Below are 123,874 nucleotides of genomic sequence, written 5' to 3'. Positions count from 1 at the left end.
AGGATTAGCCTATATAATACATTAAACTAGAAGCCTATATAATTATGCTAAAATTCTATTCTATTCTATTATTTATAATAACCAATTATTATTAGACTAAAAATATAAATATAATATAAAAATTATTGTATATTAAACATTTTACATAATAATAACAATAGGCCTTATTATTATTCCTGTTATAGTGCATATTGTTCTGTGTATCCAGTCGAGCATGAGGAGTGATTAGCTATTAAAACTATTAAAAGATAGTTAGTTCAACGTTTTCCAAACAGTTTTGGTGACCATTGACTTCCATTGTATGAAAAAAAGAAAAGAAGAAAAAATTCTCAAAATAGGCTATCTTCTTTTATGTAGGCTACCAGGAAGGTTTGAAATGACATTAGGGTGAGTAAATGATGACAGAGCTTCCATTTTTCAGTGAGCCATTCCTTTAATGAAAACCATATCAGTTTGGACATAAAGGGTGGGATTCAATCTGCATATTCAGAGACTTCATTAATGCCCTGAAAAATGATAATGAAGCTGAAATAAGATTTCATGATTATGTCTTACTGCTGTCATAAAGACCCAATCATCTTGTTCTCTTGTCACAGTGGAAGGGGGAGGATGAAGCCCTCTCACAAAGGTTCAAAAGCAAGGTCACAGTGCTTGAGTGGCCTTTGCCTCTAAAACCGGGTGTCATATTTACAGAAATACTTTAAGGGTCTCTCCCACTTAACTCCTTTGGGAATTCTCTCACATTACACCTCTGCTCTGCTGTTTGCTAGAATTAAGTCAAGACACTGTTCATGGCCACCACGGCCACCGGTCATTTAATTCCTCCTGTCATTTCTTATTCGACTTATAACAAAAAACAGAACAATGTCTAAAAGCTGCTATGTGACAGGGTGTACAGCAAACAAGCTAAAAAAACAAGAACTAAGTTTTTATAAGCTGTCGAATGTGCACATTCCCAAAATTCTATATATCCTAATTATTGTTGATGTATTTCATTTTTCCAGGAGCTCATTGCTTCTACCTTAAAATTAAATGCTAACAGTATTGTAAATTAACTGCACAAATTATTACATTATTTGCTAACTGCATTCTTCTAATATTGTAATTTTCACATGAATTCTCTGTAAAGCTGCTTTGAAACGATATGTATTTAGAAAAGCGCTATACAAATAAATGTGAATTGAATTGAATTGAACTTTGGTGAGAAAAGATCTACCTGGACAAATTTACAAAGGTACAATTTAAAAAGGTCACTCTAAACCTTTTTCTCTTTTGCCCTTTCTCGCTCTGTCTTTGCCTATAACAAGGTTCCCCTCCATTTCATACATTACTCAGCAAGACAGCAAGACTGCCTGCATCAGCATCAAATTGTCCTGCCAAAAACCATGCCCAACCACCTGCTTTATCCATCCTTCATCCCCATTGTTATTAAAATACATACATTATCATATATCTTGCACATTTCCTTTCTTATTTTTCAGAAAGTTGCAAATTGTTCAGTATCTTCACATTCACATATATGACAGCGATTTACTGTCCACGAACACATACTGGCTCCAAATGATGTTCAGGGACCACAGTGCTGCTGTGGTTGCGTTGGAACTTGTTTTATATGCAAGTTAGCAATGACGCAAATCTCCAGAGATCTGAGTGTGAATTAGAATTTTACCTGAGAGGGACAAAAATAATAAGTAGGTACAGAAATGTAATCAAAAGTAGATTACGGTTAGTGAAAATTAGTTTTTTTCTTCTGGAGATTCTCCCCAACACTCTTAACCCGAATTAGTTGACTTTACTAGAAAATTGCGTGGAAACCCGTTGCACTAATCCGGTTTAGTTTTTACACAAGATGAAACTAAACAGGTTAAGTTGTATGAACATAAAATCTTAAGTGGTGCAATAGACAAATCAAGTTTATATTAGTAGTCTTTACTGAAATTCATTAGTTCACATTATTAATGTTTTTGAGTATACATTATATAAAATAACTATTAAGTTATACAAATGATTTTAAGTACAAATAAATGTTATATTTAAGTAATGTATTATAAATTAATAAATGATACTACGAATAAATACAAAAATCTAAATTTAAGAAAACAACAACAATTCAATGTTTTTTTGTTTTTTTATTGACAAAAAACAAAAAAAAGGAAACACTTCAATTTGTCAACCAAAAAGACAAGTAAAAAAAATGTGCATAAGCAAATCTTTTTGCTTAACAATTGTAAATTGTTTAGAGGAGGAAAATGAAGTGTTCAACAATATGCAGACAAGCATTAAGATGAATGAAAATTAAAGATTAAAGAAAAAGACCACACACGCACACACACACACACGCACTCACACACTCCAACTGTTGACAACTTTTGTTGTTTTAAACATACAGTACACTTTTAGCGCAGAACACTGGTAAACTTTAGAGTACTTACTGCAGTGACTGGACAATCTGAACAAGAATCTTCACCTTTCTTGAGAACAAAAAACAGTCATGGTAACTTCTTATAATTCCTTTGTGAATATCAAAATGTAAGGTTTTTTAGTTTTTTTTTAATGTTTGTAAGCTGGGTTTTAGTTCACTGTGGCCCAATATGAGAAGTGCTTGTTGGGTCAACTGGAATATGTTCTTCGTTGATTTGGGGTAGTTGAGATACAGTGCATATGCAAGTCCAAAGAGAATGCACACATCTTTTGGCAAGTCTTTAATACCTTCCATCACAACTTCTCCCTCAATGATGATCTTAATTGAAGCTGGATTGAGATGAAGGGAAGATGGGAGCACAGCACCTTCATGCTCAACAAGGAGGATCCCAAAGTCAAGGTGGCAAAATGTGTGATCACCATCAGAGTCCTAACAACAGAGAACATTCATGACATTTCTCATTACATAACTATCAACAATGTTAAAGAACAGAGTCTTGTAATGAAACAGACACATGAGAGAATGTGTGAATTGGTTGCAGAATATGACTATAGATAAATAGTAGCAGAATATGAATATAGAAATAGATTAGAAAGACCTTTTGCTACTAAGTTTCAGTGATTTAAAAGGATTAGTTCACCCAAAAATGTAATTCCTGTCAAAATAATGTAATTAATTACTCACCCTCATGTCGTACCACACCTGTAAGACCTTTGTTCATCTTCAGAACACAAAGATATTTTTGATGAAATACAAGTGTTTCTGAACCACACATAGGTAGCCAAGTCATTGCAATTTGACATCCAGAAAGGTACTAAAGACATTTTTAAAATAGTCAACATGACTGCAGTGGTTCAACCTTAATGTTATGAAGAGACGAGAATAATTTGTGCAAACAAAACAAAAATAACTTTATTCAACAATTTCTTCTCTTCTATTTCAGTCTCCTGTGCAGTTGACATAGTGAACACAGTGCTTCCAGGTTCTACGTCAGAACGCTGACTCATTGGCCAGCTCCTGTGTCAGCACCACACGCATGCATTGCGATGCTCACGTGTACCGAGTCAGCGTTCTGATGTAAACACGGAAGTGCTGCAATGTGTTTCCTACATCAACAGCATAGGAAACTGACAGGATAGAGAAGAAATTGTTGAATAGTGTCATTATTTTTGTTTTGGAGCATAAAAAGTATTCTTGTTGCTTAATAACATTAAGGTTGAACCACCGTCATGTGGACTATTGTAACAATGTCTTTAGTACCTTTTCTGGACCTCAAAAGGTGCAATGACGTTGCTGCCAATGTGTGGTTCACAAACCCTCAGATTTCATCAAAAATATCAATGTGTGTTCTGAAGAGGAACAAAGGACTTAAGGGTTTGGGTGAGTAATTAATGACAGAAATTTCATTTTTGGGTGAACTAACCCTTTAGCTCTATGCATACATTTCATCAAACACAAGGATTATCAATTAATAAAAGAATTATGTTGTCATGGTCCTTTGAGAAAATAAGTTACTTACAAAGCATGCTTTGAAGAAGTTCGTGAGGTTGTCACCAAGGACAATCTGGGGTCCTCTGAGCACCAGTAACGTAATATCAGTTGGTTCTTGAGTCTATTGGGTAGTAAAACAAAACACAAAGTTACATAGCTAGAATAACAAGAAATTATCTACAAGATATCTGAACCAACAAAGCACAATTCTGATTGTGTCACTTATTGTGACGTTTTCATTACTGTAAAAAAACACTGCAAGTGTATAATGGATATGGACTAACCCTGGTTTGGGTCAACAGCTGTCCAGCATTCCCTCTCTTAGATCGAAATATATCAATTAGATGAAGACTGTGTTGATCAATGCTTTCAGAGAATTCCTGCTTAAGGTTCTTTCCCACAATCCTGTTCAACTCCACGAAGACCTGCAAAATATAAAAAAAATACAGAGCAGTACATTTAAAAACTAAATTATACTGTGGTTGAAGGTACCCATGTTGTGTGTGAGAAAAGATAAAGGGATACTTCACCCAAACATGAAAATTTGCTCATTTACACACTTATGCTGTCCCAGGTGTTTATGAATTTCTGTCTTTCTTTGGATGAACACTAAGAAAGATTTTCATAAGTCATTTCTGTGAGCTTGTGTATAATACAAGTGTACAGGACTGTAGTTGATGCTTCAAAAACCACACCAAGTGAACACAATGGTAATTCATACAAACCAAGACATTGATTCATAAACTGTGGTTGTGTGGATTATAGTGTTTGCTTTGTGTGATTTTTAAAGTGTCAATTTAGGGGGTCCTGTATACTTGCATTATATGAACTCAGAGATTAAATATTTTCTACAAATATTTGTTTGTGTTCATCTGAAGAAAGAAAGTCATATACTTCTGGGAAAGCATGAGGATGTGTAAATGACACTGAACAATGACATCAAATAATAATAGAAAGATAGATCAGTAATAGCACTCTTGAACATACCTGATCTCCTGTAAAAATAGCAGGACAGCATTCCACCATCTGCCTTATGGACCTTAAAAAGCAAATTTTTCAACGGTTACCAAAATACATCAAAAAGACATAGGCTATGCTAATGTTAGCCACAAGCATGTGTACATACATTCACACATGCTGATATGAATAGACAGAAAAAAAAACAAAGAAATGCAAACTGTGAACATACAGAAACACACTGGCTAACGTTATAAACTGTGACCTGACAGAAACAGCGAATTTAAATGTTAACGTAAGCTAATCTGTGAACTGAAGGAAAAAAACAACAATGTCCGACCGGCACATTAACACTACATTTTCAGCGTTCAACTAACATCAGCCCGGTTTTGGGATAATCACTTTTCTCAGAAATATAAGATTAATACACTCACCGTTTAATGTTTCTTTCAAAAATCCAAGTTTAGTGTGCAGCATCGGCAGGAAGAGCAGACTTTTCAAACAGCGCGCTCCTCTCACTGTCGGTCACCTGTTCCAATAGGCCCCTCCCTCCCTCGCAAAAGTGTAACATTCCGAGTTATCACAGCTTAACATGATCAGTGCACTCAATATTTAATCTGATTAGTGCAAACAACTAATTTGATTTATTTATGACAGTGCTTTTTCAAAAACAACAAAGAATCAGTAATGACCACTTAAAATGTTTCATTAACACAAAATCCGGGTTTAGAGTGAAATGTGTTACTTGTGTTATGTAATTAGTCATGTTTCGAAGATATCTATCAATATGTTTTAACCAAAGCTATCGTTCCTTTTTTTTCCTTCTTTTTTTAAATATATAACTTCTTTTTGTGTGTGTTCCTCAGAAGGTCATACAGATTGGAATAACTGTAAATGATGACAGAATTTTCATTTCTGGGAGACTATCCCTTTAAGCATTAAGTTTGGAAGAATGAGACTTCAGTGGAAGCTCAAAACATTTTTTTATTACATTATCGGTTGCTGTTTGTATTCAGAGACGGATGCAAACCCCAATATTTTCCTTTATTTTAAAATATTAATTATTGGCTGTTCTGTATATTATTTTACCTTTTGCTACACCCAGGACATGCATTCCATTCCCAACTGTTCTTTTTCTTCCACACAGAGTAACACAAAGCTTTAATATAGACTTAACGAAATTCCAAATATATTACATCAGATTCATTTCAAGTGGAACATAAACCCTCCTCCAAACCCCTTATTCTTTGGGTCTTTACACTATTAATACTTTAAATGGAGAGAGAATAACAAGGAAAAAAAATAATTCATTTTGTCAAACTATTTCTGGGAAAGATTTCAAATTTTCAAAGCCAAAGAAAACCACTGTCTCATATTTTGAGTTTTTTTTATGCAATCTTCCAAATACAGTCAGGTCAATCACTTCTTCAGTGTTATTGTATACTATAATATGTAACAACCCATACTTGCTCAATGATGCATTAACTTCACAGCACCAATGTTATTTTGTGCAACAGCCAGTCACAAGGGGTTATTAGGCTCTACCACAAACAACTTGGGCACGACCTCAGGGCATTGTGACAATTCATTTTTTGCTCTCTTCTCCACTCACAATGAACTGTGTTTACATTTGAATTCTTGCTTTATGACAATTCATGGGGCCACTGTTAAAGGTATCAAGGTTTAAGGCAACAAAACCAGCATGTGTGGATACTAGAGCCACATATAAAGCAAGAATCTAATGACTGAGGGTGTGCATTGCTCTGCGTTTCAGTGGCTTTTGTTGATGTCTTTTTGTTGAGTCTGATCTTACGATACACACTGACTTGACAAAAGTGATTGAATGCTTATATACTACCGCTTGTTTTTTAGTTAAGAATGCTTATATTGAGACCAACAGCAATCTTGCTTTTAATGGTTCAATAAACAAGAAGTTAATATTGGGTAACTTACATTTTAGACATAACAGGTCTTTTCACACTGCACTTAACCCCGGGTTATCATGCTCTGGAGTAGGGTTAGCACCGTTTTTGCAGTGCCAAACTTGTGCAGTGTTAAACGATGCGGTGTTAGAATGTTACAACTAGATGCTTAGCAACTAACAACCAATTGAGTGCCTTATATTCACGCACTTTGTCACGGAAACACTGCACAATGTATGAACATTCGTATCTGTGTATGATAGGACAAATGTCAAAAGGCAATGGAAAACATGACAGTTGGAGTGAAGAAGAGACCGTTATTCTTACCTTTATAGTTTGAAAAGTTCACTCAGTGAAAAAACTTGATATTACAGTCAGCAATGTGTAATATGAGGACGCGCAATGCTAGAGCCTTTATGTCAACAGGTCAAATGCTGCGTTTTCCAGTCAGTGCTGACACCGCAAATATGCAGATAAGGATTTTAGCCCGGGGTTTAGGAATGTGCAGTGTGAAACGGTAGCTTATGAATACCATGGATTAACTGTCAACCCCCGGGTATAGTATGAGCAGTGTGAAACGTGAATAAAGATAACCCAGGATTCCATTTACCAGGGGTTTAGAATGACCCAGGGTTAACTATTTCATGTCTGAAAGGCTCTAATATTGCCAGTTCACATTATAAACTGAAATAGTTCCAAACAAAGTTAAGCAGAACCTTTGCAATGCTCATTCTTGAATCAGTGATTTTGTACAAATTGGTTGAGTGAATTATTCAGTAATTCACTCATAAAGGCTGCATACTTCCCTACTATATAGGTGGCGCATGTGTATGTGAAAAGAGTAGAATGTCTGAATTAACAATATTCATGAAAAAAAGTACCTGGATGACCTTCCTACTTCTGACGAGATTCTAAAATGCGCATCCAATGGACACTTTACTATCCCATCAGGCCACGGGAGAGAATTTGTGAATTGCAGTGAAGCCAATATGCAATTCAGACAATATGCAATTTCAGATGCAGCTAGGGATTTGTTTTCATTCCTGAATGAATCAGTATTTTGAATGAATCAGTTGACTGAATGATTCAAGTATTCACTCTTGACCTGGATTTTCAGGATTTCTGTGACCAGTCACTGAAAAATCCCCACTATGAAAACACAGACTTACTCAAACAAACATGGGCAAGCAGAGTGATACAAAACAGGGAAAAACTCTAGAGCTATTAGACTACATATCAAATAGAAATAGAAATTACTATCATATTTTCATTTTAAAACTTCAAAAAACATCTCAAAATTGGACTGCCTACCTGGACATCAGCAAGCTGACTGAAGTGCCCAGTACAAACGGGTTCAGTTTCCTCCTAAATTAATAGGTTTTGTGGTTCTGTTAAGATTATTCTTTGATTTAAATGTTGGAGACCAAAAATATATTTCATTAGCACATTTCTACATTATCCCTACTTACCCATCTTAGCCCATAAACTAGGTCAGAATGAGTCATACAACCCACTCTCACTCTCTCTACATACCCCCCTCCCCATTTTCCTCTCTCTATCCTCTCCTTAGCATTGCTAGACAGTACAGAACCGCCCACAGTTCTCTTTCTCATGTTTGAAGTCTATCATACTCCTCTGACTAAAGAGATGATTTTCCACAGGAGATATGACCAACAGTAAACCAGTAATGCCCCTCTGGGAAGTTTGACGTCAGTCTTCTAATTCTTCAGCATCTTTATGGGCAAAATGTTACATCAATGTGAATCATCATATGGACACATCAAACTATCAGACATCTTCACAGACTTCACAGAAATAAAGCCTTCTTTCATTTCACTGTGCAGACCACTAAACGCAGCATAATTGTGTTTTCCATCATCCATCTCTCCATATACATTTAATCTATTTTGGTTTATATGATCCTTCTAAAAGGCCACATCTCAACACAGTGGCAGATGGAGATTTCCATAAAGAGTGGTGTTGTGGGTAACAGAGAGGTCTCTTGAATAAGGATCATTAGACCCTTGGGTTTCTGGTAACAAATCTAGCATGTCAGTCCTCAAAAACATAGAAAGTCACAGGCTTTGGATGCATTGCAAACCTCACAAGAACAAAATAAAGATGCTCTGGCAACAGTTTATCTGAAAACATACCCTTTAGAGAGCCTCCATACTTGCCAAATTCCCTCTAGAAACACCATTTTTAATGAGTAAGTGCCTTATACTTCACTAACGAGAACACAAACTCTTGTTATACATTTTTGAGGCATAAATTAAAAGCAGAATGTAGAAGTTGACCATACTTATTACCATTACACTTTGGCCATGGCTACATGACATTGCTGATATATATTATCAAAATGTTATATTGTCAACTTTATAGCCTTTTTTTTACTGCTTAGAAGCAGAAACATGAGCAAAACCTGCTGTCAAACTGGGGGAGGGAGACATTAAGGCATTGACTGATTGACTTAAATACTTACAATAACTAGAAACTGTATTTTTGTGACAGCTCATATACATTCAGACATCATCAGACACAACAACACTAGTGGAAATAACAAAGTGAACTGCACATTATGACTTATTCATGTGTGACTGTGCATGTTGGGAACTGTCCTGCTTACATTCATTTTGCAACCATAAATGAGGATGTGTACGGCAAGAAAATGTTGTCTCGCAAAGACTAAGAAGGAGGCACACTTCATAATATTCGCAATGAAATCTGCCGAGGTACCGAAAGTACTGGTAGGTACTGAATACATGTCCATGCACTGGCCTCATCACTGTGCTGAGGCAAGGGCAACACCCACCCTCTGGCATTACTCTCTTATACCATTTGACATTTCAGTAAACTTTCACAGGCCTCATCATGGAGATTGTGGAGGTCATCAACCGTTTCTACACAACATCACAGTGTTTGTTTGGGCATTATCCATATACGTATTTGTAGTGGCTCTGTTTAGAGTGGTGATGTTCAGATTTAGTACAGTAAAACCTTTTTATTTTATTATTTATTTTTATTATAAAAATGGACTTTAAATTAAAATGATCAATTAATGCTCTGCATGTATATACACTACAGTTTTTTGTTCTCCTACGCTGTTTACATTCAGTGCTTTCAGGTTCTATATCAGAACACAGGCTTGGTATGGAGAATGACACAGAAGAGAAGATATCGTTGAATAAAGTCGTTATTATTGTTTGTTTGTTTTTTGCCCACAAAAAGTATTCTTGTCGCTTCATAAAATTAAGGTTGAACCACTGCAGTCACATGGACTATTTTAACGATGTCTTTAGTACCTTTCTGGACCTTGAAAGTGTTGATTATATCGCTGTCTATGGACCAGTCATATACCTCTCGGATTTCATAAAAAATAACTTATTTTGTGTTCCGAAGATGAACGTCTTTCGGGTGTGGAACGACATGAGGATTTTTGGGTGAACTAACCCTTTAAGTATCGATTGCAAAGTATTGCTACTGACCTATATAAACCCTAAATGGTTTAGCACCTGTGTATTTAACTGATCTTCTAACACACTACAATCCATCGTGCTCTTTAATGTCACAAAACTCTGGGCTTTTGGTTGTACCTAGGACATATAAGTCCACTAAAGGAGGCATAGCATTTTCAAAGTTGGCTCCTTATCTCTCAAATAGCCTTCCTGATAATGTTTAGTGCTCAGACATACTCTACCAGTTTAAATCTAAGTAAAATTCCTTACATATTTTTCTTTTTTTTTGTGTTTATTACAATGTCTAGAACACATACATATTTAGTTTTTTTTTGGAAAACATTAATCAGATTTGATTTAGAGCTTGTTAAGTCCATGTTATAATTCTACAACGTTGGGCCAGAGTGGTAGTCAAAATAGCCTGTGCTCCTACACAATATATAGGGACACTGCACTTCTCACATGGTCACAAATTGAAATTTAAACTGTTAGATTCATTGTAACTAAGTTAGTACTTAGTTTAGCTTATACCATAATTAAACACATGAATACATTGTATGTGTAATTTGAAACTCATCTAGAGCAGTATCTGAAACTCCCTGTATCTTTGTAGTTTTTTGTTTGTTTTTTAACTTCTAAATGATCCTGATATTTTTTATGAGTGTTGCCCAAATAGCAGTTTATAGCATTAGGAGATAGAAAAACAGGCTCTGAATGTTCTGGATTTTTGGGGGGGATACCTGTTGCATTGTTCAGGGACAGGTGTGAATGGTCTTGAACATGAACCTGTAAGTGCTCTGGGGGGATGCATGTGTTCTTTTAGTATGATAAGTAGAGAGCATAATAGGCCAGCCAGACAGTATTGTTTGAATGTAGTAGTGGAATTTTGATTAGCATTTGCATTGAAATTATAATACTTTGGATAATATACTTAGATCTCTACCCTCGACACATGATCTACCGCCCTGTCTATTCTTTCAGTTTATCTACAATATAAGACCCATTTGTATTATTCACTTATTTATTTTTTTACTTTTTCCATTTCAGAATGCCAAGATGTCATCGGACCACCATCCACTGGATATATGCAAATACATGATTGCACATTTCCTAGTAAAGATGAAGAGAGGATGCTGCAGACACTGCAATAACGGATACACAAATACACTGTTGCAAGTGCAATGTTCGCCTGTGCTTCTCAGATGAAAAGAACTGTCTTAGGGACGATCACTGCAAAACACAGACTTCATTCTAACCACACTGAAAGTGATAGAAGAAAAAGTTTTATAAATACACATTTTCTCAATATTTTTATTAATAAATGCTTATTCATAAAAAATATGATTGTTGTGTGATTATTACTCATAAAATATATACTGTAATGGGGCAAAGTAAGCAATCAACTCTGCAAATGAATGCTTAAATGCTCTGTATATCTGTTCAGAGTGAGTACAAATACAGAAATTCTGCTCCTATCTAGGCCCAACATTGCAATATTACAACATTTCCATAAAAACTTACTAAAATGTAAAAAATTTGAAAAATCTTAAATTTCTACATCGGAGGCCTCCTAAAACAATATATGAGAGGTCAAAACATTTTTTGCTATTTTTTCTATATTTGGGTTTTACAGGGTTAAAGACACATATCTTTAGCCACGCATTCATATAATGCATCTCATACACTTTCACTCCAGTTATATCAGATCAAATGCACATGACTATCTTTTGCTTGAAATGTTAAACAGCAGCTATGCTGATTATTTTCCATTTGCTTGTCTGTTTCTACCAGGATGCCCATTTACTTCCCAGTTACTCCAGCTCCAGTTTGGATCCAGCCTCTTACAAAGATTTCAGATGACCCAACACCTTTGAAAAGATGACAGATTACTCTAAATTGTAGAAACATGCATTTTTCTGTAAAGCTGCTTTGAAACAACATGTATTGTGAAAAGCGCTATACAAATAAATGTGAATTGTAATTGCATTGGAATGACAGACAGCTCTCAGTCAATGCACTCATTTAAATTGCTTATCAGAGTGAATGACAGATACAGAGAAACATCATAATTATTTTGTTCTACAGAATAATGACCCAGCACCTGATTGTGACACATTTATTAGCCTTAAAAGTAAAGGTAGCCTATTTGTGGTTTTTGTTGTTGTCACTTTAAATTTGAATTAGAAGTGGCAAATTAATAAGATTCATGTGCTGTTATTATATATATATATATATATATATATATATATATATATATATATATATATATATATATATATATATATATATATATATATATATAATACAAAAAGGAATGGTTTAATAAAGGACAGATTAAACATATTGCCAATTTTGACAATTACAGTAACATAGTTTGTCTATTCTAAATGAGTGAATAGGATCTGGTAAACATTATTTGAATTAAAATTCAGGGGTTGATCTGATAGGTAGTGTAGAATATATTGTTATATTGTATATTGTTCCTGAATCCTGCCTTCCCTAGTATAAAAAACAATATATTAATTAAAGCTGCAAGCAGCGATGAAAGGGCCCTCGCACCCGGGCTCACAGCCACCCGGTGGACTAAGGAAAACAGTGAACAGTAGGCAATATTCATTTAAGAGGATAAATAAAGGAGAAATATAGCAAAGTCACACTTCTTGCTGCCAGCAGTGGGCACTTTGACTATAACTGAATTTTGCCACTGTAAATGTTTCTCTTTGTGAGGTTTGGTTTGGAGTGGCTGAAATGCATCTTTACGCACAACTGCCAGCCTGCATGGAGAGCTTCTTGAGACTCCAGAGACACCAGCAGCTTCAAATACCTGTTTGCTGCTCAACACTGGCTTTTTTATAGCTGCCCTTTTAATACAATTAATTGTTTTGATAGGAACTTTCATTAATAAGTCTTTATCTGACTGAGTTCTGCTGTGCTCTAAATCACTCACAAATCTTATGATAATTCGATAATCTCCATTCAGTTTTCACACAATATTAGTTGTTTTCATGCCTTTTGCACAACATTGCACCATTTCAAGCTTTTCATCTTCAGAAAGATCTTTCTTCCTCCCCATATTGCATGAGAACTGTGACTTGCTTAATAATGTGGAACAACCTCTAAGTAGGGTTTCCATAGATCTGGCAAATTATTTTGTCTGAGATTGATACCAGTTATCTAAAAAGACATGGATAAATAAACGAACAAACATTTTCTTAGAAAAACTGAATGTTTATTGTACAGAAATCTTACTGATTTGTCTCTTGCATAATAATTTGGAAAGCAGTGTAATTGAAATTTTGTAGGTGGCGCTGTTGAGACACTTTGTCACAATACTAATTCTGAAACCCACATCAGATGTAAATTTTCACCACTTCTGATGCACCAAGAATGGTAACTATAACGATAACTACATTTGCGTCCAAACCAATGAATGATAACAATCTGTTTATTCTAATCTCACGCATTTCAAAGTGTGTACAACATGTTTTTGCTGTTCTTGTTGCATTTAGAGGCTTTAACCAGCAGATGTCCTCAGCATGCTATGTTTTGAGTGAATAGCTAATGTAATCAATCTAATCTAACAGTGAATTTAGCTGACAAAGTCAATGAGGTTAAATAAAATCAACGCCTAGTCTTTTCACTGCAACTTCAAAGGAAGCAAGACAATGTTGTCAAAACTAGCACTGGATACCTGAGGTAATTTTATGTTACACTGTTTGCTAGCCTGGCATAATGATCTCATTGTTAATACTTCTCACCATTTATTCCGAGTATATGACTGATTGTTTTCCATATATCTATTTTCTTAAAAGTATCCTTAAAAAGAGGGGTTGAATTGTCAAAATGTGGTGGCTTTTTCTGGACCTCGGCGATTAACTTCTCCTTAATGTCGTCTGCCATTTTAAATGCACGAGCCCTTAAATTACAATGGATTCTGATTGGCTGCCAGTGTTTTATCGTTCAACAGCTGAAAAAAAAAAAAAAAACATTCTGAAAGTGATCCCGTTATATTGTTTATATCATTTCTCAATATCGTTATCTTTATAGCTGTGGTGTGGACTCTGCTATTCTGTTAAATTTTGAACGATTTTTAGAACTATATCTTTATTGTTATCTTTAGTTATCGCTCTTGGTGTGAACGGGCCTTTAAAGCTCTTTTAGAAGGATGTCATATGACAGCTCATGCAGTATGATTCTTAGAAGGAAGAACAGATTTTCTCCACACAGGGGTTCTTCTCTCATGCACACAGACACACACCAGTGAAAGAACACGAAGAAACAGGAAGAAAAGTCACCTTCATCCTTTATACTCCCTCTGGGTAAAGCAGCAACACTCTTTCTCTTTCCTTTAGCCTTTTCAAATTTTCTCTTCTCACAGACATCTCTCCAATGCACCCACCCTCCTTTCACTTCTGTTAACCCCCATAACACATTCCTCTTTTCATCCTCTCACATCCTTATATCTTTGAGACGGTATAAATGCGTCATGAAGCATGTTTGGGGGTGAGGATGGAAATGCGGTGCCAATCTGCATGCATAATTCCCTGTTATATCAGCTGAGCAGATGGGATCCTGTCCCTGGTGATTGACCTATCTAAGCGTTGTGTTTTTTTTTTTTTTGTTTTTTTTTATCACTCCTTCTCTTTCATCTGTTATCCATTCGTCATTCCACTTCTATTTGGAGTAGTTTTCACTCAGTTTTCCTTTTTTCTTTTAATATATATATATATATATATATATATATATATATTTAATTTTTAGTCAGCTGTTTGGTGGACATCTAGTGGAGGAAAATGAAACCAAGGCAGTAGACACTCCGTCTCCAACATTCCCTTCTTCCTCTTCCTCTATGCCTCCTTCCTGTGTGCGCTGTGTGCTGAATGTAGGTCTTTACGCGCCTACAGCCATCAGCAGCAATCAGTTCTGCCCCAGTTACTAAGGCGTCACATAAGTACACATTCATAACATGCAGCATGTACATGTAGAACATAGATTCATGCAAAATCATGAATACACACATACTATATACGCACACACACACACACGGGTTTGTTTTGTTATCAAAGTGAGGACATTCCATAGGCGTAATGTTTTTTTACTGTACAAACTGTACAATTTATCCCCCTACACTACCCCTACTCCTAAACCTACCCATCACAGGAAACATTCTGCATTTTTACATTTTTAATAAAACATTGTTTAGTATGTTTTTAAAGCTATTTTAATTTTTAATATTATACCAGTGTAATACCCATGTCATTATACAAATTTGTATCCTCTTAAATCACAAAAACATGCTCTCTCTCTCTCTCTCTCTCTCTCTCTCTCTCTCTCTCTCTCTCTCTCTCTCACACACACACACACACACACACACACACACACACACACACACACACACACACACACACACACACACACACACACACACACACACACACACACACACATACATACACACAATTGTACCATCCATCCAAAACATCTTCAAACTAAGTTTGTTTGGCTTTGCCAATGAGGCTAATAGTAGCTTCATATGCAGAAATAATTTTACAAAAATTACAAAAAAAAAAAATTTCTTGTGAAAATACATTAATATGGAATTTGTGAGCTGTATGATACATGCAGTTGCACATATAAATTTGCACACCACTTACATAATCTGTAATTATATTAAATTGTATTTAGCTTCTGAAGATGCATGATAGATATTTCAGAATATTCCTCAAAACAAAATAATAATTTCATTTATATAAACTATCCTGTTCAAAAATGTAGTTACACTTTATTTTTAGGTGACATTGTTACAGTGTAATTACACAAATATGTACTGAGTAATATTAATAAACTACATGTACTTACTATAGGGTTAGGGTTTGGTTTAGGGCTAGATGCTTGCAATTATTCATAACCTATTGTTTATAATATAATAAGTAACATGTGTAACTATAACGGAGACCGGCTAGTAAGAGTTGGGCGAGTAAACCTCACTCCTCTGGCCTCAAGAGGCACACTAGTGACAGTAGAGGCCATGGTCTTTAGCGTCCATGTTAGCTCGCCCAACACCAGTTCGAATCCTGCTTGGAGAGGTGTGAGTAGAACCGGAGATATACATAGCTATACGTCATCTAAAAATAAACTGTACGTAAACATATTGGTTCTTAAAGTTGTGTGTTGTCTCCTTGAGGATCAATGACTGTTTGCAGCCTTTTGGGATGCGTAGGAGTCTCTCAAGTGTCCTTATGTGTCAAAACTGTGCCATACGGGGAAAAACAAAATGTGCAGATCACATATATAATTAACAGTAAATAAGCTCCTTTAGTGATTTTTATATCTATTTTATATATTTTTAATAGCTATCTAATTAATTAGTCTATTGATTTTTTATTTTTTTTTGGATCCAGTTGGTTCTTATGTTTAATTGGATCACGAAATGGGTTATGTTGGTATGGTATCTTCTGCATGATTAGTGTCTCAAAACTTGACTGACTTATTGATGTTTTTCTACAGCTGAAACACTGATTGAGCATTTACATGCGACACGATACATTTAGGTAAGTTGTAATGTATCTTTCAACATACCTTTTAATGTTCATGCATGTTTTTTTTTACCAATAGCTTGTATGTGGAAGAAAAGACTCGCTCCGCAGTACCGCTTGAACTGAAGCGTTACAGCGTCACATTAAAGAAAAAATCAAAATGCCATTTATTGTTTGAATTTTTTGATAAATGGAGAGAATTTGAAAGCTGAGACTTTGTTTCTTATTATTTAGAAGTAACAAAGCTCTTTGCAATTATTGTATGGGAGAAGCACTACAAACAATGTTTGGTGTAGGGAAAAACCGCAGACTTGGCAACCCGGGCTTGAACTACGGGTGATCAGATAGAGCCTAATTTAACATAGCTATTTTTTTAAAAGCTGTTAATACGTTATGGTTGCAAATTTAACTTCGACAGTCCTAAATTCAACACAAGACATATTTTCTTTACATACAGAATGAACTGATAGGGAAAATAATGTCTTTTATCAGCCGATAACCTTTTATTTAACCGATTATTTGCTGAAACATCGGTGCATCAATAGGATCATTTGTATCTTGGAAAAAATGTTGCTATATCTATGCCAAGTAGCTGCAAAAAGAGTTAGGCTTTTTGTCTTTCCTTGCCCTGTGTTTGCAGTATAAGAGCTTAAAACACTTTGATGACATAACCTTATCATTACCTCCTCTGAGGGTCATTCAGGATGGAGAGAGTGAACCCCAGAGGTGAGGGATCAATGTAAGGATGGATAGGGGGAGCGTACTTTGCCCACTTGCTCAGCCTGGTTCTTAACTGCCTCCCATGGGAGAAATTAAAGGAGATGGCTGAGTCTCTCTCTCTCTCTCTCTCTCACACACACACACACACACACACACACACACACACACACACACACACACACACACACACACACACACACACACACACACACACACACACACACACACACACACACACACACACACACACACACACACACACACACACACACACACACACACACACACACACACACATGTTTGTTTTTGTGAATTGTGGGGACTTTCCATAGACTTCAATGCATTTTACACTGAACAAACTGTACATTCTATCCCCCTACCCTGCCCCTACCCCTAAACCTAACCCTCACAGGAAACTGTGCAAACTTTTACTTTTTCACAAAAACTCATTCTATATGATTTATAAACCCATTTACATTGTGGGGACCGCTGGCTGGTCCCCACGATGTAGGTGAACTCAGGTTTATATTACATCATGGGGACATTTGGTCCCCACAATGTAATATAAACAAAAGCACACACACACACACACACACACACACACACACACACACACACACACACACACACACACACACACACACACACACACACACACACACACACACACACACACACACATTTGTTTTGCTATCTTAGTGGGGACTCTCCATAGGCGTAATGGTTTTTATGCTGTACAAACTGTCTATTCTATCCCCCTACACTACCCCTATCCCTAAACCTAACCATCACAGGAAACATTCTGCATTTTTACATTTTCAAAAAAACATCATTTAGTATGTTTATTAATCCATTTCCCTCATGGGGACCGCTGGCTGGTCCCTACGATGTAGGTGATCTCAGGTTTTTATTACATCGTGGGGACATTTGGTCCCCACGATGTAATATAAACAAGAAACACTCATTACACAGAAATCATGTGAAGAACACATCTATCACATCATATGTGGGTGCATCAATAACCAGCATCCCCCTCTGTTAAATAAATCATGGACAGGGATCCCCTCAGTCTGCATATGACACACATGCTTGAACATCTCATTTGCATGACATCCATATGTGCTTATAATGAGGAAATAATTAACTAATCTTCATTCTTCATTGTGTAAAATGATAGAATGTTTAAGCATTTTGGTATTTTTGTGACTATTTTATTGATAGACATATTTAATGGATGTTGAAAAAAAAACACCCATATTCACCAACACGTCTTACTACTGCCACCACATGTTCTCCCATATCTGCCTTTAGATAACCAGTTTTGTTTGAATTCCAGCATCGAATTTCTTTCTTTTTTTTAATGATCCAGTTGGTTCTTATGTTTAATTGGATCTGAAATGGGTTATGTTGGTATGGCATCTTCTGCAGGATTAGTGAGTCTCAAAGCTGACTCACTGAGGAGATGTGTATTACGCTTCAGTGGTTAAGTTTGTGTGGAAAGGAATCATGTTTAGAGAATTTTATAGTTATTTTGGTTAAGTGATTATCAGTAAAATGCATGAAGAGGGGGTAATGATTCTGTATAATGCTGAACACATGCACCCGAAAAATGTTGTAATGAAAAAGATGTGTCGTGGTGTCGTTTTAATTATTAGACTTCTCAGCAGAAAGTGGAGTGTAGGGATTATAGAGTGTTAATCCTACTTAGAAAAGCTATGACACTGAATGTTTACATTATATCATGTTTCCTTAATCATATTCAAAATGCACCAAAAGCACTAGTTTTGCTAGAGGTCTAGATGCACTCTTAGTGCAGTTAACTTTTTGCATTGTGTTGATGTGATGACACTAGGGGTGTGTCTCAATCAGTTCTCTAGCTCCCGAGCTTGTGAATCAGTATATCGTGTACACGAATTCGGGCACTGGTAAGGACAGTAAAAGATGCTGGTTCACTACACATTGGGACACTTATGACTCTATTTCTGGCGACGTGACAACGTCCTCATTGTACAACATCACTACTGGTATTTATGAACAACAACAGAGCTGATATTTTCTGACATTTCTGACATAATAAATATAATGTTATTTAAAGTACATTATGATTAATTATTTGCTTGTTACATATACATGCAACATTTCAGCCGTGAATAAATTATAAATGTTAGCTACATTATGTTCATTACCTGTCTAGCGATGTATGTTTATGCTGAAATATAATAAAATAACGGTTTGTATTTTTAAAAACATATATCGCGTATCGTTATGTGTAGTGAGTTGGCTCACGTGATTCAAGTTTCACGCTTCAGAACTTCCATTAAGGGAGCATAGTGAGCATCGATGCTCTCTGATTTTCCCGGTGCATTGTGGGACTTTTCAGGGAGCGAACGTTTCAGTGCCCTGGAAGGATTCTGCGATTGAGACAGCCCTTAAAATGGCCGACTCCCTGGTCAGTGCCCTGACTACTGAACTAGGGAACTGATTGAGACACAGGGTAGTCTCTAGGGAAAACGTCACAACCAGCTGAAACGTATTAAGAGGTTTGTTGGTGCAGATGTTGGCAAGCTACTGGGTGCCAGGTAACAAGTGCACTCAGCTACGTCTTAAAGGGTTAGTTCACCCTAAAATTAAAATTCTGTCATTAATTACTCACCCACATGTCATTCCACACCCGTAAGACCTTCTTTCATCTTCAGAACACAAATTAAGATATTTTTTATGAAATCCGAGAGGTATCTGACTCCTCCACAGACAGCAATTTAACCGCCACTTTCAAGGTCCATAAAGGTACTAAAGACATTGTTAAAAAAAGTCGATGTGTAAGCAGTGGTTCAACCTTAATTTTATGAAGCAACGAGAATACTTTTTGTGCGCAAAAACAAAGACTTTGTTCAACAATATGTTCTCTGAAATCTTTTTTAACATTCACACAAGAACAGAATGACGCTGACTGACAACCGTTTCAGAATGTCTCTCCTTCAAAATCCAATCACAAAGAATGATCTCTGAAGGTGCACTCGCGCAGACCTCTAATGCAAAGAACATATATCTTGCCAGGTTTCTCAGAACAGGGAACTGGTGACTTTGTGAACGCCACCACTGCAGAAAGTTTTGTTCACTTCAAGTTCAAGCACAGATGCACATCTTGGGAGCGACCGCGTTATTGTTAGACCGCCTGCTCCCGCCTAAAGTACACTACAGTTACCGACCGCAATCCACCTTTCATTCAAAATTTAATCTCGCACAGCAAGTAATCTTATCGGGTATGATAATGCAGTAATGCAGACCTCTACTTCCAGGTTCTACGTCAGAATGCCGGCTCATTTCATCGAGTCACATATCTCTCGGATTTCATCAAAAATATCTTAATTTTTGTTCTGAAGAAGAATGAAGGTCTTATGGGTTTGGAACGACATGAAGGTAAGTAATGACAGAATTTGCATTGTTGGGTGAACTAACCCTTTAACTTTCTCAACACCCCAATGTAAGTCATGTATTCCTTTATACCACGCGGGGACAGAAAGAACTTGTAATGGGAACTTTAGCTGTTTCTTTTTTTTTCTTTTTTTAGTCATAAAAACCTATTATCTGAGCAGACCAGGAGTCAACACTGGGGAAAGTGTTCTTTTCTCAATCACCACCTCCTATGAAAGGTGGGTCTGGGTCTTCCTACATTGTAAAACCGATAAATTCAGAGTACTCAAAATTATTGTTGACACCGATTACCTCAAAACCTTTAAGTAAAGCAACTCAGATTTTTTTTTAGTTTTATTTAATGTTTAAGTCCATTGTTTACCATACGTAATGTTTCTTATTTTTCAATTATTTTGAAAACTCAGTAAGTTCAGAATACTCAAAACATTTAAATAAACAACTCAAAGATTATTTTATACAACACAAATTCAATAATTACAATTTAATTGAAATATTGAATAAACTAACACCTAATTTCACAGTTAAGTGTTAGTTAGCACCAGCGCACCAGCATGCGCTAATGTAACCATCAAAGGGACTATCACTATTTACTTGCATGAACTGCTAATCAACATGCAGTATATATAGCCTTGATGTTTCACAGCACATTCTCGACCTACCCACAGGCACTAGTCTTCTTTACGATGATAACCCTTCAACATCACAGAAACACCTTTACATACCAAAATAACAGAACATTAAACAATAACACATCTTCCCCTGTATTAATCTTGTGCAAAAACACACAAAATAACACTCAATTCCAACATTTATTCCCCCTTACAGAGTGTGACGCAAAACATGCTGGGAACTTGAAATCTGCTGCAACTCAGTTTAATGTTGAATATGGACTCTTCTGATAACATCGGTTACGTTTCCAACATGACGTCACTTTATATCGCTCAGTAAAAATAATAATTTAAGTATAAGGGTCTACTCAAAAATGTTGAGCTACACAAAAATAAAACAAAACTCCTCGTTTAGAAAATGTAATTGTTTTAAGTTACATCAATGATTTAACAGACTTTAATTGCAGTGTACTCAATCTTTACAAGTTAGTATTACTATCCGGGTTTACAGTGAAGGGTACTTGGCGCTAGCCTGACTGACAGGTGGCATTACCTTCCTGCTTGGGGTCTACGCTGAGGACTCGGGCTATGGTGGAGCTGATGAAGCTGCCGCAGGCGGACACCCTCAGCAATGGGCAGACGGAGCATGGGACCTCTGCGGCCTGTAGCGATGGAGTCACACTGAGGCAAGATGTGTTTTATCGCCTCCATCTGCTTCTTGACAGAACTGCTGATTCGCGACAGTGTCACCAAAGAAGCCACCCAGCAAGATGGTCATGGCATGCAGGGTAGAGGCAGCCTATCCAGTGGCATTTTAAGTCTTCACCGTCAGAGATGAAGTGAAATTAAAGGCCCTGGGTGGGAGTCTTGGATGATTCCACAAAGTGGTTGTGTTTGGTGGGCATAAATGCACGGCAATCACATGCTCCACCTATGGAAACTCAGTATACCCGCTAGTAAGTAAGGCTGGAAGAGCTTGCAAAGTGGGACTTCACCAGCTCTTCATGCACTTTAAGGAAGAAAGGCACTGGGGCGGGGCGGAGCGGGGCGGGGCGGGGTGGTGCGGGGTGGGGCGGGTCGGGGTGTAGCTGTGAGTCACGAATGCAATCCATCCTCATCTTGAGCCCCGAACGAGAAATTAAGTTCGCCATGAGATGAATCACCTAACTCATCCAAGAACTCAACTGAGCGAAAGCAGCATGGCAAGGAATGGGAGACCAGTGGGGATTGACCCGGTGGGAATGGTTCCATTATTGTCCCCACTTCGCCCTTGGTGTTTGCTGCCACGGCCTTGTGCATAGCAAAAGGTCCAGGAAGGGGAGCAACTGAATTGGCTCTCTCTCTGTGACCTGAAAAGATAGTCATGCCATGGTTATGTTCTCACAGTGAAGATGCTGTCAACAAATGCTGTCTCAGTGTGGGTATGACCCAAACACGTAAGACAAAGATCATGAGAGTCCAAGGATGAGAGGTATCAACTGCATCCAGAAACACACTGACAGAAAGGCATCTTTAAAAAGACACTTTCCATCTGTGTTTTGCTCTTTTAGAGGAAAGCTTTCTCTACTAGATTGCAGAAGCGCCCAGGGAGAGCTCTCTGGACTCATCTGTGATACCGCTACAATGGAGGGATTATGTAGACAACTGCTTGGCTCCGAAGAGCAAATCTGAATGAGTAGATGCACGTCATCTCTTTTTATACCTGTAGGTCTGGGGGAGTGGCGTATGTAAATTCCACTTGCCAATTCTCATTGGCTATTTCTCAAAGTCTCAGAGGTGTTTGGGGATCCCAAGTGCAACCCCTAGTGTCATCACATCGACACAATGTCGAACTGACTGACTGACAGCGAACCATATTGTTTTCGCTCACATTGTTTTTGGATTGAACAAAGCTGTTGCCTTACCAGAGAGCTTGATGTTCTGTTGACGGCATGACCTAGATAGATAAGTGTGCCAGTGTATGAAGTCACAGAGCCTCCAATCAACAACAGCAATTAAAGTGTAAAATATATGAAGAAAGAAAGAAAGAAAGAAAGAAAGAAAGAAAGAAAGAAAGAAAGAAAGAAAGAAAGAAAGAAAGAAAGAAAGAAAGAAAGAAAGAAAGAAAGAAAGATGCGGTGAACAAAACTGGTGGAGAATTTGAAGTTGTTGGAGAATTTGGAGAGCACAACATGAGCACCAGAACAAAAAAAAAAGGGGAGACACTATACTTCTTACCCTATCCCATCCACTCCTTCTCTGTCTCTTTCTCTTGTCCTCTTTCTCACTTTCCCCTGTGCTCCAGCCTTTGAATGCATCTCCTCCTCCTAATGAGCAAAGGCTGAGGGCCAATAGCCCTCTCCATATTCAATGAACTCTAAAATAAGCTGAATTTCAATACGATCCTCAATCTCTCTCTCTCACATCCTTCAACCCTAGTCCGTCCTCCTGTGGTCTTAAAAAAGAGAAGCAATTTAGCTTTCATATACTTTTTAGTCTCTCTCTCTCTCTTTGAGAAGCACATCATCTACATTTTTATTCTTTAAATTATTTGAAAGTATATGAAGAAAATAGATGGTTTCATTATGGTCAACCACCACTAATGAGAAAAACCACCCCACAATAGGTAGTATGTCATCCTGCAGACAGAGCCTTTTCATTCTATTTTAATCACCAAAGAAGAAGAAGAAGAAGAAAGTAAAGCTTTGCCATGCAAAGAAATTTAGCTTTAGAAACTGATCTTAGGATTTCTATTCTGGCTTACAGGGAAGATCTCACTAAAGACTGGGTTTAAACAAAGGTTTCTGGTACCTATAGCTCTAATTAAAGCACTCATTAGAGACTTAAAATCTCCCATTTCACTGTGAATCCTTGATGAGTAACCTTGGCCACTGAGTACTTTAAATAGCTGGAAGATGTCATCTACTCAAACTAGAGGGAAATCTGTTTGTGTGAACCTGTGTCTGTGTGCAGAGCACCTGGTTTTAATGATAAGGGGATATTTGTCCTCTCTTGTCTTTTTGTAACCTTCTCAGTAACTTTCTCATAAAGTCATTTAAGTTTAGTCAGTCTTATGTAAATGATAAAAAAGAAACCACCTTCTGGTGCTGCCTAGCTGAGAGTAAAGTGACTCCCAGATGAATGTGAAGGGCAAAGCTTTGGTCTGGTTATTTTTTTGTGTGTCATGTCTGAGATGTGTTTTGACAAGGGTAAGAGTTACAATAATATGTTTAAATAGCCATGTATTGAGGAATAAATCTTTCCTTCATCTTTTGAGATAAAAGAGTTCACTATGCTATGAAAACATACTCAAACCTTTCTCTCAGAAAAAAAAAAAACACAATTTATTATTAACTAAGCTACAAAAACATCTCATTCCAAAATACTTTGATTTCTGACATCAAAAACAGTCAAATATGACCACGAGCAGATACTATTATTGCTAAACACCAAGGTAATTAATGATTATCTTGAGTAAAATGTGGTAAAGTTAGTCAAGCCTGTATGTAACACCTGCTGCTCTCTATAACATTCTAAGAGCTAAACATTAGAAAAAGAGTGGCTGGTTTATTTTTAACTATCATTTCAGTCTGACCTTAACAGTTTGAGTGGTTTGTGCACCTGTCACAATAATGCAGATTTTGCACAGAGGCTGTTTGGACCGCCTGTTCTGAGGTTTAGAGTGACTACTAAAACTAAATTAATGCTCAAAAAAAAAAAAAAAAAACATGAATTAATTAAACAACATGACATAACTACACTCTGCAGTCATAGTCTTGATGATTTTTTGATGCTGTTCAATTTATTTAAACAATTTATTTTGATTCAACACCATAGTATCAGGTTTCTGGTTTAAATGTGATTGATTCATGTTAAATTGACTTGAAACGATTACTCTTTGACTTAACTTGATGTTTTCATATTGGAATAACATGTTTCAATCAAGTAAACCCAACCAGGACTCAATCAAACAGGATTTTCACTTTCCATCATGCTTTGCAAAGGGGCTGAACTAGGAGTGTAAAAGTTGAAATAAAGTGTTATTTTAAGCTGTTTTTAGGAAGATGAGAAAATGGAAAGGCTTTTTAATGTTTACTGTTCTATTATGTTGGTATTTAAAAGTTTCTGTTAATTAATAGTTTTAGGGTTACCATTGTGGTGAATTGTTGCTTGGGTTGAGGACCTGCTAACAAACTTTCAAATAACTTTAATAAGAAAGTAATCACTGTGGTAGTGCTCTGGGTTGCATTTCCCAAAAGCATTGTAAGCCTATGTTGATTGTAAAACAATTGTCACCAATGGACTTATGTTCAATTTAGGAAACATAAGGCAATTTAGAATGAATCCAGTATCACATCTAGATTTGTAACACAGAACATCACAAACGTTATTTAAATCACAAAATTAAACAAGAAGAATTAATTGTAAAAATCAATGTATATGAAAACAATTTATTTTTATTTATTTATTTATTGCTTTTTATTTATTTTCCAAAACATTGCAAATTAGTTGGGCTGACACTATTAAATTAAGCTGTGCCCAACCATAGTAAATAAGTTGAATCAACCTTAATAAATTAAGTTGACCCAACATAAGTACATTAAATTGGAATAACAGAATTGCATACACTCTAAAAAATGCTGGGTTAAAAACAACCCAAGTTGGGTTGGAAATGGACAAACCCAGCAATTGGGTTGTTTTAACCCAGCGGTAGGGTTAAATGTTTGCCCAACCTTCTGGGTAGTTTTATTTAACTCAACTATTGTTTAAAAATTACTGTATTGCTTAATTAAAATTAACCCAAAGTATGTTGGAAATTAACATTTATTAATGTTCAATGAATAATTATTAAACAATAAACATTTATTAAATTGCTTATTAATAAATTTATATTAATAAACTTTTAAATTTATATTAATAAAATATTAAAGCTTATTAATAAACATTCACCTTTTGTCTATTATTGTTTCCTCTAATTGCATCTGGTTTTTAATTTCCCAACTATTTTGGGTTCATTTTAAGCTAGCCATATAGCAATTTTCAAACAATAGTTGGTTTAAATAAAACTACCCAGCAGGTTGGGCAAACATTTAACCCAACCACTGGGTTAAAACAACCCAATCATTTTCAATCCAACTTGGGTTGTTTTTAACCCAGTGCTGAAATAAAGCAACTTAATCATGTGGAAATCCTTTCCATGATTTTTTTTTTTTATGTTTGTTCGAAGAGTTTTTTTTTTTTTACAGTACGGCACAATAATGCTTTGGGTGACTTGGGTTCATGTCCTGGCTTGAGGTACTTTCCTTATCCTGTTCCCATTGCTTCCTAACTGCTCTCACTGATAAAGGCTATATAAAGGCTAAAGGAAAAATATCTAAAATAAATACATTTTCCATTTAGTGGAAAATCTAGTTTAATCAGAATCCACTCAAAACCTATCAAAGACCAATTCCAGAGACAGAACAGTTTAGGGTTCAGTGTCATGCCTAAGTAAACAAATGTATACACGCTTTTAAAATCTCATGACCTCTCCAGTTGCTGCTGCTTGGTGTCTCACTATTTCACCAGGACAGAGAGAGCCAACTGTACTACAGTCAAACCCACAAACCCCTTTGAGGTGAAAGCAAATACCTCTGTTTTCCCCATTTACTCCATATCATTCTTTCCTCTCAGCTCCCCATCAAAAAATTGGGGAACTTTTCCATGGAACACAGCACAGGTCTTTAAAAGCAAGAGGAAAACATTTGAAATTGCAACTGCTGCCTTTTTCTCCCTGTGTTGTATTTTCCACAAGTTACCTCATAATCAAAAATTAATAATACAAATATTGAATAAGTTTTAAATAAATTCATCTCAATGGTCATTCAGGCAATGGGAATCCACACCATTTGTAGTGGAACTAATGTGGATATTAGTCATTCCAAATAGTGACCCCCACATGCTGACTACAAGCCAGACTGGTTTCAAGATGTTCCATGCGGACATGGAAATAATGGATGCATATCAAAGCACTTTGACTAACCAAATCCATCTTATTCTCATCATAATGTCACCATGATGGTAGTTTTAGGATCTTAATCACACTACCTTATTGAATCCACACTGTTCATGAGTCACAATTTACTCTGATGTGTCATATCCATTAATATGCATTCAACTGACTGCCCTAAAAGCAAAACTTTCTGTTGAGTGGAGATGTGGCATGTTTCATTCTTTGCTATTTTTGCTTTATATAAGTGTTCATCAGATGTGAGCTTTCACAGGGTTCTGTGGTTCTCCTGTTTCTGAAGACTCAGCAATGGTGTACAGTTACTTACATGTCTTAACTGCGGTCAGTCTGTCACTTAGACAGCTTTATGATGTTTTGACTTTAAAAAGTTATCCACGTTCATCTTCCTGTTGATATTTGTTTTCTGCCTTGGCCATGTAATCAGACAAGAATAGTGGAAATCCATATTGGATCCAGGTCTGCTTAATTTGTGGTCAGTGTTTTGTTCTCTAACTATTCTGTGTGGTCAGAAACCGTTTTGGCGGTTATTTAATGTAGTCAGTTTACGTACTTCAGTGCTGACGCATGCACAAAACCACACACATATTTTCTCTTGTTGTGACAAACCAGAAACAGCCCCATATGAACGGGCGGCCGCAGACACAGGAAGAGGAGTTCAGGTCAAGCAGTTCTGTACTGAAGCCAGATTTCATCTAACACTTTCTAACAGCCCATATTCCCCCCTCTCTCTCTCTCTGATCAAAAATTTATTTAGACTGAGCTACTGAAAATCCAGCATAAACTAGCATGAATTCCATGTTGGTCCAGGCTGGTTTATGATGGTTAGAGCTGGTATAGTGTTGGGCTACTATGCTAGGAACCAACAAACCAGCAACCAGCATCCCATGCTGACCCTGGTCCCAGCATGCAAAACATATCATGTGCTGGCGAGTCCTTTCAGCAGGGCAATCAGATCGATTGCATTGTTTACACGAAGGCTTGTCAATCTGACTAAGCCATCAGTCTGATTACGAAATATTTGGGTGCATGTATATGTAGCTATACTGATCTATTTGCAACAGTTCACTAAAAGGGGACACTTTCAGTGAATAATGAATTAAGACTCAGTATTTTTCATCATACAAAAAAAAAAAAAAAAAAAAAAAAAGTGGCTTAGAAAGACTTGGAATATAGCACATAAGTCATGTGGACCAATTTTGGTGCTTTTATTGTGATTTGTTGGAGCTTCATAGACATAGTCACTATGAACAGGAAGATACTTCAAAAAAAAAAAAAGAAAGATTCCTTTGACAACTGCCTTTTTGGGTTTATTTCACTAGGCGTAACTAGAGGCAGAGAGATGGAAGCATTAGCCTCTGTAATGATAATGAAAAGCCACAGCTGCACATATAGAGTTACAAATAGCTTTTATATAAGACACAGCCACAGATAGTCATAAATAACAAGTAGTTTACAGAATATCAACTTCCACATTGCTGATCATGTCTATCAATGCAAAGTGTACTATCCTGCTAACAGTGTGACATTATGATCCCAGTGAGACAACGCACACACACACACACGCACACGCACTGGAACACTTAGCCATTCTCACACAAACATCATGAAGAGCAGCCAAGCCAAGGAGGCAGTGCTGTCTCCATGACAACTGCCTAGAATGTGAAGATCAGCATCAGCATGCTTGTCCACATCTCTGCTGCTCTCTGCCTCTCTCTCGCTTCCTCTTCGACCATCTCTTTCCCTCGATCTGTCAGTCTCTTCATCTCCCACTGGATGAAGATGTTTCCTCTGGATCACTGTGCAACACAACAGACATCAGAGAGATGTAGTGTGTGAGTATAAGAGGAGAACAGTTGTGCAGTTGTGTGATAGGAAATGTTGTTCATGCGTAGTAAAACAGATTTAAGTATGAACCTGAATTCATATTTTAATAAAAATGTATATGTATATATATATATATATATATATATATATATATATATATATATATATATATATATATATATATATATATATATAAATGTAATAGGTATAAACTATGAAAAAATTTAAATTGAAACACAAGTTTAAATTTATGAATATATATCAATTAGACCATATATGAACAATCGTTCAGAAGTTTGGAGTTGGTAAGATTTTTTAATGCTTTTCAAAGGAGTCTCTTATGCTCACCAAAGCTGCATTTGTTTTATTAAAAAATGAAACATTGTGAAATATGTTTATCATTTTCAATTTTAGTATATTTTAAATGTAATTTATTTGTGTAAAGGCAAAGCTGAATTTACATCATCATTACTAAAGAACAGCATTTATCTTACATGGAAATATTTTGTAACAATGTCAAAGTCTTTATCGTCACATTTGATCAATGTATGCATCCTTGCTGAATAAAAATTATTCATTCAAAAAAATTACACAGTAGTGTATCTGTATGGGAATTCAAAATGTACAAATAAGCAAATGATCACACCTTCCAGGAAGTCCTTTGTAGAGGGAAAGAAATGTAAAAAAAAATGCACATCTGGCCCACCCCAACAACTCTATTTTCTCTGATCATTTTTTTATGCACCTGCACCTGTGCCTTTTTAGGCTGTGAATGATAATCAAGCAGTGAACAATTTAAAACTGCTTGCACCTGTGGCTGCACCTGTGCCTTTAGACATCTCGATCGCCAACTGGCCACTGTGACCCTGGAGGGCAAAGAGGTAAGGGTCATGTCCTCTGCAGTGTATGTAGATCATAGTACTGATATAGAATGAATGGATGAATGAATGATAGACAGAGTGATAGATTTATTAAAATTATTTATTTTTAAAGTCATATTCTGAGCCCAGGACAGCGGAACACCTTAATAGACAAAAGTCTGAGAAATCTAATTCTAATTATGAACTCTAGATGGAACACAGCATTTTATTCCCATGGTGGTTTAGACTGATATTTTTAAATGCCAAAAGGAATCCTCTATTGTAAGAACATGTGTTGTTGTTTTTTTTTTGGTCTTGGTTTTCCATACCTAGGCTATTTAAAGGTTGAGCTGCAGGGTTTTGTTCCCTCAGGTCTAGTAAGTTTGTAGGATGGAGTGAAGTGGTGGCAGATTTTGCTGAAGCCCCTCCCTCTTTCCCACGATCATTTAGTAGCCCTCTGTCATGAACAGAGGCTTCCTCAAAGAGGCACAGCTGAACTCTCACCCTATTACCCTCTGTTTCCTGCATGGGCTTTAGTTTACAAACACAGGGGGATGGAGGAGGTCTAGAAGACACTTCCACAATCACACGTTTCCGTTTCTCACTTAGTCTTTCTCACACAATATACACAGCAAAAAGACCATCTCAAAAGTAATAAAGAGGAGGCAAAAACTTTTTATTGTCAGATAAAAATATACCATGCAACACTTCCAACTTTGTCCAGTATATACAGCATGAAATATAACTTGCATGACAATTACATTAATGAATATTTCAAAGAAAAAAAAAAAAAGAGATTATAAATGAGAATGTAGCAGAACTGTCATTCCTGGAAAAACAAAATGTTGAGCTTTAAGCGTAAGACTGTAGTATATGCCTGAAACATTTATAATGATTCCATACTGCTTCAAAGCTGTGTTTTAAACAGCACTTTTTGTGCACTTCTTAGTACTAAAGTAAGTACACACTCTCCATACAGCACAACAGCAGTATCTGTGAACATCTTTCATTGCTTTGATACAAAATGCATTACATCTTTTCATTTTCACTAACTCTTTTCTTGCTTAAACTTAACCATCACCCAACTCAGCAAAAAAAAGAAAAAGAAAAAAAAGAAATCCAAACTTTCCATATGAATAACATTAAATTAATTTGAAATCACCACCTTGTAAAATAGTTACGTTTTCTCATGAGATCAGGTTGGCAATTCAGACAGAATCCAATATTTGTGCAGTAATTATGTGTCCAAGATCTAAAAACAAACAAAAACTAATTTGACCAACCACAGTTAATTCCCTCATACAATGTTACCAGCTATTTAAAAGAGGCCAGCTTTGTAATGGCATGTTATTTATTTAATTAATTAATTAACATGGCTGACAGGGATTGAACAGACATGCCAAGACATTGTTCCCCAAGTGTATCACCATAGATGAAATGGGCTACAGTGTGATGTAAATGAGAACTTGTGTCCAAATGAAAAGACCAAGTTGGGCATTGCAATTTCCTCACCTCTTGCAAATATATATATATATATATACAGTACAGTCCAAAAGTTTGGAACCACTAAGATTTATGTTTTTAAAAGAAGTTTCGTCTGCTCACCAAGTCTACATTTATTTAATTAAAAATACTGTAAAAAGCAGTAATATTGTGAAATATTACAATTTAAAATAACTGTGTACTATTTAAATATATTTGACAAAGTAATTTATTCCTGTGATGCAAAACTGAATTTTCAGCATCATTACTCCAGTCTTCAGTGTCACATGATCCTTCAGAAATCATTCTAATATGCTGATTTGCTGCTCAATAAACATTTATGATTATTTTCAATGTTGAAAACAGTTGTGTACTGTTCGATTCCTTGATGAATAGAAAGTTCAAAAGAACAGCATTTATCTGAAATACAAAGCTTCTGTAGCATTATACACTACCGTTCAAAAGTTTGGGGTCAGAATTTTTATTATTTTTTTGAAAAGAAAGAAATGAATACTTTTATTCAGCAAGGATGCATTAAATCAATCAAAAGTGGCAATAAAGACATTTATAATGTTACAAAAGATTAGATTTCAGATAAACACTGTTCTTTTGAACTTTCTATCCATCAAATAATCCTGAAAAATCCTGAAAATACACAAATATTTTGTACAATTGTACACATTAAATGTTTCTTGAGCAGCAGTTGAGCATATTAGAATGATTTCTGAAGGATCATGTGACACTGAAGACTGGAGTAATGATGCTGAAAATTCAGCTTTGCAATCACAGGAATAAATTACAATTGAAATATATTCAAATATAATTTATTTTAAATTGTAATAATATTTCACAATATTACTGTTTTTAACTGTATTTTTAATTAAATAAATAGCCTTGGTGAGCAGACATTCTTTTAAAAACATTAAAAATCTTAGTGGTTCCAAACTTTTGGACTGTAATTTGAAGAGGCAACAACATAACAGTGTATATGTATATAGTGTTGAGAAAAGTCAACCAATTGTTCAAGGAGTAAAGACTTTATCTTATTAACATCTTTATTTAGTGTAAAGACGACATTAGCATTATAATTCAACCCAAACTCATAGGAAGAAACGTGCCTGTGTAGAGATTTCTGTAAAAAGTTTTTGCTAGTTGCAGGTTTCACGGCACTTTCAAAGTGAAATGTCCAGTAAAGCTAAAATGCATAAAATGAATACGAATCTGGCAATTTCATTATGTTGGTTAAGTATAGGCTACGGCACTAAAAGGTTAACGCTCTAATGCACTTTGAAAAAGTTTCAGAGAGTCTTAGAGTGTTATTTGTGTGTGTCGGTGGGATGTGTATAGGGGGAGGAAAAACAGGAGGTTATGTAAATGCAGACGCTCGTCATCCTCCACACACCTGTGATTCCTGGGTGATTCACACGGACTCAGCTGGCAGGTTCTTTCTCAGTTCACACACTTTTCCACCCTCACAGCCGCTTACACTGAATTCCAGTCCCCGGTTGGTTTGGAGGCATTTAGCTGTAAATAACCAAGGTTTGGATAGAAGGTTTGGCATCTACCGGGTAAGGTCCACAAGCCGGAATTCGAACTCGGGTCAAGCGAGCTGCCCACAAGGTTATCGGCACCGGCGACAGGATATTATTTTCAACTTGACCGCAATGTTTTATTCTCCATTTTGCCTGTACAGAAATGAACCTTTATGCAGTAAATATTTTAATTTATAGTTTAATCTACGATTACATAACAATGAAGAAAAGGCTCAGCTCAGAAGAAAAGCTCTATGCCTCAATGGTGTACAGTGTCTTTAAGCGGACTGAGGCGGATTACAGGTGTGGTGCGGAATTTCTACCCCTGCCAAATTATTAGGAGGGGTAATTTGGCAGGGAGTCGAAATTCGGCACAACACCGGCAACAACCATTTTAGGATTGTTTGTGATTTGTTGGCTCGAGTCTTCTTGACTATTATTCACAGATTTAGAAGCCAATTTTAGCGCTAAAACGCTGTGAGAAATACTCTTAAAGCAAACATTTAGGAATCCTAAATTTAGGACTGACGCGCCTATTATTTTAAAAAGTTTCTCCTATATCACCAAGTTAGGAGTTATATACATAACATCTTAAGGCTAAAAGCATATAGGGGCCCAGAACATTTAAAGGCTCCTCCAGGCAATAATGGACCCTCATTTCAGACGTCCCACCTTCCATATACCACCATCTGGAACTAAAATACTGTTCCTAGCTGAGCAGTTACCAGCAGGGCTTTGACATTATGGCTGTGTCAACCATAAAAGCCATTGGGATATCCTCTTAATCCACAGCTCTCTTCAGCAATTTCAATGGACAGCCATAACGTAATGTTGAATTCAACGCAGAGTAACGGTACTAGTCAGTAAAGCAATCCACATTTAGATTAATTAGCTCTAGCCCGAGAACTAGGATTACACTAGTACACGTTACAAACTATTAAGCAGAATATTAAACTTTCACGTCAAGATTGAGGAAAAAAAAAAAAAAAAAAAAAAAAAAAAAAAATCCATCCATCCCTGATCCTCATTTGGAGATTAGCAAATGCAGCACTTCCACCTAGTGGACAAGGAGAATTAATTCATGACAACCTCTGTAGAGGACTTTAAGTGGAGGTATACAAACTTGCTTTGCTATGCATTCAATTACATTTAACAGGCCTCAAAGAAACAGATACAACAGGAGTAATGCTTAAACACCTTTATTGTGCCCAGTCAAAAAATTTAAACTTCACCCTTTTAAGCAAACTTGGCAGACAACGAGGTAGAATGACACAGGAGCTTGGGAAATAGCTCTGCATGGAATGCATATGGTCAGAAAAAAAGGACAGTCTTGAAGTTCTGAAAGTAATGTTATCCATTCAGACTTTCAGCAGAAGATGATTAAAGTGACATTTGCATTTAGTCTGCTAAGGCTCTTGGTACATTCAAGGGAAGTCTATGGTTTTAAATACAAGCAGCCATATGGGCTCATACCCACAACACCTGCTGATGTACAATAAGTGATTAAAAACCTACCCCTTTACAAAGTGCAAATTAAAAAGTGCAATAAAACTACGTGCAGTCAATGGCCATTCTCATTTCTGGATTAATATATTAAGTTGGTTTGAAATCTGATCAAGAGCAGTAAAAGCAATGCCTAGTGGAGGCACGCACTGAAATAAATCTGGATTGGCAATTAGATCTGCAGGGTTATGCGCAAACCTCTTTCACCAAAGAGAACACTGATAAAGGCAAAAATACTCCAAAAACAAGGAGGGAGAAAAAAAAAGAAAAAGGGCAAAAATTAAAAAGCCGCCAGGTAGATTGCTATTCAACCTTTTTCATGCCATACCTTAAAACTGTTTCATGTAAAAATTTATGAAAACTAAAACGGTGAAAAATGTCATGATGAAAATCTGGCTTTTGTGGTTGCATCTCAAACGTAAAAAACACTGGCAAAAAAAAGAAAAAGAAAGCAGCTAGCGTGGAAAGGGGAAAACCAATTAAAGGCACTGTATGGCTTCCGTCTTTTAAACGAGACTTTAGAATGATTTACCAAAACAAAATAGCAACCTATATAAAGGACCAAAAAAAAAAAAAAAAATCCTTCAACCATGGCCTGAAGTCGCAACTTGGTCAAAAACTCTGGGTCTTCCCATCCACGGGCCCCAGCTAACCCATCTCACTGTGTACAGTGCCAAAGTGAACAAGCCAAACTAAAAAGAAAGTGCAACAGTGAACTTTCTACAGTGTTTCCCCATGCCCCAACTCCTGGGAGGGCCTTTTGAATGGGGGCTGACTCTAGAGCAGTGCCCCGAGGGCAGCAGGCGCAATGGACATCCAGGATAAGGCATCGTGCTGCCATGCGCATCTCAGTTGGCGTCCCGCTTCTTCTGGTTTCGCATCAGAGGGCGGTGGTTACTGAGGATGTCCATGGAGTGCTGCCTATGCCAGCAGGAGCGACAGTAGTATTTGAAGCAGGTCTGGGAGGGAAAAAAAAAAAATAATATAGACCTTCATTATACAGAGACATGCAAATTTAAGTTAAAAGGCAGAAAGGGAAAAATAATTCACCTTGTCCCTGCAAAAGAACGGCCCAGGCTCACGACTGCATGCTTGACAGATGGCATCCTCCAAGTATGGGTCAATTTGAACCTAAAAAGGAAAACCACAAGTTTCTGTATGGTAAAGTTACAACAGCAAACAGATCTCTGAACGAAAACCTTCCATGAGCAACACTACTTTTCAAATGGTCAGTTAAGCAGTTAAGCTACAGACTATTTGTTATTGGTAGATCCAGTGTTTTACACATTATGCAACACTAAAAGACCAAGAAAACTATAAACGTTAATACATTTTATAAATTATATAAACTGCTGCACATTTGCTTAAACAGTTCCACCAATGAGACTGCTCATCCAGTATAAAAGCATATACAGTGCACCATGCCAAAAGGCATTAAGTTCTTACCCCATTACCAAAACAAAAAAAGTTTAAAAAAAAAAAAAAAAAAAAGTTTACCTTCTTTGTAAATTTGGGAGTCTTGATCTCAACAAATGCAGCACTCACAGCTTTCAGATAACTGCGTTGGTTGTTAAAGGTTACACGTCCAGATCCTGGAAAAAAGAGGAAAACAATGTCAACATGTCAAACCACAGTATCATAGTACTATTAGTTACAATTGGAGAAAAAAAATTAATTATAATAAATTATATTATATGCAAGCAAGAAATTCTCACCAATAGGGTACTTGTGCTTGTCCGTGTCAATGCCTGCATACACAACTCCTCCAAAAAGATCATTCATGATGCTTGCTAGGGCCTCAGCATTGAGCATGCCATGCAGAGCTCCTACAAACACAGTGTTCCTAGGGTCCAGCCTCTGAGAGGGGCAACTCACATAGTTACTGTCTGAAATCACCCAAGGGATCACCTGTGCCTGAAGGGCCAAGAAAAGACAGGTTAGCATGTCAAACATCAATAAAAGTACAAAATATCTTACCATATACACATGCAGGTTTTGGGCCATTATATAAAAAAAAAAAAAAAAAAAAAAAATTCTCATCGCAACACCATTATCCCCGAACTTAAAGATCCACAAAGGTACTCAACCCATTTAAAACAGTTCATATGACTACAGTGGTTCTACATTATAAAGCAACAAGAATACTTTGCGCACCAAAAAACAAAGTGACTTCAATATTTAGTGATGGCTGATTTCAAAACACTGCTTTGAATCTTTACAAATCTTGTTTCAAATCAGTTATTCAGATCACACATCAAACTGCTGAAATCACATGACTTTACAAATCTTGTTTTGGAGCGCTAAAGCTTCAAAGCAGCGTTTTGAAAATCGGCCATCAGTAGATATTGTTGAGAAGTCATTTAGTTTTTTTGGCACACAAGTATTCTCATCGCTTTATAATAAAAGGTAGAACCAATGTACTCACATGAACGGTTTTAAATAGGTTTTGAGTACCTTTCTGGAACTTGAGGGGTTTGGTGAGGTCTCACTGAGCCATCAGATTATCAAATATCTTAAATTGTGTTCCAAAAATGAACGAAGGTCTCACGGGTGAAGAACGACATGCGGGTGAGTAATAAGTGACTTTTCATTTTTGGGTGAACTAACCCTTTAAAATTTTAAATTCCCAACATAAACTACTAAGGCCCCTTTGCACATGTTAGAGAGTCCGATAAGCTTACATCTTTGCAGCGCATCCTTCTGCTAGACATTTTGAAGTAATACTCGCTGTAGCCCTCAGGATGAAGCAGGTCCTCAGTGCAGTCCTGAAGCAGGGCACGCACAGACTTGTCCGATTCAAACACCAAGTACACATAACCTGAAAAAGTGAAAGGAGTAACGTTTTGGCGTACCGAGACTTGCATGTTACATTTGACTATTGCCTCCTTAATTGTATATTGCTGATCAAACTACAACAAGCCTGGGTATGAAAATTTTGCAAAGTGTAAAAATATCCTTAATTCCCAGAACAATTACCACCACATGTGTATGAAAGGTTGTTATAGCCACCAAGATGTTGAGTGCCATGAACCACACCATCCTCCACAGTGCTTTAATAAAATAAGTTTCCTACCCTTTCAGCATTACCTTTGGGCATATTACCTTTCGGAGGGCAGCGAGGGTGCTTGCCATCCTTACCTGGCCACTCAACACTCAGAGGGCCATAGCATTTAAAAGTGTTTATCAAACCAGCTGAGGACAGAGAGAGAAAAGCCTTTAGTCTAGAAAAAAAAAAAGCCTTATCTACAGTACCGCTCAGTTTAGGATCAGTATCAGTGGGAGCAGTCTGAAAGTTACAATTTAAAATTTTTAAATTAACTTGTGATGGCAAATTTTCAGCAGTCATTACTCCAGTCAGCATCACATGAACCTTCAGCAATCATTGTAATGCCAATTTGGTACTCAAATATTGATAAGTGTTGAAAACAGTTGTGCTGCTTAATATTTTTGTGAAGAGACTTATCCTCCTACCCTCAGTGATGTCCCAGGGAACACCTCCCAAAAAGACCTTGCAGGAATAAATGGGATTTTGGTAGTGTCTGGGGGGCAGCTGTCCACTCCATGTGAAGGTAGCTTCATTGATTGCTGTGGAGCACAATTTCACTAGTTGAGCACAACACAAGGCAATTCACCTGCATAGTGCACCAATAAAAACAAACAGTACAGTGAATTGCTGTGCCAGATTTGAACAAATCTGTTCAAGGCGAATGTTGGGGTGGTAGAGAGCTTTTGGTGGAAGGGTGAAGGGGTAGGTGATAGCCTATAAGATCATGCACTACAGTAAAATGCAACAGGCCATACAAGCCGCCTGTCTGTGAAGCCAGGCCTCTCTTTCAATGCTGAAAGGGCTCTCAGGTGTCTTCATCAGGTCCCAGTTGGGCCAGATGGAGGCACCAGGCCAGCGGTGGGACAGACCACTGCTTGGAGTAGCACTGGGTGGTGGGGTGAGAGGTGAGCTGCTGTGGTCCAGACGAGAGCCAAGAGCTAGCTTGAGGGGATCCCTTTGCATACTGGACATAAGGAAGGGCACAGACGGAGAGATCCTCAATGAAGACTGCAAAAGGCAAGAGAGAAGTTAGGTTTGCCAGTCAAAGAATCCACCTTTTTGCAGAGCCTGCAGAATACCATAAACAATGTTGTAATGCTAAAATTGGGGGGCGGGATGTCTATGGAATAATCTTAAAGAAAAAAGAAAAAAGCGCACCAAGATCAAGAAATGTTTTAGGGAATAAAAAGTGTTCTGAACTTTATTCTTAAGTCAGAAAATAATTTTAGACCATTCTTAAGGTTTTGCTAAATTCAAAAGTTAAACCCTCATCAGGGGCTGGATTAACAGTCATTTAGGCACCAAAGTTGAAAGATATACGGCATTTAAATTTAGTAACATCTCGGTATACCAACAAGACCAATTTTATTAAGGATAAGCTTCACAATTTTGCAATTCTCCGTTTGAAATCTAAAATTATTACGGTAAAGATTGTTCATATTGCCCACCTCTAAGAAGTCTGTACAGGGAGCTGCAAGAAAAGCCACTTAAAGGGTCAGTTCATCCAAAGATTAAAATAATGTCATTACTCACCCTCATGTCGTTCCACAACCGTAAGACCTTTGTTCATCTTTGGAACAAAGATTTGATTAAATCAGATGGCTCAGTGAGGCCTGCATTCACATTTCCTCTCAAGATCCATAAAAGGTACCAATACATTTAAAACCGTTCAAGCGAGTTCAGTAGTTCTACCTTATTATAAAGCGACAAGAAAATTTGTGCGCCAAAAAAAACGACTAACAATATAGTGATGGGCCAATTTCAAAACACTGCTTCGGAGCTTTGCAAATCGAATCAGTAACTCGTTGCGCCAAAGTCACGTGAATTCAGCAGTTAAGCCGTTTGATAGGAAATCAGAGTCACTGATTCAATTCTCAAAGCTCCAAAGCAGTGTTTTGAAGTCGGCCCATCACGATGTTGAAAAGTCGTCATTTTGGGGGTTTTTTTGGGCGCACAAATATTTGTCACTTTATAATATCAAGGTAGAACTACTGAACTCACATGAACCGTTTTAAATGTTTTTAGTACCTTTATGGATCTTGAGAGAGGAAATGTCATTGCTTTGAATGCAGGCCTCATTGAGCCATCTGATTTAATCATATCAGATGTTTGTGTTCTGAAAATGAACGAAGGTCTTACGGGTGTGGAATGACATGAAGGTGAGTAATAAATGACATTTTCATTTTTGGGTGAACTAACCCTTTGAAGTAAATCCCCAGTATGCTAATAATGAATGAAAAACTACATTTTTGGTGGTAGAAAAGTTGAGAGAAATAAGACTACGTCAAACATGATCTCAAAACACTTACCAGCAGGTCTGAGAGATGATCTGAACCAGAGCTGAAGCCACTGGTCTCAGAGTCCACAGGGCTAATGGAGTGAGTGTCCAGGAAAGATTGAGAGTTTAAGCGTGCCATGCTGGGAAATTTTTCTAGGAAGTCTGTGGCACCAATTGAAGGCTCAGAGTAGCTTGGAAGCTTGTTTGAGAGCTGGTTGGGAGTTCTCAAAATCCCTTGCACTGAAAATTAGAAATCGGTGATAAAAGCAAAAAAAAAGTTATTAACCTTGTATATTATAATACCCCCCTCCCCACAGCTCATTTCAGCACACTAATGAGAATTACCAGCGCATGAGGCAGGCTGGGAATCTGAGACAAGTGTCAACAAAAGGCTCTATGGGCCTAGTGGGAAAGGTTTAAACCCGCTCTAGACAGGACATGGATACCAATAAGGACCAGAGTCACCTCAGTTCATGCATGTAGGCCTGTTTAACATCTGACACTAGATTGAACTGGTTCATTTATATATAAAAAAAAAAAAAAAAAGTGCTGCTTGAAAGTGACTTTAAAATAAGTACATCAACCCAATATTTAAACTTCTCCAGAAAGAAGTTTAATACTACGGTCTACTAAATTACTCAATTTAAAGGAATATTGCATAAATGATAGAATGGTTTTACTTCAAGGTTTATGTAATGGTGGCAATGTTATAAGATTGAGAACAACAAATCAGTTATACATTTCACTTACATGAGGCTGTGTTGGTCTGTGTTGAGGGATCAGTGTCATGGCTGCTCCACGGTCTCTCCCAGTCAGACAGGCTGAGGGACTGTAGGCCCAGCCCCAGACCCCAGTTATTGACGTCAGAGAGACCCCTGGATGAGTCCTGGCCACCGCTGGGAAAAAGCATCCTGCTCCGGACCGCAGACAGGTCTGAGTCAGAGCGATCTGTTAACAGAGTCCAGAAATAAAACACACACAGTTTGGCCACTCTGCATCAGCAGTGGGAATAAAAGGCATGCACATTCGAGAAAGCATTGGCTCCCTAGGCTCTGGTAAAAATCGCAGATCGCCTCCCTCCGCCTGGCTAAACTGCACAGAAGCAGCTGTCTCTGCAGAGACGACCCACCCTGCATGTGACCCAGGCTCTGCTGCCCTCACAGCCCCTTGCTAATGACATCAGTCCCTGGCCTCCTCTGATGCCACACCACCGTGCATTCCTGACAAATTCTCCTGCAAAGAGACAGCACCCCCCTCCCACCTCTGGCTCCCATTCGAGGTGGCAGAGAGAGAGAGCGAGAGAGGGAGAGATTGCCACTAGCTGCAGGCTAAGAGATAAACTCCAGTGAATCGCAGGACTGTTGCTATTGGCTAAGTAGCTGAAGAATGAGCAATCTGGGCTGCTCATGCAGAACTGGACAGCATCCAACTGCTTGCTCCAGCCCTGATTCAGCATCCTCAGTCTCGCCTGCATGACATTACATGACCGTTGCTGTAATGATTCCCTGAGCACATGAAGCTCAAATGAGGGGCCCAGACCGAAAGTGCAAACAGCACTGCAGCAGATGTATGTGAATGTGGGGAGCGGACAAAAAGGACTGAGATGAAAATGTTACAAATTTGTTATTGTGTCTGCACATATATTAAGGAATGGTTTACTTGCTTCTCACAAAAAAAGACATGCATTACAATTTACCATTAAAAGGGTCTCGTTTGCTCTTGGCAGTAGGAGTCGTGCACACCCCGCTCAGATCCAGGGAGTTGCCTAGCATGGTGTTCATTCTGCAGAACGTGTCGGCATTGCTGCATGTGGACAGGGCTGGAATGTCAGAATCCAGGCAGTTAAGAAGTCTGGGATTTTCTCTCTGTCAGGACAAAACAGATACAAGCCTCACGGTAATGGTAATATGAGGTACATCCCAATTTGTGTACTTATTCTAAAGCCATTCTGTAGAATGTTGTACACTTCAGGCACTCAAAGTGTTCAAGCTTTACTTTTGTAGCCAAAAAGGAAGGGCTATCAGACTCCAATGTTGACCAACAAAATCTTTTACTTCTTACACTCTAAATAGTTGAAATAAATAGTACAAGTGCAAAGCAGAAAGCACATAATCTGGGACAGAGCTATAGGCCTGATTCCGTCCCTGACTCTTTTCCACACCATTTTATATTCAGTTAGGAAAACGTTAAAAGGTCACAGTTTTAACTAGGGTGATGGAGCATATGCCTGTAAATTAACTTATAGTGTAATGGGTGTCAGCCATTTATGCAGTGAAATTGAACAACAAAGCAGCCAATGATAAGACTGGACAACCCTCATTAATGACAACTATATTAACGGACTTCCATTTCACTGTAAACAGTCATTACTGATTATACAAGCTACCATAATAGCTAGCATTTTTGCACGTTCAACAAAAACGCAGTGGAGCACTAATTACTTTTACAAAACCTAAACTTTATAAATGTAATAAACGCTATCAAACAAACAAAGACCAACAAAACGTTTAACACACTCACACAATCCCATAGACTTAATAAAAACGTGAAGCAAAACTCAAAAACGAATTGGCAGGCTTTCTTTTTCTAAACTACTCACCAGAGGAAACGCCATGGCAGAACTAACAACCAAAATTATCGAAAACAACACCCAGTTTACTTTTCTTAAAGTCTACTTAAACCTTTCGAATTAAATTTTGGCCTAATTTACAACACCTGTGTTTGGGTCAAACACTCTAGGATCCAGCGCTTCTCTAACGTTAACCAATCACAGATTGCACGTTGATTTTTATTCATGAGGGGGCGGACACTTGAAACTGCGTCATTTTTCACAGGCTAATTTACTTTTTCAAAACGTTTCCGTTAAATGTCCAGATTTAGCTATATTATATGATTTATTACATCGATTTTTCTGTCTTAATTTCATTTAATTTAGTAAACAATATACTTGGACGTGGCTTTTAACGTTTCTTGTAGCATATTGCAGTTTAGGGCCTTCTGAGAGACGGATGAATATATTTAGATCCAACAATACATTTGAGGACTTTTTTTCCATTATATAAATTGCTTTAGGTCTGTACAGTGCGAGTGTGGCATTAAGTTTTAGTACTTGAAATTGGTCATTTCACGTGTGAATTGCTTTTATTGGCAGAAATCAGGACCATGGAGAGCACCAGACATCGATAACAAATTACACATTTTAGAATCAAGACTCTTATAATACAATGGATACAAAAGTGTTTAACAGGCACATTATTGCTAGGCATGTAGCCTATTTTATAAACAATTACAAAGACTATGGAGTTATTTCCTCCAGAGGGCAGCACTGATCTTACATTATCTGCTTGTCTTCTGCTCAAACAGACAGTTCAACCTTAATTAAATGTTTCATAGGCCCGGCTTCACAGACAAGGCTTAGATTAAGCCAGGAGTATTCACCTTCTTGTTCAGCGCAGAAGAAATGTTTTGTACAGCTAAAAATAACAAATTAAATGACACCCGGAGCCAGACACATCAATGGCCGCGCCCGCTCTTACCTAGGGCCAGTTGCATAAACATAGCCATTATGTCCTAAGAACTAGCATGACCAAATAACAGTTAAGGGTAATCAGTTTTTACTTTTCGGTATTAAATTAGACCAATCTATGGAACGGATTTAAAAGAGTTACGAACAGTCTTTAAAAAAAAAAAAAAAAAAAAGACTAACTTGTGAGACTAGACTTTATAGTTTATGCAACCAGCCCCTGAAAAAAAATCAGGTGGATAGCCCTTAGTTCAAATTAGGACATTTAAGTTTTATAAATGTTTTAAACACATTACTGTTGTGAAGCTTTAGTCAAAACAATGGCACAAACATTTTAAGAGATAGTGTAAGTTGCCAAATCAGCTCAAACATGCATTAGTCTGGGACTAGGCTTAAACCTAGACTGTGAAACCAGCCAATATAGTTTTAAACCAGTCTGACTTTTTCTATGAAACAAAGGAGGATGTTAAATCAAATGACACTCTCCGTCACTTAATTTTTATTGCATGCAAAAGACAGTGTTGAAGCTCTTAGTCCTTGACATTCTGGCCAACATCCGCTTTTGTGCTCCATGGAGGAAGGTCATGCACATTTAAAAACACGAGTGAACAAAGACTACGTTTTTAACATCCCTGTTAATTCTGTATGTTAACGAAGATGTCTAATGAAAGTACAAGATGTATCTGTGCAAGTTACTGAAACTAAAACCCATAATGCAGTTCAGTATCACAAATTAAAGTTAAACAAATAAAAGCACACACAAGGCATTTTAATGCATTCCCATTTTAATACTATATCACACAGTAGTATTTTTGTACACCAAACTTTTTTTTTTTTTTTTACAAATACACTTCTAATGTCTGAATTAGCCATTACTATACCCACATTAAAATCATGCACCATTGTAGCATACCTTTATATTCAGAGTATTAACTAAAACAGTATTTTCATGTTAGCAGCCAAATTTGCTGTCCATATACTGTTAGTTTGTGCCGCACTGACACAGTCAAACAAAAGAAAATTACAACTTAATCTCCGAAACTGCTATAAATGGACATTGATACAAAACAAAAACAAACATCAAAACATACAAAGAAAGGAGTTACCAATAACTTATACAGATTACTTATTTCAATTGCACAAAAATCTTCTCTTCCCAGATACACACTCAAGATTGAGATTGTAGTCATCATACCCTCTGTGATGTGTTACAGTGGAAACTAGCAGGGGAAACCATCCATCTGTCCATCACATTACTCATCAAAATGAGATGGCCAAGGTTTTGTACATAACATAAGAAACTTCAAATGACCAAGCTACCACACACAAACAAGGTTACACCGGTCATGAAAGCAACAGACATACTAGAATGATGCACAGAGCTACACTTCATGCCAAAACTAACATGCTGGGTGTCCGCAATGTCAGTTGATTGTCTCATTTTACTTAGACCCAGAGCAAATCTCAATGAATGAATGGAGAAAAAAAAAAAAAAAAAAAAAAAAAAAAAATTCTTCAATACAAAAAGGAAAAAAGTTCAGGGAGCTGATCCATTAAGAACTACTAGGTCTACTGTACCATCTACATGCCTCTTTTTTTTATTCATTTATTTTTGTGCTGTTGGCAATATGACTTCAATATAAGCTCTCTTCAATATAAGCTCATCTCTTCATGGCCCAATTCCAGAGGAGTTAATACATCCAAAAAACACAAGTTCAAATGAACTGGACTGATTTTAAACAGGAGCTGGAAGGCGCTGCTTGCAGAGAAAAACCTGAAAAGGAATTATTAAAAATAAATAAATTAAAGGATTTACTAAGATCATCATCAATATTTAAAAAAAAAAAAAAAAAAAGTAATGGCCTTACTATGTTTTTAGCAGAATTGCCTTGATTTCCATCCAGGCTGGGATGAGTCTGATGTGGAGGGATACCAGCGCATCTAAAGAAAGAAAAAAGCAATATGATCATGTGCTCATGACCATTTATAGTTTCATCCAACAGTTGAGACACTTCCATAACATTATTATATTCAGCAGATAAATCTATGAAATAGATTTGACAATTTTCACAATTCATTAGCATGAGACCCAAGCAGTCACAGTTGACACTGTAACACTACTTTTGTGCCAGGACAATAAGCCTTATATAATTTGCTTTTCTTGCGATTTATAATAGTCTCTGCTCAATACTAAGATGTTTTCTTATTTCAGATTAGTAAAGAAGTCAAAGTCACACACTATTATTGTGCTAACATTCAGAGGATTTTAAGCTCCATACAACAATAGCAGTTGAACTGTAGTAATTTGGGCAAAGCCTCTTTTAAAAAAAAAAAAAAAAAAAAAATTACACAGGTTTGTTTTGTTATCTTAATAAGGACATTGCATAGAGTTCCATTGATTTTATATCAGGTCAATGATATTTTCTATCACCGAACCCAACCCCTACTCCTAAACTCCTACCATCACAGACACATGCAAAACACTATATTTAAATAAAAACTTTTGGCTGATTTATAAGCCTTTTAAACTAATAAAGACCAGTCATGTCCTCACTTGTGGGTTGTCAAAGTATTTCACAATTTAAGGGAGGACATTTGGTCCTCACAAGTACATTCAAAACAAGTACACACGCACGCACTCAATAAGACAGAACACCTAACGTGGTTTAAAAAGATGACTGATGCACTTCAACTTGTGGTCTAAAAAAATAAAAATGTATATTTAGGAGGAGGTTGTCAAATGGGAAGCATAAGCAATGTTTCAAGACTTCAATGGTTCAAATTATTTAAATAGTTTCCCTAATAAGTCCCTTTTCCCAGAAAGAACCACATTTCTAATAATGTTCATGTGTGTGCATTAAGAGATCACCTAACAAAAGCACACTTATACTGTAGTATAAAACAATTTTATAAAATGATGTGACTAATGGAAGAGCAAATTTCAAAGCAACACTTGATGTATTTGTACTTAACGTGTTACTATGTAGGCCTTCTGGAAAAAGATATCCTTCAATTCTGACAGGATGACAAAGTAGGATTTAATTTCAAGTTACTTATTTTCACTATAATTATATCAACAACAGTGTAATTGGATTACTGTACTAATTACTCTATTAAATTGCTTTCTAAATTTCATATCCTTGTCCATTTGAACAAGACAAGGATAGACTTGAAACTTTTAAGTTTTCAAATAACATAAAATTGCATAAGTTATTCTTGAACCGACCAAAATATTTAAATAGAGGTTACATTTAAAAACAAAAAACAAAAAAACAAAACAACATTAGATGTTAAATTGATGTTAAATCCACTACTGATTCATATATAATTGTTCTATAGTCTACAGTATTTAATACATCAGAAGTAACTGTAAATTACAGAATTTAGAGTAATGCCTTAGGGAAAATTAATTAATTTAATTAGTAATAAATAACACCCAACACTTACTAGCCATACAGCAAAGTGACACAAAATACTAACTGCCTTCCATACACTAGTGTGCAATACTTCTATACTGGGATCAAAATGTTTTTGAAGAAAGAAAAAGGGAAGAAAAGAAAAAGGGAAGAAAAGGAAAAGATGGCCTCACCTGAGCATGAAGTGCAGCTGCTGCGGCAGCGGCTGCAGCCGGGTAGGTGAAAGCCGTGTGGGGCAGGCCGGGGCTGAGCTCCGGGGTATAGAGTGGGTAAGGAGACCAGGCCTCTGGAGACGCTGGGATCAACGTAGCCCCTGTCAAGTCATCTGAGAAGGCATAGCAAACATCACTTCAGACTCAGGGCCAGCTCGACATGTCAGACTGAAATCACCACTTCGAATAAGATAGTGTTTGACAAATTCCTGAAATCAGAGGCCCTCACATTCCAACAGACTTAATATTTGGCAAACAGCAGAGGCAGGAACTGAGTATAGGTACCTGTGTGATCTCTGGTAATTTCTGTGACTTGGCTTGGAACAGAAGAGAGGTTGAATGAGATGTGAAGTGCTAATGCTGAACTTGAGTAATAGAAATAAGAGAACAGAAATGGCCATTTGCTAATGACACATGCATGTGGAGGTGGATTAGTTTCTCCTTGCGTTTTCCTAAGATCTACTCTAGATGTGTAGCTATAGTGTGTCTGCCTGTTTGTCTCTGCAGTGTGCGAACTACCATGTGTGCCATAAACTTACATGGGTCCCGTGCTATGAAGTGTGCTCCTAGAGCTGGGTGGATATTTGTGGGATTCGGAGTGCCCATCAGCTTACTCTTTGCCATCTTCGTGTTGGCCTTAGCAAACTCTAACCGGAGGGTCTGCGGGTTTTCAGGGTCAAATCGAACCCCCTGGAGACACAAGGGGGGGAGGGGGATAGAGTAATGGGGATGGGTTGTGCCTGCCAGACCCTGGTAAAAATGTGCAGTGTGTCTTAAGCTGGTGCCCACATGCAGGTGAACGATTCTACTAGTGACTGAACAGCAAAGCTAGTGTTGGTTACCTAAACAGGTGGACATACTACACACTAAAGACAAGAGGAAAACATTATCAGTAGTCTACTGTTGAGCTGCTTCTCCCAAAACATGATGCTCTGTAATACTTGGACTTCTTGAAAAACATTTTGCACTTCTTTGTGCTGAAACAAACTTATAAAATGAATATGGGACACCACGGATTGAAAAACACGCCAGTTAATTTAATGTTTTATGAGATAAAGACAAATGGAGGTAAGCTATGGCCATTTGGGCTAGTACAAAAGGTATATTCTTAATGTATACAGTAGCCAACACATCAAATATGAACCTAGCTGGGCTTCATCCAACAGATTTTCAATAATTCAAGCCATTGCTTACAGATGGCTGGTTGCTTACATTTAATGCATTTTTTGCCGCTTCAGCGCCGGAACGGCTATCAAAGGTTACAAACCCAACAGGCTGGAAAAGAAAGAAAGAACAATTAAGGGCCAAAAGAACAAGGTCACTTAAAAAAAAAAAAAAGCAAACATACATGTTTTAATATACTGCAAACCTGGTCAGCTGTAATATCCAACAATGTCTCACCTGCTTTGATGTTAACTTGATAAGTGAACCCTCATAACCCTGAAAAGGAAAAGAAAATCCAATTAGCAGCAATGTAGTCACATGCTTGAAAAGGAAGAAATTCCTGCTGCACTCCCCATAAGAGGCCAACACTATCAGATATAGACATTTACAGAGGATGCACTTTACTGCACTGCTAACCTGAGTGACTAGAGCTGAAGATCTGGGTGTTAGAATTGAGATACCGTTTAGCAGCAATTTATAAACGATTCAATTCCAGTTAATTATTTCAATCTTAAATTCTACATTTATTTTATTTTTATTTTTTTATTTCCAACTGTGGCTTGGCTAAGCATAAAGATTTAATTAAGAGCTAATACCCAATGGAGGTAAGATCGTTTGGGCTAAACGGTCAATGAGATTTAGATTTAATATATCCGTTTTTACCTTAAATGGTCGAAACAGCAGATACAGCTCACGAGGTTTGATATCTGTTGGCAGACCACTGACAAATAGAGTTCGTACCTGTAAAATACAAGAAATAAATCAAATGCCTAGTATATTTTTTAAATATGTGACAGGAAAAAAAAAAAAAAAAAAAAAACGACTAGTTAACATGCCACAAAGTCAGCATGAATTTAATTTTTTTTAAAAATAAATGCTCATGGTTTGCAATCAGCTGGACACAAATACAGTGGAAATACTCCTATGAAAAGTTCACTAAAAGCCTGGCAGCTTGACATTCAAAATGCAGCAGTTTACAGTAAAAAGTTTCCCCAAGACAAAAGCGTTTGTATCACCACATTCAAACAAATGGCTATAGAAATAAACAAATGCGCATCCACACGCTTTGACTTGGTGGGAGGTTCAAAGCCACAATTGACTGCCAGTGGAACAGCAATGGACAACATTGCACAGCATGACAGCACTTCCTTCCTCTGACCCACAGCAACAACCCCAACAGCGCAACACTATTCCTCGGCCCTCAACCACAGCCCATAACCCATTTTCTCTACACTTTAATGCTATGCTTTTTAATACTATGCATTTATATTCTAATGATCATGTCATTAAAGTGTGCAAGTGGGTTTTATTTTATTTATATACACATACATTTTTTTTAAGGTAAAAATTTATTTAGTTTTATTCTAACAGCTACAAGTGGTGCAAGATTCTTCTACAAGTATTTTATTATTAACCAACATATCCAGAATCCACAATGCAAAAAAATATTGTCTTTGCCAATGCACAGATGGCATTCATAAATGGATCAAAAAGGCCTGCATGCATGATAAACGGTGTCCATTTATAAAAAACAAAAAACAAAACAAACAACAGCAACAAAACTGAAAACATATACTTCAGTTAGCATCGGTTAGCATGAACTGAGCCATTTTTAAAGTGTAATTTATGATGAAACGGCTAAATAAGTACGGTTCTACTGCATTATAATTACTCCAAATGATTAAACCAATCATTCAGTGACGCTGAAGCCAATTTCAATCAATTCAGTCATTTGCACCCGTGTACATTATTTTAAATTATTAGACTGAGCTTGCAGACAAGGAACTGAACAAGCACACGTATTTTAATTATATTAGGAATTTTGCCAAAAAGGGAGAAAAAAAAAAAAAAGCCACACTTTAAAGCGATTTAACTCCCCCCAAAAATGCGTGAGGGAAATGCAACAGCGCTCTATTACAAAAAACAAAACGAGTCAGGGAGAAAAAAAAAAAAAAGATTAGGTGGTCATTAATTTACATTACTTTCATTTTGAAAATGAAGACCACCGTCATTTAATTCTCTTGGAGTGATTTTTCCTTACTTTAGCCTCACAACAAAAACTTCGTGGAGATTCGCCAAGGCTCCCGTAAACACTTCAAAAGTTTGAAACAAAATTTACATGGACAAAAAAAGATTTAGTCTTCACAACACCTCAATCACGCAGAACTCTCACCTCTTCTTCAATAGAGACATTGTTGTTTGGCTCGGAGTCAGACTTGATACTCATCTTGTGCGTAAACTTGAGACACCCAGAAGGACTGGCAGAAGTTTAGGGTTTTTTCCCGCGTCCTACAGTGCGACTGGATCCTGATGTCAATCCGTGCGGGATTCAGCAGAACTTGTGCGGGAACACCGAGGTCGTGTCAAAAGTGGCAGGTGAACTGAAGACGCGAAGGTGACTCGGTGAAAAGAAGTGCAGTGCGTGGTGTGAGGAAGAGAAAAAAAGAGAAATGGCGGTGCCACCTCACATTTACCTCGTTTTAAATGTTAAATTTCAAAGAAAGCAGAGCTCATGGGTAAAACCTGTTCCATAGTTGACCTGCTCGCCAATTAGGTCATCAAGTGAGATGGGGCAGGCTCGAGAGTGGCGTTGCAGCTGGTGGATAAGCCAGCCCCCCCATTAGTGAATCATCGCCTTCATGGGAAAGTACGGACCAATTGGAAACGCTCCTTGTATTATTGGAGACATCTCATATCAGCTGTATCAGGAGGAGGGAGGAGAGTAAGAAAAATAAAAGAGAGAAATGGCATATTAATTCGTTTTCCCAAGAGATATAAAAACTTTGTCAAACTAACTTTCAAGTTTCTTTATATATGGAGCAGTAGTGAAAGGGACGGGGTGTAGCCAATACATCCACTATTTGTTTGTTGAAAAACTGAGCTATTCTAAAAATAACCCTGACATTTGAGTGCACTTAATTATGGGAACATCTGTTTAAAAGGAAAGCTACTTGACTTTTCCCTTTAAACACTGTGAGACACACACAATACAGTGAACCGTCTATTAGAAATGGGCCTGTACTGTAAAGCGCATACATTTTGTTAGACTTGTTGTACCTTAAACTGGTCTTGTGTCCCATTTCCTGACATTGTGGAGTCACACAATCAAAGTACAGGAGCTTGGTGAAGCCGGCAGGGTGCGGTGAGAGTTGAGAACATGTCTTTCCCCCCCCTTCTGATTGACCTACTGTAGTGTTGTTTTGTACAATCTGTCTAAATATAGACAAATTCTTTCTTGCCAGGCCTCTCTAATTCCATTGTACATAAGGGAACTATGAACTATTTATAAATCCTACAGATGTTTATACACAGAGTTGCAGTTTGTTTGAGGCCCTGTCTTATAGTAACTGCTTAATTTGGTTAAAGGCTCCAAACTGGATGTGTTTAAAGCTTTAATGTTCTAATAGTTTGGAGTTCATATAAGAAACATTTACCAACAACATCAAATGAAAGGCTGACCACCCTAATGTCAGTATTTCCATTAACACTCATTCTAATAGTAACCTACGCCTCTTGTCTTGTTCTCAGGGGTTTAAAAATAAGTCAAACAGAGCACAGAGGTGCACAGAGCCAAAGATGATTATACATTAGACAGACTGATAGACATATCAGTGCCAGGCTCTTAAAGAATGACAAGTGTACAGATTGGCTGAGTGCAAACATGCCACAGTCAGGAGGGTGCTGGCATTTGTCTAACACATTGCACTGCAGAGTGACATTCAAAGCAATGCTTTTCCTTCATTGCTGATCATTTATCAAATAGCATCATGAATTGACAGGTAGCTAATCCTGGCAAATTCGACATCCCATTTCGTGTCATCTGCTTGTTAGTGGTGAAGTCCCCAACACAAAGCCTGTACAGTGGGGCCAGAATGCTGCGATGAGGCCTTCATGTTTTATTGGAGAAGAGCAGGCCCATTGTCCCAAAAGCCACCTCAATCCACACTCCTCCTCCTCACGCCTCACTGGCCCCGTCCCATCGCATCAGCGTCACAGAGCTCCACAGCACTTAGCTTGTGTTCCCCGTGTCCTCTGTGCCTCACTGCGTATCCACCATTTACTCCACCTCTCCTTCTTTCAGCTCAGAAGAGACGTTCAAGCCTGATTGAGGAAAACAAATCTTCTTTTGGAAAGGCTTAATCACTTTAGTTGTGCATAAATGATGACTTTACTGAGAGTTTTTTAGAGTTTTTTTCATGTTGTGATTGCAGAGTGAGTGATGCATCCAAATCATTTTTTGCCTTTTTTTTTAAATTAAGTCAGCAGGACTGCATCAATGTAAAGGGATTTCTCCATCTTCAGGCGGAAATATTCCCACACCGATGATATTCACTCCCACAATGACATTGGTCACCGTGTCTCCTCATTGAACATCAGCTTGTTGATGCTCAACTGGGATTCAGACAGTTCTCAGTCTTAGGACACCTTCCTACTCTGTCATTTTATGGCTGATGACACACAAACACCTAAAACACAAAGTCACCACAGTTCATTGCCACATGGTCAGGGACATTTTTGCCACTGTAAAAACAAACCATTGGCGTAGAATCTCTGGAATAATTGTTGATGCAGAACTGGATAAAACAAACACAAACTGAACTATGGTAAGAACTGCTTGCATCAATACAGTCCTTTCCTGTTTACTTCTCGATGGTCTCTTTTGCTTAAAGCAATGAGACCTTATGACCGAAGGATATTAGTATGTCCTATAGCTTTCTCTTGGACCTGTTAATCTGTCATTTCTTCTTTCTTTTCTTATATTAAAAATACCCACAAATGATAACTATTGTTTTTGTTAGTTCCAAGCAATCCAAATATATTTAAAATAGTACTTTTTATGCATTTGTTCACATGTAAGCTAAAATGTTACTATATCTTCTTGATTCAAGAGCTATTTATTTTATGTCCTCCCCATAGACTGTAAAAAAATAGGTCCTCCCTCATATTTTCAGAAGTGATCCCATGTTTCCTGTTTAAATTTGGAAAATGCACATGAAAGGTTATGCTGCTAAAACAAAGGGCAACACATTCCCAGAGAGACAAATTAAGTTCTGATACCCTGGAACTCTGGAGTTTGACGCTGTCTTACATAAACATTCCATGCATTTAGGAAATACAATCCCAGCCAAACTGTTGTCCGACATGGCTGTTTGTTAAAAAAGGAACGTCCCTTAAAGGTTATGTATAATGTAAAAACCAAGACCTGAAATTGTAAATACTCTAGAAACTTGATTGGAACATCAAAATTTGGCCCTATTCCTTGTGAATAGACTGGCTGCCAAACAGGACAAATTACAACAAACTCCCAATGAGGCTCTTCAGTACTCGATCTCAAATAATTGGGCTTAGCTCATACTGAGAGAAACAAATTACTACTGTGTTTTCATACAAATTTGAACAATTAGAATGAACTAAAGCTGTCTGGTGTGAAAAACGAATCAAGACAGAATGATCATCTTTAATAACACTTTATTACATTTATTATTCATATTAAATATATTAAGGAAAATTTGAGACAAAATGCACAAGAACAACGCTCTTACCAGTTCTCCATAAGTGTTTTTGGAAGTTTGCTGTGCTGAGACTTGACAATATTTGTGTTATTTTAATTTCTACAATATTTAGTGATGTTTTAGGTCATATGTACGACCACATTAGGTGGTATTTCCTCATATTGAAGCTTACAAAGTCTTAAGAAAACGCCACCTTGGCATTATGAGGTTCTATCTGCATTCTGAGCAGTTTTGAGATATTGAGATTCAAAGTTTTTGCATTCCATTGGACTTGGTAGATAGAACCTTTTTGTTTTCTAAATAAAAATTCACAAAATGTACACAACATAAAATGTTGTTGTATGTGTGTGAATAACTCAATTTTGACCAAAAATTTCAGATTGAAGCTTATAATTCTAAGGTGACGAAATACATACTGTATAAAGTTACTAGATCATGTAACTCACAACTTTCAAAATGGAGCTTTTAAACAATTTGAATGCTGATAAGTACAGCACAATCAACTGAAAGTGATTGAAGTATTATATATAAAGTATTGAAACTTCATTTTAGGGGGTGTACATTTAAAAAAAAAAAAAAAAAAAAGGCTTAAAAAAAAGAGATTTACCATTAAGCAAACAGCTTTTGAGACTCACTTTTCTGGTGGCGCAAGCAGAACTTCATATAGCCATTTTAAACCTCTCGCACAGCACAGACTGCCAAGTAGAACTACAGAAACTCAGAAAAACCAGTCAAGAGGAACTGATCTCATCAAATATTAAACAGAAGTCGGGGGAGTGATTCAGTGATGCATAGGACTGTTAAGGGCTGGACAAGGGGCGTGCATGATGGAGCTTAAGTGGGCCAGCACCATATGCATATGTTAAGATTTACCTTCTCAATAGGTAGAGCAGAAAGGGTGAAGATTTTTTAAAATGAAAATCATCACAAATGTTTTGGCAATTATCATTTGGCATTCAAAAATGTAAAAATGTTGTGAGAAAAACTAACTTTCATGGTTTAATATTTCAAATGCCACTGAGTTTAAAATGATACCATATAACAATATATATACTCTTGAAGCAATCCCACCCACATCAAGTCATTTTAAGCAATGCAGCGAGGACAATCAATCGCTTGAAAAGGCAATACAATCCAGACTTAAATACACCTTAAATACATCACATCTACTAAAGTCTGTCTCAGCCTCTAAGAAAGATGAATATTTCATAATGACCCTCCCTCTTGTATGAGCCTGTCAGCTCCTGTTCTTTCCACAACTGCACAACACTCTCTCTGGACTTAAGAGGACGGTGCAGTTTGCATTATTTAGACGCTCCATGCTGTGCACTTTCTGTCCCTTTAAAAAACAGGGCCATATGGGATGATAAATAAAGCAGCCTAAATGTAACCATACATGTACAAAATCAGAAATGTGGATATTGCTCCGTTACCTATACAGCTCTGAAACTATGTGCTTGTACAAAAGTCAGTGTTGACTCAGCCGCAGAAAGGAAACTGCAAGTGGTAAAAGTTTTTCAAAAACAACCTCACTCACCCTTTGTTGTTTACATAATATGGGACACAGTTATGCCCAGAGAAGTGGACACAGTGTGTGTGGAGTGGTAGGATTAAGAATGAGGAACAAAAGCCTATTGACATCAAATGGTTGACAGGACGCCAGGAGCACAGCTGCTTGCTCAGGTCAAGCAGCTTTAATCAATGTGATAATAATATTAATATTAACATTATTTATATAAGCTTATTGTGTCCGTTAGTGTTCTCCTTCTTCTTCTTCTTCCACTCTTAAAGTCTATGGCAGCCCATAGAACTGCATAGTAAAAAGTTGTGAAATTTGGCAAAAAGATAGAGGATAATCCGAGCATTAGCTCAAGATGATCCACCATTTTGAAGTTCCTGAAAAAAATACTTTTTCGAACTCCTCCCAGACGATGCTCTGATTTTTTACGAAAATGACCCAGATAATTTTCTGGCGACCAAAAACATGGAATTCAAGATATTTGTCAAACCGTTCCTGAATAACTAGCAAACAAATTTGACGAAGAGCACGTCAAAATGGATGTGAGGCTATCTCTCCGCAACGCTTTAGCGTATTCAGACCAGACTTGGTGTGTGTTTTATGACCACCATAGTCTCAGCCTTAGACGTCATGCTCACGGACCGTTGGGTGAATGCCTGATGCATATGGCACTTAACTGGAAACACTTCAGGATTTTCGAAGTCGTCATCTGATTGGTTGATACAGAATGTCCTGGAGATGTGTTTCGTGTTCTCTAATGGTCCGCCTGGAAACAAATGCCATGACTCCAAACCCCCTTATGGAAGAAGAACGCCATCGTTTACACAGTTTACAACTGTGACAACGAGTGCTTACCAGGATCAACTAAATGCTGGATTTTCAAAAGTATGTGAAGTTCGCTTCTACATTGTTGCAGTAAACTTGCACAACGTTCTTGAAAGAATAATTTATTAGATACACGTTGGTCTGTTATTGTAGGGACATTGACTTTACATTTTCACGCCCTTAAACATGACGTGGAAGAAAACAAACTGTGCTTGGTTGCTTTACATGTCAGTTAAATGTCCTCTTGAGCGGTCCTTTGGCCAGTGAAAGTTGTCATAGAGTCCAGACCTTCTGTCTTCAGTCTGAACAACCATGACCTGAGGATACCTGCACAGTTTTGGCACAGTGCCAACTAGTGGCCAGCAGATATGAAAAATGGCTATCTTTGCTTATACCTTCTGAACGGTTTGGCTAAAAACCACAAAACTGTCTCTTTAGATTTAATGCAGCATGCTGAGCCGAACAATAATTTTCCCATATCAGCTCCCAATTTTCCTATACCGGCTATTTTGGGCATCTACCATTTTGAATTTTGTTGTAAAATGCTATATTTTATGAGCGCATTGGTGTATCATTATGAAACGCTGTAAGTGTCGTTGGCACCATGCCCTAAAGGTATGAGGAGATGTGGTCATAACATACTGTATGAAAAATTTCTATTTTAGCTTGTAACTTCTAAACAGTGTAACCAAATGTCTCACAAAAATCTCAAAAAATTGGCACCCAACACTAATCACACCAGATCAAGGACAAGAAAGCAATTATGTCAAAATTAGGGCTGTCAATCGATTAAAAATTTCAATCTAATTAATTACATACTCTGTGATTAATTAATCTAAATTAATCACATACATATTTTTTTGCTGTGAAAGTATTAAATATTTAAATTCAAATGAATCAATGCAGGGTTTTTCCAGGGTCAAAAATGGTCTTTGGTGGTGACAGACATGGTCATCCACACAAACAGTAAAAAGTGCCCTACCCACGTGATCTGCGAGCCTGATACTGACAATAAAGTACCCGTCACTCTCACTGTAATTCTTTCTTGCCCTCTTTGCAAAAAAAAAAAAAAGTGATTTTATAGCTTTGTAAGAGAAGATGCTTTTTTGCTAAACCTGAAAAGTATTAAAAAGTAGCATTTAGAAGTTATATTAACTAATAATATAATGTTTTACCATATACAATTGAATGCACCTAGCTAACAACTTGCTTTGTTCTGGTTTCACCTCACTCCAATCTAAACTAACTGATTTTATAGGTAGGCCTAATTTACTACACATTGTCATTTAAATAACCTGAAAATATTGTAGATTATTAAGGCTAATTTTACTAACCAATCTTGCTAAATGGGGTAAGCACACTTATGTTCTCATTTCAGAGTTGTTCGAGAAAATGATTCATTATAGACCGTGTGGACAGATCAGTTGTTGTCATGATTCATTAAAATGAATTTGTTCAAATGAGTCATTAGGTCGCGAAGTGGACATTAGCGGACGTTGACGCGTTGCGTGCGAATCGCGACTGTTATCAGGACATCGCAAAAGATTTGTCAACACAGAAAACACTTCACCACTGGATAGGATTTTCTTTTTGTTTACTGAAAGTGTGGTTTATGTCAGCTGCACGTTCAGGGCGCCTGTCAGAGAAGATGAGGTGACGTTTGTTTGAGCTCTATTCACACCCAACGGTTATTCAGGAAAAACATTCTCCGAATGTGCCTCGTGAAACATGGGATTCGCTCTTACGATCTTTTAGCATTGTGTCAGTTGATTTAGATTATTATGTGTGAGGTAGACAGAGTGCAAAGACATTGCTTACTTTGAAGACTCTCAAACTTTCAAACTTTGAACCTGGAGAGCTCGCACGCACCAGGCTCAAAGGTCAATACGGAATGGATTAATCTGCGTTATTTTTTTTAACTCATTATTTTTCTCCGATTAATTAATAGAAATTAACGCGTTATTTTGACAGCCCTAGTCAAAATACAAGTGAATGAATTTATGGGCTTTCAACCATTTTGCTTAAAACCCTCTCCAAATGTCTTTACTCATTTTTTGCAGTTGGTCTGATGCTCGCTGCCTTGATTTTTAGCTTCTCATTCTGTGGTGCTTGGCCCCTTAATTGTTGCTTGCAGCTATATTTATTATTATAATTATTTTAATTATTTATGTATTTTAACTTGGAGTTTGGCCTTATCTCATCAATAAATAAATGTGCTAAAAATATTTAAAAATGCAGAGTGGATGTTATTGGATGATTAGTTTCTGGCAGACTCAAAGCCAAAGAACTCATGAGATAAAAACAAATCGTTGCTTTGGTCAAGCAGTATCACTCAGAGAGTAAATGGAAACAAAACAGCTAATCTAGTATTATTATTAATTTTAATCCTATAAAAAAAAAAAAAAAAATGTTTATTGCTATATTTCTTTCAAAGGCATTTACTTTATGTAGAATATATTGTGGGATATGTTGCCTTTATTTGGAATTTCTTTTGATTTGATTTTCACATTAATGGTCTTGATTTTAGCTTTGGTGAAAATCACATTCAGAATGACTGTAGTTGAGTTTCACACTTTAAAAATATCTGTTTGGAGATAATGATCTCTCCAATGCCACATTTGTGTTTACATAACGTGTTTATGCAATAAAATGGAAAGGACAGAACTTTTGGCATGGTGCGTTAAATTCTGACTCATCAAAAGTTTTGTTTAACTTGTCCTTTTCAAACAAGTCCAGTGTATAGAAATATACCCTCAATCCTGTCCTACGTCTCCTCTTCCTCAGCTGGCAGTATTTCCCAGTGTTTAGAGGCTGGTGGGGGTAGGCGATGTCATCCTTCGGCTGATGTATACCACCTGCCTTGGCCTCAGCCTGACCCTCCGCCGCCCCCACAGCAGAGGCATTCCACAACCTTCCAGAGTCATGTTTGTACTGAGGAAGATTAGACAACCCTCCCCTTAGACTGAGCCGTGCAAATGACCAGCCTCCACTCCATGCCTCTTTATCTAATGAGGCAAAGTGAGGGAGGCCATTCTGAGCTGCCAAGATCCTTTTTCTAACTGCCACAGCAGCAGCAGGATCATGTTATTAAATTGAGTCATTTTGTGAGGTCATATTTTGAAATATTAGACATGGTTGTATTCTTATTTTGATATATGTAGTATAATCACCTAATTAATGTGGTTATTTGATTTATTGTTCTTTTTTTGTTTGTTTTTTTTAGAGAGAAACTAATCCTACTCAACAAATATCCAGTAAATGAAGAAGACAAACACCTCTCATTGACTCCTGAGTCCCCACACATCTCCAAACAATAAAAAACCTCAGCCAGCATATTGTCATATGTCTGTCTGTTTTGCACTATGTTCTGTAAGTCACATGTTCTCTTTTGTTCAGTTTCCCGCCACTTGTTTTTATCCATGGTTACCTTCATTAGTTCATTTGTACCAGCTGTGTCTTGTTAATTAGTCTTGTTTGCTCCTGTTTTCTTTGTATATAAGCACTCAGTTTCAGTTCAGTCTTTGTCCTGTATTGTTTAAGTTACATGATGTTGTGTTGTATAATTTCCTAGTGATGTTCCTTGTTCCTAGTATTCCATTAAATGTTATTTGAAGATATCTCCTTTGTTGTGCATTGAATACTACACCACTAATCATGGCAGAATACAGGACCAAGACTGAGGGTATGGATCTAACCGCACTGTTAATGCAAATGGCCACAGTGTCACCAGATCCAGTTATGGCAGCGAGGAATATGGACTTGGTCGAGATGGCCATCGCCATATACCCGTGGCCACAGCGGCCGAGCGTGGGGTCCGGGCCAAGGCCACGGAGGCTGCACCGCTATGGCGCCCCAAGCTACCTGAAGCACCTTTGGCACCAATTACAGCGAGTCTTTTTGAGTACAATGCTACAAGCTTGGCACACCTATTTTGGGCAGTTTCTCTTATACTTTTTTGCAGGACCTCTCAAGCTCCATCAGGTTGGATGGGGAGAGTCAGTGCACAGCCATTTTCAGATCTCTCCAGAGATTTTCAATCAGTTTCAAGTCTGGGCTGCTCCAGGATATTCACAGAGTTGTCCCGTAACCACTCCTTTGCTATCTTGGCTGTGTGTTTATGGTCGTTGTCCTGTTGGAAGATGAGCGTTGCACCAGTTTGAGGTCCAGAACAAAATTTAAATTAAGTTTTGAGGAGAGATGGTTTTAGTAGTGAGTGATAAAATAAAATAAAAACAAATGATGGTACATTTTGCTAAGAATATTCTAGTAATCATCTCTTATTAATTACATGAAATTATGTGAAGCAACCCAAAAGTCAAACACATAGTGCACATAATAGGTCTAATACTGTGAATAAAAACATTCACCAAAGCACTATAAAATGATTATTTCCATAATTTACTCACACTTATTGACATATACAACAGTTTTGTATACAAAATGTCTTGTCATTTGAAGTGTAACCAATAAAATGTGCAAGAAATTTCATAGTTTTGGCTGTGTCTATAAGCTATAGTCATTTTAAATGTTGAAATATTGCAAATATAGCCTATTATTAAATGTAGCTTATGTTAATTCCAAAATAGGTAAAATAGCCCACCGTCTGCCACTAGAGAGCAGAATTACAATCAAGGAAACGACTGATAATGGAGGAAAGGGTTGAAATGGATTATTGCTCCATCTCCTGGTCATGTTATGGCTTTCCTTTTTTTTTTTTTACATGTCCACCCAAGTGACTGGAACATTTTGATCAAAATTCCACTTATTTATTTAGCCTTATATTTTATTTTTATTATTTTATTTAGGCTATTTGATTCTTTTGTAAACGTAAACGAAATTAAACATGGTGGAGTAGACTAAATTAAAACAATTTTTGTTTTCTTCATTTTGTAATTTTGTAATTTGTAGATGCTTTGTGGTGGCACAAGGAGTGGGGGGAATCACAGTTTCCTTGAGCTTCAGCATTGGGGCAAAACCGGCTGTAACCTTTAACCTGAAACGACAATGAAGCACTCGATCCTCCTGAGAGAGCGCGAGGGACTAGGACGCAGCATAACGTCTGTTAAAGCCGTGACCTGAACAAGTGCGCTCGCCACAGATCAACTTACCCAAATATATTGCGAAGAGACGCGATGATCAATACCCAAGCAAGGTAAGTAATAGCCGTGTGTTCTTCTTTTGGTTAGGTCAGTGTACAAGAGCATCAGCGCAGAGACTGATGTTTAGAGCATCATGACTACATTCCCGACATGGTTGGCGTTCATAGAAACCGTCAGTGCAAAATCCAACTTCAATTATTGTCTCTTAATGAAGCAAACCGTTCTGTTTTATTATTTAGATTGCACTGCGACGTATTGGCAACTAGCGAAATTAATGAACTGCTACTACTTGCAAATAAACACTTCTGAGGAAAAAGCAATTAGATCGCAACGTTGTGTAAATATGAATTAATTATTCATATCTCATTTACAGTCTCTGAAAATCCACGAGATAGGCTACTGTATCATCTAGTTTCCTCGCTATTGCTGAGGAAATATTTCAGCACAGTACATCATGTTCTTACATCATCAGTAGCTATAGTTCACGCTCTGGACCGCACACATTTGTTCAATGTCATTTCTCTATCATTATGGTGTCTGTACGTTTATTGTGGAGCTGAATTACAACCCGTGGTTAAATATTGTGAACACTGCATGTTCCTTCGCTGTCAAGTGCGCGCGCGACCTCCAGCTGGACGTTACGCAATGCTCGAGCGCGCAGCGGCTCCACTTAAACAAAACACAGTGCGTGTTGTTTGTATATATATATATACAGTACAGTCCAAAAGTTTGGAACCACTAAGATTTTTAATGTTTTTAAAAGAAGTTTCGTCTGCTCACCAAGGCTACATTTATTTAATTAAAAATACAGTAAAAAACAGTAATATTGTGAAATATTATTACAATTTAAAATAACTGTGTACTATTTAAATATATTTGACAAAGTAATTTATTCCTGTGATGCAAAGCTGAATTTTCAGCATTGTTACTCCAGTCTCAGTGTCACATGATCCTTCAGAAATCATTCTAATATGCTGATTTGCTGCTCAATAAACATTTATGATTATTTTCAATGTTGAAAACAGTTGTGTACTTTTTTTTCAGGATTCCTTGATGAATAGAAAGTTCAAAAGAACAGCATTTATCTGAAATACAAAGCTTCTGTAGCATTATACACTACCGTTCAAAAGTTTGGGGTCAGTAAGAATTTTTATTTTTATTTTTTTTGAAAAGAAATTAAAGAAATTAATACTTTTATTCAGCAAGGATGCATTAAATCAATCAAAAGTGGCAGTAAAGACATTTATAATGTTACAAAAGATTAGATTTCAGATAAACACTGTTCTTTTGAACTTTCTATTCATCAAATAATCCTGAAAAAAATATTGTACACAAATATTTTGTACAATTGTACACATTAAATGTTTCTTGAGCAGCAGATCAGCATATTAGAATGATTTCTGAAGGATCATGTGACACTGAAGACTGGAGTAATGATGCTGAAAATTCAGCTTTGCCATCACAGGAATAAATTACTTTTTATTTTTAATTAAATAAATGTAGCTTTGGTGAGCAGACAACTTCTTTTAAAAACTTTTGGACTGTACTATATATATATATATATATATGTATATATGTTTGTGTGTGTAGCCTATATATATATTTAGACTGTGTGTGTATATATATTTAGACTGTGTTGATCAGGTTGTCTAGAAAATATTAGCTAATTTAAAGACTGTATGCAATCAAAACTATCCCATATGCAGCCAAATGGGAGTTTGTGTTACAATGGCCATATCTTGTGTCTTTTACTTAGTTCTCTCTTGTGTCTTTGCAGCGCTGCACTTCTGGATTCTGCTTGTGTGCTCCGCTGGGTCAGGCAGCAGGCTCCAGGGCCTCAGTGGTGCTCCTGATGCCCCTCACCTACAGATGAGGAACACAGCTGGACAAGACATGAGCAGGGATCTAACTCAAGATGTGCTCCTTTACAAGGTGGGCCTATCACCACCTCACAATGGAGATGCTTATTTACCAAAGCCACAAATAAGTAAATATTATCTAAAATGAGACAGTCTAATTAGCACTAATAAGTGTAATGCTTAAAGTCATGAAATCAAAGTGGACAAATCTTTTTTTTTTTCTTTTTTTTTTATGGAATATTGCAGTATTATAAATTAGTTATCCGGGCATGCACATCTTTTTTTTTTTATTTGTGTGCCCTCATAATCTTTAATCAACATAATTTAAAGTCATAATTAAAAATCAACATAAAGCAAGTCACAATAATCCAATTCCTGATGGACAAATAATTTCTCATTCGAGAAGCCGTTTTACTCCAATAAACGATACAATATACATACAGATCGCAACTTCTGTTTCATGCCAACTTTAAGTGGTTCAAATTCTAACCAGGTACTTCTGTTTGCGTTTATGAGAGGAATGTGAGTTTATTTAACTAGTGATGATATTGGGCTGATAAGCACAGATCAATGTAAAATAATGTGATAATTGTTAAAAAAAAAATGTGTTCGTAATTAAATTTTTATTTTTTGTCATTATTTCAAGCAGGATGGGAAGTTAACTGTGAAACGGGTGACCCTACTGGACAGCGAATCATCCATTCTGTTATTTCAGTATCAGCTAAGTGAGCAGTTGTCGTGGAGCATGCAGACTGTGCTCTCTGGCCATAGCCTCTTTGTTGGTTTACCAAATGGAGAACTTCTCAAAGGCACCAAAGAAGGGTTAGTGATTACTATGGGCTGCACTGTTTTTCTTGTTGAACATTTACCTGATGCAGTTTGGTACATTTAGCCTACTGAAACAATACACTGCTGTCATGCAAGTATGCGCCGGTATAATGCAGTGTTATTTTATTATTAATATTTATAAACATAGGTGTAATTTACAGGTAGGACATGTCCCCACTACTTTTTGCCAGGTTCGATTTTGTCCCTCCCAGTTTTTGAAACATTCTGTGGCATGGATGTACCTAATACAAAGTAAACATCTCCAATTGACTGTCGAAGTACTAATTTCATTAGTTTGTGTTTAATAAGAGGAGATCTTTTGCTGGAATGTGTTGTTTATTAAATCATGCTGAGAGCTCGTTGTCGCTGTTATCAGTGGTGGTGGCTTATGCACAGTCTTCACACAGACCAGCGCTTCAATCTTTTGCTTAACGCTGGTGCCGAGACTCTGTTCATTCTGGTGAAATCACTTACAAATGTGTCCCTGCTCTTGATATACAATCACTGATGAACATCTTTAATTAAACAAATTTTTTTTTAAAAAATAAATTAATTAATATATAAAAAACTTTAAATATTACTTTTTAGGTTTCATTTATTTTCAGTTTCAGTTAAGTTTTTATTTGTTTCCAGTGAGTAATTTTAGTGTTTCAACTTATTTCAGTTAGTGCTTCAACTTATTTCTACTTTTTTAAAAGTTTTTCATCTAATATTTATATTTTATTTATTTCAGCTTTATTTCAATTACCATTTAAAAAAAAAATAGTTTTAAAGGTGCCGTAGAACGTCTTTTTAAAAGATATAATATAAGTCTAAGGTGTCCCCTGAATGTGTCTGTGAAGTTTCAGCTCAAAATATCCCATAGATTTTTTTAATTAATTTTTTTAATTTTGGGGCATCATTAAATATGAGCCGATTTAGGCTGCGCCCCCTTTAAATGCTCACGCTCCCCACCCACGGAGCTCGCGCTTGCCTTCAACAGCATAAACAAAGTTCACACAGCTAATATAACCCTCAAAATTGATCTTTACAAAGTGTTCATCATGCAGCATGTCTAATCGCGTAAGTATGGTATTTATTTGGATGTTTACATTTGATTCTGAATGAGTTTGATAGTGCTCCGTGGCTAAAGCTAACATTATACACTGTTGGAGAGATTTATAAAGAATTAAGTTGTGTTTATGAATTATACAGACTGCAAGTGTTTAAAAAATGAAAATAGCGACGTCTCTCTTGTCTTCAATTTTTAATTCTAGGGCACCTTTAATTAATGATAATAGCTCTTGTATACTGGCAGGACAGTGCAAGTCAGTACATTTCCCCATTTAAGTCGATAGTAGTTGGTCTTGCATGTCCGAAATGGCCCGGAAGCATAGCAAATATGGCCACAGAGTGAACTGACTTTCCTTGAAAGGGACTTTGAAAGTAAGTTTTCTATATTTTCTTTTTATGTCTGTAGGCTCACTGCTGTTTTGGAGTTTGCAGAGGAGAAATTGAAGATCAGTCATGTATTTGTGTGGTTCATGAAGAACAGGCCAGATAAATGTAAGTTCTGGATGAGTGGATTTGATTTTGCTGGAAATTGTAAGATTTTGGGGTTGGGTCATAGAGCTATCAGAAAGAGTCACAATACATTACATCTTTCTGCCTTTTAAGACGTTATCATGATAAATTTTATACCGCATAAAATCTGATGCTTTTTAAGAATATTGCGGTTTCTTCTTGTCTCCTCCACAGTGCCCCTTACCAGAACATTCTGCTACCTTGGCTTTGAGCTTGTAAAACCAGATCATCTAATAGCATCTATTGCAGGAGATTTACGTCTTATGGTCTACGATATTCAACAAACTCACTCATCTGAAGAATGACTACAAGGCCTTCAAAATACACAGAATTCTATGGACTGTTAAGTGGACTAAATGCAAAAAAAAAAAACAATAAACAGAGTTATTGTCAAAAAACTAACATTGCAGAGGGGCAATTAGGTTACAGCAACTCTGAAAAACTGGGTAATGTTAACCTAACTGATTCAGTGTATGGGTCAATTTGTTTGCCTCAAGAAACACACCATTTCACTTTTAAATTATGTGTTAATAGCAATAACTAGGTTGTTGTTTGTCAAAGTGGCTCAAAATAACTCAAATAATATGGCTGTATTTGCATTGAACAGTGGTTCTTATGTTCTCTGTTCTTATGTTCTCTGACAATAAATATATGTAATCTGAATTATAGCAACACCTGCATGCTGTAATGTGACATTGTATTGCACTTTATGAATCATTGTCATTGACAGTCTCCCAGTAAAACTACAAATAAAAAAATAAAAAAAAAATAGAAAGAAGTTAAAACAATTGAACATATTGAAAATCACAAAGAGATGTGTTAATGAACGTGTCAGTTGATTAGAATATAGTATCTGATTATTGACAGCATTGGCTTGAAGTGGAATCTTTCTATATTACACTCTAGCAGCATTCATTCATATTTGTTCACCACATTATGGAAAGCTACATATATGGAGAATTTGTTTCAGAGGAAGTGGGGGACTCTTCTTTGTTTTTACAGATTTTGCACATTTATAACACAAGACAGGGAAAATACCAACTTCACAAGACACACTTGTTGAAAAAAAAAAAAAAAATGAAATGAGCAAGATTTGAAACGGAATGGACTTTGACAAAGATGTAAAAGAGGACATCATTAAAATAGTATATATTTTGTCACAGAAGTGAGCATAGGTCTTTCTATTTTTAAATATTTAAAACTTTGAAAATGAAAAAATCTCACAAAATCATGAAGAAATAAAGGTTTTTAATTTCTTCCAATTTCCTCGCCAAAATTACCATGTTAACAAGGTCAGAAAACTAGGGATTCAAAATATAAAACTAGGGATTCTTATAAAATATGTTACCTTAAACTAAGGGATGAATATTATTAATTTCCACTGAAAGCCAGTTAAAAACATTCACCCAAAATTTAGAGGTAAAATCACAGTAGAAAAGGTGTGATAAACTATAGGCCTACTTACCTTTGAAAAATCTGCATCTCTGAAGTCTTATCCCCAGATGTTATTGTTCATTTCTTGTTATCTGCATGAGCAAAATATTTGCAAAACAATAAGAAATCAAACTGAATATAATTAAAAAATGAAAACCTAAAAAATGCATATTTGTATATAATTACCTTAAGGTAATTTCACCAAATTTTGATTAAATTGACTTTCTTAGTTGTTACAAGAAGTGACTGAAATAAATCTGACCTTGATCAAGGTCATTTGTAGAAACACAATGGTTTTATCGAAGGTAGACGTGAGTTGCAGCATACCCTCCCCTATATGCAACACATCCAGTTAGCCGGTGTGCTGTATTATTTATGCAAATAAAATATAGACTAATACTAATAATATGAATTTTAAAAAAAAATAAATCAATTGCGTGTGAATCATGACAATTGCGGTATTTCTAACACTTCGGTCGATGCACTTTAACCTTTAATGGAAAGTCATAGCAGAGCGCTATGATTGGTCAGTTCAGTGGAGTGACGCAGACAGCGTCATCACCATCACTACCATGACATGTTCACTACCCAGTGAGCTGCTGTCCTGCTGAACATACACACCAATGTCAGCCTAAATATGCTATATGACTGAATCATCACTGCTGCATGGTAAGACGTTCATTGGTGTTGTTGAAGTGTAACCGAGCTGAGATCATCGATAATAAAGCTGATTCCGGCTGTCCATTGTGCCGCATGACAGTTGTGCTAACTAGCCACTACATACCATGCTATTGAAGCGAGCTGTGTGCATTTATAAAACAGCTGAATTCTCTGAATTGTCAACCCTGACATTTTTATCTGAACATAACATTAGAAATCAGTATTGTGTTACAAAGATTGTGTTTACACCAGCACCGGTGTAAGTTAAAGAAAACCAGCAGCAGTTAGCTTAGGTATGTAGACTGAAAGCTAATGAACACTAGCAGTGTGACTTTAGAAAGATCGAGTGCACTTTCACTTACTAAGTTAACGTTAGTTGGTTTTAAGAACTAATAGCGAACACTACTACAGCTTGTATCAGAAACAACAAGCCTGAAAGGGACAGTTCAACCAAAAATGAAAGTTCAGTCATCATTTATTTACCTTCATGTCGTTCCACTTTCTCTCTTCTGTGGAACATAAACGAAGATATTTTGAAAAATGTGCAGTATTTTTGTTTTTCTCAGATCATACAGCTTTAGTAAAGACTGTAGATTTTTGAAGTTCCTTGCATTTGCAGTAGCATATCCTCATCACATTTAGACGTGCTTATTAAAATTTAAAGGGATAGTTCACTCAAACATGAAAATTCGGTCATCGTATGAACTTGTTTCCTCAAAATAATAATAATAAAGGTAATTGTGACTTTTTCCTCACATTTGCAAGTTTGTCTCATAATTTCAGACTTTAAAACTCATAGTTACAAGTCATAGTTGTGAGATATAAACTTCATTTGTGAGAAATAAATGTCAGAATTGGGAGTTATAAACTGAATTTTTTTAGAAAAAAGTCAGAATTGTAAGATTAAAAAGATGTAATTATCTTTTTGTTTAAACAAACTTCTATATCATGTTGTACCAAACCGGTGTGACCATAGGGTGTGACTGACTTTTCTTTTTTTAATGAAACACAAAAGGAGATTAGAAGTGAATGGTGACTAAGGCTGTCAGTCATTAACATGCTGCATAACATCTACTTTTGTGTTCCACAGAAGAAAGAAAGTTAAACAGGTCTATCCATTGAAGACACTTATTCATCCCCTATTATTTTACATATTTATATATCACGACTGTTGAGATTCGTTCCATTTGTAGTTTATGATCCTCTAGTAGTGCTTGTCTTCTGGCACATTATATGGTAAATCTCAAGTTATCCGGTGGTACTTCTTTTAGCCACTATGCTGTCACATTTTGTAATTGTCTACCAAATTAAGTGACAGCATTCATATTTTTAAAAGGCGGGTTAAGACATATTTGCTTATGAGTTGCTAATGTGTATAACAACATTGTGTGAAATTGTACGTTTTTTTTAAATGTTTTTGTATGATCATGTATACTCTATGATCCTTTTTATAGTTGCTTTTGAGTATTTTTATATTGATATTTTGTGAAATGGTATTGCCAATATTTGTTTTTATGCTTGTGAAGCACTTTGCGCTGCATTCCATGTATGAAAAGTGCTATACAAATAAATATTTATTATTATTATTATTTCCCAGGTGGCCTGGGGCTGATGTCAGGCGCTGCAGGCAAGAAACATGCAGCAGAAACGCAACATTCAGATCATAGAATGGGAGGACTTGGACAAACGCAAGTTCTACTCCTTTGGAGTATTCATGACCATGGCCATCCGCGCCACGGTCTACCCGGCCACGCTGATACGCACCAGGCTGCAGGTTCAGAAGGGGAAATCGCTCTACTCTGGGACCTACGATGCCTTCTGTAAAATTCTCAGAGCTGAAGGTCTGAGAGGACTTTACAGGGGCTTCATGGTGACCACGTTCACACTCATATCAGGACAGGCATACATAACCACTTACGAACTGGTAAGGAAATATGTTTCCAACTATTCTAAGGACAATACGCTGAAGTCATTAGTGGCGGGAGGCTCAGCATCACTGGTGGCCCAGAGCATTACTGTTCCCATAGATGTCATATCACAGCAGCTCATGATGCAAGGCCAAGGGGAGCATCTAACCCGCTTTAAAATTAAACCTGAAACAGCATTGGAAGCAAAGCACCCTGTATTTTTCGGCCAGACGAGAAACATTATTGGGCAGATATTTGCTGCGGATGGCATTCGTGGGTTCTACCGAGGATATGTGGCATCTCTCCTCACATACATCCCCAACAGTGCTGTTTGGTGGCCGTTTTATCACTTCTATGCAGGTAAGAAATGTAACCGTTATAATGACCCTAAGCATTGTATAAATGAAATCATAGTCAACAAAATCCATCTTTGCAATTCAGAGAAACAAGCTGCATCTGAAATGGCATTTACACAGACTGTTTAATGCAGCTCAGAGGGGACATAAATGCATTTAACCTGCAGTTATAAATACATAAATAATGTTTTGTTGTTTTAAAAATAAAACATTGACATATTTAATGTTTTTGAAATCAAAAACACACTTTAAATATGAAACTAAAACCACCAGAAGGTGGTGGCAAGTCAGGGTGTGGGTGAGTCTAAACCAGCACTATAGGAACTACCAGTGATGTTAGCGTTTGACCAATCAACGTCAGACGAATATGGAATACAGTGATATACCTGCATATACCTGTTGTCTGCAGGGTTGTGATCTTTTCTCCGCCTCGATGATATGTAATACTGAAAGTTGTCATAGGAGATGACATTAATACATGAAAGCCCCTATTAATACAACCAATTCAAATGGCTGATCATTTCAGGAACACAGCATTTTACTTTCTTGAGTGAGTCATTGAATCATTCATTGAACCGATTTGTTCAAATGGACTGATTCATTCAGTAACTAAAGACCGCTGTGTGTTCCTCAGAGATGCAAAACAGTTTGGCTGCTGTGGCTTTCTTTGGAACTATTTTTGTCTGCGAAATAGAGCAAAACAGGCAATAATGTGTGTCAAATGTAAGTCACTTAATTGTATATTAAACTGTTGTGTAAAATCAATACCACATCTACAATCATTCTATTTGGAAAAAAAGAAAAAAGTCACTCTTTGTGTGATTGCTTAACTATATCATAATATATAAATAAAGCTTAAAAGACAAATACTCCTACAGGAAATTTTTACTGCATTTTAATAGAGTAAGTCATGCAGTGAGAGCATGCACTCTAAATGCACATGTGCAGCAGTCTAACCTTAACCTAAAAAGGCTACATCATGCAGTGTATGTATATTCTAAGCATGTTTTTGTTTGTTTTTTGCAAAGCGAGGGACATGCTTAATCATGTCTGATTTGCACATCCTTAAAACAAACAATTATGATCTTTCAAAAACATTAAATAATCTTACCCAACCCAAACTTTTGAATGGTCATGTACCATCTCAATTAATTTGCTCAATGTAGTGGCAGATTGTGTAAGTATTTGAGTGCCAATCCCACTTTTATGTGCTTTGAATGTTCATGTTTTGAATGTTAGAATACTATACAGTTCAAAGTTACATCATCAAAAACAGTTTTGGTTAGCAATCCATCTGACCCAGTAGAGAGCCATATAATATGAGTTGATTTAGAAGTAGGTGAGATTTCATTTGCTCTTATTGGCTCCGCAGAACAGTTGTCTAAGATGGCTCCCAGTGACTGCCCTCATCTAGTGCTGCAGGCAATGGCTGGACCTCTGGCGGCTGCCACTGCCTCTACTGTCACCAACCCCATGGACGTCATCAGGGCCCGGGTTCAGGTCATTTCCATTGCACCAGATATGTATTGCCTGGCATGTGCAACCGAGTGTGTTTACATTTACAACAAAACACAGACAAATATCCAAAACCAGTTTATATAAAATGTTTAAATGCGAATCAGTTAATCAGTTATAATTATTTGTTGTTGTATTTCTGATGTTTGTGCACATTTTACAATTCTCATTCAGCATTTTTGACAAATTTTTCCTGAATGTTGTACCTGATATCTGATTTTTTTTTTGTTTTTTTTTTTTTTTCTCCTTGTGCAGGTGGAGGGCAGGACATCAGTCACTGAGACTTTTAACCAGCTGATCAGAGAGGAAGGATTCTGGGGGATGACCAAAGGCCTCTCTGCTCGCATCATATCTTCAACGCCCACAGCAATAGTCATGGTGGTTGGTTATGAAACTCTCAAAAAGCTTAGCTTACGACCAGAGCTGGTTGACTCCCGCCACTGGTAAAAAAAAGAAAAAAGAAAAGAAACTTTACAGTGTCTGTCATCTTCCCTATGACTCTTCCACTCCAACTTATTGTTCATTTTTGCCTTTTAAATCTCCTGCCTTGTGATGCTTCAGTGTGACACTGCTGATTGCTTTTTTATTTTTATTTTTTTTTAGTTAATCGTAACAATGCAGCTTTTGAGCTCTGTCTTACTTTCTGGGAAAAATGCTGCTCAGGTTTGTAATCGGTGTAAGAGGCACAAGAGTTTTTCTTGAATGAATTTTTAAAACGTATGTGATCAAACAGATTGAATGTTTTAGTAAAAGAAAGTATTTTGTGACTTTAATTTATTGCTCTTTGTATAAGTGGTAGTTTAAATGTCTTCAGACATTTATTTTCAGTAGGATATAAACACTTAGATATTTCATTTAGAGAACTCGCTTCATTCAACTGTCACCGCAATAGCATTTTATTCATTGTAGTACAGTTTTTATCATACTTTCTTAAGTTTATGTAATTAGATCATCTCATGTGTACAATGTTTACCTCTGAATATGCTTTTCATAGTTTTTGTGTGGTGCTGGGATGTTTTAAGTTGCCAAAGCTGAGTGAATGTGTTGCTCTCGATTAGGGGCTGTCAAGCTCTAAAAAGTAAAAACAGTACATCAAAATAAATATCCATGTGACTTGTGTACTGTTCAGTTTCTTCTCAAGGCATACAATAGATTGGTTTAAGGAATTGACTGAAATTAAAGTCATTATTCACTGCAAATATTGTTTGTAAGCCCTGGTCTTGGACATTCTGCTACAATTTTCTAAATACATGAGAGAAATGGTGATAGAATATTCATTTTTGGATGAACTATCACTAGAACATATTATGATGCAATTGGGGTGAATTGTGGGACTATTGAGAGTTTTTTTAAACCATATCTCTTATATATGCTGTCTGCGAGGCATCTGTGAGACCTTCAAAAAAAAAAAAAGATTTACCTTTAATTGTTGCATTGGCAGCCTAACGGTCTGTATCCAGCAGGGCTGCATTTAATCATGGAGTCTGTGCTGTTATTCTATTTGTCACCACTAGGGAGCAGTCACTTCTAAAGTTAGATGCTCTGCTGTAGTTTAGTCTAGTTTTATAGATATGCCTGATCAAGTGATCCCAATCATACTAGTAATTATATATTTAGCAACTGCTGCTCTTCTGAGGGTATTTTTTTTTATCCCCCAATTTAATTTGAACATCATCTCTACTCTAGAACCACAGGGCAGACAGCAAATCAATATTAGCTTTGAATAATTTAAACTTGTATATAGGGGAATCTTTGCTTATTTTTGTGAGCATCAACTAATTAATAGTTGATGGTATTGATAAAAATATCAATACAGTAACAACCCGAGCCAAGAATTCAGAACTTAATCCCCAAATATCGGATAAAATCAGAAGAAAAAAATTTCAAATAATTTCAATTAAAATGTCAGAAATGAAGTAATATTACTCACAATGTCAGCAGGTATTGGAGTAAATTTCCGAACCACTGTTTGATGCATATGCATAGCAGTTGATCTGTTATGATGATTACTTAAATGATTTAAAATAATACAAAAATACTAGATTTTTCTTCTTATTCACCCCTTAAACAACCATCTTGAATATTTTGAGATATGAGAAAGCCTCATTTTTATAGTGTGATTTCTAGACCTTGTGTTTAATTATATATTTGACCGTTTTCATGGTTTGATAACAAAGGAGTTCCGTTCTGCTTAATGCTTCAAATGTACTGAAATCTTTTTATTTTAATGCTGTTAGGAAGACTGTAATGTTTTATTTGCAGAGATCATACAACAACATAAATATAGCTATAAATTCTCAAGCAATGGCATGCAATGCACTGAAAGGTTGTTATCCATTCAACACTGCAGCAGAAGACGAAACCACTTGACAAAATGATTTGAGCTTTTGGAAAGAGTATATTCATTACTTCAGTTTCAGGGCAAATGCACTGCCCCCTACAGTTTGTTTGTCTTTGGGCAGTAGAGTTTCTTTCTGCTCCGGTTTATTAATTAGTGCCAGAGCAGTGCTTCTGTAAAGCCCGAGGTTAGGGATGAGGCAAATGTTTCCCTGCAGCTACATTCATATGATGGTTCATTCTTAGCTGCGCTTCAAATCAAACTTTCGGGAAGGGTAGTGTTGATATTACACATTTCAAACCCCAAGTTTGCAAGATCTTATTATTCTTTTTCTGTCAGTTATAAAGTTTTGAAATTTTGATGACTCTGCTTCAGTGTGAAATGATCTAAAGGAAAAAAAATAAACACTTTCTAAATAGAAGAATAACCTTCAGTATAGCTCAACCTCAAAAAGTTATTTGCTCTGTTGGGATGAAATGTTTTCTGCAAAATACCAGACTACCAAAACTCATAAAACAATCCAAATAAAACTGGGACAGTTATTCAAAGAGAATATAAAACACACAACTGCATATGCCATTTCTTCACTTCCCAAGTTTTATACATAATTAAATCATAATAGAACAATGGCCTATTATCAGCGTGTTTGCAGCAATATTTTGTGATTGGGGGTGCAACATGCAGCTGTGATTAACTAATGCTGTGATAGGGCCTCCACCCTCAGGCGAGGAAAGTGCTGCCAATGATCAATGTCTCAGCCAGAACACAATGGCACAGACTTCCTCTCTGCGGCCAAAACCACCATCTTACGCCCGCAACGGCCATGGACCGCTGAAAAGGACATTACTGTCCTTTCACATAAAACAATTTATGAAAAGACATTATCATTTGTTTTTGTTTTTTAAGTTTGCCTATAAAATATTTATTTTTATAGTAATGTTATATTTACATTTATTAAAATAATTTTTTGGTAACACTTTATTTTGATGGTCCCCTTAAGACATTCTATTGACTAAGTAACAGTCTACAGTTGACTGGAAGTTGAAATGTAGGTGCAATGTCTGCTTAATATCTGCGAACTCTTTATTTTGATGCTCCCCAACAGACACTCTCATGACTATAAGTAACTTTGCAAATATATGTCAACATTCTACTAACCTAAACCCTGCAGTCTATTAATACTCTACTAATACTCTAATGATTATTAGTTATTAGTTGACATGGTGCAAACGGAATATTTTAAGGGGATTTAAAGGATTCAGTATTTAAAGGTCCCGTTCTTCGTGATCCCATGTTTCAAACTTTAGTTAGTGTGTAATGTTGTTGTTAGAGTATAAATAAAATCTGTAAAATTTTAAAGCTCAAAGTTCAATGCCAAGCGAGATATTTTATTTAACAGAAGTCGAACGGCCAGTTTGGACTACATCCCTCTACTTCCTTCTTTAATGACGTCACTAAAACAGTTTTTTGACTAACCTCCGCCCACAGGAATACACAAAAAGGGGGGCGTGGTCTTGTTGCTCTCCCACGGAGAAGAGCAAGAGTTGCGTTTGTAGAGTGTGTTTGTCGGCATGTCGTCGAAACGCTGTTATTTTCATCCCGCAGTCCAATCACCTTTGTTTGGCCTTCCCAGGGACGCTGTACTTAGAGATCAATGATTACAATTTATGTTTAACTCGGTTCCCGGAAATTTTAATCCACATGTAAAACTATGTGCAGCACATTTTGCTGAGGACAGCTTCCTCAATCTCAATTAATGCCGAATTTGCACAAAGATTATTCTTGAAAGATGGAGCAGTTCCCTCTTAGTCTGGAGAAGGCGTTGTTTATGGACCACAACCGGTAAGCTAAGCTGCTGTCGAATCACAACCCAGGAACCGCTGGCACAATCAGAACTCGTTACATATTTCTGAAGGAGGGACTTCATAGAACAAGGAAGTCATCAGCCCGTTTTTAATACAGTGGAAACAGCGGTATACAGATAAGTAAATTATGTGAAAAATACTGTTTTTTTTTTTACACGCAAAACATGAACACATGTTATATTGCACACTATAAACACAATCAAAGCTTCAAAAAAACACGAAAAACGAGACCTTTAAAGGATTCAATATTTCTAAACCCCTCCTTTCTGCTGTGATTGGTGAGATGGCCCTGTTGTGATTGGTCTTCTTACAGCACGTGTCAGAAACTAATTGCCCATTACCATATCTGAATTTTAGCTCCGGAGGCTCCTCAGCACTTGTATACAAAGTGATATGAACAGTAACCACGGCCTCAGTTTTACCGTATCAATTCGAGCCTGAGTCCTCAATCAAAGTTGATTTGCTTCCGCAGAGCAGAAAACTGTCTTATCGACATGTCGACAGCACTAACTCTTCCAGGCCTCAGCTACAACCAGTGTTTGAGGGCGGGTCAAAGTAGACGTGGTTTGCGGGCAGCCGATCAAGACCATGCACTGGCATTATGTAAATTTGTTACAAACCTATAGGTTTGTGAAGAACTCCATTTATTGAAACTTTGAGGACCTTTTACATTCACAAACAGCTATATAACACACTGCATGAAAAGCAATATCCTAAAAAGCATAATGTTCATTGTTCATTCATGTTTACTACACTCTAAACAAAAATGGTGCTATATAGCACCAAAAATGGTTCTTTGGCTCGTAATCATAGGGGAACCTTTTTAAGTGCTATATAGCACCTTAACCACAGCAAAGATCCGCTGAAGAACCAATTTTTTTAGAGTGTAGTGTAGTTTTTATCGAAATTAATCTTAATTAAAGAATACTTCTGAAAGGAAACATTCAATGATAAGCATAGGAGATGGGAAGCTTGCGAGCTGATGTCTGATGACTCAATCGCTGATTAGTCTGAGGTCAACGTAGATAAATGATCAAGCAAAGATCAGATGGACTGGAGTTTGAAGTACTGCTCTTCATAGTCAGACGCCCAGGGCACTGACGCTTGCTGTCCCACTGGGAGTTACTTCCATTACATTTCTGAGTGAAAAATGACTGAGCATAATAGATGCCCTAATGAGTCTGGGGGTCTCTATATCTATGACATCAGTGGACAGGGTGTTGTCACACTTGGCCGTGTCTCTTTTGCAAAGCTGGACGTTGATGGATGTTCTCCATTAGTGTATGTCGATTGGTGATTTGTGATTTAATCTGGTATGACCTCAAACCAGGTCCATCTGAGCCCTGATGGGAAGCTTTTAAAATCTAGGCGTTCATAAAAAGACAAAGAGACAGGTGCATATGATGGATATGCACACTTTACAATAAGGTTTCATTTGTTAACATGAGCAATACTTTTACAATATTTATTAACCTTATTTTAATTAATGCATTAACTCATGAAAGCTTATTGTAAAGTGTTACCCATAAGTTAAACAAAATGACTTAAATGCAACAGTCCATTTTCTTGTCCACTGTTAATGCAATAACACGACAAAATACAATACAGTATGTTAATGCAACCTTTAAACATTCTGCAGGTTTTTGAGGAACAATGGCCCTCCACATCATGGTCTTGGCATAGCGTGGTCTATTTCATGGACCACACATTGGCACATTCACCAGGGCCTTATAAAAACAAAGGAGAGAAAAGATACATTCACACAGAGAAACATCTAAAGGCCCATACCAAATCAATTGATTGATGGGAAAAACAGTGGCTGATGAGGGTGTGTGAGCAAGTGGATGGGTCCGTTCCTTCTCCTGGATGCTTCCTGGAGAAATGACAAAGTGCTCTCTGCCCTCTCTCTACATTAATTATCAACCGCTGTCTCAAAGGCACTTCGTCAATGAGATAAATGAAACAACATCGGGACAGGAACAAATCAGACCGCCAAGCAGGGGAGGGAGGAGTTCAGCCTGGGGCCCCTCTTTCTCTCCTGGGGCTCCTGTCCTTCTAGTCTTGGGAGGCAGGATCCAGGATGAATGGGTCTTCATGGGAAATGTGTCGAGGACATGTTCAGGGCTCTTTTTTAAAATGTACAGTTTAAAAGAGAGAGAGAAAAAAAATTGACAATCTAATTTATATCCTTGAGTACATACACTCACAATTTCATCAATCTGATATATTTGTAAAAATAATTAATAGTCAGTGTTGCTGGAAGCACTTCTGAATGGTTTTTAAAAAGTGCACTGGCAGAAAATGAAACCTATTACTTACATTTATTTTCATCCAAAAGGTGCAGAACTGGGAGAATGATAAAAAGACTTTATAAGAGTATGAACTGACTACTTAAAGTCTTTAGGAGCTTTTTATGAGAATAAATGCGACAGCTCGGATAGTATTAAAGCAATGAATTCAAGGATGTGAGATGAATGAGAAGCGTTAGAGAATGTCTCCTGTAAGCCATTACATCCATCTGGGCAAGAGGGAGGGACCACTGATGTACGTCACAGATGCTTGCTATCAGCCGTGGTCCAGAAGGCGTAACACAGAGACTGAAAGAAAGAGAGGGTGACACTCTAGAAGAGACAGTGTGAGAAAGAGAAGAAGAAAACTGGAGGGAGACTGACAGCTTTTTTAGATCTGAGAAATAAAAAGGGGTAGCAGATCTGTTTAGATCTATTAGGTTTCTGAATTAAAAAGCACATTTTTAAAGAAGCTGATAAAAAGGAACAACTCAAGATGCCCAATTTTGCCGGAACCTGGAAGATGAAGAGCAGTGAAAATTTTGAAGAACTCCTGAAAGCGCTCGGTAAGTGATCCACTCACTTTATCCTTCTCCAAGTGCGTAGTCGGTGATCACTATAGACTATTTTATCCTGTTGTTTAGGCCGCATCCAGGATCTCCTCTTCTTCTGCTGTTTTGTCTTCAATAGCATATTCATGGATTAACTAGTGTGAAAAGTAAATCACTATTATTTTCGGGCTGTTGGGCTGCTTCTTCAGGCTCTTTTGTTTCTTTGGCAGCATGAGTTGCCTGGATTCTTATTCAAATTCTCAAAGCTAGAGAGACTGTGCATAGATTTAGCAAGGGCACAGAAATGCACACACTCAGTGGATTTGATTTTTTCAAAATTAAATTAAATCTAATAGTATAATAACTATTTTATGAGGCCCCCTGAAATGTGTCTGTTCAGAACTTTACACTACCATTCAAAAGTTTGGGGTAAGATTTTTTTGAAAGAAGTTTTTAATGTTCACAAAGGCTGCATTATTTATTTGATCAACAATACAATTAAAGCTAATATTGTGTAAAAAAATATTACAATTTAAAATAACTGTTTTCAATTTCAATATGTTTTGAAATGTAATTTATTTCTGTGATGCAAAGCTACATTTTCAGCATCAGTACTCTTCAGTGTCACATGATCCTTCAGAAATCATTCTAATATGCTGATTTGCTGCTCGAGAAACATTTCTTAATATTATCAATGTTAAAAACAGTTGTGCTGCTTAATATTTTTGTGTAAACCAAAAAAACAGCATTTATTTTAAATATAGAAATCTTTTGTAACATCACAAATGTCTTTACGGTAACTTTGAATCAATTTAATGCTAAATAAAAGTATTAATTATATTATTATTTTAAAATCTTACTGATCCTAAACTTTGAAACAGTAGTGTGCATATCAGAATCAGACTGTTTCTCACTCTAATAGTTTATACTACAATCCTGTGGCAAAAAAAAATGCAATTAGCCCTAGAATTTCAACATTGTCCAAGTAGGCACTACACAAGTCCAAGAGCCGTGGCATTCCTTCCAGTCAACACCCTGTCATTACAACTCCTTATTTGCAACATCTGCTGATAACAATCTACTCTGTGGTCACTTGATAACTATTTATGCAGAAAATGGCATACCACAGCTGTAAATGCTTGCCTTGCCCCAGTTATGACTAGGAAAAATGAACATCAGTCACATTAAAAAAAAAAAAAAAACCATGAAAGCAGGTCAGACATTCCCTTTGCAGTATCTATTACAGCAGATACAAATAAATGATGTAAGTATGCCATCTTGAGGGAATTAGAGTGAGATCTGCAAGTGGATAATTACAGCACAGTCAAAAGTGATGAATGCACATGGAGTTCTTCGATCATTTATTGTATATAATAATCATTTTAATTAGAGACTTTCAGTTGGAGACTTTTAACCAATCTGTCTCAGTGACATAGAACTGAAAACATTTACATAAGTAAAGTGACAAATTTGGCATAACTAATGTGGCATAATTAGATGTTTTGTGTAATGTAGGGGTGAACGCTATGCTGAGGAAGGTGGCCTGTGCGGCAGCCTCTAAACCCCACGTGGAGATCCGTCAGAACGGAGAACAGTTCTACATCAAAACCTCCACTACTGTGAGGACCACAGAAATCAACTTCCAGATAGGACAAGAGTTCAACGAAGAGACCGTAGATGGGCGGAAGTGCAAGGTAATACAGCTTAGGGGTTTTCCTTTTCTGTGATCAATATTTATATCGTCATTTGAAAATGTGCATTGAGAGATGACAAATCATAAACTACCTAGATTACCCTAAAAAAACTACTGTTCAAAAGTTTGGGGTCATTATGATTTTTTTTTTTTTTTTTAAGAAATCAATATTTTTCAATATTTTAACAATCTATATTTTTTTCAGCAAGCATGCATTAAATTGATCAAAGGTGACTGCATAGACTTTTATAATGTAACAAAAGATTTATATATACAGTGGCATGAAAAAGTATGTGAACCCCTTGCAGAATCTGTGAAAATGAGAATTGTTTTAATAAAATAAGAGGGATAATAAATAATGCATGTTATTTTTTGTTTAGTACTGTCCTGAGAAAGATATTTTACATAAAAGATGTTTGCATTTAGTTCACAAGACAAAACAATAGCTGAATTTATTAAAATAACCCCATTCATAAGTATGTGAACCATTGATTCTCAATACTGTGTGTGGTTACCTGATGATCCACGACATGAGTCTCTTGTTTGTCCTGAGCAGTTAAACTGAGCTCTGTTATTCAGAAAAATCCTAAAAATTTTAATAAATTCAGCTATTGTTTTGTCTTGTGAACTAAATGCAAACATCTTTTATATAAAATATCTTACTCAGGACAGTACTAAACAAAAAATAACATGCATTTTTATATATATATGTTGTTCATTTGAAAATTCATAAGAGTCCTGAAAAATATGTATCATGGTTTCCACAAAATATTAATATACATGAGATTTGACTGCACAATCACTTGCAAAAAGTTTTTATTAACCAATGTTTTGGCACAAAGCCTTTGACAAGGTATGATATTTTGTATATTTTGTTTCTCAAAATATTAAGCAGCACAACTGTTTTCAACATTGATGATGTTTCTTGAGCAGCAAATCAGCATATATATATATATATATATATATATATATATATATATATATATATATATATATATATATATATATAATTAAATAATAATTTAAAAAAAGCTATAAAACTACAGCACAATACAAAATGGAAGAATAGCAAACTAACCAGTTTGTGACTGTGCTAATCTTTCTTTCACCTCTTATTCATGTCACAGATAGTTTGGTAAATTACATTATATGACACACAAGCACATCAAAGCAATACTGCAGGCTTATCTAGTTTCAGTCACCCTTATGTCTTCCTCCTTTAATCTCCTGGATTTAAATGGATCTGAGAGGATTCTGACACAAACGGTTGCGCCATCACATCCAGCTCTCCGTAAGATAATGTGTGCATACTAAAGAACTGATGAGCACTGATATGACAGGATGTGTTTCGTGAGGGCATTGAGTTTTCCTTCTGAGCCTGTCAGCCCATCAGAGGCTGCTGAAAGGGCAATGGGTGGTTGCAAGCCAAGCTGTCATGTGCTGGAAAGCATTTTTAACAAGTTAACCTTTGTGGCTGCTGCCCTTTTACAGGCAAATCAAAGTAACCACAGGTCAGGCACTAAATAAACATCTGTTTTTTGACATAAATTGACACCCAGACATTTTCTATTTAGATATTTGGTAGAGGCATTCATCTGGCAACATGAATTAAACATGAAAACTGTATAGTCATCCAATTATATGCAGCACAAAAGATTTCAGTTAAGCAGAGAGGGTGATTAATACAGAAATGTATATATATATATATATATATATATATATATATATATATATATATATATATATATATATATATATATATATATATATATATATATATATATATATATATATATATATATATAACTATGGTGGTGGTCATCTCTCCCCATTACTTGTGATTCACTCCCTCAAATCAATAGCCTAAGAGCCTTTAACTTTCACTGGAGATCATAATTCAAATGCAAATGGACAGAAGAATTCCTCTGAGAATCATTTGAATGTTCTTCCCTGGAAAGAACTTTTTTTTTTTCTTTTTTTTTCACTGTGTATTGTACATACAGATGTTCATCTTCAAAAGGCTATGTTGTGAGACTACCATTAGACTGTAATTGTCTACAGAGCCTAGCCACATGGGAGACAGAGAACAAGATGACCTGCAGGCAAACCCTTGTTGATGGTAACGGCCCTAAGACGTACTGGACACGAGAGCTGAAAGGGAACGAACTCATCCTGGTGAGGACCTTTACCATTAGCAATAATAAAATCACTCATTCTGTGTATGTCATTGTTTATTCTGTGCTGTAGGTCACATTTTTCAATCTGCTTTGTGATTTCTAACACCCGTGAGAAACTGATTGCTCAAATTCATTTTCATTGCTTTGAATTTTTAACAAAAATGCAACATTGGGTAAACATCTGGCCTTCTCTTTTTTTATAGGCCAGATGGACAACAGTAAACTGGCCTTATAACTGAGGAGGTTTTATTACTGGCTTCTTTCACTGGCTTTGCTGCCCCTGAGGGACATCAAATGCCTTCCTCTTGCGCTCAAGTATCTGTTGTAAACTTTAAAGGGGATTTCGGAAAGATTTGTGATGGTGAAACACTCACCATCTGTAATAATTTTCACCATTCTTTGCATGGTCAGTGAAAATATATGCCATAAAAATGAGCATTCAATAAAGGACACGACTTACATTAGAAGATAACCTTGTGTGACACTAATTTCTGGATCACATGCATCTTCTGCAATACCAATACAATTTTACTGATGAAAAAAGTAAAAACGTTACATGACATAAAGTGCATGTTATTTATAACTAGCATGATATGTGTAGGCCATACTTAAAAGTCCTTAAGGGCTCCATAAAACAAGATATAACCAAGATCTTGCTTACTCTGCTTTATTCAGTAACCTCTTCTGCAAAATTCACTTTAGGCTTTTTTTTAAAGCATCTGACACAAAACATCATGTTTTTGTTGTAAGAACTATTAGAGATATTTTTGATAAAGTATTATCTTACATAAAATTGGCCTAGTATGAAAAGTAACTACTTTAAAGCACATACCCCAGGTTTCAGACAAGGCTTAAGCCAATCCCAGACTAAAATGCATGTTTGAGCTGTTTTAACTGAAAGCAATTTGCACTGACACATCTTAAAATATGTCAGTGCCATTATTTCGTCTCATTACACACCAGTAATGTTATTTTAATGTTACACTCTAAAAAATGCTGGGTTAAAAACAACCCAAGTTGGGTTGAAAATGGACAAACCCAGCAATTGGGCTGTTTTAACCCAGTGGTTGGGTTAAATGTTTGCCTAACCTGCTGGGTAGTTTTATTTAAACCAACTATTGTTTGAAAATTGCTATATGGCTAGCTTAAAATGAACCCAAAATAGTTGGGAAATTAAAAACCAGATGCAATTAGAGGCAACAATAATAGACAAAAGGTGAATGTTTATTAATGAGCTTTAATATTTTATTAATATAAATTTAATAGTTTATGAATATAAATTTATTAATAAGCAATTTAATAAATGTTTATTGTTTAATAAATATTCATTGAACATTAATAAATGTTAATTTCCAACATACTTTGGGTTAATTTTAATTAAGCAATACAGTCATTTTTAAACAATAGTTGAGTTAAATAAAACTACCCAGCAGGTTGAGCAAACATTTAACACTACCACTGGGTTAAAACAACCCAATTGCTGGGTTTGTCCATTTTCAACCCAACTTGGGTTGTTTTTAACCCAGCATTTTTTAGAGTGTAATTTTTTTCTAAGGCATGTTTATAAAAGCCCCTTTGAAAAGTAACATTTTAAACAATATCTTAAGGAACACAAAAACAATTTCCAAAATGTTGACAAGACTAAGTTTTATATAACATCTGTTTAACTTATAATATGAAAGCAAGGTTAATAATATAACTAAGATTACACATTTTTCAGTTTTACTCAAATTAGGGTGATGCAAAAATGAGTACACCCCACTGAAAGCCTCTGGAGCAAAGCTAAAATTTAGACTACAAATGTCTAATTTTACAAGAATTCAACCACAGGTGAGTCTAATTATTCATTACACAGGTGTCCAGCAGACAGCTGACTATTAAAAGGTGTTAAAACACCTTCCCATTTCTTGCTGTCAGCAATGGCACCACATGGAAGAGAAATGTTTTGTCAAATTTTCTTTCTTTCTTTCTTTCTTTCTTTCTTTCTTTCTTTCTTTCTTTCTTTCTTTCTTTCTTTCTTTCGTTCGTTCGTTCGTTCGTTCTTTCGTTCTTTCGTTCTTTCGTTCTTTTGTTCGTTCGTTCGTTCTTTCTTTCTTTCTTTCTTTCTTTCTTTCTTTCTTTCTTTCTTTCTTTCTTTCTTTCTTTCTTTCTTTCTTTCTTTCTTTCTTTATCATTTATTTATTTATTTATTTATTTCTATAACAACAAACCAACATTTGGTTCCAAATTAGCTGCTACTGAGCGACAGCTAAATGTTTTATATTACCTTTTTTTTGTATTTTATTTTTTATTCTTTTTTGTTGATTTCTATTTTATGCTAAAATTTATGTAATATTTGTTGAAAATGTTATTTAAGAGGTCATTTCAGACCCATTGTACTCTATTCAAGGAAAGTTATTGCTAACTAAATGACCTCAACAGGGAAATATGCTGGACCATTAACACAGCACAACTTGCATCCAGTTGTATTTTTGGTCTGCATTAATGCGCTCATGGACCTTGACACAGTTGGTGGCGTTACACGATGCATGCAGGACAAGACATGTTGAAGTCACATCTGTGTCTTATTAGGCAGAGCAGATAATGTGATGGAGATCTGGCTCACATCACAACTCCTTCAGGCTTTTGAATGCATGATGGTGATGCATGTCTTTCCATTCACGGCCAGCTGTTTTGTCATGAGCTGAATAATCATGCCAAAGTATTTGACCAACTGCAACTTATTATAAAAATGTCTCCTTGCATATGCATATAATGGCATTTGCACTTGTGTTTATTGAAATTGATGTGTTATTCTTATGAACCATTTTAAACCATTTGTCTTATGCATTGCAGCTTTCTTCATTATAAATGGCTTACATAAACTTTACTTCATCTTTATCTGTCTTTTACCCTAATGATTAATGTGTGTGTTTTTTTGTGTAAAAATGGCCACATTAACATAAAGCTGGCATCATGGAGCAAAGTTACTGGAAGTGACCCAGAAAATATTTTGCAAATGGGTCTAATTGATCATGTTACATGTAGGAATGCTGGCGGTGCGTAGGGGCCTGCACTTCCCTCTCTAATGTCTCCCACAGCACCGCCACACACAGCAGATGGCCTGTCCTAATACCATTTTTTAACAAGAGTGCGTGAGGTGGTCCTGCTCTCTGCCTGCTCTGGAGCGCAGATGGTGTATAGTACTGTCAGCTGCTCTAGTTCTGTTTAGGTGTGATTTTCAAACTCCAGTAAATACGAAAGGGCAGCATCAGGATGTCAGAGGCACTTCCTCTTAATTCAATCAATACATTAGTCAAAGCAAGGCACAATTCCAACAAGCTACATACAAAACTTAAAAGTAAAACACAATATGTACCTTCATTTTAAAGGGATATTTTACCCAAACATTAAAATGTACTCATCCTCATGTTCCAAACCTGTATGAGTTTCTTCCTTCTGTTGAACACAAAAGAAGGTATTTTAAAGAATGTTGGAAACCAGACAGTTGATGGTAGCCATTGACTTCCATAGTATTTTTAGGCAAGTCAATGGCTACCGTCCAGCGGCATGCACGGGGGGTGGGGGTGGGACTTGGGGGGTCTTGAGCCCCTGCTAATTTGATTGCGAAAGCGAAAGTGCCCTTTGCAGTCACGTTGCGGTGCCCCCGCGTTCCCATTTCTCCTCCCCTGGAACGTGATTTCTACCGAGGGAGCGCAAACGTGATTGAGCCCCTGCCCTCCCGGAGGTCTGTGCACGCCACTGCTACCGTCAACTGTTTGATTACCAAAAAATCTTCTTTTTTGCTCAACAGAAAAAAGAAATTCATACAGGTTTCATTTTTGGGTGAACTATCCCTTTAAGGGTGTCTCACATAATTAATCCGAGACGTGAACTGTGAATAACACTGAAAGACTGACTGAGTTCATGGCATTCTCTCTCTGTTTGTCTTCATTGCTCAGACCTTTGGGGCCGATGATGTGGTGTGCACACGGATTTATGTACGGGAATGAGCACCGAGGTGAACTGGATGGAGGGATATTCCGGCACTTGCAGTTTGGAGGAATAACATTTTGTTCATGATTAACTTGCACTGTAGTGTGTTAGTTGATACTTTCTTGTGTTCTAACTTGGATATCACTGTAGTGCATTCAGTGTAATCAGTAGATTTACTTTGTTATGTTTCTCATTAATTATAGCCTTTATGTACAGTGTTACTTGAGCTCTAAGATTTAAAGTGGGCTACAGGACCCTTGGGGTGGGCCAGACAGGAACTGAGTGAGCCTGGTGTTAGTTATTATATTCATGGTTAAATCTGCCAAACATTCTTAGCTCAGTTACAATGGTTTATTGCAGCCACGTCTCATGATCTTAATTTACTCTACTTTCTTTTTCTGTCACTGACCATGCATAAAATAATAAAGACATGTAATTGTTAATAATATGATTGTACTTTTTATTTATTTTTTTTTTTAAAGCTGCAGTCTGTAAGTTTTTACCTCTTTGTCGCCATCTCTGTTTGAACCCTGAAATTGCAGTTATTTTTTCAGAATTATTGTGTTGTGCATTGTATTTCCTGCTAAATCTGTTATGCTCAACATGGGTGCATTTCATGTAACTGTTTTATTGTAATATATTTTAAAATGTAATTTATTCCTCCGATTAGCAGCCATTACTCCAGTCTTCAGTGTCTCACACACACGTTTTATGGGGACTTCCCATAGACATGTTTTTTATACTGTACAAACCATTTTCTGTCCTCTTACACTAACCCTACTCCTAAGCCTACCCATAACAGAAACTTACTGCATTTTTAAATTTTATAAACACTTCATTTAGTATGATTTAACCAAAACATGTCCCCATAAGGTCAAAATTTACTGGTATTACTATCCTACACTCTAAAAAAATGCTGGGTTAAAAACAACTGAAGTTGGGTTTAAAATGGACAAACCTAGTGGTGGGGTTAAATGTTTACCCAGCATGCTGAGTGGTTTTATTTAACCCAACTATAGTTTACAAAATGACTATATGGCTGGCTTAAAATGAACCCAAAACAGGTTGGAAATTAAAAATCGGACACAATTACTAGAAGCAACAATAATAAAAGGTGAAAAGCAATTTAATAAATGTTCTTTTATTAAACATATCACTAAATGTTAATTTCCAACATATTTTGGGTTCATTTTAAGCAAGCAATACAACAATTTTTAAACAATAGTTGAGTTATATAAAACTACCCTGCAGGTTGGGCAAACATTTAACTTAATCGCTGGGTTTGTCCATTTTCAACCCAGAATTTTTTTAGTGTACATAGTGTAGGGAATACCAGGTATACACATAATTAGCTAAACAACAAATATGTGGCTAACTGTTTGTAAGAGAATCAAAGGGGTATTGTTGCACGCTTACTCTCCATCTGTCATTAAAAGCCTGTTTTATGCTCTGAGTAATGGACTTGAAAAAAAAAAGAGCCTTTTATGACCCATTTCTCCAGGGTCTGTCTAACTATAATACAGGGGCAAATCTTAAATTAGAGGCATATTAAACCAGCACCCCTCCCCCCATTTTTATAATTTAAAGGTCACTGTAGACTTTTACTCTCTATGGTGTGAAAATCTTCCTATTTTTTATTTTTTTTCTGGTCCAAAAACTATAAAAGATTATTGTTTAAAAATAAAATGAGTGTTTTAAAGAGTTATAATTGCATTTCCTAATAAAAACTGTAGAGAATTAGTATGAAAACGCCAGCATTGCAAATTATTAACTGTATGCCTCTGTGTGATAAGGGATTTGTTTAAAGTTATCTCTAAAGTCACATTCATGTAGAAGAGCATTACACTGTACCCCAGGGGACGGTCCCAATGCTCCCTCTGCTGCCAGTGTGTGAAAACAACACAGTGTGTTTCGGTGCACATTAATTATGCATCTTCATATTCTGAGCACAAGAACGTAATTCAGTGTGAAAACAAGCATGCATTATTGATCTTTACAGTTCCAGGCAGCAAGACACACGGCAGGGTAATCTACTACAATTCTGTTTTATTTCAATCTTTAAAACAATAATGAATAATATAAAAGGGCTGTACATGAGAACATAGAAACATGCCGTCATTGCCTTCTTTAAATATGTTTTACATATTTGTCAGCATAAACCAAAGCCTTAAAGCACACACAAATGTGCCCCAAGTTACATTTCCAGACTTCTCGTAATAAGAGGGCAAAATGGGACCAAACAGGATAGTTTCTAAGTTCTACTCAGAACACAGGCAGTGATATCACAAATTTGAATACAAGTTCAGATAAGGGCCAAATATAGCGTCATGAAAAATGATCCAATACAACATCTCAGGTTCTGGACAAACTTGAAGCTGTCGAAATGAACATTTCCATGACTACATAAAGAGAGGAGACAGAGTGACCAGACAAAACACTTTTAACAAGTACTCCCTTTGGTAAGAATAGTCAAAGTGTTTTCTTTAACATCCCAGCATTAGCCTCCTCCACTAAGCTGATAAGGAAGCCTAAAAGCTGAACTACGTAACAGTGAAGTTTGTCTGAATATAAACAATCAGGCATATTTATACATTGTATTTACATTACAAGAGCTTTTGTGACTGTATTTATTCTGGTGTTCCTGATTGACACGTTGTGGCTGGTATCTTGGATGTCTATTAATTAACAGTAATACCTTCATTAATGGTGCTGTAATTAACCAGTGAAAAGAGACCTTAATTACATTTCATGTATATTGCGAACAATAGGCTAGGGAAATTCACATCATCAGTCCTGGTTTAGCTGCGTAGCCCCAAACACAGAGGCTTTTTAAAAAAACAGTTAAGATTTTCTGTCACTGTCAGAGATTTTCTCTCATTTTTTTGAACATATATGTGGTTAAAGTGAACCACAAAAGACAAAAGATTGCTGATAAACTACTATTCGCCTTGAGGAGATGAAAAATAAAAACAATATACAAATGGGCAAGGATTTGACCTGTATTTGTAAACCATCCTTTTCACAAAAAGCCTCTCAAAAAAGACAAAAGTGATTCTTATTGTTGTGAGAATCAAATGAATGTCTGACTAGAGCTGCAGCATTTGCAAGAAGTATTTTCTTGCCCTCATGATTAAAGGACAATAACCAACTGGGTATAAAGTCCGGGGGGTGGGGGATGACAATCTAAAAATTTAAAAAGGTAAAAATAAAAAAGAAAGAAAGAGAGCAATCTTCAAAGAACTCAACGGCGGTCCGATTTTAATTTCAGTGCTACTTCAGTCATAAAAACAACATAAAATGGAGGTAAAAGCCCTCCCTTCTCTTGAAAACTTGAGCTTTACAATGTAGTGCTGTAGGTGACTTTATATTTGTTGATGTTCTGAAAGTGGAGGATCTTAGGCTCACAGACGGTTCTGCAGGGCAGCAGCCCCTCCCGTCCCTCTCCCATCAGCCACTTGTACGTGGCGGCTGCCATGTCGCTGGTCACGTGATCTTTCCGCCACCTGTCCAGCCACACCTGAAAGCGCTGATGTAGACGAGTGCTTACTCGCTGGTGAGACTGAAAACAATCGAAATAAACAGAAATCAAATCAATGTGAAGCATCTTGTTCTCAAAACAAAGTCGAAAAGAAATTAAGGTTTTTGATGAAAACATTCCAGGATTTTTCTCCTTATAATGGGTTTGAATGGGCACCAGACGGTTCAAGGTGACAGTTTCAATGCAGCTTCAAAGGGCTTTAAACGATACCAGACGATGAATAAGGGTCTTATCTAGCGAAACGATTGGTCATTTAAAAAAAAAATAATAATAATAATTAAGTTTTATAAGCACAAATGCTCGCCTTGCTCTGTTCTCGGATGCGCATTCGTGACGTCACGTAATACGCAATTAGGTTGAAAAGGTCACGCTTGACATAGGCGGAAGTACCAAGTCAGTGTTTACAACTTGAACGTACAAATCATAGACATCATATACCAAGTCAAACGCTGTTTACAAAAAAAGGCAAAACAACAATGTCGGACGAGAAGATGATGAGTTTTTCACCCTACCCTACCTTTTTGAACTGGAATACACAGAGGAAGAAATTAGACTGCTGCGGCGACACACCTCTCTCCAGCATTGGGCAGACGTAGTGGTGCACATGTGGCAAATGCCAACCATTGCCAACAGAGGAAGAGTCTCAATGCTGCCACGACTGGACCATTTCAATCCCGCCATTAGAATCAGTCGGTGAGTCCCTGTTTCCATCTCGCTGCATTACCGGACAAAATGGAACACCGGACGCGAAGCTCAGCACCACGCCACATCTTTAAAATTAGAACGCAGTGTTTTCTATGAGTGTACACACTGGCGGCGACATTCGGCGCCTGTCCGCGGTGCCCAGCTACGACTCAAAATCCTGCCGCGCCAGAGCGTCATGTACAATGTTTTACATTAAATGTATATTATATTTCTCTCAAGATACATTAGTTTTACACTTTAACAGCTTGAATAAAGTCTAAAAATTAATAAACGTAGCCTTTTCTTTCATTTTGCTCTGTTGTGCCATTTTCCATGTACACTAACCTCAGTGCGAAATATTAAAGTATATGTAACGTTTCCCTGTTGATGTAAAACACTCCCATTATGCAGCTCTTCTATCAGGAGTCGAGTCAAAATTGAGCTTGCGCGTATATAATGTGCGCGTCCGGTGTGCAACCCCCTTTAGAGGTGTTTTTGTTCTGATGGAGAAGGGTATGACAGTCTGATGGCACTGACAACACAGGATGGAAGAACCATTAGTTGTTTTACCTTTTTTTGTAAACGGCATTTGACTTACCGTGCGTCTCAATCAGCTCCCTAGTTCATTAGTCAGGGCACTGATCAGGGAATCAGCCACATTCACTTTCATACTGATTCATGACCTAGGGAGCTGATTGAGACGCAGGGTTAGTATTTGCACGTTCAAGTTGTAATCACCGACTCTGTACTTCCGCCTATGTCAAGCGTGACCTTTTTAACGTAATTGCGTATTACGTGACATCACGAACGCGCATCCCAGAACAGAGCAAGGCGAGCATTTGTGCTTATAAAACGTAAACTTTTTAAAAAAAATTTTAAATGACCGATCGTTTCGCTCGATAAGACCCTTTATCATCGTCTGGTATCTTTTAAAGCCCTTTGAAGCTGCATTGAAACTGTCATTTGGACCTTGAACCGTCTGGTGCCCATTGAAGCCCATTATAAGGAGAAAAATCCTGGAATGTTTTCATCAAAAACCTTAATTTCTTTTCGACTGAAGAAAGAAGGACATGGACATCTTGGATGACATGGGGGTGAGTAAATTATCAGCAAAAGTTTATTTAAAAGTGAACTAATCCTTTAATCCACATAGCTCTCTTTATTTACTCCCTAAACAAGGTGGATTAACTTGCTTTTCCAGGTAAATGCTCCCTCAGTTCTGTCGAAATTCGTTTATGTCTGCACAAATCATTTCACACTGGACTGCTTTGTGATCGAATATCAATACAAAGGGACAATACAAAACAGAAACTGTGCTACTCAAGGATATACAAGTAAAAACTGTTTGTGATCCAGCTTACAGCCTACAGAGTGATACTATATGGCAGTAATGAAGGTGAGGGCACTTTATTACAGTTCATCTGAGTTGATTTACAGATATAAAATGTACCAGTATATTAAGCACCACCTGAAAAGGCATCCGTTTACTGTTAGTTGTAACAAGTGTTTCTGTGTACTACTTCACTATGTGTGTTTGTGATAATACAAGGGAAAGAGAGAGAGTTTATGGATAATATTTTAATGCACTCTTGCAGTGTTTTATTTAGCTCTTACAATGATTTTCTTGAGTGAAAACAGACACTTCATCTTTTGTGTGAAGTACAATAAACGTCATAACACTCATCTGTATAGTTTTGGCCATCATTTGGACGGTACAACAGGCTTGTACTAATACAGTGGATAAAAACAAGACGACGACAATATAAGTTATAACCGTAATTGAACTAAACTATACCTGTTCTATCCCCATGCAGCATATATTCACAGTTTCTGTCATTATATTGTGTCGTGACTGAATCCTGACAGGGAAGAACGAGCTCTTGAAGCTCCGCCCTCTTAGGCCGAGTGCAGCAGCTCATTTGCATTTAAAAGGGCACACACTGAAACGGCTCGACCACTAAAAGTGGCAATTTTAACATGCTATAAAAAATTATCTGTGGGGTATTTCTTGTGTTGTTCCAAACCTGTAAGACTTTCTTCTGTGGAACATAATAGATATTTTGTGGACTGTTGGTAACCAAATACTTTCAGTTCCCATTGACTTTCATTGTTATTTTTATCCAAACAATGAAAGTCAGTTGGAACCGAAACTGTTTGGTTACCATAATTCTTCAAAATATCCACTTTTATGTTCCACAGAAGAAAGTAGGTTTACAGGTTTGGAGTGACATGAGGTGGAGTAAATAATGAAAGAAGTTTTATTTTTGATTGGACAATCCCTTAAAAATATCCACACTCCAAGATTCTGTTCATACAAATAGTAATTGAAACCAAGATAATTAGTGGAAATTTCTCATACGATATGGGGCCTTTGCAATATTGTGTTGGACAATGGGGGGGGCCCCTTGAGTGAAAAAGGTTGAGAACCACTGCTCTATCATCTATATACCTGATGCGCTCTCAGCTGCGCAGTGCGTCGGTACATGTAGTCCTCCGACTTGAAGACGTACACCATCTTGTAGGAGTTGAGCTTAAACATGCACTCCATCTTTGAGTCCTCGTTGCCCTCAGAAGATTTCTTGGCTGTTTCTTTGCCCTCTCTCACCTGCACCTCTTGACCTCTCTGGCACTTCCGGATTCGCCTTAGATTCCTTAAAAAGAAAAGGATGCGTTTTTTAATTTTCTAGAAACCTAAATCTTTCTTAAATTTAGTACAAATGCTATCAAACATGTTAAGGCTCAGCCTAAAGAGAGGAAGATCCTAATCAAAAAGAAAAAAATATGCATCAATGCAGCTGTCTACAGTGCACCTTGGTCTTAATAAATATGATAAAATATCAAAAGATACGATAATTTCTATTGAAAACTCATATCCATGGCAAATCCATATTGATCAAGTGCCAAATCAAGGTTTTGGGTGGAAAAAAAAATGGATAGTTAATTTCCCTGCTTCAATTAAAGACTAAAATTAGAAGTGTACTTACCAAAGGTTACAGATGTGAATGGGCATAGAAACCATGACTCTTATTTTGAATTCAGGACTTCACTTAAAGAAACAAGCCAATCGTCACAAAAAAAAAGAAACCAGGTAGGTAATTAGGTTAAATAGCCAGGATATGGGTTGACATTGTGCATTATGCATTAAATGACCATGCACTAGAAGTGTTTGTTGCATTACTTTTCTTAGCAAAAAAAAAAAAAAAAACAGTGGTGCAATGTCAGCTACACAACCTCACACTACACATAAACAGAAAAGAAGTTAATCAATCCAATAAATAAATAACTTGATTGTCTATTTGTGGATGGAGACATCAAGAACGTCTCTCCAGCACAGCACATAAAACATGCATTTAAAAAAAGAAAAAGAAAAAAAAAGGAACAAGCAAAATCAATCATCCTCCCATGCTACAGCTCAAACGTCTGTTGGAAAGAAATACACGCACATTTGAGGATAAAATCCAGACCAGAATTTTATTGACAAGCCCCTCTCTGAAATACAGCCGTCTTTGTGTTAGACCATGGTGAGTTTAATTTCGAGTCACAACACCACTTTGTAAACTGACAACCCCAATCGAACTCGAGAGAATCAGCGATGGGAGGACACATCATCTCTGAGATCTCAGCATACAAAGTCTACTCACTCAAATCTTACAGACTATAAAAACATTTATACATAAGGATGAAATCAAGTTACATACAGAAATATATCTGTGAATAGAATTACACAAACAGACCACAGCACACTTTATATGAGAAAGCAAAGAAGTTTTCTGAAACCCAAGAGTGGGCTCTTTTAAAAAGATTATGAAAATCTATTCAAAGGAAAAAGTACAGATCTGAGCAGAGCACTCAGGCTCATCTTATCTAAATGCACAGTCTTCAGTCTCTTCCAAAGGACATGATGACTCAACCGAACCCTGTTAAGAGCAGGCATATAAAAACATCTTCCATATTCTCAGATGAAAAACATAAAATAAAAATCAATCTTTCCACCTCATTAAATGTGTTATAAAGGCTCAACTGCTATTTTGCCCTAAAAAAAAAAAAAAAAAAAAAAATTGTGCACATAATTTTAGATAACACCTCTGCACACATTCTCCACAAACACACCATACTTACAATTCATAAATAAGCATAAAAGAACCAATATGACTGTATTGTGGCCACATCTGAGCAGAGATAAACAGCCTAACAATGGGTTTTCATTAAATAAATTCTCAGTAAAGTGCGAATGCAAGCAGGCAGAGAGCTCATGTGTGTTTGGGTAGGTAAAAAAAAAAAAAAAAAAAAAGCCAGGCAATTACAAACAGGCAGCACTTGTACAGTGCGACTCCCATACATTTTCCCAAGACTACCGAAAGCATTCCTGGGATGTTCCTGTCTTGAGTTGATGCTTGATGGGAAGGGGGCAAGTTTAAAGGACTCATGGCTCTAAAGATGGGTGTACTTGGCTGAGCCTCACCTGGGGAGAAACACAGGCTTCTGGGAGAGGTGCTCTCGCAGCTCTGGAGAGGCCGAGCTGGTGTTCAGATATCGCTCCACATAGTCGGGCCAGCGCTGAAACACACACACAGACATTCAAGTTTACTCTTACAAGATAAATAGTCACTGTAAATAGAATTACTAACTAGTGAATATATCAGAATATATACATCTCACTAGGATATCCTTTGTATGACAACTTTGTGTGTTGTTTTAAATGACTAATTTCTATGAATGAACCTCATGTATTATGCAAAGACTTCATGTATTTCACCTCTTGAAAAATGTTCTCTCTTTTGGAGAACAAACCCAAAACTGACAATGTAAAAAGGGCAGCAATGGCTTGCAATAACTACATAATTTTAATACCCAGAAAGGTCAACGCAGACAGCAGAGGGTAGACTGGAGTGCGACATGCTTACTGTTATTAAATGCAATAAGTATTCACACGTCCTTTCGGACAGAGTGTGATCCCCAATTCAGTTCTTTTTTGCAGCTTATATGGCTGCAAAAAATACACACAACATTGTAAATACACACAACATTTTCAAAATGGCCGACTTGGTGAGTATTCGTACACACAGTGAGTTATGTCTTAAGTGGAGTAAACAGCTGAGAAAGACAGAGCGCGTGCAACAATATATTGGATTTGTGCAGCTCTTAAAGTGTCAACAGCCTAATAAAACTGCTTCCGTTTGTGTGCTTAATGTTAATTAAACAACAAAATACAAAGTGAAAATCACTCACTGCTCTTGACTGAATACATTTTGTAGCTTTAATAATAATCAGTATATATTTAAATACAGTGAAGACTAAGCAGTGTTTTATTTTTACATTTGATTATTAAATTTCTGTTGTTAAATAAACCTACCGGAAACCTAAACCCCTGGTTTACACTGACGTTAAAATGACGCTTACTTTTCATGTGATGCTACAGTAAAACAATGCTGTTTACTTTCAGAAGTTGTAGAGATGCTTTCTTTATATCAAATGTGAAACATGTTGTTATATCATTTTCAGTTTTTAAATATATTTAAATATAATTTAAATTTATTTTACACACTTAAAGCATTATGATTTCGCATAATGAATATACAATGATAATTAAAACAATAATTAATAATAAAGAGCCAGATTAGCCATTTATAACACGTTAATAACTAAACATCTGAGTAAGCTGTTACAATACATAAATTACAGAAACTAAAAATTTGTTTAACAAAACCTCCCAAATATTTTACAATATAATTTTACAATTAAATCTTTTTTTTTAACATTATGTACAAATAAATCAAACAGTATACAGTGCTTCTCTGGCTGAGAGCACACTGCAAGATCTCACACAATGGCTGCACCTCCAGTCTTCAAGTGGTGCTTCTGACCGATTGGCTTCACAATATAAAAAAGTCCTGGACGAACTGTGAGATCTGATGCAGAAGTAGATGTACTTTGACAACCTATTTCTGCAAGAGCCACAATGAGTGTCCCCTAGAACAGTAGTTCTCAAACCTGTCCTGGGGACCCCCCACCACTGCACATTTTGCATGACACCCTCATCTAACACACCTGATACAAGTCATCAGCTAATTAGTAGAGACTGCAAGAGTTTAATTGGGTGTGTTAGATAAGGGAGACATGCAAAATGTGCAGTGGGTCAGCATCGTGTTGGCAATCTGCTGAAGGCTAAAACAGTCCAACACCACTGCCTGATTTCATGTAGAACTTCACAGCATCCAATTCATTAGGGTCCACTGTATGTCATCATCCCTACCATCTCTGTAGGCTTTATGGAAGGATCAGTAGGATCACATAACCCTCCATTCATCAAACAGCACCTTGTTGTTTCTGATCCAGTGGATACTGCCGCAGGGCAACATGTTCAGCTGTTCGGGACAAACTTATCCTGCATCCCGAACAATGCCACAAGCGCAAATCAATTTATGAAGTCAGTCCCTGAAGAGTGAGAGGCCGGTGTAAGATTTGTCAAAAAAAAAAAAAAAAAGCTTGTAGAGTCAGTGTCCAACAATTTTTCTTCCACAAGGGCTGTAATGGAGTAATAACTCAAATGGTCTGTGCTGAAAGAGATGTCTCCTCTCAAATCCCAAGCACAAATAAGAATCTGCCAGGACAAATGTTTTTAAGTCACCTTTGTGGGTTCATTCTTTCAGATGCTGGGTGAAGTACAGCTATAGACCATTCATTCATCAACCGCAATAATCTGTAAATCATAAAGAGGTCTTGCAGGGATCTGTACATTCCTCATGGTGTCCAACTCCATATAATATGGAGGACCATCAAAGATGGACAGAAAATGTGTGTAGGCCATGATTTGTGCCAGAAATAGTCTGTTATGAGCAGAACTGTGATGAGCAGAGCTGGCTCATTTAAATAACAGCAAAGTTTTGCTGTGGCATGTCCTTTCTTTCTGGTATTTGGGCCACTTAGACCCTGTCAGAAAACCATACAAGACTCTGCCCCAGCTATTCTTACAGGTTAGAAACTGATATCTGGTTCATATCCATTGTCACCACTTTTCTGAGGTGCAACAAGAAAGAGCAAAAAGGAACTGGCACCATTTCCCCTCAACATCTCTTGCAGCAGCAGGTGGCACAGATGTAGCAGATGTTGTTGGAAATGTCGATGCAGCAGAAAGACAAAAATCTATTCCTCTGAATGATGGATTTCATCCTTTATGAGCCGAGTCAGCTAAAAGGCATATTGCACAGCACAGAAAGAAATGGAATGGCACAAGCACCAAGTTTACTGACAACTACATTGGTAGCAAGTTATCATGACTGGTCTGTGGACTGCAGATGGGTTTAATGACACTGATTTTGATGTGACACATTTGATGTCACTTTTGTTGTTGTTGTTGTCAAAACTACTGGTGTCACACCACTAATAGTCTTCGCCTAAAGAACCTTTAAGCACCAGATGTGGTCTTGCATTTCACTGTTCTATTTTTTCTTCTCTGTAGTTGTTGGTTTATTTAAAAAAATGAACTTGTCACAACTTTTGCTGTGAAGCAACTTTTCGCCGCTGTGAGCGTTAGACAGGTTCTTGGCCTTAATAAGCTGGCCAAGCTTTATGAAAACTATGTCAATAGTCAAAAGACTTTGCCGCAAGACTTTGTCAGCATTGCAGTTTGGGTTAACAGGTTAACACTGAAGTACTTTTAGCCAAGTCTCAGGCATGTACCTCAGTATCCACAGGTCCATCCGAGTTCTCTTCTTCTGAGTCCAACAGCTCCACAGCTAGCTGCACAGTCCCCTTAGACTTCTGGAACAGTAACTGTAATAAAAAAAGAAAAGAAAAAAACGTTTTTTTTTTTTTTTATGTGTAGCTGACATGAAATACTCCATTTGTAGACTGCATTTGGCTAACTATAATAATTATACATGCAGCCTCTGATCTCATATAAATGGTCTCATATAAATTGAGAGACAATATGGAATCTTTGCATTTTTAAAAACTCATTTGTACAATTGAAAGAGTCAAGGCCAGTTATCCAATCTAAGATGCACAATTTCTTTTATACATTCACATTTATTAGCCTAAAGTTGTAACCTAAAATGTTGAGAAAAAAAAAAAAAAACACCTTATACACTCTATTGATACGCATCTATATACACAAATGAAAGTGTGGTTAAAAGTAGTTAAAGTGGAAGAGGTGAAAAGAGGCAGCAGATAAAAGAGTGACATTGAGAGATGTGGTCATTAAAACAAAATGCAGTGATTTTAGCCGATTAAGCGTATTTGACCGATAGCTTGATGGATGGTCAATTGGTTTGCTTGAAAAACCAACAGAAAGGTTTTATCAGCATTTCCCATACAACCATCCTTTACTGCGACTTCAACTTTGTCACTGTCAATACAATTCTGGTAAAAAAAAAAACACTTTCGACCAACACACCATAATATCTTCCCTATACTACTGATACCACTTCAACCCTTCTAGTAAATTGCTTTTCTTAAAAGTGACTGCATAAAACTACAAAAGCCCAAACTACACATCAATTTTGATGCGAACATTTAGTGTATGCGTAGACTTTCAAAGTATATCCCATTTGATGGTGTGCGTGAACACAGGCACACAACAGATGCACACTAGAAAGCTTCATCTTTGTCCAACGTCTGCTCTATTTGTCTCCTGAAGTTATGACCAATAAACATGTCTTTTAAACTAGAGTTTCAGGTATTTCCTAACTCCCTCAACACAAATGTCTATTGTTGTTGGCATCTCTAGTGGTTTATTGTTGCTTTTCCATCTCCTCCACTGTTTCTTTTTGACTGTGAAACAGTGGTTTGAGCCAGTGTTGCCAACTTGTGGATAAACTAATTAGTGGAAAAAATTCAAGGTGCATATGTGAGCTGCACATACATGTGCATACAAAAAAATGCATGTGTATAGTACGGCTGAATGTCCACTAAAGCAACTTTGGGTAAGCACTCATCATTGTCCCTTTTTACCCAGCCCTCCAATCACAGTGGAGAAGGGGCGGGACAAATACCACACCGACCAACCACCACATCAGGCTGCTTGTACAACAGCAATAGACGACAAGAATAATAGAAGAGTCAGGGCAAATACTTTACATTGTATCAACATTTTTATGTAGAAACAATACAGAAACAAACTATCTATGAAATGAGATACTAGTAACACTTCCACGGATATTCCGTATCATAGCAAGCAAAGCGTCTCAACTGAAAAACAACAACAAAATCCTGTGCTGTCGAAGAGCTCTCAAGCACCCACAGCTAGGCATTTTTAGCAAAGCACCTGACGTTTTCAGCTGGCCTAAAATGCTTTGGTGGACACGCGACCTAAGCGCTTATATGTTGATAATGATATCTGCATGTGTGTATGTAGCATATGTGTAAAAACCAAAGTATGCTTTGGGCTTTAAAGAGAATCTACTGTGGTAGCTTTATCCATACCACACCAATTACATAATAATAGAGAAGTGCAGAGTGTGTCTAGTTAAAGTAAAGACATAGTCGAACCTTAAAACAGTTCTCGTCGGACATCAGCTGCTCGGCTTTGCGCTGATAGGACGTCTCAGCCGTACCTCTGGATGTTTGGGTAGAGAGGGACCCACCGGTGGCTTTGTTGGAACACTCACCAAGGTAAAGATCAGTCACCTGTACGCAGATCTCATCGCTTACTATATGCTGCAGCTGTGGGAAAAAGAAAAGGAAAGAGAAAATAGTAAGATGAGATTCTGTAACACTGAAAATGTTCACTAAAGGCTCCGATATACTTCAAGTGAAATTGAAGAACAAACTGATGAGATATCATTTCATACAAAATCCAGCCAGAACAAAGTTCCTTTGGAGTTCATTTCTGGAGTTCACCCTGCCAAAGAAAACTTTTCTGGAAAGTTTGTTCCTACTGGTAAACACCTTAGAACTACCATCAGTCTGTGGCAATTACGTAATAGGTAGGTATGCTCTGAGGTTCTGCCTTCTTTATTGTGGACATCATCTCTTGTTTAATTTCAGATTGTCAAGGTCAGATGCACGGAAAAACATGAATTGACTAGAGTGATGAATTGCAGAGCTTGTGCAAACACATACATATTGCTATGATCAAATTTTTTTTTAACTGCTGTTTTATCACTGTAATTTTTGTTGTGCGTTTATTTTATTACAGAGAGGAAAGTGCACAGCACATATTTACATATTCATCTAAACGCCGCTCCCAGCAGTGTAGGTGGAATTAGGATGTTCACTAAAAGTAAATTGCTGCAAAGTACCTACTTCTTTACATAACAGTAAATTGCTTTGTACCCGTAAGCAAAGAAAAAAAAAGAACTTTGCTGCGAGTATATTGGGGCCTTAAAAGAGGAACTCGTAAAGATAAAGCCAAAATAACAATGATAATACATGTAATATAATAAAAAAAAAAAACATACCTGTCTCACTATACTCTGGATGAGTTTGTCCATGGTGAAGGCAATGTAGGCATGAATGGTAAACATTTCCCTCAGCTGGTCCTCGTATTGAGATGTTTCCATGTTGCCATCCAGAAGGTTTCGCACCATCTCCAAGAAGGCAGAGTAGTAGTCTTCAACGTCGATGTCCACTGCAAAACAAACTGGAAATTTTTCATTTATCCAGCAACTGGCATTACCAATAAACAAATTACAGCCAATCTGTGAGTCGCTCAAGTAGTTTCCATGGTGACAGGACCCTGAGAGTTGGAAATATTATTAGCTCCAACAAGTGTAAAGACCCTTCACAGCGACTGGTAATAAAACATCCTCCTGTCTTGACAAATTCAGGAGGTCTCGCACTCAAGTTCTCAACCTTGCGCGAAACATGCTGACACAATGACTACCAGCGTGAAAAGTGGAATAAGTTTATTTGCAAAACAAACAGTTGTGTTCTGCTCTATAATCTGAAACTTACTGGGCTCTTTCAAACGCAGCTGGATGGCCGGGCTGTCGTTCTTCTCTCTTTTCAATCCCAACACGTTCCTTTCCCACTCCCTCTCTCTGGCGTCTTCCTCGATCTGTTTTTCCGCCTGCCCGTAGATCCGTAGCAGTCGGGAGCACAGGATCTGGTGCAGCCGAAGGAAGATGTACCAGTTATTGTTGACATAGAAGAGGTTGTAGGCATCGTCACAGTTACTGAGCTTCTGCTGTGTAGCTGCTGTATGGCTGAAGAGGAGCTTAGACTTTGCTGACGTTGTCCCATTGTGCTTTTTAGTCCCGTCTTCATCTGGTTCGGTCTCCTCTTCTTCCTCCTCCTCCACATCAGAAAGCTCACCACGCCGGGCGAACAGCATGTCGGGAATGAAATGGTGGATGATCTGTTTGATTTTATACTTGTCGTCTTTGTGGATGCCGGACTGCCTCTTGACATGGTGGATTATGAGAGCAGCTGCGTCTTCCAGAATCTGGCTGTCCTCGTACATGAGGGTCATGTGAGGGCCTGAGGGAGGGGCGGCATTGTCTTCGGAAGCCTGCTCCTGTCGCTAAGTGGATAGAAAGGTCATTATAAGCAATCTGACAACACTTAAGATGCCTTTCATTTTTGTGTATGTACATTTTGAATGTTTCTTACCTCATCATAAAGAGACTCGATTTCATTGAGCAGCGTCTTGGAGCGAAACACCTTTGTGTCATTCTGTTTGAAGTTAATACCTTGGTGATCTAAAGACTTCAGGTAATACTTCTCATTCTGTTCTCTCCAGATCTTATTAAAGCCACGCTGAGCCTCTCGCCATTCCTCTTCTTTAATTTTCAGCCTAAGAAGACAAACACATAATGAGTTCTCTGAGAAAAACCTGAAATGTCTGAAAATATTTAAGGTTATAATGATGCTATAGGACAGTAATAACATACTGAGGTACTAAGGTTGCACAAGTGTTTTTATTGCATTTTGACCAAAAAAATAAAATAAAATAAACTTTTAACATATTTCTGCTACTTAGAAATCAATTAAAGAACAAATCCGTAAAAATCAAATTACAGGCCTCATATTTAACAGGGTGTGAAACACGTTTTGCCCAAATTCTGCTGCCAATAGGAACAATAAAATCTGCTCTTAAGGGTATTTTGTTTTATTTAAAAGAATTTAGACCTTCGTTTGAATTCATATCCTACCTGAATTTGAAATAAATAGATTGACTGATTGATTTAACTCCAAATCCATTTGATGGGACTGTGATATTAATCATTTATTATAAATATCATTATAGTACTTATTCAATTTTGACAACAGAAATGTATATTTCACATTTTTTTCACTTTCACAAAGCAAAACTAGGCAGTCTAGTAGGAAGAACTAGTAGCCACAAAATGTTTTAAATAATGTGAACATGGAGCACTCTGTAGTTTAATAATCAAATTAAGCCAAATCACAATTTTGATTTTAAATTGAAACTTTAAAATGTGATATTGAAAAACATTTCCACATTCACGTAATAAGCTTTTTCATTATACTGCAAAAAAAACTATGGTACTATCATGATAAATGTTCAAAAAAAAGGTTTAAAAAAAAAATCTTTCCTATTTCATGCCACAATAGTCAGACAATAACATTTATGCTCACCTTTTGAGTACAATAGGTACAGAAACAGCAGGGTTGGTCTTGAGTCCATCTATGATGTCTGGAGCTTTGTCACCATATATCCTCTGAATAGCTTTACGGTGGATGACCTCAGAGGAGCCTCCAATGGTGTTGTCCAGTCGGAACTTGGCTTGTTCCTCAGCAGACATGCGTGAGAGCCTCTTTTGAACAGCCTCCAGAACACGGATAGTGGCAAGATTTGTCTCCAGAACCACATCAAGCTGCATGACACATGACATGTTTGATTAAACACTGAACTGAATATCCAATTACACTTAACTCTGTGGCAGTGACACTTTGTTTTAAAGCTTACCTCAAAGCGCTCATCTTCACATCTATATATATGCTCTTCATACTGGGTCTTTTTGGAGCTGACAAAGGTTGAATCCTCAGACCAGGAAGGAAATGACACCCACGTATCATTCAACACCTGAGAATTATTCAACATTAGCATAGTGCTGTCACAATATCACACTTTCAATACAAAATTATCATGTCCAAAAGAATTTGGGATATTACATCTATAGAAATTCAGAAAAAAAATGCTATCAGTTAGGAAAAAAAATAAAACTCCCATAATGGCTTTCTTAATATTAAATTTTTTAAATATCATGATTATCATCAATACTTGTATATTGCAACACCCTTACATTAATACCTTAGCAACTATTCCCCATTTAATTGAATTAATCTGCTTTAACATGGTATTTTACTCTAAATGTAGTTATTAGCATTGATTTAAAAAAAAAAAAAAAACTTTTGTGGTGTGATGTTTGTACATACAATTTGAAATTGTATTTACAAACATCACACCACAATTGAATGGTGTTCTCACCTCTTTGCACAGTGGAGTCCTGCCGGTACATCGAGGCTGCTGGAAGCTCTTGGGTAGGGCTCTGTAACTGGAGCCCAATCTCTTGCAGGACGCATAATCAATTTCCATCGCAATACCTTCAGTGGCTCGCTCTTTGGGAAAGCTCTCAATATGGGGACACTCTCTGTAGCCGAGGAAGTTCTTGAACCATGTAAAAAGCTCTGGGAATTTTCTGATAACCAGAAAAGGCAAAAATGTCATTTATTAAAATATTAACATGTAATAAAGTGTAACTAATAATCTTATTGGTTTTTAAGTTATAACTATGTAATCAAATTAAACAATGGCTACAAAAAACAGACTGCAAGTGTCTCACAGATGTCAATATGAAATTAAACTGAATTCCACTCACCCCAAAAATGGCAAGACCAACTGCACAAGTTCAGCCCGCGAGATCACTTCTTGATTGAAGATGACCAAACAGCGTAAGAAATTGTCATAAGCCTCTGAACTCCGCAGTGCTTTCCGCACCTAAGAGAGCAGAGCATTTAAGCCACATAACTCACTTTAATCCTTGTAATATTTACTCTACCAACATAATGCCATTATTTTTGTATTCCAATGCAATCACTGCAAGACTATATTAAAAGCAATCACCTTTTCAAAAAAGAGAGATTCAGCACCAATTCCAAGTTTGCTGGCTTCAGCCATTGAATCTTTTCCCAACTTTTGCTTTTTCTGTTTAAGAGTTAAAAAAAAAGAACATGAATATTGGATAATAATACAGTGTAAAAACAGCAATTAAGTACATTAACCAAGTTTTACTCACCTTAACAGGGGGTGTAGTGGGCGTCCCAGTGTGTCTGCGGATCTGACAGCCATTCTGGTTAAAACTCTGTTTATGGTTAGGCTGGGGTCTCTTTACCGTCCCTCCACGATCAAGACGCAGAGATTCAGCCTTCTCGGCTGTAGTCTTACTCAATAACTGAGGAGAAGAGAAAAAGCTTATGAATAATAAGCAAAATGAGTTCAGCTCCATGATTTTTAGTTATGACTATCCAACCCTCTATGCACACCTTGAATAGAATTGGCATTGGCCAGTAAAAAGTAATTTATATATATATAGGACGTTGCATAAGCTTTTTGAACTGCAAGATTTTAAGCTTTCTTCGTACATTGAATACGGAAGGTGGTCTGGCGGATGCTAGATATTTTACTTCATAACGTGTTAAATATGGATATTTTTTTACACAAACGCCTCGCTTCTCTTCAGAAGGCCTTTATTAACCCCCCGGAGCTGTGTGGAATATGTTTACAATGGATGGATGTGGATGGAAGCACTTTTTTCAGATCATACTCGTGACCCCTGTTTACTGCCATTTTAAAGCTCAGATGCATCGGGATATTTATTAAATATCTCCAATTGTGTTCATCAGAAAGAAGAAAGTCATATACACATAGGATGGCTTGAGGGTGAGTAAAGTGTGGGGTCATTTTCATTTGAAAGTGAACCAATCCTTTAAAACAGGGACAGTGGTAGGTGAGCGCTTGCACATTAGTTCGGTTTGTTCTTAAAGGCTGAATAATACCAAATGAACTCTGCTTTGACAGGAAAAATGACAAAGAATATCATTTACATGTAGCACATCAGTTCTACTTAGTATGCAAGACTCCCTTGCTCTCTCTCTTTGTGTGTGTGAAAAAAAACACTGAGCGCTCTCAGCTAAGTGACAACAAGTTGGGCACCATCAACAGTTTACGGTTCATCAAATACGCTGTGCATCCACTAAGATTAATTGCAATAGTGCGCTTTAAAGATGGAGAATGAACTCTCAAGTGCTCAGTCAAAGTGTTCAAGATGAGTGAAAGCCAGTGAAAATATATCTCTGCTAAACTCAAACACTGCCTAATGGCTAATGAAACATTATTTAGGTGCCAAGCATGAACATTCAGTTGAATATGCGAGTGATTTACTCGCTTTTTAGATGGTTGCCATAAATACCTACCGCTGAACTGTTAGCATCTGGCAGGAACTGGCCAAATTCTGAAAGGAGGTCCTCCTGGTTCTTGAAGAGCTGGGCCACCTGAGCATACACCTGCTGCTCTGTGAGAGTGGGTGTGTAGTTTCCCCCTGCCTCCTTAGCATTACGCTGCTCCTTCTATACAACAAACAGAACAGAAAGTTTACAGTAAGCATGCAGCATGAAGGGCTTTAAATATACATTACTGTTAAAAAGTTTGGGGTCAGTAAGACTTTTTAATGTTTTGAAAGAAGTCTCATGGTCATTTTTGTGTTTTATTTGATCAAATATTTGCTCAAAAATACAGTAAAAAAAGGGTAATATTGTAAAATATTACAATTTAAAATAACTTTTCTATTTTTATATATTTTAAAATGCAATTCATTCCTGTGATGGGAATGCTGAATTTTCAGCAACCATTACTCCATTTGAAATAGAAATCTTTGTCTTTGCTGTCGTGTTAGATCAATTTAATGCATCCTTGCTGAATTGAAATTAATTTCTTTCACAAAAAAGAAAAAAAAAGAAAAAGAAAAAGAAAAATCTTACTTTTGAACAGTAGCGTACTTAGCCGAATAAAAAGGTTGGTTGTACTACACAGCTGTACAGAGCATTTTGACATGGATATTGCCCTCAGTGCCTCAGCTCTCACCTGGTATGTGTGCAGAATTTCCAAGAAGGATTTGTAGACCTCTGGCTGGCCCTGAAATCGGTTCTTGATTTTGTTCACGTAGCTGATAGCATGGTTGAACTCTACAGGCTGGTTGTTCTGTAGCGGGGTTGAACCGGCAGTGCTGCTGCTGATGGGAGTGTGGGACTGGACCGAGGGTGAGCGCGGGGAGGCGTACGAGGGAATGGACGGATTAGGCTGGCTTGTTGGGGTAAGTGCGGGAGACTGCATTGGCTGTAGAACATAAAACTAATTTAGACAACTTTGCAAATATACAACCCAAATCTGTACAGAAGGTAAAATAATTCAGTTTTACCTTGCTGATCTTTGCAGGGGTTGGCTGGCTAGGGATGACCAAGGCAGCAGTGCTGGTAGGAGCTGCTGGTTGGGTCTGACGCTGTGCTGGCTGTGTTATGGGGAGGTCCTGGACAGAGATACCATGCGGGGTGATGTGGTGGATCTGGCCAGGAGTGGTCACATTAACCAGATCATTGGTCTGAACCTCAATCTTGTAGCCAGGAGGCAGGAAGGTGTTGAAGCCCATGATGAGGTCTGGATGGCCTTTGAAGAGCTGGGAGACTCTGCTGATCACACCTGGTGTATCAATGCTGATAACACAAGAACAATACACTTATGGTATATGATTTGCAATGTCCCAAGAATAATTTTTTTTTTCTAAATTCGTAACACCAAGTATTAAACTTCAAAAACACACTGGTAGCGTTTGTACAGCATCATAGCAGTGGTTCCAAAGCTACATATAAAGGTGAGAATTTCTTTACAAATACAACTATACATTTGTTTTTAGAAGTTGTTCATTTATGAACTTGATAGGCTTGTAAGTTTGTTAACATGAGGCAGTGTACAACATTGGGTAAATCTTCAATAAATATTATTGATTCTTTATTTTCTTTCCTGACATTACACTAGACATGCTTATTCTGTGCATGTTGAACACTCGCAGCAAAAATAGACTCAGCACAGAAAACCTCGCTTCCATGTTGCTCACGTGTTTCTCCTGCTCCCGGTGGGAATGCACCCAGTATGATTGCATATGCATATATACATATATATATATATATATATATATATATATATATATATATATATATATATATATATATATATATATATATATATATATATATATATATATATATATATATACATATATACATATATACATTATATATATATATATATATATATATCATATACCAAATCATATACTGGCACAACCATCTGTATAACTTCTCAAATGTCTGGAGTCCTGTGTACCCAATCACAATTCACTAATAATATAAATATTATATTATTATATATATATATATTATTAGTGAATTGTGATTGGGTACACAGGACTCCAGACATTTGAGAAGTTATACAGATGGTTGTGCCAGTATATGATTTGGTAGCGCTGGGGGGATTTTTAATCATAAAATTACTTATGTTTTGTTTTGCATTAATAAGTGCTTTTACTAATAATATTACATGTTTGCTTATTGGAAATTTGACAGTAAAGCACTGAGCTTGAACTGAGATGCAGATAAAATTAACTTGTATTAACAACAGTAACGTGCAAAAACCGAATTTTTATTGGGAAAATATAAACATTATTAAAAGTACCATTGTTCTTCTATAGTATAATACTGAACTGACCGAGAGCTCCAGTGATTATAAAATGAGCTATCTTTACTTACTTTCTGTGTTCAGTCGCAATTTGAAGAAACGTTTTTGTTTTTCATGAGACTTGGCTACTTGCTACCTTTTCATATATTAGGGAAATGGAAAGTCAATAAGTGCTCTTCTGTCACTTTTTTACTGGTTTATAGTGGTAATTTTATGTCTCTTTTTAAAATAAAAATGTTTGTTTTTGTAATTTTCCTACACCTTTAAACTTTTAGTTTTACAAATCATCACATTAAAAAGAAAAAAAGAAAAAAAGTGTAACATCAAAAAGTGTGAACTTTATTAATTTTGTGGCGAATATATGTTTCTTATACTGTATGCAACAGAAATGGCAGCTCTTATCAGTTAGGCAACGTGGTGGTGGCAAAATGCATCCATTTGGTCTCAGTCTGGAGCCCTGGTACAGGTGACATATCCAGGACTTCTCCACCATCATTTAGTCAGGTTAAACACAGCCCCTGCAAGCTTGTGTTCATCTGCTTCTACTTTAGAGTGCAACGGCCACCTCTCAAAATTTAATCAATGATGCATAAAATGCATGAATAAATAAAAATAAAAAAACCTGTTTCTATTTAACCATCTATAGCTACATTAGTTAAAGGTGTGGTCACATTAACTATCATTTTAAAAGGAATCTTCCTTTAGAATAGAATTGGTTTTCATACACAAGACAAATACTGATAGATATAAATACTGACGGATACAAATACATAAGTGTGATGAGCAGCTCTAATTTAGCATTCATATACTTAGATCTAAAGCCTGACACCTAAGCTTAAAATATTTTACTTCTGCTGCCATAAAAGCACTGGTATTTCCTTCTGGTAATACAAATCTATTAGAGGTGCAGCAGATCATAAAACTCACAGTTTGAAACAGATCAGTCTTTGGATGAGCAAAAAAAAAAAAAAAAAAAAAAAAAAAAAAAAAAAAAAAGATTAGGCTACAACCGCCCCTAAAATATTATATGCACGCACACACACAGGGCTTGACATTAAAACCTGCCAACCCACCATATGCAGGTGGATTTCAGCAGTGGCACTTTGGCGGGCTGGATTTTTCAATTGTAGTCTTTTAAAAAGGCATTTGAAATAATAAACTAAGTGCAATGTAGTGTTGTCAAAAATATCTGTTTTTCAATACATATCAATACTGAAATATCTGAAACGCTTCCAATACTTTTTTTCCCGCAGAATAGATACCAGCTGTGCTTTCAGCATGTGACAGCGAATTGACACACAATCCCACCTCCCCTCTCTCACTTGTTTCATTTGCTCCAGATGAATATTGTTAGTGTTACCAGGGTTTAAATTTCAGCGCGGGATTGCGTGTACTGCGCATAATTTTACTCACTGCCACAGATTCTGTGCTCACACCAAAGTGCACGCACACAAAGCTGCCTCTCAGTACTAAATTGAGTTCTTTCTTTACTGCTTATTGTGCTTAAGGGTGCTTTCACACCTGCCTCATTTAGTTCGGTTGAATCGTACCAGAGTTTGTTTGTCCCTTTGGTGCGGTTCGTTTGGGCAGGTGGGAAAGCAGCAATCGCACTCGGGTGCGCACCAAAAGCGGACCAAACAAGCGTACCGAGACCTGCTTGAAGAGGTGGTCTCGGTACGCTTTCAAACGAACTCTGGAGCGGTTCGCTTGAGATGTGAAAGCAATCGACCCAGTTAACGGACCAACGAACCAAATGATATCATTTTCATAACGGAAAATATGATATAAAAATCAGTAATGTCTGATTCTGTGAGAGAGCACATTATTTACAATATCTGAAAGCCAACGAGCACCTCTGGTGTGTAATTACACTTCTCCGTGCGAGAATGCTGTCCAGACGAAGTCTCAATTCCCGCTCTGCTTCATTATAAAATTCAAATGGTCTCTCTCGACAGACACACGGACAACAGGTCGCCTACTAGACAGTGCTGGGAAATCCAGAGATGGAGAGAGAGAGAAACAGCGCGGGTTTGAATTTGCCGCAGCAAATATGAATTAACTGCGGGAGAGATGGCTACATTTATAAAGTGTTTGTGTGTGTCTCAACAGTTACAAATAAAGCCACAATAAGCTCATGGAGCTAGCTTGTCAATCATTATTTTGATGGATGACACAGCGAAAACTCTGACCAATAAGAGGACCGTTGTACTCGCATGTGACTTGCCTGAATGCATTTTGGTACGCTTTGAAATGTTGCCATGTGAAAGCGAACCGAACCAAGAAGAAAATGCAACATTGTAACAAATTTAGTCCCTGTTTCGGAACAAAACAAGCGATCCATAGGTGTGAAAACACCCTAAACAGTCAAATACACACAAAATAATGTCAAAATTCCGGTCTTGACAAGTATTCACATAAACACAGCCAGTTATGTTTTAAGTGAGCGATAACAGTTGAGAAAGATAACACATTTTATACTATAAACACACATTTATACTGCCATCAAACGGTTATACTATGCATAACATTTGATTTTATTTCTTGATGGCACGGAATCTGCATATTTTTAACTTGCACATAATGCATTAATTATAAAAAAGATTTTTTTTTGTATTTTATATAGAAATAAACTGTGTATAATTTATTATTTAGAAGATATGAGAAACTTCCAGTTTCCCTTTTTGTCATTAATTTAATCCCTCACCATTGTAGCATCTGGATCGAACATACAATTATTCATTTTATTTAATGAATAATCCAGAAACTCCCTCACAAGTTCTGTTAACCCATCCCCCACAACTGCAACACACAGCCAATATAGGTGTTCTGTTCCTGTTTTATTACCTTCAGAAATTTGCTGAAGACTTGTGACTCCGACTTAACTTATTGAGAAGGACAAATAAACCCTTATAATCCTATATATTCTATATATAACAACTTGAGAAATGTATAAACATGTATCCAATTTTCCCATCTCATGATTTTCCTTTTATAGGCTTTGGCCTAAGTATTAATTCTCTCTTTTGAACTCTTTTGGCATTAATGTTCCAGAGTTGTATATTATGGTTAACTAAAATCCCATGGGTAGCATGTGTGGTATTGATGGACTCCAACTTCCATTTCCTATTTGGTAATTAATGTTTCATGTTGCTAACTCTGACACATTATTATTATTATAAGAATCTAGAAGGTTCTTCTCTCATTCATCCAATCCAATGTCTTATGCTAATATTCTGCCAAAGGGACAAAGACTTGTAAAATTCCCTCTGAGGGGACAACTCCTTATTGGCTCAGACACCTCAATGTGGGTGTGGCATCTTCACCCCTTAAAGGGTTAGTTCACCCAAAAATGAAAACAATGTCATTTATTATTACTTACCCTCATGCCGTTCCACACCCGTAAGAAATTGGTTAATCTTCGAAACACAAATTAAGATATTTTAGTTAAAATCCGATGGCTCCGTGAGGCCTCCATAGCCAGCAATGACATTTCCTCTCTCAAGATCCATTAATGTACTAAAAACATATTTAAATCAGTTCATGTGAGTACATTGGCTCAATATTAATATTATAAAGCGACGAGAATATTTTTGGTGCGCCAAAAAAAACTAAATAATGATAAATAAAATGGCCGATTTCAAAAAACTGCTTCAGGAAGCTTCGGAGTGTTATGATTCTTCTGTGTCGAATCATGATTCGGATCGCGTGTCAAACCGCCAAACTGTTGGCATCACGTGACTTTGGCGCTCCGAACCGCTGATTCGACATGCTAATTCATAATGTTCCGAAGCTTCCTGAAGCAGTGTTTTGAAATCGGCCATCACTATATAATTCATTATTTTGTTTTTGGCGCTCCAAACATATTCTCGTTGCTTTATAATATTAATATTGAACCACTGTACTCACATGAACTGATTTAAATATGTTTTTAGTACCTTTATGGATCTTGAGAGAGGAAATGTCATTGCTCCCTATGCAGGCCTCAAGGAGCCATCGGATTTCAATGGATTTCATCTTAATTTACGTTCCGATGTTTAACGAAGGTCTTACGGGTGTGGAATGGCATGACGGTCATTTTTGGGTGAACTAACCCTTTAAAAAAAAAAAAATCACTGATCACAAGACCACGCTCTCTTCCTCTTCCCCTCCTCACTCTTTTTTACTGAGAAAACTCTGATGTGAAGATGATGCTGTACTAGAAGCTTCTCAGGAACCCCAAGCTTGTGCCAGGCTCTGGCCTAGACTTTTCATTCACCAAAGATCCTCTGAATCCAACTGGTTCTCTCTCATCAAGACAACATCAGCATCAGATCAACTGGAGCCTCAACAAATTGCATCAGGACAGTTCAATTTAAATGGGCGAGACATGCAAATATCAAACTTAGTCTCATTATTTGATACATTAAGTATCCTTACTCCCCTTTATAAAAAGGGTTTGTTAGAACTAAACTGATGGTTTGCTCAAGGCTGTTGATCTGCTGAATTTCAAACAATGCAATAACTTCTTGCTTTCCTGTATTCTGCTTTAGCTCTCTCTTTCCCTTGGTAATCTGTTTGTGTGAATGAATGTGTGTGTATGTTAGAGTAGTTTAAGTGTTTAGTCTAGTTAATAAAGTCTTGTTCATGTCACACGTAAAGTTGTCCATGATTCATGCTCATGTACTGGAGTCCCTAATCATGCAGATCCTCACTACATGCTCTGAGTATTACTGTACAATAAGATTGTCATTTCCCATAACCTGGGGCCGGTTGCACCAGCTGGATGTAAAAAGTTGGGTGTAAGCTCTACGCTGGACTTAGTTACATCCAGTTTTCCGATGAATATTTACACCTGTTGCACCATCTAAAACTACGACTAGGTGCAGGTATGCTTAGCGTAGACGATGCGCGTACACGCTGGCATTTTCTACAGCACTGTTAGTTGAGACGCCGTTCGCGTTACTATGGTGATCAATTTGAATTTATTGGCTCCAACGAATAGATGAAAAATGACTGCTGAGCCGAAAAAAAGAAAAATAAATTACTCAAGATTGTGAAAAGAAAAATTATTGAGCTATTCAGCAAGTATATGCAACCTGCTGAAACGAAACCTTTCAATAAATTATCTGTCCCCATATACATCTAACATCTAAAGGATTGGTCCGGTCTCTCATTACTCTTTCACACCGGAAAGCCCACTGATCATGTAGCATGTATAGCAGACGCGCCATCGTCTCAACGTTTTTATTTATCTTTATTTTCACCATGGAAACAAGTCAAGACTTCTCACTTTACACCTACCTTTGACTAGGCGTAAGATTTATTCTCAGACGTGCGCTACGCCCAGATGGTATTAATTCTACGCAGGACTTAAAGGTCCTGTTTTTTGTGTTTTTTGAAGCTTTGTTTATAGTGTGCAATATAACATGTGTTCATGTGTTGCGTGTAAAAAAAAAACACAGTATTTTTCACATAATTTACTTATCTGTATACCGCTGTTTCCACTGTCATAAAAACGGGCTGATGACTTCCTTGTTCTATTAAGTCCCTCCTTCAGAAATACGTAACGAGTTCTGATTGTGCCAGCGGTTCCTGTGTTGTGATTCGACAGCAGCTTAGCGCTCCTTGCCCGGAAAGGTCACGCCTCTTACCATAATGTGGAGATGCATGCGCTCAGTGTTACTGTAAACATGTCTTTAATTTTACCCTATCAATTTGAGCCGGAATCAGACCCGGTGATTGGACTGCGGGATGAAAAAACAGCGTTTTCGACAACATGGCAACAAACACACAACTCTTGTGTATTCCTGTGGGCGGAGGTTAGTCAAAAACTGTTTTAGTGACGTCATTAAAGAAGGAAGTAGAGGGATGTAGTCCAAACTGGCCGTTCGATGTAGGCGACTTCTGTTAAATAAAATATCTCGCTTGGCATTGAACTTTGAGCTTTAAAATTTTAAAGATTTTATTTATACTCTAACAACAACATTACACACTAACTAAAGTTTGAAACATGGGATCACGAAGAACGGGACCTTGAAAATGCATTTTACGTTAAGCTTAGTCTTACGACCGGGTGTGCGTCCTGCTGGTGCAACTGGCCCCTGGAAATGAACATTTTTTTAGAATAAATAATTGAAAAATAACTGAATGTAATATTAATTTTATTACATTAAGTTAATTTTATTAACTGATCCAAATATTTATAATTAATTACTAATTAACTAGTTATGATTAATTATTCATATTTCTTTTGAGCTAATTTGTTACACCATGGCAACACCGTTCAAGATATCCAATACCCCTTCGGCTTCATGCTGACTGAGTTTGATGGCAATCAGATAAATCCCCTATAGAGGAATATATCAAATTCCAGAGCATGTGTTCCAGAGCTTTCTGATGGACTGGCGTATGACTTTGGATGTACTCACACTAGACGATCTGAACCTTGCCCAAGCATGTTTGACCCCGAAAAGTATGGTTCATTTGACTAGTGTGATCACTCTGTACCCCCTTGAAGAGGTGGGCTCGGGAGCACAGAACAGCTACTACTTTTGTGTGTGCTACTGTCATCATTACGACAGCAAACATCTTCTATTACTACTTGAACAGTACACTTCTCAAATTAATTTAATTAATTTGAGTATATTAAGGTTCATAATGGGTATGGTTCTCACCTCATTGATGATCAGGAATTGTAGTTTTTGAGTAAAGCTTCAATTTCCTCCATTAACGTCAGCTGCCTCTGTAATAATCTTCTGATATGTGCAGCACAAGCAAATGAAAATCGCTGCGCAGCATAAATCATAAATCTATTAGGCAGTCTGTAAGTGAAAGTGCTTTTCTTCCTGTTTTCTTCAAAACAAAAAGTTGCATTGCAAAAGCGTGCTCCGGCCCGGAACATTAAGTGCAATGTAAGTGCAGGCCACCGGGGAAGTGGGGAGGAGGGACAATCGCGCCAGGGCATGGTAAGGCACGGTAGTGTGAGTACGCCATTAGAGTATGAAAGTTGTTTGGCCCAATGAGGTCTATAGAAGTGTATGAAGTTTGGTTAAAGTAGGTGAAAAGAGTGAGCCACAGAGCCCTAAAATTGCCCGAAAATTAAATATAGGTTAAAGACGCCTTTTGTTTTTTTGATTAACATTAATGACACAGACAGCAGCAGGTGCATAGTCTGCTGTAACTTTAAAGTATTAGTTCACTTTTAAATAAACTTTTCCAGATAATTTACTCACCCCCATGTCATCCAAGATGTTCATGTCTTTCGTTCGTCAGTCGAAAAGAAATTCCAGGATTTTTCTCCATATAGTGAATTTCAATGACTACCAACAGGTTGAAGGTCAAAATGACAGTTTCGGTGCAGCTTCAAAGGGCTTTAAACAATACCAGACGAGGAATAAGGGTCTTATCTAGCAAAACGATCGGTCATTTTCGAAAAAAATACAACCGTTTATGCTTTATAAACACAAAATATCGCCTTGAACGTACTTCCCGTTTCCGCATTCTTCAAAACGCTTATGCTGAATGTCCTACGCCTTCCGAATTCTACTTACGGAAAAAAACTAAACTGGCACCGCGTTCATTCCGTAAGTAGAATAGGGAAGGCGTAGGACATACAGCGTAAGCGTTTTGAAGAATGCGGAAACGGGAAGTACGTTCAAGGCGATATTTTGTGTTTATAAAGTATATACAGCTGACTGACGATCGTTTTGCTAGATAAGACCCTTATTCTTCGTCTGGTATCGTTTAAGCCCTTTGAAGCTGCACAGAAACTGCAATTTGAACCTTCAACCTGTTGGTAGTCATTGAAATCCACCATATGGAGAAAAATCCTGGAATGTTTTCCTTAAAAACCTTAATTTCTTTTCGACTGACAAAAGAAAGACATGAACATCTTGGATGACATGGGGGTGAGTAAATTATCAGGAAAAGTTTATCTAAAAGTGGACTAATCCTTTAAGACATAATGCATGGATCCAATATAATGATACACATCCAATTTCTTTCTTTTTACATTCCTCTCACTTAAGACATAAATGACTGCGTTTACGAGAATACTTGCCGAGACGAGTATTTTGAGATACGTTTGTGTGTATTTGTCCGTCGAGCACAAGGGAATGTGAAAGAGAACTCAATTCTGTGTTTGCGCATGCAATGCACTTTGAGTGTTTGCACACAGAAAACTGGGCACAAGTAGAAAATTGAGTTCTCTTTTGCATTTTCTTGTGCTTGAATGGTTTAAAATCGCAAGAATTAGAAACGTGCAAATAATTAACTTTCACTGTATAATGGCTAAAGTTTGCAATTAATCTGTAGGCCACATGGGTGCTGAACCGTGTGGTCTGGTCCGTACAGATCAGGGATAAACTACGATCCGTTAGACCGCTAAAATCTATGAACAGAACATATGGAAATATTAAAATAATTAATCGGTAATTCGAAAATGAATTTTAGAGGCAAATGTGCAAACTTCAGAAGAAACTAACATACAATACCAGATATGATCATTGTTCTTACAAAATTAATCAACAATTCTCTCTTCAATGCTTGGCCTACTGGTGCCAGCAATTGCTCTATCAATGACAAAGAGAGGGGGGTCAGAACACAAGAGCAGCAACAAGGAAGTACAAAGACAGGTTAATGGCTCGTTCACACAGAACGTGTCTTTGCGTCTAAAAACGCAGTGCTCAGGAATGGTTTTAAAAAAGCACAGCATAGAACGCGAGGGTTCGAGACAAGCTTTTGAGATGTGATGCAATAACTGCAATAATGAACAAATATAACAGTTGCCATGCAAACTTGCTACTGTAAACAGAAGCACGCAATGCTTGTCCTGCCTCCGAGTTCTTCTGATTAGTCCACCGTTTTGGAACTGACATTGAGGAGCGGCGTGTAAAAGTTGAAATTCTTTTAACTTGACATGGCGTCTTCAAAATGTACTCATTTGTGAGAAGCTGCAAAAGACGCGAACACAATGGTCATACGCGTCCGTCTAGTGCGTTTACATAGATAAACAATGGAAAAGTAGCACACTGGAATGGAAAAGCGCATTCTGTGTGAACGGCCTCTAAGTGTTTTTCTCAGCAATCCTGACCAAAGATAAAGTCCCCAAGGCACGCTACAAAACTAGATCATTCCATTCATTGTGTGGAGCTAGACTGAACTAGAAGGGACAGAAACACAACAAGCCCAAAGAAGAAGAAAAAAAAATCGAACAAAAACATAACTCACGCTGACCTTTGAGACTTGAACTCCTTCATGATATCCAGGAAGTCATTGTAGACCTGCGGCTGATTGCCAAACTGAAGTTTAACTTGATCCAGATAGGAAAGAGCATCTTCAACCTGAAATCACAAAAATCTCAGCTCTCCAGCACTTCATTTAAACTAAAGCAGATAATTTCCATACTCTACTAGACAGATCTCTTACCTTAAGCCTTTGAAACTGCTGTTGGCCCAGTGTTGGGGCAGGGGCAGGGGTAGCATGAGAGTGACCCTGGCCCACAGGCTGGACAGCCGGTCCATGGTGATGAGGCCCACTGTGCACAGCTGAACTGCTGGTGTGACCATGTCCCCCAGAACTCTGGGCCATTGACAACTGTTAGAGCAGAAGGAGAAATGGTTAACCATCAGGGCTGCTTGCGTGAAGTAAAATGTAATTTCCTTTTGAAACTATGCAATGAATTCTCATTTGTAAAGTTTTATATAGCCCAGAAGTGCTTTAAATAAATTAAATGCACACAGTGTTTAATCTGTCATAGTTTGTCATCTCCTGCACATTTTGACCAATGAATTTCCTTGAATTATCCAGTCAATCATGATTACTGGATTCATTATTTTTTATTTAATTTATAGATGTAGCACTCACAAACAGCAATTTCTAGCCAATTAAACATTTAAATAGAACAGTGTAACTCTAATATACATAGAAAACAAGTAAAAAATCTAAAAGGTATTTTTTAAAACCATGCAAAAAAAAAAAAAGTGTGTGTGTGTATTCATAGTTTTTGGTATAGAAAGTATATATACATTTTAAGTATATATACATTTTAAGTATATATATATATATATATATATATATATATATATATATATATATATATATATATATATATATATATATATATATATATATATATATATATATATATATATATATATATATATATATATATATTATATACACTAAGATTTTTAATGTTTTTAAAAGCAGTTTCGTCTGCTCACCAAGGCTACATTTATTTATTTAAAAATACAGTAAAAACAGTAATATTGTGAAATATTATTACAATTTAAAATAACTGTTTTCTATTTGAATATATTTCACAAAGTAATTTATTCCTGTGATGGCAAAGCTGAATTTTCAGCATCATTACTCCAGTCTTCAGTGTCACATGATCCTTCAGAAATCATTCTAATATGCTGATCTGCTGCTCAAGAAACATTTAATATGTACAATTGTACAAAATATTTGTGTACAATATTTTTTTTTCAGGATTATTTGATGAATAGAAAGTTCAAAAGAACAGTGTTTATCTGAAATCTAATCTTTTGTAACATTATAAATGTCTTTACTGCCACTTTTGATTGATTTAATGCATCCTTGCTGAATATAAGTATTCATTTCTTTAATTTCTTTTCAAAAAAATAAAAATAAAAATTCTTACTGACCCCAAACTTTTGAACGGTAGTGTATAATGCTACAGAAGCTTTCTATTTCAGATAAATGCTGTTCTTTTGAACTTTCTATTCATCAAGGAATCCTGAAAAAAAAAGGTATGCAACTGTTTTCAACATTGAAAATAATCATAAATGTTTATTGAGCAGCAAATCAGCAATGAATGACTTCTGAAGGATCATGTGACACTGAAGACTGGAGAAACCATGCTGAAAATTCAGCTTTGCCATCACAGGAATAAATTAATTTGTCAAATATATTTAAATAGAACACAGTTATTTTAAATTGTAATAATATTTACATTAAAAATCTTAGTGGTTCCAAACTTTTGGTCTGTACTAATTATATATATATATATAAATATATATATATAAACATATTGACATATGCACTGAATTGTTGCAAGTGTGCTGATGACTTTTTAGTACCTGATAGGTCTGTGAGACAGAGTACTGCATGCTGGACGATGGCTGCATGTTATCCGGTGCAGTCACGTAGAGGGAGGACTGGGAGGCAGGGTTGAGGACACGGTGCTGAAAGCTGTCCACACCCCCGGGGAGCCGCCGCTGAGAGCCAATCACTGTGTCCTGATCCTCCAAACGCCGCTTCATTATGTACTCATGCTCCTTACTGCGGCGGAAACTACAACAACAAAACAATAACAGGGCTTGGCATTAACTTTGATTTTAATTTAGATTTAAATTTTTAATTACTCACATATAAACCTTGATCAGCGAACAGAAACAGATGCTCAATCGAACATGAATGACACACGAGAACCTCTTCTGGAAGCTCAAATGTGCCGTGTAACCATTGAGGTTTATTCTCGCGTGTTACGCAACAAATTTGAGCTTCTGGAAGAGTTTTCTTGTGCATCATTTATGTTCGGTTGAGCTTCTGCTTATGTTTGCCGATTAATGTTTACATGCGAGTAAAAGCCTAAATTAATTCTGTTCGTCATAAGAAGCGATTGAGTTTCTTTGAAAATCTGGACTAAATTAATATGGATAAGTTTTCCAATCTCTTTATTAACTTCTTTTTGAGGTGAACTAACCCTTTAAGCACAATATATAAGTAGCAAAAAAGACCTCAATTCAGTACTAAGAGGTGCCTTTGTGTGTGCGCACTTTGAGTGTAATCACAAAATCTACGAGAATGAGTAAAATTATTCATAATACGCAAAATCCCACAATGAAATTCAAGCCCTGTAACACTAACAATATTCATCCGGAGGAAATTAAACGAATGAGTGAGGGGAGGCAGGTTTGTGTGACAACTCGCTGTTGGAGAGATGAGAGAGTGAGAAAGCGCAGCCGGTATCATGTATCCATTCTGCAGAAAATGAGTATTGAACGCATTATTTTTCAGTATCAATATGCATCGGAAAAAAAAAAATCTATATTTTTGACAATACTACACACAGTTTATTATTTCAGCCTTTTTAAAAGGCTGCAATTTAAAAATGTATAGCTTATATACTATATATAAAATTCAACCCATCAAAGTGGCTAGTAGGATTGACTGCGAAAAATCCATGTATCCTATGCTGTTAAACTGATATTTCACCCAAAATTGAACTAGTTTCTAACAACATGAGAGCAAGTAAATTACTAAATGTTTGTGTAAACCATTCCTAAAAACCACATGATCTAAAGAAACCAGAAACCTGTTGCATGAAGCCGGTTTCAGTTGCTAGCCAGGTAAGTTTGAGATAAGTTTGATAAGTTAAACTCTTGTCTTTTTATTTTTTTTATTTTGGGGCTCAAGAAGGTGGATTAGTTTTTAGCAGTGTTCATCGCCATGGTAACTTATGCTACACAGATCACAAACCAAAACTGGACCAATGAGCTGTGAGCAAAGTGATATACATGTGCTGCAATAAAGCCACTGCCCTGTACCTCCAAATTAAAGCAGTTTATTGTGAAAAGATTTGAGAGACAAAATTGCCAATTGTTTGCTGCAAATTATTGAATACATTTATATTATATGAATTGTGTTCATATGATTGATTCATATAATTATATGAATTGCCAATTAATATTAAAAACTTTGCATTTAAATGAATATAAATACATACATACAAATACAAGCTTTAATATATAAAGCATTTAAAATGACTAACCTTGCGTATTTTCTTTTGAGCTCTATGAATCTATATAAATGATTATTTAATTTGATTCACTTGCATTGATATAATCAGCTATTTTCTTTTAGCTACCTTCTCAAACTTTTACTGCAGCAGCAGCAGTGTTTATTCGTGCCTAAGAAATGCATTTAAATTCATGACATTTTTCATAACAATCTCTTCAGTAGAGAAGTGAATTACAAACACTGGATCAAACCCTGGATCAAACTGACAGCGTTGTGAGCCTGCTGAATCTGATCTAAACAAGGTTGGATTTTTATGGTTTTGTCAACTCTAAACCTACTCTGAAACTCAGTTTGTTCAGCTAGCTTCATGCAACAGGCCACAGAAATCTGATTTTTAGACAAATACATGTAGCTAACCAAATACAACTTTCATTACAAAAATAAAATGCATTATTTTAGGTAAATCGGCCAAAGTGTCCAGCAAACATCCCACTTTGTGAAGTTTGTTGAAAAAGCCAATAGTGTCACTATGAAGAATATAGGGTAGTTTTAAGTTGTTTAATATTTTTGCCCCTACATAATTTCCAGTGTGCCATTATATAGTTTTGATGACTTAACATTCTAAATTGTGACAATGAATACAAAAATAATGGCTATACTCATTCTTTTGGATAAATAAGTCACAAGTTTGGCTTATTCATGCCTTATTACTACAGGCGTGTCCAAAGTTTTTGAACTTCGTGGTCTATAAATTAGATTATAACAGGTTTGGCTAAAGAAATGTATTATGCATAATAACCCTAAAGTGTTTAAATCCCACACTGTCTTGAAAAACTCAACGTGTCAGCAGCCTGCTTGAGAGGAGATCAACTTTATGGCTTTGTGACACCTGTCAAATGTACTCGTCAAACGTTATGACCTTTTGCCACTAATCACATGAGACTGCGACAAAACTTTAAACAGCTTTGTTACAGTCTTCTAAAAACCTGTGTAGGCGGATAGTGGTGTGTAAACACTTACACACTGAGGCAAACATGCTGGGGCATGCGTGTCGTTTCACTTTTATTTGAATGGCTAAACTCGGTTTCATCCAACCGGACAGTTGTGTGTCAGGCCTGAGACTATTTGACCCACACACTCTACAGCACACTGAAATGCAGAGTACGACTTGATCGAAAACACGTATTGTGTTTTTAAATGTGTACGCATGCATGTTTACAAATGTCCTGGCTATTAAAACGCGTTTTATCAAGCCGATAAAGCTTGTTGAGGCGTTTAAGGAGGCGGTTCGCAGTAACCGCCTCTGTCCGATGCAGAGTTCAGTCCAACACAAACTGATCACACCATAATAAAAACACGATCCGATGACCACCGCATCGATCAAGCCCAGCAAATAACATCTAATAAATCATCAAACGCCGAGAAAAGGTGATAAGGCAGCCTGGTTAGCACTCGATATTGCCAACTGTTTCTTGCTACAAATCAGGAAGTCCTACTGAATGGTTTCTACCGGTAAACACACAACTTCTCAGTGATCAAAGCAGCACTGTTATCCGGTAGTCCAGAAGACACCATTAAACCAGTACTGAACGCTGACAGGTCATAGATAGTGAATGATAGCTAGATATTCATGATGCTGATCAACCCAGCAGAGCTTAAAAACCTTATGTAGCCATTCAGGCTAAGTGCGACTGGCTAGCGCCTCGACAAATACTCTTATATAATCACTGCTGTGGCATGCATCACTTCAAATGAACTCGATTTAATGTCGCTAACTTTGAATTTCAGTTCACCCAGGTGATTCAGTGGCCATTTGGTGAGGAAAGCGGTTTAAGCGTCATTAACCAGAGTCTGCTACTTTTAGCCTGAATGGAGCACTGCGACGACAACAGCTAGCGAGCGTCCGCTAGCACGCAAGAGCCAACTCACCCCGCAACAGACACTCCGGATCACTTCTTTCTGCTCCGCTGAGAAATCAAAATCTATAAAGCTCGGTAACAGCGTTCTCAAACGTTGAGTCGTGTAAGGTTCGGATTTGAATGGCAAATTAAAAATACACGTAAGCACCATTCAGTCAAGGCGCCAGACCTCAAATTGCATGCTAGGTTGCTAATTGGCTAACATGGGAAAACAACCTCAGCAGGAGGATCCTCTGGTGGGGGCGTGGTCTTGAGGAGGCGGAGTCAACAAACTCCAACCGAGAACAACGATTGGTGGGGCGTTGGTGAAATTCGAATATATCAGATTTCTGCTGAATTTACCCGCCTCCTCTCTGACAAAAGGAGCAGTGGTGGAGATTCATTTCAGTGAGTCGATTCATTTGAATCCGTTCACAAAAGATTCCTACTGTTCGCTGTTGCAGGTGTGTATGGATCATTGCATTCTTCTCTACTATGTAGTTTGCACGAATTACGTTCAAATAAACGTACTTCATCAGTGGCCAAAAAGTCAGATAGCCTGTACGTCTGTTAAATGTAAGCGCAGGCGTAATTTGGGGGTGGGACATGTCCTCACCACTTTTTGCCTGTGTCGAGATATTGTCCCCACCATTGGCGGGGGCACCTTGCAATATTGGATAATTCCGTTTTAAACCAAGAAGGCGAGCCAATGGATATCACTGACACAAGCAACGTGCAAACTCTGCGCAACAGTTAAAGGGGTTGAAAAAGTCTCGGTCAGTATTCACTACAGAAAGTGAAAGTAAAAAGTGGCGGAGCTGTCGGCATCTGAAGCTGTTTTAACGGAGCATATTCTCTCAGAGACGACGAGAGACGAAATTCAACATAATATGCTGATAACGATATTCTTGATTTATTCCATTATTTCCATTATTTCTCTTGTGGCGCCCGTACATAAAGTGAAACAAACATGTT

General features: G+C 37.0%; 6 protein-coding genes across 13 annotated transcripts; 3 read left to right on the top strand and 3 right to left on the bottom strand.

Moving 5' to 3' along the window:
• Positions 1 to 34,446: 34,446 nt before the first annotated feature.
• cpeb1b (cytoplasmic polyadenylation element binding protein 1b) lies at positions 34,447 to 42,687 on the bottom strand. The gene is given in 13 exon segments (XM_067402038.1): positions 34,447 to 35,545; positions 35,548 to 35,695; positions 35,787 to 35,867; positions 36,234 to 36,328; positions 36,452 to 36,650; positions 37,418 to 37,554; positions 37,839 to 37,928; positions 38,208 to 38,321; positions 38,538 to 38,790; positions 40,092 to 40,300; positions 40,811 to 41,008; positions 41,757 to 41,925; positions 42,660 to 42,687. Coding segments are annotated over 13 exon segments (1,797 nt in total). The 5' UTR covers positions 42,675 to 42,687; the 3' UTR covers positions 34,447 to 35,456.
• A 2,380-nt stretch (positions 42,688 to 45,067) lies between these two features.
• rbpms2b (RNA binding protein, mRNA processing factor 2b) lies at positions 45,068 to 51,034 on the bottom strand. 2 transcript variants are annotated; one of them, XM_067402031.1, is made up of 8 exons: positions 50,549 to 51,034; positions 49,039 to 49,116; positions 48,613 to 48,651; positions 48,424 to 48,486; positions 47,751 to 47,901; positions 47,173 to 47,324; positions 45,452 to 45,524; positions 45,068 to 45,357 (listed from the first exon to the last, which is right to left on the bottom strand). In XM_067402031.1, exons 1-7 carry the CDS (start codon positions 50,600 to 50,602, stop codon positions 45,459 to 45,461), a joined length of 603 nt encoding a protein of 200 aa, XP_067258132.1. In that variant the 5' UTR covers positions 50,603 to 51,034; the 3' UTR covers positions 45,068 to 45,357; positions 45,452 to 45,458. The 2 variants fall into 2 exon arrangements, with proteins under 2 accessions (XP_067258132.1, XP_067258133.1); XM_067402032.1 differs by lacking the exon at positions 49,039 to 49,116 and having other exon boundaries at positions 50,549 to 51,028.
• A 10,330-nt stretch (positions 51,035 to 61,364) lies between these two features.
• Positions 61,365 to 66,354, top strand: oaz2b (ornithine decarboxylase antizyme 2b). Its single transcript, XM_067401372.1, is given in 6 exon segments — positions 61,365 to 61,384; positions 63,109 to 63,181; positions 63,183 to 63,263; positions 63,840 to 64,012; positions 65,478 to 65,563; positions 65,756 to 66,354. Coding segments are annotated over 6 exon segments (564 nt in total). The 3' UTR covers positions 65,887 to 66,354.
• Positions 66,355 to 67,561: 1,207 nt separating this feature from the next.
• slc25a44b (solute carrier family 25 member 44b) lies at positions 67,562 to 72,593 on the top strand. Of its 3 annotated transcripts, none has more exons than XM_067400568.1 (4): positions 67,562 to 67,684; positions 69,273 to 69,942; positions 71,311 to 71,438; positions 71,709 to 72,593. In XM_067400568.1, the coding sequence occupies exons 2-4, from the start codon at positions 69,312 to 69,314 to the stop codon at positions 71,898 to 71,900; spliced, it is 951 nt and encodes a 316-aa protein (XP_067256669.1). In that variant the 5' UTR covers positions 67,562 to 67,684; positions 69,273 to 69,311; the 3' UTR covers positions 71,901 to 72,593. The 3 variants fall into 3 exon arrangements, with proteins under 3 accessions (XP_067256669.1, XP_067256670.1, XP_067256671.1); XM_067400569.1 differs by having other exon boundaries at positions 71,311 to 71,485; positions 71,709 to 71,896; XM_067400570.1 differs by lacking the exon at positions 71,709 to 72,593 and having other exon boundaries at positions 71,316 to 71,438.
• Positions 72,594 to 78,440: 5,847 nt separating this feature from the next.
• On the top strand, positions 78,441 to 86,397 carry crabp1b (cellular retinoic acid binding protein 1b). Its single transcript, XM_067400702.1, has 4 exons — positions 78,441 to 78,510; positions 80,011 to 80,189; positions 82,250 to 82,363; positions 86,307 to 86,397. The coding sequence occupies exons 1-4, from the start codon at positions 78,441 to 78,443 to the stop codon at positions 86,355 to 86,357; spliced, it is 414 nt and encodes a 137-aa protein (XP_067256803.1). The 3' UTR covers positions 86,358 to 86,397.
• Positions 86,398 to 88,355: 1,958 nt separating this feature from the next.
• On the bottom strand, positions 88,356 to 123,112 carry sin3ab (SIN3 transcription regulator family member Ab). 5 transcript variants are annotated; one of them, XM_067402026.1, is made up of 21 exons: positions 122,931 to 123,112; positions 119,339 to 119,552; positions 117,663 to 117,830; positions 117,465 to 117,577; positions 106,945 to 107,236; positions 106,611 to 106,862; positions 105,944 to 106,096; positions 104,767 to 104,922; positions 104,595 to 104,675; positions 104,350 to 104,468; positions 103,959 to 104,169; positions 103,437 to 103,553; positions 103,106 to 103,344; positions 102,116 to 102,299; positions 101,459 to 102,026; positions 100,963 to 101,144; positions 100,052 to 100,225; positions 98,243 to 98,335; positions 95,025 to 95,119; positions 93,012 to 93,213; positions 88,356 to 89,899 (listed from the first exon to the last, which is right to left on the bottom strand). In XM_067402026.1, the coding sequence occupies exons 2-21, from the start codon at positions 119,519 to 119,521 to the stop codon at positions 89,678 to 89,680; spliced, it is 3,804 nt and encodes a 1,267-aa protein (XP_067258127.1). In that variant the 5' UTR covers positions 119,522 to 119,552; positions 122,931 to 123,112; the 3' UTR covers positions 88,356 to 89,677. The 5 variants fall into 5 exon arrangements, with proteins under 5 accessions (XP_067258127.1, XP_067258128.1, XP_067258131.1 ...); XM_067402027.1 differs by having other exon boundaries at positions 117,471 to 117,577; XM_067402028.1 differs by having other exon boundaries at positions 88,357 to 89,899; positions 100,963 to 101,132.
• Positions 123,113 to 123,874: the final 762 nt, after the last annotated feature.

The sequence above is a fragment of the Chanodichthys erythropterus genome, chromosome 11 (assembly GCF_024489055.1).
Source record: "Chanodichthys erythropterus isolate Z2021 chromosome 11, ASM2448905v1, whole genome shotgun sequence".
NCBI classification, from domain to species: Eukaryota; Metazoa; Chordata; class Actinopteri; order Cypriniformes; family Xenocyprididae; genus Chanodichthys; species Chanodichthys erythropterus.
Note: the sequence above shows the minus strand (reverse complement) of the source record. Positions and strands in the feature narration are given on the sequence as shown.

Coding starts and splice junctions, on each gene's coding strand:
- rbpms2b (XM_067402031.1), bottom strand. CDS start 50,602: ATGAGTATCAAGTCTGACTCCGAGCCAAACAACAATGTCTCTATTGAA. Junction 49,117..50,548: donor ATGTCTCTATTGAAGAAGAG/GTGAGAGTTCTG, acceptor TGTATTTTACAG/GTACGAACTCTATTTGTCAG. Junction 48,487..48,612: donor TCAAGTTAACATCAAAGCAG/GTGAGACATTGT, acceptor TTTCTTTTCCAG/CCTGTTGGGTTTGTAACCTT.
- sin3ab (XM_067402026.1), bottom strand. CDS start 119,521: ATGAAGCGGCGTTTGGAGGATCAGGACACAGTGATTGGCTCTCAGCGG. Junction 107,237..117,464: donor TTCAAGTCTCAAAGGTCAGC/GTGAGTTATGTT, acceptor TTGTGTTATCAG/CATTGATACACCAGGTGTGA. Junction 98,336..100,051: donor CCGACGAGAACTGTTTTAAG/GTTCGACTATGT, acceptor TTTTTATTACAG/TTACTGTTCCAGAAGTCTAA.
- crabp1b (XM_067400702.1), top strand. CDS start 78,441: ATGCCCAATTTTGCCGGAACCTGGAAGATGAAGAGCAGTGAAAATTTT. Junction 78,511..80,010: donor AGAACTCCTGAAAGCGCTCG/GTAAGTGATCCA, acceptor TGTGTAATGTAG/GGGTGAACGCTATGCTGAGG. Junction 80,190..82,249: donor TAGATGGGCGGAAGTGCAAG/GTAATACAGCTT, acceptor AATTGTCTACAG/AGCCTAGCCACATGGGAGAC.
- slc25a44b (XM_067400568.1), top strand. CDS start 69,312: ATGCAGCAGAAACGCAACATTCAGATCATAGAATGGGAGGACTTGGAC. Junction 69,943..71,310: donor GTTTTATCACTTCTATGCAG/GTAAGAAATGTA, acceptor TTGGCTCCGCAG/AACAGTTGTCTAAGATGGCT. Junction 71,439..71,708: donor TCATCAGGGCCCGGGTTCAG/GTCATTTCCATT, acceptor CTCCTTGTGCAG/GTGGAGGGCAGGACATCAGT.